This window comes from Pristis pectinata, chromosome 38 (assembly GCF_009764475.1).
Source record: "Pristis pectinata isolate sPriPec2 chromosome 38, sPriPec2.1.pri, whole genome shotgun sequence".
In the NCBI taxonomy this organism is placed as follows: domain Eukaryota; kingdom Metazoa; phylum Chordata; class Chondrichthyes; order Rhinopristiformes; family Pristidae; genus Pristis; species Pristis pectinata.
Window position 1 is genome coordinate 998648 of NC_067441.1, and position 140747 is coordinate 1139394.

The window sequence follows — 140747 nt, forward strand, 5'->3', positions numbered from 1 at the left end:
GATTTACCAGGATGCTGCCTGGATTGGAGAGCATGTCTTATGAGGATAGGTTGAGTGAGCTGGGTCTTTTCTCTTTGGAGAGGAGGATGAGAGGTGACTTAATAGAGGTGTACAAGATGATAAGAGGCATAGATCGAGTGGACAGTCAGAGACCTTTTCTCAGGGCGACAATGGCTAACACGAAGGGGCATAATTTTAAGGTGATTGGAGGAAGGTATAAGGGGGATGTCAGGGGTAAGTTTTTTACACAGAGAGTGGTGGGTGTGTGGAACGCACTGCCGGCAGAGGTTGTGGGGGCAGATACATTAGGGACATTTAGGAGACTCTTAGATAGACACATGAATGACAGAAAAATGGAGGGCTATGTGGGAGGGAAGGGTTAGATAGACCTTAGAGCAGGATAAAATGTCGGCACAACGTTGTGGGTCGAAGGGTATGTACTGTGTGCTGTAGTGTTCTGTGTTCTATGTTCAGTATGGACTGGATGGGCTGAATGATCTCCCACCTGTGTGAAACGGTCTGTACCTCCTCAGTGGTCCTCGCCAGAAATGGGGTACTCGCTCCGCACTGCCTGGTGGTCACTATGGGGGTGTCCTGGACTTCACGTGCTGGATTCTCCCTGAACAATGACATGGTCTCAGAATTCCCGCTGGGGAGCTCAGCCTCGGATTAACACACTCACAGAAAGCACAGAAAGAGGCCACCCTACCCATCGTGTCCATGCCAGCTCTCACTACTTTCCCTCTCAGCCAACTGTCTCCGTAAACCAGCAGAATTCTCCTGAATGTGTACTTATCCAATTCCCACTCTGGCCTTCATCGGTCAGGGCATGGAGTACAGGAGCTGGGACGTTATGTTGCAGTTGTACAAGGCCGCATTTGGAATATTGTGCTCAGTTTTGTTTGCCCTGCTACAGGAAAGATGCCATTAAGCTGGAATGAGTGCAGAGGGAGATTTACGACAGAGGGACTCGAGGGACAGAGTTAGGGAGGGAGGTTGGGCAGGCTGGGACTTTATTCCTTGGAGCGTAGGAGAATAAGGGGTGACCTTATAGAGATGTTGGTGAATGCACTCAGTCTTTTTCCCAGGGTTGGGGAATCAAGAACTAGAGGGCGCAGGTTTAAGGTGAGAGGGGAGAGATTTAATAGGGACCTGAGGGGCAACTTCTTCACCCAGAGGGTGGTTCGTATATGGAACGAACTGCCAGAGGAAGTGGGTGAGGCAGGTACATTAACAACATTTAAAAGACACTTGGACAGGCACACGGATGGGAAAGGTTTAGAGGGATATGGGCCAAACACAGGCACTGGCTTAGGTGGGAATCTTGGTCAGCATGGACCAGTTGGGCCGAAGGGCCTGTCCCCACCACATGTGCAGGCAGCCCATCCCAGGTTCCAACCATGGTGCCACTATCAATCCTACTCCCCTTTCTCCTGGTCACCTCCAGTCCTTGACCCCTCCACCACTGGGAGCTGCCGTCCACTGCCCAGACCCTTCATTGCATTGTACACCGATTAGATCTCCCCTCAGCTCCAAAGGAGACAAGTCAAGCCTCTCTGCCTGCACAGGCTGCACTCGCATGGAAACCTGCATGTCCAAAGGCTCGAGAACCACCAATGCATCCAGTAAACTACCCAGCCTCACACTCGAGGAACCAGCTCTGACCACAGTCCACAGATTTCTGGGTGGGATGGGAGGGAACAACATGTTGTACCTTCCCTGTGCTAATCCCAGTGTCATCAGCCGACTGCCGAGGTAAACATCGACATCATTCTGTTACCTAATCCATAGCCTCCTGCGGAATTTCTGCCTTGTGTCACCAGTGTACTCCTAACCTGATTAGAGAAACCTACAGCAATCCACTTCTGGTGTTGGTACTGATACAACAGAACTCCAGAGGGATGGTGTAGAGGGAGGTTCACCCAGTGTCTGACCCCAGGAGTGTGTGGTGGGACGGTGCGGGGGGAGCTTCACCCTGTGTCTCACCCCGCGAGTGTGTGACGGGACGGTGTGGGGGGAGCTTCACTCTGTGTCTGACCCTGGGAGTGTGTGACGGGATGGTGTGAGGGGAGCTTCACCCTGTGTCTGACCCCAGGAGTGTGTGACGGGACGGTGCGGAGGGAGCCTCACCCTGTGTCTGACCCCGGGAGTGTGTGACGGGACGGTGTAGAGGGAGCCTCACCCTGTGTCTGACCCCGGGAGTGTGTGACGGGACGGTGTGGGGGGATCTTCCCTCTGATTTCTTAGAGAACTGGAAAATATTCTATTCCCCCAACACTGACTCTTCCAGAATTGTGTCAACAAAAAAAATTTGCTGAAAAGAAATGTGATTGTCCATTAGATGATTTGCACGATAAATGATGATATGAATTATTTACGTGATGAATGAGTGACTTAAAGAGCTGAGAAAAAAAATCAAGTCATTGTCAGTGTCCATATCATAAATTATTGCTCACTTCTTCACTGGTCGGGGAGAACTGTCTTTAATTCTGGATTCTGATGGGCTGGAGGGAGGGTAAAGCACTGTGAATTGCTCGTTTATCAGGCCGAGGGAGAAGAGGCATTAAAAGCTGGGGGCAAACTTCTTGAAGGGATTCAAAGGCCGAGGAATGTGGGGTAGAAGCACAGGTTACTGTGCCGGGGCAGGATGAGACAGTGGTTAAAGTATCCCGTGGACTTCACATCTCAAGGGGAGATCTTGTTCAAAGTTGTGAACAGTGTAGGTAAACGAGATGGGAGTCTTAATTTTAATTGGGGAGACTGGGAATTCTGGCAGTGCAAGGGGTTTGGAGAGGATATCTTAAGAATGATCCCAGGTCAAGTGAGTGAATTAAGTGACGTTGTGATTTTAAAGCATCTGATTTTATCACAAAGGCACAGAGCCAGGCAGTCACGATGAACAAAGTCATGATGAACCTCTATAAATGGAGACACAAGAGGCTCAGACCTGGAGCAACGAACAATCTGCTGGGGGAACTCGGCGGCTGAGCAGCATCTGTGGGGGGGGGGGGGGGGAGAAGGAATTGTGGACGTTTCGGGGTGAAGCCCTGCATCAGCATTCTCCCCCCACAGATGCTGCTCGACCTCAGCAGATTGTTGGTTGCTTCTGTGTCTGCACAAACCCTGGCTGGTCCACAGCTGGAGGATCGCGTCCTGCTTCAGTCCGCACCCTGGGGAAGATGTGACCACTCCGGAGGGGGTGGGGAAGGGATTTACCGAGGGGGTTCCAGGGAAGAGGGGATTTAGTTCCACAGACAGATGGGGGGGGCATTCTGCCCGGGACGGAGGAGATCTGACGGAGGGGTCCACACCTCACGAAGGGCACAGACGGAGCTGATGGGGAGGGAGGGGGGGGTGGGGGGTGAGGGGAGAGAGAGAGACAGAGGGGGGGAGGGGGGGAGAGAGAGAGAGAGAGGGTGGGGGGGGGGGGAGAGAGAGAGAGAGAGAGAGAGAGAGAGAGAGAGAGAGAGAGAGAGAGCATTCCCACTGGTGGAGGGGGGGGGTCAGGGAGCAGGGGACAGAGAACGAAGGAGATGGGAGGCAGGACCGAGAGTGGGATGAGGGGGACCCTTTCTCTGCAGCAAGCGGTTGGGATGAGGGATACACAGAGGGAGATTCTACTGTAGCTTTCAACAGGGAGCGGGGTCAGGGTCTGTTGGAGGGAGTGAGAAGGGGAGTGGGAAGAGGGACTGGCTGGATCGCCCTGACACAGAGCCAGAACGGACTCAGCAGGCTGAATGGCCTCCTACTGGGCAGTAAGCGTTCTGTTAACCTCACTGGACTCAGGGTCAATGTTAACAGCAAACATAAGACCAAAGAAGCAACTCACAACATATTCATCACCCTCTGCTGGGTTTCCGGAGACCTATTGGCTGTTCTTCCCAATAGAAACATTTTCCTTGGTTCCTGTGTCCAAGGATCCAGCTGGAATAGTCACAGGGTCACACAGCACGGAAACAGGCCCTTCAGCCCATCTCCTCCATGCCGACTGTGTTGCCCAGCGAGCTGGTCCCATCTGCCCGTGTTTGGCCCATAGCCCTCTAAACCTCTCCTATCCATGGACTTATCTCAATGGCTTTTAAACGTTGCTGATGTGCCCGCCTCAACCACTGTTTCTGGCAGCTCGTTCCAAACACGCACCACCCTTTGTGTGAAGGAGCTGCCCCTGATGTCCCTTTTAAATCTCTCACCTCTGATCTTAAACCTCTGCCCTCTTGTTTTTAGCTCCCCCTCCCTGGGAAAAAGACTGTGTGCTTTCACCCTCAAGATCTTATAAACCTCCATCAGGTCACCCCTCAATCTCCTGCATTCCAGGGAAAAAAGTCCTGGTCTACACAACCTCTCCTTGTAACTCAGGCCCCCAGGTCCGGGTAACATCCTGGTAAATCGTTTCTGCTCTCCTTCTAGTTTTATAACGTCTTTCCGATAACAGGGCGACCGAAACTGTGCACAGTACTCAATGTGTGGACTCACCAACATCTATACAACCGCAACATGACTTCCCAACTCCTGTACTCAGTGCCCTGACTGATGAAGGCCAGCGTGTTAAACGCCTTCTTCACTACCCTGTCTACCTGTGACGCCACTTTCAGCAAACTGTGCACTTGCACTCTGAGGTCGCTCTGTTCCATAACACTCCCCAGGGCCCTACCATTCACTGTATAAGTCCTACCCTGGTTTGATCTCCAATACCTCACATTTATCTGGATTGAAAGCCATTTGCCGATCCTCAGCCCACTGACCCAGCTAATCAAGATCCCTGTAATTTTTCATAACCTTCTACACTGTTTACTACACCACCAATTTTAGTATCATCTGCAAACTTACCAACCCTGCCTTGTACATTTACGTCCAAATTGTTTGTGTAAATTACAAGGTGAGATGAGATAAGATTTCTTTATTAGTCACATGTACATTGAACACACAGTGAAATGCATCTTTTGCGTAGAGTGTTCTGGGGGCAGCCCGCAAGTGTCGCCACGCTTCCGGCGCCAACATAACATGCCCACAACTTCCTAACCTGCACGTCTTTCGAATGTGGGAGGAAACCGGAGCACCTGGAGGAAACCCACGCAGACACGGGGAGAACGTACAAACTCCTTACAGACAGCGGCGGCGTCTCGATTTTCTTAGAAGCTCAAGGAGATTTGGCAGGTCATCATAGACTCTGAGAAACTTCTACAGATGCTCACTGGAAGGCATCCTGACTGGTTGGGAGCTCCAGGAATGCACAAGGCTGCAGAGAGCGGTGGGACTCAGCCGGTTCCATCATGGGTACAGCTCTCCCCACCATCGAGGAACATCTACAAGAGGCGACATCTCGGGAAGGCGACATCCATCATCAGGGACCCCCACCATCCGGGACGCGTCCTCTTCCCGATGCTGCCATCGGGCAGGAGATACAGGAGCCTGAAGACCCCACACCTCACTGTTCAACAACAGCTTCTTCCCCACCGCCGTCAGGGTCTAGAACCTACCTGAAGAACCCCAACACTGCCTCGGACTAGATTCCTTTTTTCTCTGAACTTGCACTGACATTGTTATGTTTAGTTTATCTTGGTCGTGTAAGCTATGTATAGTTTATGTTAACTTATGTCTGTAATATACCAAGCTGCTCTACAACAGGGTAATGTTCATGGCATTTATAGCCTGGGTGTGCGCCCGTAACAATAGACTTGAACTTGTGTGTCAAGGAAAGAAACATGGCTTTGGCACAGTGTGATCCCACAATGCCAATGGGACAGTGAGCCATCATCTGTTTCATTGATATCAGCGGAGGGATGAATATTGACCCCAGGACCTCCCCCCCACCAACCTCCACCCTACCCCAGTGATGTGGCAGGTAAGGACGGCACGGTGGGAAGTGCTGCTGCCTCACAGCCCCAGAGACCCAGGTTCGATCCCGACCTCCAGTGCTATGTGTGTGTGTGTGCGCGCGTGTATGTGTGTGTGTGTGTGTGTATGTAAGTGTATGTGTTTGCACAGCTGTGTGTGTGTGTGCACATGTGTGTGCATATGTGTGTGTGGGGGGACAGGTGTTTGGGACACTGTGAGTGTGTGTGTCTGGGAAGGAGTGGTGTGCACCAGGATTGCACAAGGCAGGTGTGCTGTGTGTAGTGTGGGGGCTGTGATTGTGGGAGGTGGGTGGTGGGTGAGCACTCGTGTGTGTAGTTGTGGGTGTGGGGAGTGTCAGTGCATAGGTGTGGGAGCACTTACACATGGGTCTGTGTGCTTGTGTGTGTGTGAGAGAGAGAGAATGTGTGTGTGAGAGCGTGTGTGAGATTGTGTGTGTGTGTGTGTGAGTGTGTGTGTGTGTGCGTGAGAGCATGTGTGTGAGAGCATGTGTATGTGTGAGTGTGTAAGAATGTGTGTGTGTGAGTGTGTGTGTATGTGTGAGAGCATGGGTGTGTGTGAGTGTGTGTGCATGAGAGCATGTGTGCGTGAGAGTGCGTGTGTGTGTGTGCGTGAGAGCGTGTGTGTAAGAATGTGTGTGTGTGTGTGAGAGAGAGAATGTGTGTGTGAGTGTGTGTGAGAGCGTGTGTAAGAATGTGTGTGTGAGAGAGAACAGGAGAGTGAAAGTGTACGTGCATGTGTGTGCATGCTTAGATACATGTGTATGTAAGTCTGTATATATGTGTGTCTGCATGTGTGTGCACGTGTGTATACACACGTGGAAGTGTGTATGTGTGTGAATCCATGAGAGTGACTGTACGTGTGAACATGCATGTGTGTGTTTGTGCACATGTGCATGTGTGCATACGTGTGTGTGTGTGCACGTGTGCAAGAGTATGTGTGTGTGACTGCCACGCTATGAGCCACACAGGGTTAAATTAAAATAAACTCCCCAGCAGCTGTAACGTGAGAATCTCTCCAACTCTGACATGCATTTATGTTAAAAAACTATTATCTGCAATCGTCCGGATTCATCCATTGAGCAGCCCACAGTGACGGCTCATCTCTTCAGGAGCCACTCCTTCCAACAGCTCCATCATCTGAGCCGCTAATAGACTCCAGTGTGGACATTTGCCCAGGAACATTGAGCTGTAAAAATACCTTCCTCGGGCACAGACACTGAATGAAATATTTAATGAAATGAACCTCCGACTACCTCCTGTGTTGCTGCTACATCTGTTGGAGTGGACTTTGATCAAAATGGGATTACAGGCAAATGATTCTAGTGTCGTTAAAGTGTCATCCTAAGGATTGATAAAGTGTATGGAAGCTCTTGCTTAATAATTCAAAAGTAATATATCCAAGCATCCAATCAGGTCAGCTCTTGGTTCAGAAGTGTTTTATTACTGAAGGACTGTGGTGTGTGCAGGTAAATATCCCATTCAAATGGGGCAGCAATCTCTCTCTTCACGAACAATTTAGGCTTTGATTTGAAGTTCTTTTTAAAGCAGGGCAGAGATTGCAGAGGGGTGGTCCCAGAGATGACATTGCATTTCCTTCCCAGTTACTGCAGGATGAGGCTTCACAGACCGGCGACTGACTGGGGGCAGGTAACTAATCGCAAACCCCCAGTTGGAAAGAGCAGTAATTGGTAAACTGGTTTGTTATTGTCACATGTACCGAGGTACAGTGAAAGACTTTGTTCTGCATGCCGTCCATACAGATCATTTCACCACATCAGTGCATCGAGGTAGTACAAGGGAAAACAATACAGAATGCAGAATAAAGTGTCCCAGTTACAGAGAAAGTGCAGTGCAGGCAGACAATAAGGTGCAAGGCCACAACGAGGTAGATTGTGAGGTCAAGAGTCCATCTTATCATACTAGGGGACCGTTCAATAGTCTTATCACAGCGGGATAGAAGCTGTCCTTGAGCCTGGTGGGACGTGCTTTCAGGCTTTTGTATCTTCTGCCCGATGGGACGGGGGGGAAGGTGCGCAAAGAAGATTTACGAGGATGTTGCCAGGACTCGAGGGCTGAGTTACAGGGAGAGGTTGGGCAGGTTGGGACTTTATTCCTTGGAGTGTAGGAGACTGAGGGGTGACCTTATAGAGGTGTGTAAAATCATGAGGGGTGAACTTTTCCACAGGGTTGGGGAATCAAGAACTAGAGGGCACAGGTTTAAGGTGAGAGGGGGGACATTTAATAGGAACCTGAGGGGCAACTTCTTCACCCAGAGGGTGGTATGGAATGAGCTGCCAGAGGAAGTGGGTGAGGCAGGTACATTAACAACATTTAAAAGATTTTTGGTCAGTTCATGGATAGGAAAGGTTTAGAGGGAAATGGGCCAAACTTGGGCAGATGGGACGAGCTTAGATGGGCATCTTGGTCGGCACAGACCAGTTGGGCCAAAGAGCCTGTTTCTGTGCTGTGTGACTCTGACTGTGCTCTTGGGAGTTCACTTCCTGGGGTGCTGGAAGATGTGACTGATGTGTACTGTCCCTGCCCCGGGAGTGTGTGACGGGACGGTGCAGAGGGAGGGTCACTCTGTGTCTGACCCCAGTAGTGAGTGATGTCCACTCTCGGACAGGGCTGGGTGAGGGAAAGGGATCACCACCCAAGTGGTTTTCCCAGTGAGACTCCATTTCATTACTAATTCAAGACGGGGAGTGATTGACTTGTTCAGAGCACCAGAAGCTGCCGCATCCACTGACAGCGTTGGAGTGCCTCACTGATTGCCAGTTAAATGTTGTGCCACATTTAATTGGTCCTTCAATCGCCTTGCTTTTAGTTCTTTTCCTGGCTCGTTGTTTCTTAACGATATGATGCAGATTGTTTTAAAGGGACAGGTGCATTTCTGCTCTCCTCTCCTCCTCTCCTCCTCCCCCCAGCACCCCCCCTCACCCCACCGGTGCCCAGGACAACATAGGACTGACCTTTCCTGTTATTCAGTTGAAGCCAGTCAGTTACCAGGAATAATATTCCTTGTGTCTGGAGAACATTGAGACCCACGCAGCGAACTCCTGCTGCTGGCTGTGACGCTGAGCTGCTCACGGTTGTTACCAGCCCCCAGACTCTGGAGGTGTGGAGGGGGGGAACTGTCGGGAAATCCTCCCCTGCTCCGGTTCCATTGGAGCCTGCAGGATGCTTTACCAGACAGTAGAAGGACCTGGGGTCTTTGAAAACTGGCCCCCTCCCACAGTGACACTCCCTCAGTACTGCCCCTTTTTTTTTTACAAAACGTCTATTAGTTAAAAGCACTACAAAAGACAACAAATATCAAATGTATACCTCTAATACAGAAAGGTTCATCTAATCAACTACATAGCTTCAGAGATTTCTGTAAACTAACACCCACGAAAACACACAGACGTCACCACGCCCGCTACCGCAACCCTCAATACTTCAGATCAAAATTGCATTGGTGCCGTCCACGACGCACGCTATCTCTTGAGGGGCCCACCGAGTGCGGAACTCAGCCAGGGTGCCCGCGGAGACCGCATGCTCCCTCTCTAAAGAAACCCGCCTGCGCACGTAAGCGCGGAAGACGGGCAGGCAGGCAGACCAGACGGAACCCTTGGCCGCCCGCCGCCACGTCCCGTGGATGGCCAGCTTGGCCAGACCCAGCAGGAGACCCACCAGGAGATCCTCCGCGCACCCCGCCCCGCGCCGGACCCAGTACCGCCCCCCCCCCCCCCCCACAGTGTGACCCTCCCTCAGTACTGCCCCTCCCACCAAGCTTGGGGTCACCTCATCCCCAGACGTTACCAGATGTTATCCATCTCCCACCAACAAGTAGTTTCCTTTCAACCGGTTCGATCCCGACGTCCGCTGCTGTCTGTGCAGAGTTTGCGCGTTGGTGGGTTAATCAGCCACCCCCCGGTGTGTGGGTGAGGGGGAGAATGTGGGGGAGTTGGCGGGGATGCAGGGGGGAGTGGAATGGGTTGGTGTGAATGGGTGGATGAGGGTCTGCACCGTCAGGGTGGGTGTGAGTGCCCGTTTCCCTGCTGTAACATTCGGTGTTTCTGCTTCCAGTTGTCTAAATTCCTCTTCATTTTCTGCTAAAATATGGACTGGTGCTCAGCTGTACAGGCGCAAAGGTGCCGGGGACTGGCGCAGCTCCCGCTGTTTGACGGCTCCACAGCCTGGCTACCTGTACCTCTGCTGCCACCTGCTGCCCTCCTGAGATAGAGCACAGCCCGTCTCCCACTCCCACCACATCATGGAGAGACTCGCCCACAAAACAGGCCCGCCGGACATCAGGAACAGGAGCAGGAGGAGGCCATCCCGCCCCGCCACTCGTGGCTGATCCGGCCACAGACTCAGCTCCACCTTCCTGCTTTTTCCCCATAACTCCCCTGCTCTGCTAAAATCTATCCAACTGTGTCTCAAGTATATTTAATGAAGTAGCCTCTTCCGCTTTTGTGCAGGAAAGATTCACGGGGATGTTGCCTGGACTGGAGGGCTTGAGTTAGGAGAGACCGATAAGATAAGATAAGATAAGGTAAGGTAAGATAAGGTAAGGTAAGGTAAGGTAAGATAAGATAAGATAAGATAAGATAAGATAAGATAAGATAAGATAAGATAAGATAAGATAAGGTAAGATAAGATAAGATAAGATTTCTTTATTAGTCACACGTACATCGAAACACACAGTGAAATGCATCTTTTGTGCAGAGTGTTCTGGGGGCAGCCCGCAAGTGTCGCCACGCTTCCGGCACCAACATAGCATGCCCACAACTTCCTAACCCGTACGTCTTTGGAATGTGGGAGGAATCCGGAGCACCCGGAGGAAACCCACGCAGACACGAGGAGAACGTACAAACTCCTCACAGACAGCGGCTGGAATTGAACCCGGGTTGCTGGCGCTGTAATAGTGTTACGCTAACCGCTGCACTACCGTGCCTGGAGGGTCTGGGACTGTTTTCCCTGAAGGGAAGGAGGCAGAGGGGAGAGAAGCCTGAAGTCCCCACACCACCAGGTTCAGGAACAGCGACTTCCCTTCAACCATTTGGTTCTTGAACCAACCGGCACAACCCTAATCACTGCCTCAGTACAGCAACACTGGGACCACTTTGATCACTTTGCACTAAAATTGACTTTTTTCATTCAAATTGTGTTCTTTCTTGTAAAATTTGTGTATAATTTATGTTTTTCCTGTGAATGCTGCTGATCTGCTGCTCTGTGCCTGTGATGCTGCTGCAAGTTTTTCATTGCCCCTGTGCACACACGGACTTGTGCATCTGACAATAAACTCGACCTTGACTTAACTTGAGCTTACAGAGGTTTGTAAAATCATGAGGGGCATCGATAAGGTGGAGGGTCACAGACTTTTCCCCAGGGTAGGGGAGTCTACAACTGGAGGGCACAGGTTTAAGGTGAGGGGGGAAAGATTTAAGGGGCACGAGGGACAACGTTATCACACAGGGGCTTGTTTCTGTACTGTACAGCCCTTTGACTCTATCGGTGGGAGACGAGGGCATTGGGAAATGTTGAGGAACTAGCAGAGGATGGCTAAGATAGTAATGAGGAGGGAAAAATGAAAGTATGAGGGAACGAGTAAGTAACGTAAAAACAGGCAAAAGAGCTGCAACAGAGATTCATTCTTTATACGTACAGCACTTCAGCCCAAGTTGTCCATGCTGACCAAGATGCCCATCTAAGCCAGCGTTTGGCCCATATCCCTCTAAACCTTTCCTATCTGTGAACCTGTTGAAATGTCTTTTAAAGATTGCAATTGTACCTGCTTCTCCCACCTCCTCTGGCAGCTCGTTCCACACACCCACCACCCTCCGTGTTAAGAAGTTGCCCCTCAGGCCCCCCTTAAGTCTTTCCCCTCCCACCTTAAACCCATGCCCTCTAGCTTTAGACTCCCCGACCCTGGGGACAAGACCGTGACAATTCACCTTATAATTTTATAAACTGTAAGGTCGCACCTCAGCCTCCTTCACCTCAGGTACATGGAAAGTCACAGAGCAGTGAAAAGAAATTCTGGTCTCTCACAGGATGGGACTGGAATGAGTAATGGGGAACAGAGAAATGACAGAGACTCAAAATAATTCTTTGGATTGGTCTTCAGGGTAAAAAGATACAGGTGCAGCTCTCCCCACCAGCGAGGAACATCTACAATGTCTCAGGAAGGCGACATCCAGCATCAGGGACCCCCACCATCCGGGCCGTACCCTCTTCTCCACGCTGCCATCAGGCAGGAGGTACAGGAGCCTGGAGACCCCACACCTCACAGTTCAACAGCAGCTTCTTGCCCCACTCTGTCCGGTTCTAGAACCGACTGAGAAACCCCAACACTGCCTCGGACTGGATCTCCTCTTTACTCTTAACTTGCACCAGTTCCGTTATGGTTTTTTTGTTTTCGTTATGTATGATTAATGTTAATTTAAGTTTATGTTAACTTTTGTTTGCCGTGTCTGTAATGTACTGAGCTGCTGCAAAAAGGTAATGTTCATGGTGTTTACATCCTGAGTGTTGTCCATGACAATAAACTTGAACTTGAAAAACATCCCAATAATTAAAGATGGACGAGGATCTATGGGGAAAGAGCTGCTTTGATCAATCTCTATCACCAGCGGGGCAAAGTCGTGTGGCTAGAGGCTGACGGGGGAAGGGGGAAAATTGGGGGGGGTTTGTGCCTGGAGTCAGAGGAAGTGGGTGAGGAACTTCGCATCGGTGTTCACCAAGGAGAAGGCCACAGAGGACAGTGAGATCAGCAAGGGGCATGTTAATGTGCTGGGCCATTTTCAGATCAAGGAGGTGTTGCTGGGTCTACTCAAGAGCATCAAGGCGGATAGGAACCCAGGGCTGATGGGATCTATCCCAGGTTATTGAGAGGCAGGTGAGGAGATTGCTGGGGCCTTGACAGAGATCTGTGCATCCTCTGTAGCCACAGGCAAGGTCTCAGAGGACTGGAGAGTAGCCAATGTTGTTCCTTTGTTTAAGAAGGATGTTGCCTGGATTAGAGGGTGTGAGCTATAAGGAGAGGTTGGACAGACCTAGATTGTTTTCTCTGGAGCGGTGGAGGCTGAGGGGAGATCTGATGGAGCTTTATAAGATTATGAGAGGCACAGACAGAGTAGACTGCCGGTATCTTTTTCCCAGGGTTGAAATGTCAATTACTAGAGGACATGCATTTAAGATGAGAGGGGGAAATTTCAAAGGAGATGTGTGGGGCAAGTTTTTTTACACAGAGACCGGTGGGTGCCTGGAACGGGCCGCCAGGGGTGGGGGTGGAGGCAGATACGATCGAGGGGTTTAAGAGGCTGTTGTGCAGGGAATGGAGGGATATAGACCATGTGCAGGCAGATGGGATTAACTTAAATTGGCACCAAGGTCAGCACGATGACCTGCAGCCTTGGTCTTGGAGGAAGGGGTTGCAGGAACAGTGAATGCTTTGGCTGTTATCCACCAAAGCTGCCCGGATTCTGGAGAAGTCTCAGAGGACTGGATGTCCACAAATATAACACCGTTATACATGGAAGAGGGGGAGAAAAAAGCAGGAAATTATAAGCCAGCTACCCCAACATCTGTCATTGGGAAAATGCTGGAGTCCATTAGTCAGGAGAAGATAGCAGGAAATTTTAAAACTCCTCAGTCAATCAGGCGTGGTTTTATGAAAAAGAGATCATGTTTGACAGAGCTATTAGAGTTCTGTGAGGATGGGACATTCGAAGCAGGGAAAGGCAGCCATTTAGACGTGATGTATGTACATTTACAGAATGTGATCAAGGACACATTCTGTAAACCTGCTGTTAACCTGCTCTGCACTCTCTGCGCTGGGGAGGGTGCAGAGGAGGTTCACCAGGACGGTGCCTGGATCGGAGGGCTTCAGTTATGGGGAGAGCTCGGACAAGCTGGGACTGTTCTCCCTGGAGCGACGGAGGCTGAGGGTGAGCTGATAGAGGTGTATCAGATTATGAGAGGCACAGGTAGGGGAGAGAGTCGGTCTTTTTCCGATCGTTGCGGTATCAAATCCAAGAGGCTGTGGGTTTAAGGTGAGAGGAAGGGGTTTTTAAGGGGATCTGAGGGGTGAGTAGTTTCACACAGAGAGTGGGTGATACCTGGAACGGGCTGCCGGGGGAGGAGGTGGGATCAGGTACCCTCACTGTGTTTCGGGGGCATTCAGACAGACACTGAGATAGACAGGGTGCAGAGAATACGGCCCTAATGCTGCCAAATGAGATTAGTGTAGATGGGCAAAAAGGGCCAGCATGGACATGATGAGCCGAAGGGCCTGTTTCCGTGCTGTACAGCCCGAAAACATTGGCTTAGTTGCCAGGTCGAAGTTACTGCGCAAGATGGGGGTGGAGGGAGTAGATTGGAAATGGGAAGGGGGATTGGCCAACTTACAGAACACAGAGTCAGGACAAATGGACGGCTTTGGGATGAGCAATCAGTCTTCCCCTCCCCAGGCAGTCCCCGGGGGTCAGGGGGACTTGCTCCCACCCCAGGTCTGTGGGTCCTGAGGTGACTGATGAGGCCGATGTGGGGACCACAGACCGTTCCACAGATGGGGCAGGAGGTGTCTGACGGGGTGTGTGGGCAGTGTGAGGGGGTGCGCTCCTTCCGCCACTTACACAGGGTCTCTGTGAACTCCCGGTGCACGGGCTCCAGGTTCTCAATCCCATCCCCAACGTTCCTTCTCCACGGTGAGCGGTGGTGGGACAGAGATCCCCAGGGGTCGGTGGGGACGGGGAATTTCTTCACGGAGGCTTCGAGCACATCCTTGAACCTTTCCCTCTGCCCGGCCCTGGTGACAGAGCTCGGGACAGAGGCCACTGTTCAATAGCTGCAGTTCTTCTGCGATCAGTGTTGAGGCCTTGCCTCTTTAGAATCAACTGGAACTGGAATTGGTTTATTGTTGTCACTTGTACCGAGGGTCTGTGAAAAACTTGTCTTGCACACCATTCATACAGATCAATTCATTACACAGTGCATTGAGGTGGTACAAGGTAAAACAATACAGAATGCAGAATAAAGTGTTACAGTTACAGAGAAAGTGCAGTGCAGGCAGACAATAAGGTGCAAGGTCATAACAAGGTAGATTGTGAGGTCAAGAGTCTATCTTATCATACTAGGGGACCGTTCAATAGTCTTATAACAGCGGGACAGAAGCTGTCCCTGAGCCTGGTGGTACGTGCTTTCAGGCTTTTGTATCTTCTGCCCGATGGGAGAGGGGAGAAGAGAGAATGTCCGGGGTGGGTGAGATCATTGATTATGTCGGCTGCTTTACTGAGGCAGCGAGAAGTGTAGACAGAGTCCACGGAGGGGAGGCTGGTTTCCATGATGTGCTGAGCTGTGTCCACAACTCTCTGCAGTTTCTTGCAGTCCCGGGCAGAGCAGTTGCCGTACCAAGCCGGGATGCATCCGGATAGGATGCTTTCTCCAGATAGGATCAATATTAATGACTTGGATGAGATAGCAAGTGTCCTGTAACCAGATTTGTTGATCATACAACGATAGCTAGTTGTGAGGAGGAGACAGGTAACCTGCTGAGGAATAATGAGCCAGTGGAGTATAACAGAGAAAAAATGTGAGGTACCCACTTGGTCTGTAAGAATAAAACAGTAAAATGATTATTCAAATGCAGTGAGACCATAAACTGCTACAGTACAAGAGGGATCTGGGGGTCCTAGTGCATGGAGAGTTGACAGCAGGTCATTGGTTTATTACTGTCACCTGTACCGAGATATAGTGAAAAGCTTTTGTCTGCCTGCCATCCAGACAGATCATTCCCTACATCAGCACATCGAGGTGGTACAAAAGGAAAGCAGAACGCAGAATGTAGTGTTACAGAGAAAGTGCAGTGCAGTGCAGGCAAGTAAGAGCAAGGGTCGTGGTGAGGGAGATTGAGAGATCAAGAGGTCTGTTCAATAGTCTTACAACAGCGGGATAGAAGCTGTCCTTGAGCCTGGTGGTACGTGCTTTCAGGCTTTTGTATCTTCTGCCCAGTGGGGGGGGTTGCAAAGGTTAGTGGAACGTTGGTTTTTATTGCAAGGGATACGAAGGTAAAGCTTCATCAGAGAGTCATAGAGACATACAACACGGAAAAAGACCCTTCAGCCCACCAAGTCTGTGCTGACCACCAACCATCCATTCACACCGATCCCACTTTGATCCCCCCCACACTCCCACCAACTCCCCCCAGGTTCTACGCCTCACCCACACACTGGGGCCAATTTACTGTGGATAATTACAAACCCCTACAAAGCTGCACGTCATTGGGATGTGGGAGGGAACTGGAGCACCCAGGGGAAACCCACACGGTCGCAGGGAGAACATGCAAACTCCACACACACACACACACACACACACACACACACACACACTGAGGCTGCAGCTCTATTAGCTGCACTATCGTGTGTTTTTGATGTAACTTCACAGGGGGATGATGATACCCCACTGGGGGTGCTGCACACTGTTTTGGTCTCCATATTCAAGGAAGGTAATGTGCTTGCATTTGGAATTGGAATTGATTTATTATTGTCACATGTACTGAGGTACAGTGAAAAACTTGTCTTGCATACCGTTCGTACAGATCAATTCATTGCATCTGTACATTGAGGTAGTACAAGGGAAAACAATAACAGAATGCAGAATAAAGTGTCACAGTTACAGAGAAATTGCAGTGCAGGCAGACAATAAGGTGCAAGGTCATAATGAGGTAGATTGTGAGGTCAAGAGTCCATCATGCTTTCAGGCTTTTGTATCTTCTGCCTGATGGGGGAGGGGATAAGAGAGAATGTCCAGAATGTGTCGGAATTTAATTATGTCGGCTGCTTTACCGAGGCAGCAGGAAGTGTAGACAGAGTCCATGGAGGGGAGGCTGGTTTCCGTGATGCGCTGGGCTGTGTCCACAACTCCCTGCAGTTTCTTGCAGTCCCGGGCAGAGCAGTCCCAAGCTGTGATGCATCCGGATAGGATGCTTTCTATGGTGCATCGATAAAAATTGGTGAGATGCAATGGGGACATGCCAAATTTCAAGGTTCACGGGGTTGATTTCTGAGTTGAAAGGGTTAATGTATGAAAAGAGGTTGAGCATTGGCCCTATGCTCATTGGAGTTTAGAAATATGTGAGTTAATCTCATATAGGGCAGGCACGGTGGTGTAGCGGTTAGCGTAACACTATTACAGCGCCAGTGACCCGGGTTCAATTCCCGCCACTGTCTGTACATTCTCCCAGTGTCTGCGTGGGTTTCCTCCGAGTGCTCCGGTTTCCTCCCACATTCCAAAGACGTACGGGTTAGGAAGTTGTGGGCATGCTATGTTGGTGCCGGAAGCGTGGCGACACTTGCGGGCTGTCCCCAGGACACTACGCAAAAGATGCATTTCACTGTGCGTTTCGATGTACGTGTGACTAATAAAGAAATTTTATCTTATAACCTACAATATTCTGAGGGGGATTCACAGGGTAGAGGATGTTTCCCTTAGTCAGGATATCTGGTACCAGAACAAACAATTTCAGAGTAGGGAGTTGTTGATTTCAGACAGAGAGGAAGAGGAATTTCTTCTCTTAGAAGATCATGAAGCTTTATAACACTATCCTAGAATACCTGTAATACTAGAAAGTTGTGTAGACAGAGTACCTGAATATATTAAAGAAGGATAGAAGATTATAAGAGGCATAGATAGAGTAGACAGCCAGTATCTTTCTCCCAGGGTAAAAATATCAAATACTGGAGGGCATGGGTTTAAGGTGAGAGGGGAATGTTTAAAGGAGATGTGTGGAGCAGGTTTTTTTTACACAGAGAGCGGTGGGTGCCTGGAACGGGCTGCCAGGGGTGGTGGTGGAGGCAGATACGATAGAGGCTCTTAGATAGGCACATGGATGTGCAGAGAATGGAGGGATGTGGACAGTGTGCAGGCAGAAGGGATTAGTTTAGTTGGGCATTAAATTACTGGTTTAATTAGTTTGGCACAACATGGTGGGCCGAAGGGCCTGTTACTGTGCTGTATTGTTCGATGTTCTAAGGAGACCAATGAACGTTAAAGCCACAAGGGAGTCAGGAGCATGGGGAAATGGTGGGAAGGTAGAGCTGAGGCCAAGGATGAATCAGCATGATCATACAACAGAGGAGATTCGAGGGCCTGACTATCTTCCTCCTGCTCAAGTTCCTTATGTTATGTTGTTCTATTCTCCGGAATGAGCTGGGCAGCCCCTCGGGTGTGCTGTTAGCAGTGCATTCAAGCAGAAAAACTGAAGCTCACCGGCATCCCCTCAAGGACGTTGAAGGAGGGCGACAGATGATGATCCTGTGAGTCTTTCCAGATCCAGGAAATGAATAAAAATAAATCTGTGGTGAGATCTCACAGCGCCCTAAAGCGCTACGGTTATTAAATTGACAACAGCGAGGATACTTTACGTAAATCCACCGCCCGTGAAGTATTTTGAGGAGCTCAGCGGTGGGGAAAAGGTGTCGGGGAACCGCGACCCTTCGCCACTCAGTGAGTGCCCAACAGGGAACCGGAAGGAGGGCACCCAACCCAGCAGGACTTCCGGTTCAAGATGGCGGCCGGGAAAGCGCCCTATTCCTGGTGCCGGCGGCCCCCACGTGACCGCGCGGTCCTCCAGGAAGTGACTTCATGCTATGGCCGGCCCGCGATGTGGTGGCTTCTTCTCCCGCGATCCCGTCAAGGATTTTCCCTTCGAGACGGGGCGGCGCCGCCCGAGGCTTCGGCTCGGCCTTGGCGGCTGCAGTCCGGGCCGCAGGAAGGTGAGCGGCCGGCGGGCCCGGGCACCGCCGCGGCCTCCGCTCCCGCCTCGGGCCGGCTGACGTGGCCCTCGGGTCCGGGGACCTTCCCCCCCCCCCTCACCCCCCCCCCCTCACCCCCCCCCTCCCCCTTCCCCCCTCACCCCCCTCACTCGACCCCCCCTCCCCCTTCCCCCCTCACCCCCCCTCACCCCCTCCCCTTCCCGCCCTCACCCCCTCCCCCCCTCCCCCTTCCCCCTTTCCCCCCTCACCCCTCACCCCCCCCTCACCCCCCTCACCCCCTCCCCCTTCCCCCCTTCCCCCCCACCCACCTTCCCCCCTCCCCCCCTCACCCCCCCCTCCCCTCACCCCCTTCACCCTCCCCCTCACCACCCCCCACACTCACCCCTCACCCTTCACCCACCTCACCCCCTCCCACCTCACCCCTCACCCCCTCCCACCTCACCCCACTCACCCCTCACCCCCCCACACTCACCCCTCACCCTTCACCCCCACTCACCCTTCACCCCCCACCCTCACCCTTCACCCCCCCTCACCCCCACACTCACCCCACCCCTCACCCTTCACCCCCACCCTCACCCTTCACCCCCACCCTCACCCTTCATCCCCACACTCACCCTTCACCCCACACACCCCTCACCCTTCACCCCTCCCCTCACCCTTCACCCCTCCCCTCACCCTTCATCCCCACACTCACCCTTCACCCCACACACCCCTCACCCTTCACCCCCCTCCCCCCTCCTCTCTCCCCCTTCCCCCTCCTTGGAGGATAGTGCCGGAGTGTGGAGACTGGTTGCAAGCTGCTCTCTGCAGATCTACTCATTACTTCTGTCGTTCTGCTCTTCCTTGCACCTTATTGTCTGCCTGCACTGCACTTTCTCTGTGACCGTAATACTTTATTCTGCATTCTGTTATTGCTTCCCCTTGTACGGCCTCAATGCACTGTTGCAACAAAATGGTCTGTATGGAGGGCATGCAGAACAAAGTTTTTCACTGTACCTCGGTACATGGGACAATAATGAACCAACTTACCAATCAGGTACAGTAGCGAGTGGGAATATGGTACTGAGGTAGCCGTGAGTGATCAAGCAGGCTTTTGTAGGGCAGAGTGGCCTGCTCCTGCTCCTCCCATCTTGTACGTTTCTCTAGACAATATTCCACCAAGGCTTTGACGGGAATTGGAATTGGTTTTTTACTGTCACACGTACTGAGATACAGTGAAAAACTCTGTCTGCGTGCCATCCAGACATCATTCCGTACATCAGTGCATCGAGGTGGTACAAAGGAAAGCAGACTGCAGAATGTAGTGTTACAGTGACAGGAAGAGTGTGGTGCCAGCAGGGGGTGGATGTGGGGTGCTGTGTAGGACCAGGAGTAATGGTCTTGAAATATGGGCTCATCTATTCAGGAATTCTTTCATCCGGTGGGCACGAATCTTTGGAATTGTCTGCATGAGGACCGTGGCAGATGTATTTGAGAGAGTGTGATGGATTTTTAGATGTGAATTCAGAAATATGGCGTCAATGCAGGAAAATGGGGCTGAGGTTGGTCGGTCATGATCTTGTTGACCGGGGGGGGGGGGGGGGGGGTGGGGGAAGCAGGGGGTGAGGGGGCTGAACAGTTTTCGTTGCTTGCTTTTTTGTTGTTGTTGACATGTTGTTGTTGAAATGTTCTAGTTTTGAATAACTGACTCTCCACATTCGACACGATCTTTGCTCCCTTCCCAGACACTGTGACCTTGTGAACAGCTCACACCATCCACTTCTGCCTTTTGATATGTTTGCGGTAAATGCTGTGCTTCACCGTAATGGCTAATTGGTGGAATTCTTTAACCTTCAACGAGAAGCGTTCACAAGTGTGTGACGGGTAGATGATGGAAGGCAGACCCATGGGCATGGTGGGAAGGCTCTGGGGGATCTCGGGGTGAGTCATTTGCCACGGGGTTAGATAAGATGTACAATCCAAGCCAGTTGGCCCAGCCAGCTCATACGACTGATTGAACCTCATCAGTGTAACCCTCTGTTCCCTTCCCCTTGCACCTTACCTAACCTCCCCTTTAAGTGTATCTGCACTCATCCCCCAGTCTCTTACCTGCTCTTGCTGCAACAACATTTCAGTAGCTGGTTCTGATCAGATTCAGAATTTCCTGTTTTCGCATGCCTGAGTCATCATTCTTCAGCTCCAAGGACACATAGAGCCCATGTCCAGCACACACGACCACCGGTGCCTTCTCTAACCTCCGCATTGTCACAGGGTTGCAGTCAGTAGTTTAATTGCTATCCGTCGAGTTTTCTCCCCTGCTGCAGTGGCTCAGCTCTTGTGGAACAGAGCAGGCTGTTCAGCCCCTCAACCTTGCTCCACCATGTGACAGGATCGTGGTTGGTCTTACACCTTGTTCCCTGTCTCCTACCTGATCCCAAAATCGCTTGATTCAGTGTCAAAGAAGCAGCTAGTGTCGGCCTTGAATATATCCAGCCACTGAAATAAGACCACAAAATGCAGGAAACACTCAGCAGGTCAGGCAGCGTCTGTCGAAATAGAAACAAGAGTTGATGTTTAGGTTGAAGACCCTTTAGAACACAGAACGGTACAGCATGGGAACAGGCCCTTCGGCCCGCAATGTCTGTGCTGACCATGATGCCAATTTAAACTAATCCTCAATGCCTGCACACGGTCTATATCTCTCCATTCCATGTGTCTGTCTGACAGCCTGAGATGTTGCTGTGACATCTACCTTCACACTTCCTCGGGTAGGCATACACTCCAGTTTTTGACATTCCCACCCTTGGGAGAAAAAGGCTCTGGCTGTCTGCTCTATCAGTGCCTCTTATCATTTTATAAACTTCTCTCAGGTCTCCCCTCACCCTCCACCGCTCCAGATAAAACAACCCAAGTTTGTCCAACCTCTCCTTATAGCTCATGCCCTCTAATCCAGGCAGCATCCTGGTGAACCTCTTCTGCACCCTCTTCAAAGCCCCCACACCCTTCCTGTAACAGGCCGACCAGAATTGCACACAGTGCTCCAAATGCAGCCTGACCAATGTTTTATACAGCTGCAAAGTGACCTCCTGACGTTTATGCTCAGCACCCTGACTGATGAAGGCAGGCACGCTGTACGCCGCCTTTACCACTTTGTTTTCAGCATTTTCTATGTCAAATTTCCAGCATCCATAGCACTGTTTTGTACGTAGCCTCTGGAGGAGAGAGTCCAAAGAGTTACCATATCCAGAGTAAAACAATTCCTCCTCATCCAAGTGTCCAACCCCTTTATCCTGAGACCCTGTTCCCTGAATCAGTTTTCTCCGCCAGCAGTCTGTCAGAATCTTCCAGGTCTCAATGCTTTTATTCTTCTGTATGGGGTTTAGGCTAAGCTTCGTCCAGCATCTTGTGAGGAACTGCATAGGAGCTGTAGTCTCAGGAACTTCACTCCAAGCGAGTTCTCCCTCAGGCCTGAATAACCAGCAAGGCTTCCTTGCTCTTGTATTCTGCATCCTTGTTGTGCTGTGATTCCCAGGTCCAAGCGGCCACTCTTCATTGGTGGAGTAAGCAAGACACATTAACAGTGAAGTTGAGGGGGTGGGCCCTATTTGAAAGGAAAAGGTGGCATAGCTGGCAAGCTGCTGCCTCGTTGATCCCAACCTCGGCTGCTGTCTGTGTGTGTGGAGTTTGCACGTTCTCCCTGCAATCACTTGTGTTTCCTCCGGGTGCTCTGGTCTCCTTCCACGTCCCAAAGACGTGTCAGTAGGAGAATTGACCGCTGTAAATTACCCCTTAGTTTGGATGGGTAAAAGAATCGAGGGGAAGTCGATGGGTGTGAGAAAGGGAGCAAGCTCGAGCTGACAGCAGCCCAGTGGGCCGAATGGCTTCCTCCTGTGTAAGTAAAAATCATCCCGGATTCTTGACGAGGTTCATCACAATTTGGGTGCCATTCTGCACTGCAAGATGTTGCTGAGGCTGCACTTGGAGTGTTGTGCACAGTTTTGGTCACCCTGCTATAGGAAAGATGTAAATCTTTTCTGCACTCTTTCCAGCTTAATGACAAGGATGTTGCCAGGACTTGAGGGCCTGAGTTATGGAGAGAGGTTGGGCAGGCTCAGACTTTATTCCTTGGACCGTAGGAGACTGAGGGGTCTATAAAATCTTGAGGGGCATGGATAGGGTGAATGCACTTTCCCAGGGAAAGTGTATCAAAAACTAGAGGGCAGAGGTTTGAGGTGAGAGGGGAAAGATTTAAAAGGGATCTGGGGGGCAACTTTCCCACACGGGATGGTGGGTATGTGGAGCGAGCTTCCAGAGGAAGTGGGTGAGGCAGGTACAATAACATTTAAAAGACACTTGGACAGGAAAGGTTTAGAGGAATGTGGGTCAATCGCAGGCACGTGGGACTGGCTTAGATCATGGACAAGTTGGGCTGAAGGGCCTGTTTCCATACTCTGACTCTACAGAAGTGTAGCCATCAACTCTGGACAAGTAATGGCCAGGAGCCCTCCTCCTCTGCAGGATCCTCGTCACTAAGTGTGGTGCCTGCTTTAGATAAGACGGTGGGGTGAAGCTTGGCTCCTCCCAGGTGTCCAAGGCTGAGTTTACTTTGGAGTGAGCTACTTCCAAAACCCTGCGGTGGCTTCCAGCCACAGCTGCCTCCCGTGGCCGGTCACTGCCACCCCACCCCCCCCCCCCCCCGCCGCGGTTACCTACCGTGGTTACCTAGAGCCTGTGTCAACTGTTCCCTCCTTCCACTCCCCCCACAGGGTACCAATGACCCCGTGTCCATCTTCATGTACGACGTCAAGCCCAACTCTGATGAGCAGACGCAAGTGGCAAAGGCAGCGTTCAAACGGCTGAAAACCCTGCGGCACCCAAACATCCTGTCCTTCGTCGATGGGCTGGAGGTAAGTGGTGCTCGCTCGGCCCTGGGACATTTTGTATTGGGGAGGGATGAGGGGCTGTCAGTTTTAACCGTGGGACAATTACAGGAGATTGTCCATCATCTCCTCCACCTCGGCTGTCGTAGGCCACACCGCTGCGAGTGCTTGTCTGGGCACACCTGCCGTCCTCTCCAGACGCTGGAGGAACTCGGCGGGTCAGGCAGCATCTATGGAGGAGAATGGACAGCCGACGTTTTGGGTCGAGGCCCTTCACCAGGACTAGCAGTCGACCCAAAACATCGACTGTTCATTTCCCCTCCATAGATGCTGCTCGACCCAGAGTTCAGAATTAGATCGAGAATCAGGTTTATTATTACTGACTTAGGTGATGTGAAGTGTGTTGTTTGCGGCAGCAGTACAGTGTAAAGACATAAAATTACTATAAATTACAAAATTAAATAGTGCAAAAAAAAGGAATAACGAAGTAGTGTTCATGGACCATTCATAAATCTGATGGCGGAGGGGAAGAAGCTGTTCCTGAATCATTGAGTGTGGGTCTTCAGGCTCCTGTACCTCCTCCCCGATGGTAGTAACGAGGCACGTCCCGGGTGGTGAGGGTCCTCAGTGATGGATGCCGCCTTCTTGAGGCGCCGCCTCTTGAAGATGTCCTGGATGGTGGGGAAGGTTGTGTCCGTGATGGAGCTGGCTGAGTCTACAACCCTCTGCGGCCTGTTGCGATCCTGTGCATTGGAGCCTCCGTACCAGGCGGTGATGCAACCAGTCAGAATGCTCTCCACTGATAATCTATGGTTCCTCCAGCATCTTGTGTGCTGCTCTGGATTCCAGCATCTCCAGTCTCTTGTGTCTCCATGCTTGCAACCCTGCAGTTCCCTGATGGTGTAGATGTTGACTTGGTTCCTTTTGTGGGACAATCTCGCGCTCCAGGTCACTGTACAAAAATACGGAGGTTGTCTGTTCATGGAATAAATCAGATGAAATTTCTGTTCTCTGAGGGTGAAGAGTCTTCAGAGGAGGATGGAAGTGGTCTTTGAATATTAAGGCAGAGGCTGATGTGAGGGGGTGAAAGATTACCAGCTGTAGCCAGAGGCAAGGTTACAATCAGATCAGCCAGCAGGGAACAGGCTAGAGGGGCCGAGTGGTCAACTCTTGCTCCTAAGTCTTATCTGCTGAAGGTCTCTGCCTCCACTGCCCTTTCAGATGAGTTACAAACACCTCACACACCCTGGGGACGCGGGGAGGGGGCAGGTGGGGAGTGTCTCCCTGTCACTCCAATCCCGATTCCCATTATCACTGAGTGGTCAGAAGGACACGTTCTGGATCAGTAGGAAGGGCAGCAGCAGGGCCGATCCTTGGAGAAGTGCAGTGAGGGAGGGTTATGGAGAAACTGTCTGCTGGTGTTATGACAAGCTTGTGAAGTATTAAATGTGATGAACTGTCTGGAGATCAGCATGAAGACTGAGACTTGGATGAATAGTCTGTGCCGCTGAGCCACTTGGTGTGCAGCATGGGAGCTGGAGAAGGCCACTCAGCCCCAGTCCACCATTCCATTTCATTGGGCTAGTCACCAGCTGAAACCCACCAATGCTTCTTATCCTGTTTCTTTTAAAATTTAAAAACTTGATCTTGGCCTACAGTTTATGCTCAAGGCCTGAGTTTATTGGTGGGAGAGTCGTCCAAAGTTCCGATGCCTTTCTTTTTTTTTAAACAAAATTTGCTTTCATTCCCGAACTTCCCAAACCTGGCTTTAAATTCCCCTACAAATTCTACACCAAATCCACTTTATCGTTTTAAACATTATGGCTGGATCATCCCATTTGTTCAAAGCAGAGTTTAAAGTAAGCCTCTTAGTCTGGCAATCATGTGAATCTATAATGCCACCGTATACGGACACGCACGCGCACACACACACACTCCAGGCCGTGCCGTCTTCTCACAGCTCCCATCGGGCAGGAGGTACAGAAGCCTGAAGTCCCACACCACCAGGTTCACGAACAGCTACTTCCCTTCAACCATGAGATCTGAACAACCCTGATCACTGCCTCAGCAATGGAACTTTATGGACCACTTCTTGTCTTTGATTTTGTTTTTTTTACACTAACTTGTTTTGCAGTGTTTTTTATTGTGTGGTACAATTTTATGCATAATTCGTGTATAATTTACGTTCTGTGTGTGGTCTGTACCTCTGCGCCTGTGATGCTGCTGCAAGCAAGTTTTTCCTTGTACCTGTACCTCACCGTACTTGCACACATGATGATTAAACTCTTGGCTTGATCTGCCCAGAATGGTGATTCAAATGGAACATGATCAATGCTTTGGAGACACGAGGCTGCAAATGCTGGAGTTAAAAACGATGCTGGAGGAACTCAGCGGGTAAGTCAGCATCTGTGGAAGGAAATGGACAGTTGATGTTGCAGGTCGAGACCCTTCATCTGGACTGGGTGTCCATTTCCCTCACAGATGCTGCCTGACCCGCTGAGTTCCTCCAGCATCTTGTTGGTGATCAAGGCTTTGTACACCTGGACCATCACTAGCAGCCCTTGGTGTTCCAGCACCCTTGAGGCAAAGGACAACACCCCTTTGGTCCTTTTGATCACTTGGATGTCATTTCAGTTTCTTTCCTCAGAAGTCAGGAGGCTCTGGGCTTGTCTTGCTCCAGAGACCTGTGTACGCCACCACTGAGGGGGTGCCACAGTGTCAGAGGTGCTGACCTTCGGATGAGGATTACACCGAGGTCCTGCCTGCTTTCTTGGATGGGTGGAAAGAGACTGCAGTGACACCCAAGTGTTCAAAAAAGACTAATGAAGGGCAGCTTCCTTGGTGTTGGACAGTATTGGTTTATCACTGCCACGTGTACTGAGATACAGCGCAATGCTTTTGTCTGTGTGCCGTCCAGGCAGATCATTCCATAGATAAGCACATCGCTGTAGTAAAAAGAAAACAGAATGTAGTGTTGCAGTTACAGGGAAAGTGCAGTGCAGGCAGACAATAAGGCGCAAGGGCCACAATGAGGTAGATTGGGAGATCAACAGTTCACCATTTAGTGTACGTCCTGGTGCTCATTCCTCACCCCATCTCACTGGAAGGTGAGCTCGTCAGGACTACTTTGCTGTTTGTGGGAGCTTACTGTGCACAGATTGGCAGCTACATTTCCAACATGAGTATGTAGTTGTAAAGCAGTTTCCGGTGCTATAGAAATACAAACCTTCCACATCTGCAGCTGCCCATGAGCTTTCTCCAGTCCCTGTAGCTGGGTATTCTGTCCCTTTAAGCCTCGAGCGAGTGCTTCCATTTTCCTGTGGTACAGTTCAGTTTTCCAACACCAGGGTCAAAGTAAGTCTTGGCAGCAAATAAGGATGGGCTGTTTGACTGTGAAAGGCATCGCAAAGGTTCTGAATCCTGTTCCCATTCAGTGTTGGCTCTCTGAGTTGTCACAATGGATCAGGCAGTAAGCAAGGCCAGGAACGATGGCTGATTTCCCCACCGGCGCCCCTTCCTGAGGTCGGGTGTGGTCTGAGGCTGGGGCTTTCCCAGCCTCCCTGACGTATGGGGGACGTGCCGGGTAAGGAGGACTGACGGTAACTGGCTACGCTTCAGCACCGGTATGGCACTAACCACCTCTGACTTGATTCCACAGACAGAGAAATGCCTGTACGTGGTGACGGAGCCGGTCACACCGCTTGGAACCTACCTGAAAGCAAAAGAGGATGTGGGTGGGCTGAGCCAGCTGGAGATCTCCTGGGGTCTGCATCAGGTTGTGGTAAGGTCGCAGTGCTCTCTGTTCACGTGTTACAACATGGGCCATTCGGCCCCTCTAGACCCATGCTGGCTCCCGGCAGACCAATCCAGTCATTCCTTTCCCGCCTTCCCTGCTGTCCTCCGACGTACTTGCTCACGTGACCATCTGCTCCTCTGTCTCTTTTGCCACTTACCTGCACTAGGGGTAATCTTGCAGTGTCCAGCTAACCTACCCGTTGGGATGTGGGAGGAGTCCAGAGCACCTGGGGGAGACTGGGAGCGTGCAAACCCCACACACAGACAGCACCGGGGGTCAGGATCGAACCTGGCTCTCTGGAGTGTGCTGGCTTGTCTCATGTTGACGGAGATGCAGTGACTGTGTGTGTGGGTGAGCGAGTTGAAGGAGGTTGGGGTTTGAGGTGGGACACGCGAGGCGTGCCTCGGTGCTGGCAGGAGGTGTTGGAGTGGGGGAAAGGCCAAACTCTGTCAGCACCACAATGTCCAGCAGAACTCTGCTTAAAGAGAACAGAAACCCACAGCAAGTTGGGCGGCGTCTGCGGAAGAAGAGCCAGAGCCGACATTTCGGGTCAATTGGACTTGCTGGTCGGCCACTGACGTAAAACATTAACTCTGCTTCTCACTTCACAGAACAACACGCTGGAGGATCTCAGCGAGTCAGGCAGCATCTGAGGAGGGCTTTCCAGCATCGGCAGTCTCTGGTGTTTCTAACTTCACAGATGCTGTCCGGCCCGCTGAGCGTTTCCAGCACCCGCAGATTTTTTTCTTTGCTTCTCCTTTCAGACCAGCAGTAGTCAGAACCAAACCTGAAGTCCCCCACACCAGGTTCAGGGACAGCTACCATTCTGTTCTTGAACCAACCGGCACAACCCTGATCATTCCCTCAGTACAGCAACACTGGCACCACTTTGCACTACGATCGACTTTGTTTTTTATTCTAATTATGTTCCTTCTTGTAGAAATTGTGTATCTGATGCTCTGTGCCTGTGATGCTGCTGCAAGTAAGTTTTTCATTGCACCTGTGCACACATGGACTTGTGAATCTGACAATAAACTCGACCTTGACCAAAACCATAGCAAAGTCTAGCGGTAATAGCAGGATTATTTCTCAGGAAAATGCAGTGAGAGGAGGTCACCTAGTAACAGCCGATCACAGTCACTTAAAGCAGCGTGTTATTGACAGGAGACCCATCCAGTCATTTGTATTCAAGTTAGGGCAACGATCTGCACTCAAGGCTCAACAAGGCAGCAGAACCTCTGGCGGCTACACGATTTATGTCGGTGGGTCACAGGCTGGAATTGGAATTGGTCTTTAATTGTCATGTACTGAGATACAGTGAAGAGCTTTTGTCTGCATGCCATCCAGACAGATCATTCCATACATAAATACATTGAGATAGTAAAAAGCAAAATAGAATGCAGAATATAGTGTTCCAGTTACAGAGAAAGTGCAGTGCAGGCAGACAATAAGATGCAAGGGCCATGATGAGGTAGATTGGGAGATCAAGAGTTCATCTTTATTGTATGTGAGGTCTGTTCAAGAGTCTTATAACAGCGGGGTAGAAGCTGTCCTTGAGCCTGGTGGTACGTGCTTTCAGGCTTTTGTATCTTCTGCCCGATGGGAGGGGGGAGAAGGGAGAATGTCCGGGGTGGGTGGGGTCTTTGATTACGTTGGCTGCTTTACCGAGGCAGCGGGGAGTGTAGACAGAGTCAATGGAGGGGAGGCTGGTGTCCGTGATGTGCTGAGCTGTGTCCACAATTCTCTGCAGTTTCTTGCAGTCCCGGGCAGAGCAGTTGCCGTCCCGAGCCGGGATGCATCTGGATAGGATGCTTTCTATGGTGCATCTTTAAAAAAAAAATTGGTGCTGGTCAACAGGGACATGGCAAATTTCCTTAGCCTCCTGAGGAAGTAGGGGATCTCTTGGCTGCAGCATTCACATGACTGGACCAGGACACATTGTTGGTGATACTTACACCGGGAGCTTAAAGTTGCAGAAAGCAGGTAATCTTCCTGCTGTCGTTAAGTGCCGGTGTAATCGGTGTTGGGTGTAACCGCGCCTCCTGTCTTGCAGAAAGCCTTGTGTTTCCTTGTGAACGACTGCAACCTGATCCACAACAATGTCTGCATGGCGGCCGTGTTCGTGGACCGCGCTGGCGAGTGGAAGCTGGGTGGCCTCGACTACATGTATGCGGCGCAGGGCGACACACCGCAACCACTGAAGGGCTTCCCAGAGCTCGACAAGTACGACCCGCCGGAGAAGACTGACACGGGCGCTGGCAAAGGTGGAGGGGAGAAATGGTAATCACACGCAAGGAGCCCCCTCCCTCTTGTACAGAGTGGGTGCGTTACATGGCGGCTGCTGGTGGCAGGGAGGCGTGATGTTGGCAGCTCAGAGTCCAGTCGATCACAACTAAGAATAATCTGGAATTTAGGGTGTTTAGAGAAAAGGGAGTTGCTGTTCCAGGCTGGGCCAGGATAGGAAGAAGCTGCCATAGCCCTGGGAGTGTGTAGCGGGAGTGTGCAGAGGGAGCTTTACTCTGTGTCTAACCTGTGCCCTGGGAGTGTGTGATGGGACAATGCGGAGGGAGCTTCACCCTGTGTGTGATGGGACAGTGCGGAGGGAGCTTCACCGTGTCTATACCCATGCTCTTCAGTCCCTGGGGATGTTCCGTTCTGTACTTGGTGTTTCATTGTTGGGCAGCCCCTCAGTCGGCCGTGCCTTTGGCAGCCGGCATTGGGACAGCTGCTGGCATTAGCTATCTAGCGTTGTACATCAGCTCTGGGGCGGGGCTGAGCAGGGAGGAGCTGCACCATCCTGATTGGTGTCCGCAGAGACCTGGAGGAATTTAAAGAAGATGTTTCCTCGCTGCTCTTGAGCAGCTGTATATGGCGGCCACAGTTCCTTTGACGTTGAGCAGACCGTTTTTCTGGATTAGGGAGTAGAACTCCTGACCTGACTGATCCTTCTCCTGCTGCAGGTCGGCTGATATGTGGCGCCTGGGCTGCTTAATCTGGGAGATTTTCAACGGGCCACTGCAGAGACTGTCCTCCCTCCGCTCCCTCGGAAAGGTCTGTACTCATCCTCCTCAGTCTGAAATATTAACACTCTGGTGATCCGCTTCCACCCACCCTTGGGGGCACAGAATTCCAGAGAGTCACCCCACCACCAACCCCCCACCCACGCGAGAGAAGAAGTTTCTACACAGTGTTAAATGACCGGCCTGTATCATGTAACTGTGTGCAGTATATACAGTGAAACCCTGATAATGAATCACCCTTAGAACTTTGCTAGACTGACAGGCTTTCCAGAATATTGGATGTACCTCCTGTTAATACCCCATCACATTTATTAATTCGCTTTTCTCAAGTCATCACACAGTAGTATAATAAATTTTCAGCTCTGGTTCTGGAGACCCATTTTGTGACCCTGCGTTATTGCCTCGACCTTTTCTCTTTAACTTTATAAATCTTCCCTTGCCAGAATCCTCCTGTCAACCTCTTAATTTAAAGCCTTGTCTCCAGTTCTGGTAATTCAGCTTGCAAAGTCTTGTCACGTTAGGATTAATACATCGGTAGTGGCTGTAGTTTTGTTAACTGATATAAAAGGATTTAAACCAAAGGCTCATATCTTTCCCTGTCTGTGCTGAGCTGGCCGATTACAGCAAGCCTGCAGTACTTGATCCTGTCTGAAGCAGGGCTCTCCTGTGTTGCCCCTACAGTTGAGCAGCCTGTGAAGATCAGCAGGCAAGGGATCAAAGACCTGCCTGTGTCCACGTGCTGAAACACTTTGAGCGGGAAGATTGTTGCGGGAAGTTTGACCTGAGCTGGAGTTTGTTTCACGTGGGATTAGTAGTCAGTGGCTGCTTCTAACTCATTGTCCTCATCCCCTGTAGATCCCTAAGCTGCTGGTCCCACATTACTGTGAGCTTGTCGGAGCCAATCCCAAAATAAGGCCCAACCCAGCCAAGTTTCTGCAGAACTGCCGCAAACCCAACGGTTTCATGAACAACAGTTTCATAGAAACCAACCTGTTCTTGGAGGAGATTCAGGTCAGTCAGCGCTGCGCTGGTGCGCCAATCACTGGAGGGGTGCTGGTTACTCACGAGGGTGTTGGCAGCCCGTGCAAGGGTATTCCATCTGTGTCTCTCCCCCCTCCTCCCCTCTGTCACTGCCCGAGGTTCAGGGGTATTTCATCCATCTCCCTCACCCACCCGCTCCCCCCGTCACTGCCCAAGGTTCAGGGGTATTCCATCCGTGTCTCCCTGTCACTGCCTGAGGTTCAGGGGTATTCCATCCATGTTTCCCCACCCCCCCCCCCCACCCCCCCCCCCCCCCCCCCCCCCCCCCGTCACTGCCCGAGGTTCAAGGGTATTTCATCCATCTCTCCCGTGTGTCTCCCTCAGGTTGAGGCTGCTTGCCCCAGCAGTAAGGCTGGGAACTCCCTGTTGAACTGGAATTCTCACCTGCAGCTCGGAGCTGGGAGCATTTTTTTTCAACACCAACTGATTGCATTGGCCATCATGAACGATGCCTGAGGGAGTACTGCCCCCTCTCTCTGTCTCCCAGAGCCTAGAACTCGCCTTCCAAACCGCGCAGTTCAAGTGGGTCGCGCGTTCTGTCTGGGTGCCATGCAAAACAAACTTCTCCGCTGTATCTCCGTGCTCCTGGCAGTAATGAACCAATTAGATTTGTGGATATTGAGGGATTCCAGGGGTGCGGGAAGGTGGTGCTGAGGTCGATTGGCCATCTTATTGAACGGGAAAGCAGAGAGGAGGGAATGAATGGTCTCTTTCCCATGTCCTCATGCAGGTTATTATGCCACACTACCGTGTGCAGAGGGGGCTAGCTGCAGGGCTTCCTGTCTCACCAGGGTGACCGTGTGGACTGAGTACTCTGGGACTGTGCGAACTCTCCTGCTTCTGGGACCCGGTTGTGCTCTGTAGCCGAGTACAGCCATTCATCTCTCTCTCTCTGCCTCCAACACCTCCAGATTAAGGAGCCGGCCGAGCGACAGAACTTCTTCTCGGAGCTGAGCTCACAGCTCGACAACTTCCCAGAGGACTTCTGCAAGCACAAGATCCTGCCGCAGCTGCTGACGGCGTTTGAGTTCGGCAGTGCCGGAGCAGTCGTCCTCACCCCTCTCTTCAAAGTATGTCCCCATCTCTCTGCACATGCTCTCCCGGGGCAGGACACCTGTGCAGGAAGTGCAAGCTGGTGTCTTAAATGGGGCGCACGTGTACCGTAGGTGAGGGGGGGAGATTTGATAAGAACCTTCTTCACAGTGGGTATATGGAACGAGCTGCCAGATGAAGTGGGTGAGGCAGGTACATTAACAACATTTAAAAGGCACTTGGACAGGTACACGGATAGGAAAGGTTTAGAGGGATATGGGACTAGCTTAGATGGGAATCTTGGTTAGCATGGACCAGTTGGGCCGAAGGGCCTGTTTCCCTGCTGTATGACTGTGACAGGATTTCCTTTAAAGTGCAAGGAATGTGTCCCGTGACAGGCGTCCATGGGTTCAGCATGAGAGTTGTTGCTGCGATGTAAGGCAGTCGGAGGGATGTGTCCCGCCAGTCAAATCTTCGTCTGCAGTGTGGGCAAGGAGTTGTGTTTTCAGGGCAGCGACGTGCGAGAGGTGGAGAGGAAACGGGCATCACGTGCAGGTCACTGCCGCTGGGCGTGGGCAGGCTGTGACCTGTAGGACGTACTCTCTCCGCAGGTGGGCAAGTTCCTGAGCGCGGAGGAATACCAGCAGAAAATCATTCCCGTCGTGGTCAAAATGTTTTCCTCGACGGACAGAGCCATGAGGATTCGCCTGCTTCAGCAGGTAGGTATCTGCTCTTTCCCCGTGTCGTCCTGCCCCTCCTCATCCCCATGGCCAACTCCGGGATCTCTCCTCTCCCAGCTCTTGCACTCCGCCACTGGCTGCCGTGCCTTCGGCTATCTGGGTCCCAGGCTCTGGCGTTCCCTCCACCCCCTGTCCTCCTCCTCCTGAGGTGCTGCTTAAAACCTCCCCCCGTGACCAAGCTTTGGGTCACCTGAAATCAAAACAGAAAATGCTGGAAGCACTCAGGTCAGGCAGCGTCTGAGGGGAGAGGAACAGAATAACGGTTCAGGTGCGAGATCCTTCAGTGCTCCTACAATGGGTCTCTAAACTGCCCTTCCCACAGACGCTCCCTGACCTGCTCAGTTATTCCATTTATGTTTTCATTTCAGATTTTCAGCAGCTGCAGCGTTATTGATTTTTAATTTTTATCCCCTATTCATGACGTGATTTAACACTTCAGTCGGTGCCTGGGAGTCAGTCACACAGCGGGGGAAACAGGCCCTTCGGCCCAACTGGTCCATGCCGACCAAGATGCCCATCTAAGCCAATCCCATTTGCCTGCGTTTGGCCCATGTCCCTCTAAACCTTTCCCATCCATGGACCTTTCCAAGTGTCTTTTAAATGTTGTTAATGTACCTGCCTCACCCACTTCCTCCGGCAGCTTGTTCCATATATGAACCACCCTCTGGGTGGAAAAAGTTGCCCCTCAGGTCTCTTTTAAATCTCTCCCCTCTCACCTTAAACCTGTGCCCTCAAGTTTTGAGTTTCCTTTCCCTTGGAAAAAGACTGCATTCACCTTTTCTATGCCCTAAATTATTTTATGCAACCTCACTGATGTCTTGTACAACTGCAATATAATGTCCCAACTCCTGTACTCAGCGCCCTGACTGATGAAGGCCAGTGTGCCAAACACGACCTACACCACCCTGTCTACCTGTGACGCCACTTTCAGGGAGCCACGTGCTTGTAGAACAGAGGGAGTTAGGAGTACAACACTCCCCTGGGCCCTGTCGTTCAGTGTACAAGTCCTACCTTGGTTTGACTTCCCAAAATGGAACACTTCACACCTCTTTGAACTGAAAGCCATTTTCCAATCCTTGGCCCCACTTTCCCAACTGATCAAGGTGCCCCCATGACTTTTGATACTCCCTTCACTGTCACCCACAAACTTATTAACCATGCCTTGTGTGTTCACATCCAGACATGTTCACATAAATAACAAACAAAGGTCGCCCCTTAATCTCCTAGATCGAGTCAATACAACCCAACTGCTTTAAACCCCAGTGTCGTCAGCAGCAGTGAGGCACCCCTCCTGCAGCCTTGTGCAGTGGGGCTCAAACATGCCCTCTGGCTCACCCTGGGGCCTGTGTTGTCCCAAGGTTGCCCATGGGCGTGGAAGGTCGGTGGCTGTTTTGTGCGCTGCAGGGTCCCAGAAGCAGTGGCCTGGTGACTGATCGGTGCTTCTCGTTGTAGATGGAGCAGTTTATTCAGTACCTCAACGAAGCGACAGTGAATGCTCAGATCTTCCCCCATGTTGTGCACGGGTTCATGGACACTAACCCGGCGATCAGGGAGCAGACGGTGAAGGTCAGTGACATCACCTGTGGTGGGGTGGTATCAGTTCGTGGCTCCGTGCGACTGGGAACCCACGGAGTTTGCAAGGTCGACGGGTCATCCTCCAACTGTGGGCTGTCAGTCAGCCGTGCCAGTGAGCGAGCTGTCTGTCGGGTGTGGCCCACTGGGAGTCCAGCTCCCCGCCAGCAACCCCTGTAAGGAATCCCGGGGAAGGCTCTGGGATTGGAGGTATCTCAGAGGGGGGAATCACTGGATTGATTCCTGGGACGGAGGAGCTGGTCGGGCAGGTTGGGATTTGGACTCTGGACCACGACGTTCTGAGGTGGCTCTGCAGGGTGGAACAGAGAGGCGGCTCCTGCCGGGAGAAGCTGGAACCAGGTGATGTACCTTCAAAATGAGACGGAGGTGAGAGAGAACTTGTTCTCCGAGGGCGGTGAATCTTTGGAGTTTTCTGCTCCACAGAGCTGTGGAGACTGAGTCACTGGATAAATTTGGGAGGCAGTAGGTTCAAGGATTGTGGGGAGCAGGCAGGAGAGTGAAGTTGAGGCTGACATGGTGTGGCAGGCTGGTGGGGTCAAATGGCCTTTCTCAGCACCTCCCCTCCTGCTCTGGGCCATAGGACCAGAACACTGCTCTTCCTGGGAATGTCTCAGCCCCAGGATGTGTGTGCTTGCTTGGTTCATGGGTTGTGTTTGCAGAGGCACACAGGAGGGTGTCAGGTGTTGGTTTATTACTAAGATGCAACTGTGTTGTATGAATCAAAAATGCACAAGTGAATGTGGTCCAGTCTTCACCATTTTACCTAGACCTTCCTAATCTCTTCCTCTAGCCAAAAGAAAGTCTGTTAGTTTTTCATGCCGTCCTTACAGATCATTTCAAAAACATCAGTGCATGGAGTTAGTTCAAGGGAAAACAGTAAGAGAGTGTCCCAGCTACAGAGAGCGCAGTGCAGGCAGACAATAAGGTGCAAGGGCCACGACGAGGTAGATTGTGAGGTCAAGGGTCCATCTTATCGTACTAGTGCTCTGTTCAAGAGCCTGACAGCAGTGGGATAAAAGCTGTCCTTGAGCCTGGTGGTACCTGCTCTCAAGCTTTCGTAACTTCTGCCCAACGGGAGGGGGGAGAAGAGAGAGTGTCCGGGGTGGGAGGGTGATTATGCCGGCTGCTTTGCCGAGGTAGCAGGAAGTGTAGACAGTCTGTGGAGCGGAGGCTGGTTTCTGTGAGGTACTCAATCTGGCAGGAGTCTCTGAGTGTGACAGAATTTGCAGGAGCTTCTGTATGTGTGGGAGTTGGTCACTCTGGGTGGCCCTCTGCTACCTTGGGGGATCCCAGGAGTGAGCCATTGTTCCAGGATGCCGCTGCTAGCGTCAGTGTGTGCAGTGTTCTGCCAAGAACAATCTGCAGAGGATTCCTGACAGTTTGTTTTTTAAGTGGAGTGCATGCATCGGTGGCTGTGTACAAATCTCTGGGATTTACAGAGCAGAAACGGGCCATTTGGCCCATCCGGATGGTGCTGGGTGTATGGTCCACTCCAGCCTTGGTTGCCTGGTGTTGCTGCCGGCCCTCACTGCCTGTCCTTTCTTCCAGTCGATGCTACTGCTGGCTCCCAAGCTCAGCGACACCAACCTGAACGTGGAGCTGATGAAGCATTTTGCCCGTCTGCAGACGAAGGACGATCAGGGCCCCATTCGCTGCAACACCACCGTCTGCCTGGGCAAGATCTCATCCTATCTCAACGCCAGCGTAAGTGGCGGACTAGGTGCTCCCCTCCGCTGCAGGGGGAGAATCCTCAGCTTCCCTCCTTTGCCCAGAGACGCATGCATCACAGGGGGTCCCGGGGAGCATGTCGGTGTTTACAGAGGGTCCTGGGGAGGGTGTCAGTGTTTACAGGGGGTCCCGGTGAGGGTGTTGGTGTTTTTACAGGGGGTCCCGGTGAGGGTGTTGGTGTTTTTACAGGGGGTCCCGGGGAGGGTGTCAGTGTTTTTACAGGGGGTCCCGGGGAGGGTGTCAGTGTTTTTACAGGGGGTCCCGGGAAGGGTGTCAGTGTTTTTACAGGGGGTCCCGGGGAGGGTGTCAGTGTTTTTACAGGGGGTCACGGGGTGGGTGTCGGTGGTTACAGGGGGTCCCGGGGAGCGTGTCGGTGGTTACATGGGGTCCCGGGGAGCATGTCGGTGTTTACAGGGATTCCCCAGGGAGTGTGTCAGTATTACAATCTACTCTCCTGCCTGCATTCCAACCTCTGTTGGTTTATCTCTGCTCCAGCTGGTCGGGCCTTGCAAAGTGAACACTTCCCTGACCTATTCACTGCCCACTTCTTCCAACTTGGTTCCTTAATCTCCCTCCACTATTGCCCATTTTCCTGTTACCCTGTTCCAGTTTGTGTGCCACCTGTATTGCCCGTACTACAGACTTTCCCAACTTTCTTGTGATTCCCAGAGGTTCCTCCTCCGACCCTTGGTTAAACGTGTTGCCGATTCCTTCCACAGACACGGCAGAGGGTCCTCATCTCGGCCTTCTCCCGAGCAACCAAGGACCCCTTCGCTCCTTCCCGTGCGGCCGGGGTGCTGGGTTTTGCTGCCACACACAATTACTACTCGGTGACCGACTGTGCGTACAAGGTCCTTCTGGTGCTGAGTCCACTGACGGCGGACCCCGACAAGAACGTCCGCGACCAGGTAAGATCGAGGACCCTCTCCTGTGAGTGGGGAGAGTGCCCGGGCTGCGCTGGGGTCGAAAGGAAGGAGGGGGATGTGACTGAGACGTGACGTTCTCAGTGGGTTTGACGCTGGAGAATTTGTGTGGCCTGCTTCCCCACACTGTAGCGTGTAGGGTCAGAGACACGGCTGGGGTAAAGGGGGGGTGCCATCCATAACGAAATAGTTTGAAATACCATAGAACGATACAGCACAATACAGGCCCTTCGGCCCACCATGTTGTGCCGACCTTTAAACCACTCCTAAGACTATCTAACCCCTTCCTCCCACATATCCCTCTATTTTAAGTTCTAACAATCTCTTGAACTTGACCAACGTATCTGCCTCCACCACCGCCCCAGGCAGTGCATTCCATGCATCAACCACTCTCTGGGTGAAAAACCTCCCTCTGATATCTCCCTTGAACTTCCCACCCATTACTTTAAAGCCATGCCCTCTTGTATTGAGCATTGTTGCCCTGGGAAAGAGATGCTGGTTGTCCACTCTATTCCTCTTAATATTTTGTACACCTCTATCATGTCTCCTCTAATCCTCCTCCTCTCCAAAGAGTAAACCCTAGCTCCCTTAGTCTCTCCTCATAATGCATACTCTCCAAACCAAGCAGCATCCTGGTAAATCTCCTCTGCACCCTTTCCAATGCTTCCACATCCTTCCTATAATGAGGTGACCTAAAATACGTTCCTGATTCCTCAGCAAGAGGTTTTCACAAATGAAGGAGGCACTGTACATGTGTTAACGGTTACAGAAACCATTTTATTAGAAATATATAATTCCTCATTAACCACTGCAATAAAATACAGAAAGAAAAAAGATCCTTATCAACCAATGCGATACAATGCCGGAGGTGTCCGGCAGCCTCTGCAGCCGTCTCTCTGCCTTGTGTCAGTCTGTCCCTCAGGCTGGGGTCACAGCCAGTGAGCACTGGTCGCTGCCCCAGCCCAAGGTGAGAGTCCCACTCCGCTCCCCACCTCCCCCGCCCCCGCACAAAGGAGCAGCCTCTTCAAACCTCTACGCTCCCAGTCTGTGCTGCCTTATCTCCTGTGGCCTTCAGCCTAGGCACCTGACAGCATGTTTTGCAGAAAAACGTGTTTTCGCCATTAACTAATCTCAAGGCTGTGTGCTCCTGTATGTTCTCAAAGCATTACCACACTCCAAGCTGAAACCGTTTTGTCTCACCACCATTTTGCGTTACACACTTCTACAAGTACCAAAGAGGAATCAAATATGACTTCTGGAAACTCCTTACACCATCATAGACCAGGATGAGCGTCAACACTCGGTCTCGGGGTCTCCACCCTGGAGAGCCTTGTCACACTCGGGGAATTGAAAGATTCAGGTCGAAGTAGTCTGGTTCAGTTTACCGTGTCCTTCTCACAACAGGATCCTTGGATCTATAACTCAGAAGCAAGTCTAGTCCCCGACCCTTGTCCCTTCCTGACATTCCCATCCCTGAATACCCCACCATCAACATCCTGGAGGTCAGCACTGACCAGAACCCAACCGGACCAGCCACATAAACCCCGTGTCTACAGGAGCAGGTCAGGGAGTGGGGATCCCATGGTGAGACCCCAAGGCCTCTCCCCCATCTACACGGCACAGATCAGGAGTGTGACGGGACACTCCCCACTGGCCTGGGTGAGTGCGGATCCAACAACTCTTGAGGAGCTCGACACCGTCCAGGACAGAGCAGCCCGCTCGATCGGCACCCCATCCACCCCCCTAAACACTCCCTCCCTCCACCACCGGCGCACAGTGGCTGCAGTGTGCACCGTCTACACAACGCCCTGCGGTTACTCGCCCAGGCTACTCCGACAGCACCTCCCAAACCCGCCACCTCTCCCACCCAGGACAAGGGCAGCGGGTGCAGGGGGACACCACCACCTGCAGGTTCCCCTTCAAGACACCTGTACATTCTCAAGCTAGGGAAAAGCTAATGTAGTGGAGGTATCTGGGAGTTAATTGGAGCAGAAATCTTGGAGTGCAGGGGGGCACCATTTGTTGTGTTATGCTGGGGCCTTGTGTAAACATTTCTTCCAGCCAGTAAATAGGCGGCCTGATTGGACATGTGTCCAGATTTAGGCAAACAATCCATTGTATGGCATCTCTCGTCAGTGCGCTCAGGAAACTGTCGTATAATAAAAGTGAAGGAAACCTGCAGCATCCTCTACCGATAATAGCAGGCTAATTTCTGCAACAAGGCAGTAAGTGGAGGGGAGTCACATACATGTTATATTAGGGGCCCCGGAGTTCATATCAATTCCCCTGATGTTCCTCCAGGCCTTCAAAGCTATCCGGAGTTTCCTGGCGAAGCTGGAAATGGTGTCGGAGGATCCGTCCAAGGTTGGGGATGTGGGTGAGTACACGTTGGCAGAGTTGTATTTTGCCCACAAGAACGTGGGCATCATCGTCGTACAGCACGGAGACAGGCCCTTCGGCCCAACCCGTCCATGCCGACTATGGTGCCCACCAAGCCAGTCCCATTTGCTTGTGTTTGGCCCATATCCCTCTAAACTGCTTCCATCCATGGACTTACCCAACTGTCTTCTGAATATTATACCTACATCAACCGCTTCCTCTGGTAGCTCGTTCCATGTACCCACCACCCTCTGTGTGAAGAAGTTGCCCCTTTTAATCTTTCACCTCTCTCCTTAAACAACAAAAGACAGTGTGCATTCACCCTGTCTACATATGCCCCTCATGAGCTTCTACACCTCTATAAGGTCAGCCCCCAGTCTCCTTCGCTCCCAGGAATGGGGTCCTACAGTCATTGGAAGGTCCCACTGTTGTCTGCTGTACCTGAACCCTGTGAATCCGATGGCTCGTGAGGTGGTTTCAGAGGGAGCCGCAGTGTGGCTTCAGGGCTCGGCCCAGGTGAGAGGCCAGGTGCCCTTCGCTGAAGGGACATCGGTGAACCAGCGAGCTTCTCACTGTGACTGAACTTTCCAAAACTCCCCAAGGCTACTCCCAAACTTCCAACCTCTCCCACTGAGAAGGACATGGGGCACACCACCCCCTTCAGATTCCCCAAGTTGTGAAGTGTGTGAGTTCTCTCCAAGGTGTTGGAGCTATTTACCTCTTCAACATCAAAAAGCAGACCATCTGGTTGCTATTTCACTGAGGTTTGTAGCATTGTGTAGGGTGTCTGGGCTTGGGCAGAAATGGTGACCTTGTCGTGACACCTACTTCTCAAACACCGAATAAATGTGTTATAATCCAGAATTGTCTGCTTGACTTAAAATTCCGCAGAGCTGGAATCTGAGCTGGTGTCACCGGGTCATTAGACTGCACCTCCACATAACTGTACAGCATCATGGGGACCCGAGGGCACAGCCTCAGACTGAAGGGACGTCCCTTTGGAACTGGGATGAGGAGGAATTTATTCAGCCGGAGGGCGGTGAATCTGTGGAATTCGTTGGCACAGACGGCTGTGGAGGCCAAGTCACTGGTTGTATTTAAAGCAGAGATTGATAGGTTCTGCGTCGGTGAGGGGGTTAAGGGTTACGGGGAGAATGGGGTTGAAAGAATCAGCCAAGATTGAATGGTGGGGCAGATTCGATGGGCCGAATGGCCTAATTCTGCTCCTATATCTTGTGGTCTTATAACCACTGAGGTTGTCCATGGGAAGGGTGATGCACCCTTCCTTCTTACCACCTCCCACCGCCCAAGTTTGCCACAGTTCCCACAGGACAGGGACTTGGATGGGGCAGTGAAGAGGGAGCACCTAGCGCCGCGAGATTGTGCTGTCTGTCACCTCTAGGTCTGACGCAGATGCTTCTGTGTGTGTGTGTGTGTGTGTGTGTGGGGGGGGGGGGTGGAGAGGGGGGAAACGAGACCACAGATGTGTGGGAGGAAGGGGTTAGATAGTCTCAGGCAAGGTTTAAAGGTCGGCACAACATTGTGGGCCGAAGGGCCTGTATTATGCTGCACTGTTCTCTGTTCTGCATTTTCTCTCTCTCATTCCTCCTCCAGAGAAGGATGTCAACTCGGCCTCATCGAGCCCGGCCGGTGCCCTGGGTGCAGGCTGGGCTGGCTGGGCCGTCACGGGGGTCTCCTCCCTCACGTCGAAGTTCATGCGAGGGAGCCCGGCGGCGGGAGCACAGGCAGCGGAAGGGCAGCCCGCCGGGGTCCAGGCAGCCGGAGCGGCCCCTGATGCTGGAGGAGGTGGGCCGTGTTGTCACTCGCTCTGCTGGTCACGGTCTGGTTACGCTCAGGGTGTACAACTGTGCCAGGGTCAGAACCGTCACACTCAGCCACACCCGCCAGGCCCCCTCCCTCCGGTAAAGGCATTGGGCTTCTGACAGGGAAATGTGTCGGTGTTTCCGCCTGAACCAAGCCAGAACTGGAGGAGCAGGGGCTGCAGACGCTGCGGTCTGGGACCACGGACGGTCTGGGGGAGCAGGGGCTGTGGTCTGGGACCATGGGCGGTCTGGGGGAGCAGGGGCTGTGAACGTGGCGGTCTGGGGGAGCAGGGGCTGCAGACGCTGCAGTCTGGGACCATGGGCGGTCTGGGGGAGCAGGGGCTGCAGACGCTGCAGTCTGGGACCACGGGCGGTCTGGGGGAGCAGGGGCTGCAGACGCTGCAGTCTGGGACCACGGGCGGTCTGGGGGAGCAGGGGCTGCAGACATTGCGGTCTCGGGGAGCAGGGGCTGCCGTCTGGGACCATGCACCTGCTGGAGGAATTCACAGAGTCCCACAGCATGGAAACAGGCCCTTCGGCCCAACTCATCCCTGCCGACCAAGGTTCCCATCTAGGCCAGTCCCATTTCCCTGCGTTTGGCCCATTTCCCTCTAAACCTTTCCCATCCATGGACCTGTCTGAGTGTCTTTTAAATGTTGTTAATGTACCTGCCTCACCCACTTCCTCTGGCAGCTCGTTCCATGTACGGACCACCTTCTCAGTGAAGTAGTTGCCCCTCAGGTTCCTATTAAATCTCTTCCCTCTCACCTTAAACCTCTGCCTTCTAGTTTTGGGTTCCATTACTTTGGGGGGGGGTGGGGGGCAGAAAAACTCTGACCATTCCCCTTATCGATGCCCCTCACGGTTTTATAAACCTCTGTAAGGTCACCCCTCAGCCTCCTTCGCTCCAGGGAAACAGTCCCGGCCTCTCCTTAAAACTCCAGCCCTCCAGGCCTGGTAACATCCCCATGAATCCTTTCTGCATCTTTCTGGTTTAATGACATCCTTCCTGTAGTTGCCTCAAGAGGGCAACATCCAACGAACTTCACCCCCTCCCCTCCCCGCCCCTCCTCGGTGCACCTCTGGCCCCTGTCTCACTCACCCCACCTCCCCCCACCCCCCGGCCGTCTCCACTCACAAAATGACAATTCCTATCGCCGCCACAGATGCTGCTCGACCCGCTGTTCCTCGGGGTGGGGTCACTCCCACAGGGAGGGGCTGTGGAATGGTGGGTGGGGGGGGGAAGGTGTGTTTGGCTTCGGGGGACAGGTGGTGTGAGCCAGGAACACGGCACCAAGCAGATGGGCTGAGCAGCGGGGAGGGAGGGAGGGAGCGAGGGGCTGGTACGGTCCTGACGTGTCTGCCCTCGGATCCACAGGTGATGTATCCAGACCCCCGGCCACCCCGGCGGAACCGGCTCCCGGCGACGAGCCGGCGGAGCAGGAGGAGGCAGACAGGTGGGACGACGAGGACTGGGGCAGCCTGGAGGTGGGTGCCGTGGCATCACTGGGCAGCTGCTGCTGGGAGCTGTGGGGGGTGTGAGAGCCTACCCGTTCCCTTATACACTCCCGCTCTGGTCTAACGCAGGAGCCGGAGAAGGCCAAGGCGCAGAACGAGGAGGAGGACTGGGCAGCCAGTTCGAAGTGGTCGCTGGGAGGGAGGAAGGGCCCCGAGAGGATGGTGGGTGCCTACTGAGGTTGGCGGGGAGGCGCGACGTTCTCGGATCACGGGCAGCAAGCGGTCACGCAGCCCATTGTGGCTCCACTGTCCGGTTAACCCTCCTCCGTGCTTTTCCTTTGGAAGCACCCCCGAGGCATCCTCAGGAGTGTGTTGGGCAGACTTGGGTTGTTTCCTCTGGAGCGGCGGAGGCTGAGGGGAGACCTGAGACAGAGGTTTGTAAAAGTTACAAGAGTAACTTCTGGGGTAGACAGTCAGAATGCTCCTCCCAGGGTCGAAATGTCCAATACTAGAGGACGTGCATTGAAGGAGAGGGGGGGGAAATTTAAAGGAGGTGTGGGGCTGGATTTTTACACGGAGAGCGGTGGGTGCCTGGAACGGGCTGCCAGGGGTGGGGGTGGAGGCAGATACGATAGAGGGGTTTAAGAGGCTGTTAGACAGACACATGAATGTGCAGGGAATGGAGGGAGATGGACCATGTGCAGGCAGAAGGGATTTAGTTTAATTTGGCGTCGTGTTCAGCACAGACATGGTGGGCCGAAGGGCCTGTTCCTGTGCTGTACTGTTTCGTGTTCCATAGGTTCCCTGGAATACTTTACGGCACTCCCCAACACACTCACACCCTCCCTGAAGTGCAGGGCCCAGAGCTGGGGGCACAGGTGAGGTCTGTGGCTTCAGTGCAGATCCAGTGACGCCTTCCTCCTCCAAATCAATCCCAGATGTGGTTATTACCTGAGCTTGCATCCCCGGATCGGTGCTCCGAGGGCCCGGCTGCCGCTCCCCGGATCGGTGCTCCGAGGGCCCGGCTGCCGCTCCCCGGATCGGTGCTCCGAGGGCCCGGCTGCCGCTCCCCGGATCGGTGCTCCGAGGGCCCGGCTCCACGATCCTGCCCATTTGTACATCGGGCACTAAAACCACTGGCAGCCTCTGGGCCAGTTCCGCAGCCCCCTGCGCTGTGGTCACAGTTCCTCCCCGACCCTGCCGATGTCACCGCTGCCCCACCAAGCCCCTACACCCTCCCCGGGGCACGCAGCGACTGGCTCTGGTGAAGGGCTGGACGTCAGCAGGAGACGTTCAGCAGGACCCAGCCGGCGGGCTGCCTTGCTTCTCGTTATCACTTGGTTCTCCAACACTGGGCAGTGTGCGACCTACAAAGTGAGGCCTGTTCTGTGCTCTTCGGCAAGCGTGCCTGCCCCGGGATCCAAAACTCGGTGCTCGGAGTGGGTTTGGGCTGGGTCAGATGCTGCCTGGAAACCCCAGCAACCCTCCATTAGCAAGTCAAAGTTTGCCAGAAATGGTTGCTATCAGTATATACCCTGTCTGTCAGGCACAGCTCGGACAGTTGCTGCCCAAGTTAGAACATAGAACACTACAGCACAGAACAGGCCCTTCGGCCCACAATGTTGTGCCGACATTTTATCCTGCTCTAAGATCTATCTAACCCTTCCCTCCCACATAGCCCCCCATTTCTCTATCATTCATGTGTCTATCTAAGAGTCTCTTAAATGTCCCTAATGTATCTGCCCGCACAACCTCTGCCGGCAGTGCGTCCCACACACCCACCACTCTGTGTAAAAAAAAAACTTACCCCTGACACCCCCCTTATACCTTCCTCCAATCACCTTAAAATTATGCCCCCTCGTGTTAGCCATTGTCGCCCTGGGAAAAGGTCTCTGACTGTCCACTCGATCTATGCTTCTTATCATCTTGTACACCTCTATCAAGTCACCTCTCATCCTCCTCCCCTCCAAAGAGAAAAGCCCGAGCTCACTCAACCTATCCTCATAAGACATGCTCTCCAATCCAGGCAGCATCCTGGTAAATCTCCTCTGCACCATCTCTAAAGCATCCACATCCTTCCTATAAGGCAACCAGAACTGAACACAATACTCCAAGTGTGGTCTGACCAGAGTTCTATAGAGCTGCAACATCACCTCGCGGCTCTTGAACTCAATACCCCGACTAATGAAGGCCAACGCTCCATACGCCTTCTTAACAGTAAGTTATAATGTGAGGGACTAAACTCGCTCTCTGACGCACTGAGGTAGCGCTGCACTTTGGATGTCTAGTGATGTGAATGAAGAATTCTGGTGTTCCATGGTCACATTTGCCTGTCACAGACAGCTGGGCACTGAGGGGTTAGGCTGGGTTTGTTGGGTGTGGGGGTGGGGGGGGGGGGGGTGGTGGTAGTTCCCGGGTGGAGGGTGGGGGCTAGGTTGGGGGGGGGGGTCCCCACTGGGGGGCTGGGGTGGGCAGGTTGACAGGATGTAAATTTTTTATGCAGCAGAGTAGAAAGTTCTCCCCCGTGTCTTGGGCCCAATATTTATCCCCTGGCCTTTGCACGGCTTGCATTAAACCAATGACTCCATTTACCCCTCTACTACTTCTCGCACCCCTTTGTGAAAGGCGTTCTAGAAACAGAAACCTTTCCTCTGTGAACGACCCGACAGTTACGGTGCAATGGAGGCAGCATCTTTACAGTGTGGTTTCCATTTGCAGAACCTCGCTGCCGCTGGGAGCAGAGCAACGAATCCGGCAACAACCGAGTGGGACGCAGCGGGCTGGGATCTGCAGGAGAGCTGGACACCCGCGGCCGCAGCGTCGCAGGGCCAGTGCTCTGCAGAAGATAGCTGGAGCACTGAATGGGGAGAGATGGCAGCAAATCCTTCAGTTGGCCTGAAGGTCAAAGGTTCCTCGAGCCGGAGGGAAGCTCGACTGGCCAGTGAGTACAACTGGGACGGAACGGGCAGTGGGAGAAGGCAGGACGACTTTGCCACCATCAGTCAAGCACCTGCTGCTGACCAGGTGAATGGGAATGTGCATCCTTGGTGTCTCTCCCTCCTCCCCCACCAACTCACTCTCAAAGCTTCTCCTTAAAAACCCAGGCAGCTTTGGGACCTCTTCCTAACCTAAGCATGTTTTATTGGGATTACATTTCTGTTTGGAGCTTGGTTTTCTTGGGGTAAAGAGCCTTCTAAAAGCCAAGCTTTTTCCAATTTCTGCTCTAACAGCATGGACTGTGCTTCGGAGGGTGTGTGGAGAAGCAGATTTATTTTCGGTCTAACAATGAGGACACAGGAGGAGAAAAAGAAACAATTTAGTGCATCCTATTCATAATTTATCCTTCCGATTAAAGTCCCGTGAGCAAGGATAATCGGGTCCTTTGTAGGTTAATTGCTGAACTGGTGAGTGTTGGGGATGTTCACTGTTTAATAATGGCAGGTGACCAAGTATATTATAGCCAAGTTTGCTGCTGAAGCAGAGATCTGAAAAGTCTGCAAATGGATATGGCAAGTGGGCCATAAAGTTAAGCCAGTGAGGGAAAAGAGATATGAAAGTAGAGCAGGGTGGTGTTGTTGATGGTGAAGGTTATCATAGACTACGGGGGAACTTGATCAGTTGGGGAAGTGGGCCGAGGAGTGGCAAATGGACTTCAGTGCAGATAAGTGTGAGGTGATGCATTTTGGAAAGTCAAACCAGTGTAAGACTTGCAGTATGAATGGTAGGGAACTAGGGAGTTTAATGGAACAGAGGGACCCAGGAGTACGGGTGCATAGTTCATTGAAAGTGGCGTCACAGGTCGCGGAGAAGGCATTTAGCTCGCTGGCCTTCAGTCAGGACACTGAGTACAGGGGTTGGGACGTTATGTTGGGTTGTATAAGTTGTTGGTGAGACCGCACTTGGAGTACTGTGTACAGTTTTGGTCACCCTGTTAAAGGAAGGACGTGGTTAAACTGTGCAGAGAAGATTTACGAGGATGTTGCCAGGACTGGAGGGGTTGGGCAGGCTGGGTCTTTATTCAGAACATCAGAGAATGAGGGGTGACCTTATAGAAGTTTATAAAATCATGAGGGGCACAGATAAAGTGAACAGCAACGGTCTTTTCCCCAGGGTGGGGGAGTCCAAAACTAGGAGGCATAGATTTAGGGTGAGAGGGGAAAGATTTAAGAGACCTGCGGGGCAACTTTTACACGCAGAGGGTGGTGGGTGTGTGGAACGAGCTGCCAGAGGAAGTGGGTGAGGCAGGTACAACAGCATAATTTAAGAAGCACTTGGGGGAATCTGGGCAACACAGGAAATCGGGAGCAGCTGAGTAGGTACCGTGGTTAGCATGGACTCGTTGGGCCGAAGTGCCTGTATCAGTGCTGTCTTGCTCTATGACTCTTTATCCACAAACCAGCATCTCAAACACTGGTTGTTCCCTTTTTTCTCTGGGAGCTTGCTGCTGTGGTGCAGTCGTGGTATTCCTAGCTTTAATGGATCTCTAATTGTGACTTCACAGAAAGCTGAGGACACTTGGAATAACGATATTGCTGGCAACTGGGACACAGAGGAAAACTGGGAGTCTGTTGAGTTGGATCAAGGTCAGTTCACTGCCTCACTGGTGCTGGGTTTCAACCCAAAATGTCAAACAGTTCCTTTCCCCCACAAATGCTGCTGAACCTGTTGAGTTCCTCCTGCAGCTTGTTTGTTGCTCCAGGTTCTGGCATCGGCAGTCTTTATCTCCACTGCTTATCTAGAGTGGGATGTACAATAGTTCTGCATAAACTCTTTTCTGAGCCCTAGGAGCTGCATTGACTTTGATAATGGTTTGTGTGATTGAATGTAGAGTGCTTCTTGGCCTTGAGCAGTTGTCATCCAGTTAGGAAGTAACAAGGTCTGAGAATTCAGTAACAGCCACCAAAGATGACTGCTGTGCTTTCACACCATTAAGCTTAATGAAATGGAAGCATCTGAAAAAATGTGATTGAAGGTCTGGATCTGTTGAAATATCTTTAAAGCACCAGGGGTCCTTGGCATGTGGGCAAACTGGATCCAAAATCAGCCCAGTGATAGGAAGTAGGGAGCAGTGGTGGATGGGCATTTTTCTGACCGGATGTCTGTAAGCAGTGGTGTAACGCAGGGATCAGTGCTGGGACCTCTGTAGGTGGTCTGATCAGTAAGTTTGCAGACAGCACAGAAATTGCTGGAGCGAAGAGGATTAAGGATATAGCAGGACATTGACCAGCTGGAAATCAGTAAAATACAAAAAATGGCAGAGACGTCAGTCGCAAAGATTAAGGAAAGTGGGACACGGTCAGCTGCAGGGTTGGGGAGAACAGTGGCAGATGGAATTTAAATGCAGACAAGTGTGAGGTGATGCACTTTGGGAGGTCAGATTCTGAAAGGACCTCAGGGACCTTAAGAACATTGATGTACAGAGACCTTGGGTGCAAGTTCTTAGCCCCCTTAAAGTGGCAACACAGGTGAGGGGTAGTGAAAGGGGCATGTGGTATGCTTGCCTTTAAAGTGTTGGGAAGTGAGACTGCTCCACAGGAAGGATGTGGTAGCAATAGAGGGTGCAGAAGAAATTTGCCAAGATGGTTCCTGGAATGGAGGGCTGTAGTTATGAGGAGAGATTGGATAGGGTGGATTTAGTCTCACTGGAATGTAGGAGGCTGAGGGGTGACACAAAATGAGGGGCTATCAATAGGATGTGGTCAGAGCTGAGGGGACTGAACTGCCAGAAGCAGATACAATTACAGCAGTTAAAATGTGTTTGGACAGGTTAGGAATTGCACATAGGATTGGGGCAGATGGGCATCATCGTCAGTGTGGAAAAGATGACAAACAGGACTCACTTTTGCTGGCTGTTTCTGATAAGCCAAAGATTGCCAGTATGGTAGCACTCCCCGGTCCCTCTGAATGCTTCCTTCTCACAAGGTACGGTCCTAGCTGCACGTTGCACCTCTGCCCTGAAAGCTTGGTCTTCTCATCTGCGCTGCAAGGGATTTGCCAGCTTCGTTCTTGGGATAAGGGTGATCATGGTGTGATAAATGGAGTGGGAGTAAAGGCAAACGCAAAGGTGGAGAGCAGGATGCGTGTGGAAAGGGTTTCTTCTGTGAATCTTTGGAATTCCTCGCCCTCAATAGATTTCTAGACACGAAATGGATTGGTGTGGTAGTGATATTACCACGTTGCAAGGGCACTGCAGCCTGCTTATTTTAACTGCAGATGGATGCACGGTCTATTTTAATAAATCCCAATTCACAGGCAAACACACTGCCTCTCACACATCCGAGGTAGCTGCCATTTTATGTTGTTGTGAAGGGAGGGGGTGGGGTGGGGCAGTTTGTGGCTTCTGGGGTAACTGACCTTCACCTGTGCCCTTTCCAACCCAGGACTGAGTAAATCTGATCTCGCCAGGAAAAAGCGGGAGGAGAGGAAGAAGGAAATTGAAGCAAAACGAGCCGAGAGGAAGGCTGCCAAAGGACCACTGAAACTCGGTGCCCGAAAATGTGACTGACTGGAATGGTGCCGTGCACTGCTATTCAGCCAAGTTTCTCCACTGTTTGAGGATGTAATTTTTAAAGTATCTTCTGTTCTATGCCGTATGTAAGAACAGCAAGGACATTGCATCATTGATGCTTGGGATGACCAAACCAGCCAGCATATTTGGATCCATTATCAAAATTGCTGTCTTCAGAATTGCATGACATGTTTGACTATTGAAGACTATAATCTTTAACAAGATCATGTCTTGCTATGTACTTTTATGATTATGCAGTAAAAGGGTAAGAGCTGCAATAGTTTTTGCATTTTTATATTTCAATGATTAACTTTTCAGCTTCAGTTGTGCACAAGTTTTAGTTAGTAAACAATTTGAGGCCTTCAATGAGCCACACAGCCCAAGTCCAGGGCTGCTCTCTGACATTGCATTTATCAATGTTAATTCCTTAGAGCTGCATTCTCAATAATACTCAAAGCCCCAGAACATTATTCAGCCATTCATTTATTGCCATTTCACAGCAAGCTGTGTCACAATTAGCCAGAAAGGGAATTAAAAATACATACATAAATTGCAATAGTAACACAAATTGGTGTCAGCATTTGTAGTGCCGCCTTCAGGTCTGGGTATGTTCCACTCCACCAACACATTGTTCACAATGGTGCATCTGGTGCTCCAGCTCTTGCAGTGAAAAGCCATATTCTTCTGAACTCCATTTCAGAAAAGTCATTTGCAAGAAAGCAAGCCCTTAATTACTACACATTATAAAAACTTGGGTTGAGAATAGTGCCAGCTGAAGAAATTCAACCTGTGCAGAAAATCCAATCTCTACCATATTTTTCCACAGGTTTAGAATATTTTCAATTCCTAATGCAAATAAAGCAGCAAATCAGTGAATAGAGTAAGGTTCAGTCACAAACAATTGCCTTCCATCAGGATTAGTTTGCAAAATGAAGCAAATGCTGCAGGGATTTGAACCCCATCCTGGAAACCAGGAGTGCCGACCACCAGCATCTTTTGCTTTTTTGGGGTGAATTATGAAGGCAAAAGCAAAACCTGAGAAAACAACATTTGTTCTCCCAGTAAAAGAAAACCTGATTGCTGCCTAAACTTCAAATTCCGATGTCAGATGGTAGAATTCCTGCAGTCAGTGTATTCTCAAAACAATTCTGACGAGAAATGAAGAATCTCAAACCAACTGTTCCATCTCCAAACTCCGAACTTTCAAGCCAATGCCACTCACTACACTGAAAGGTAACAAAAACTACCACACCAACACAGCACAGATGGAGACAACCTCAATTCTGGCAACGTTACAACCAAAAGAAAATCCAAGTACTGCTGATCAACACAGATTACACATTGTCCATAGTTACAGCTTAATGTAGCTTAGTTCATACAGTTACATATGGTGAAAATACACATTTGACAGCTTACGGACACTGCACTGTACAAAGGGCTTGCGTTCATCTGCAGAATTAGGAGGCTACGTGGCTGGACCCATCAGGATTCAGGTATCTGAAAAACTAAACACAAGCCATTTTCCCCACCCTAGAAACCCTATTGAATTTTCTTTAAATAGAAAAAGTTTTCAGCACCTGTTTAAAGACTGTCCACAGTGTTCATCAGCAGCAAGGTCTGGAGACCTGAAAGAACTAAGAACAAGACTGTTCCCACCCTAAACCCCTTGAAAATGATGTAAATAATGAAAAAATGAAAATCAGCACCTGTTGAGCAAATCCAGTGTACGGCTATAATCCATCTAAGTAGCATGAACTGTAGACCTGAAAGAACTAAAAACAAGAGTGTTCCCCACCCAAGCCCCTTTGAAATAGATTTCAATAAAGATGGATTGAACAACAAATGGAGCACCTGTTCAGCGAGTCCAGAGTACGGGTATGTTCCATGTCTAAGCAGCAAGGCCTTAAGACCTGAAAGAACTAAAAATAAAGAATGTTCCCCACCAAAGCCCCTTTGAAATGGATTTCAATAAAATAGTACAAATGAAATTCAGCACCTGTTTAGTCCAGTGTACGACACTATTCTTCTATGCAAGCAGCACGGAATGGAAACCTGAAAGAACTAAGAACAGACTGTTCCCCACCCTAAACCCCTTTAAATTTGTTTTAATTAGAAGAGTCAGCACCTACTGGAAAGGCTGTCCAACGCAGCATATCCACTGGGTAATGGATGGATACCTGAAAGACTAAGACTCTTTCCTTTGTCCTAAACTCATCGATGAGTGCATTAAGTATTTTCAGTTCTACTTTGAGCAGCAAGAATGGATATCTGGGGAGAAAGAACAGTGCCATTTTCAGTCCTAAGACCCCCCCCCCCCCCCCCCAGCAAATTTTAATGAAAAACTCTAGTTACTGTTTAACCCAGCACTGGAATCCCCCCCCCCCCCCCCCCCAAAAAATGAACCGAAGTTCATGTTTATAATTTAGTGGGAATCTAATCTTGTGGGAAAACATGCAGTAATAATCCACATCTCACTCCTCAGTTTGAATGAAATGACCCTTTACAAAAGCCGTAGACAAATACAACTAGTTGAGTTTGCTTACCAGATATACACTTGCAGCTTACTGGAGCCTCCTGAAGCAGGCAGATTATTACTTGGTAACTCATTCAAGCCTTCTAATTTCACAGCTCACTCAAGCTCAAACAGGCAGTACTACTTGCTAGCTCACTCTGCCTTCTGAAATTTACTTTTTCCAAAATTATTACATCTACATCCATGGTTCAGTTGTATCTAGGAGAAACATGCTATTTGAAAGCATCACCTACTGCATTTAGTGAAGGTTGCTGGACCAGATGTGTATGCAATTTCAGGCTTGTTTCTTTGCATCTGCAAAATAAAATCTAAAAAGTATGACCCTCCTCCCCATCCACCCCCTCAATTTGAGGCAATTTCAATTTGTAACTTGCAACTTAAATTTACCAGGTAAATTTTCAGAAATCTCAATATACAACTTATCTGTACAGAAGTGCTTCTGAACCCAACTACCAACATGCTTGGGAAGTGTAGGATCTGGGACTTGAAACAAGGCTACAAGTCTTGCAAACAGATTAAACGATCCAAGATATTCAGTCATACGAACAGCTCCAGCCGCAAATTCATTCATCCTTTTAAAATGTTATGAGATTGTTTCTAGACTCGTGTCATACCTGAAAAAATCTGAAGAAAAAAAAAGTCTGATTCTTCCCACCCCTCCCCATTACTGAGACAAGCAATTCATGGAAACTAATGCTTACTGAAGTTTCTCTTCAATGCAAATCTAGTCATCTTGCATTTTCATCTATAGCAACTTCAAAACAATACATTTTGGACAGGTTCTTATTACCTAGAGAGCATGCAAGTAATTTACAAAGCAAAATCCCCTGAAGTGGATTTTACAAGGTAATTAGTCTCTTATTTATGACACCATGCAGCTATTAAGCAGCTAAGAATTGCCAAATAAGGAAAATACCAACTGACACCTTCAATCCAACTTACAAATAGATTTGTGATCAAACAGCCAATTCTACAAGGTGAATAGATTAGAGTGCAGTTAACCATGCACACAGAAGCCCAATTCCATGCTATTAATTCTACTTTTCTTCTACCAGATCAAATCAGGATGTACAAAATTGCAAGTCAAATTGAAGTGACTTCACAGCAATTAAAAGAAACTGACAGATAAGGCTCAGTCATCTCAGTGGTCTTCATCCAAGAGCACTGACCTGTCCTCAGGACTAACTAACTGAAAAACGCTTACAAGGCATTCTACAACATATTACGCAGTGTTACCTTAAGATCAGACAAGAATCAACTTTATATTCTGAAATCATTATGAGATTCTGCAGGCTTACTTGCTGAGATTGTAGACAGCTTTACAAGATCTTGAACAGTTTCCACACCAGGGGAAAAAAAGCTTTTGTAGGAGCACATCTGGAAAATAAAATCTTGGAACAACTTTTCCCTATCACCCACTGCCCACTCTAGGAAACAAATTCTTCCAAAGCAGATGTTTATTTATAAGATATACAAGCATGATGTAATTTACAATTACAAAATGGGATAGTTTCCTACAGACTCAATAGGGATGGAATTCAAACTTGTAAGTGACATACAAGATGAAAAATCCAATGCCCGAGATTGTTTTTGTTTAGACTGGAAATTTTAGGTTGAAGGTACAAACTCCAGTACAGCAATAATTCAGACAGTAATCAGTTACTGCTCCAGTCTGCCTCATACACCACTATATACACAACTTAAATAAGAAACATTACTTGACTTATCTTGAGCACTGCAACAGGATGCCATCATTCTGAATGAGCTCTTTTCGTACCATTACACTGAAAGGATTAGTTCCTCAGCTGCATCACAACTGCCTGGTTGAAACTTAGAACACCTCATTCTTCAGTATCGTGGAAGTTATGTTATTTCATTGTTTCACTGCAGATGCGTCTCCCTGGATGCCTGCAAAAGTCTCAATAGCACGTGTTCCATCCTAACAATCCGCAAATTTCCTCAAATTAAGCTAGTTGCAGATTCTCAAACTCTGGATCTCTTCCTGCATGTTAAATATTAAATCTCTAGTTTGCACTGTCCCAAGTTTTCACAAAAATAGAGGCAATCCAAAGTTTTGACCTTCCCCAGGTCACATTCTTCCATCCATTTACTGCACATCGAGTTTATGCACTTTTCCCAATCTGGAAGGAGACTTCAATCTTGTTCCCATCTTATTGCTTAAGACACTAATGCCTGAAATATGGTTTATCCATTAAGCCAACTTGTTAATCTGGCAAAAGCAGAAGTTACCTTCAGCTACGTACAACCAAATCTGAAGTGTAAAAATTAAATTCTCAGACTCCAAGGACAATTAACGACAGAAATTTGACTTTCGCTAGCTCCAATATTCACATTCCCAATCCGCTTTATTGGATTCAACATAGTTTCCTTCTCCATGATCCTGAATGGTTTGGCTCCTTGCAGTCAAGATACATTACTGACGTCAGGGTGTCTATAGAATCTGTAAGAAAATTCTAAGAAAACTTGTTGTACCCCACCCAGAACAACAGATTTATTTCTGCCAATAGATGCATTGTTCATACTTGCTTTAAGAGAAACAGATTAAAAAAGTCATAACCGGCAGGTTTTAAAGCTTTATACTAAAATTTTGGAATTGATATTTGGAGAAATATAGCTCACACTTAGCTGCGTCTTTGTATCTTGATGAAAAGGTGGAAGTGTTGTAAGAATAGATGTTGCCTAAGGAAAGCTCCTGTTAAGTAGCCAAATTATGATATACAGAAAGCCGGTGATTCAGTTTGCAATAAATCTTCTGATCAACAATTTCAAGTTTGATGGGGTCCTGGTATTAGAGCTGATTATTGTCTTATATCTGAAAAATAAGAACTAGAAACCGTTTTGCCTCCCTCCCCCAACACAAAGTTCCACATAACTTTGGGCTGCAGGCATAAAGCCCACACATAGCTCTGAATGACAGGCATAAAGCCTATATAGAAGAGCTGAAAATTACATACTCCAGAATATTGCTGCAAATGCAGACATTATCTTAAAGCTGTTTACTCATCTTCAGACAATATTGATTAAATGTATTACATGCACTAGTGCTGTGTGGAACATCCCAGCAAAGGCATAAAGCCATGCATGGCAATTTCAATTGACACAGTAGCCATAAACATTTGAATACAAACAACCAGTTCAGTGAATGTGGGCTTAAAGCCCAATCTGTTTAATTTTGGTCTGCCCATTGATCTCCCCACACTCACAGGCTTAAAGCCTGGACAATATACAGACTACACTTTCTTACAGTAGGCATAAAGCCTCTTCACTTGTCAGCTTCTCCTACTTTGCGCACAGATATATTCCAAATTAACTAAGTAAACTGTGAAGTCCAAAAGTGCACTTAGCTGTGAAGAAGTGAACCTTAAACTGCTCAGTTGGCATCATGTCCTGACCGCAACCTTGACAAGTTACACACTGAACCTCCACCTACTGAGGTAAGAACACAGGACGAGCAAAGCAAGACTTTCCAATCTGAGGGCTCATGCCAGTGACTCCCTAGAAAGTGCAGCACAGCGACGGCACCTTGCTCCAGACAGCAAGACAGCTCACAGAATGAGGTGCCTGGAAGATAAAACTAGACATTGTTGCCCACCCAATGGACCCCACGGTGGGAAGAGGAAGCACGGCACTGGGCTCCGAGCATACAAACCAGGCTGGCTCATCTTCACTCTTGCTATCTGCCTCGCTCCATCCTCTCTGCCTCCACCTCTTCATGTGTTCTAGCTCAGCCGCCTCTCTCCTCCCTTGCTCCTGCCTTGCTGCTGGACAGCTCGGTCATTATCTTCACTGACCCTGCCTGGCGGGCTCAGCATCCATCACAGTCCAGTCCCTTCCTCACACCTACTGAGACCGACAGTAGCACCAGCCAACGGCTCAACTCTCTGCCATCTTCTGGCCCCCAGCAGCAGGGGGAGGGGGCCATCCCTGACCTTGCACTTCTGGCTCCTTGCACCGAGAACGTTTACAGATGACAGCTGAAAACTCACTCACGGCAGCGGCAAATGACGGCACCTTGTCCCACCCAGACACCCCACGTCACCATTACCCCTCACCGTCCCACCACCCACCCGGGTCTGCCAGCACCGCCCCTCGGGCCCGGTTACAGCCCAGAGTGAGCTGCCCCCCCAAAAAACACCATAAACAGGGTCACCCCCTCCCTCAGAACTGCCAGCACCGCCCCTCGGGCCCGGTTACAGCCCAGAGTGAGCTCCCCCTCCCCGCAAACAGGGTGACCCCCTCCCTCAGAACTGCCAGCACCGCCCCTCGGGCCCGGTTACAGCCCAGAGTGAGCTCCCCCTCCCCGCAAACAGGGTGACCCCCTCCCATCAGGCCTGGTTACAGCCCTCTCTCTCCCTCCCCCCCACCAAAACACCATAAACAGGATCAGCCCCACCCCTCGGGCCCGGTTACAGCCCAGAGCGAGCTCCCACTCCCCCCAACAAAAGGTCGCCCCCCCCCGCCCTTCAGGAAGTGCAACACAGCGACCTGCTCAACGACCCCAGCCCGGTGGACAGCCGAGGCCGCGCCCCGATACCACCAACCCCCCCCCCCCTACAAAGCCGGAGTCCCAGCCCCACCCCCGGCCCGGTGAACCGCCGCGGGCGCGCTCCCCACCCCCCGCAAAATGGCCGCCACCGACCACAAAATGGCCGACCCGACCCCCCCCCCGGACAGCGCCACGAAATGGCGGCCAGGCCTCGACTTAAAATGGCGGCCGTCACCGACCCTCCGCCCCTCCCAACCCTCACTAAGGCAGCCCGGGTCCCGCAGTCACCTCCCCCCCCCCCCCCATCTCCCGGCCTCAGGTCTTTCTTACACGGAGGCCCCCAGCTGTCTGTCGTTTCCCCCCCCCCCCTTCTCCTCACAGCCGCCCATCCCCCTCGGTCGCAAAGGCGGCTGAAGGGCGCGCTGATGCGCCGCCGCCGTTCCCGCGCCCCGGCCCGCAGCCCCGCCATCCTGCCTGCTCCCCGCCGGCCCACAGCCCCGCCGTCCTGCCTGCTCCCCAGCTTCAGCCCCGCTCCCCCACCGGCCAGCAGCCCCGCTCCCTCCCTCCGCTCCGCCGCCGTCTGCGCAACAAAGCCCGGGCGCCGCCTTTTATAACGTGTCGGCTGCCACGTCACCGGGTCCCTCCGCGGAAAGTAGTTCCCCCAGCACATCTCCCCACCCGACGGCAGAACCCCGGCACTTCGCACGGCTCGGCCCTCGCCCGCGCCGCGCCGACCCGGGACACTCGAAACCGTCGAAAAATTGCGCCGGTCTGATGGAAAAGTGAGTTTGTTTTCGACGACGCCTCGGCGCATGGACACGGACTTGGGGTGTGAGAAGTCAACCGCCCTGCGCCGGTTGGAACCGGTTCGTCAGCGGCCGTGCGGATTCAAATGTCGCAGTAGGCTAGCGCGCATGCGCCGGGCTGCCTATGACGTAACCGGGTGTTGATGCGGCCGGGATGATTGACAGGGGCGTGGATCATCCTGCAGAGCAATTCATGGCTGCTGGACTTTTCCAGAAAATGCAAGAAGGCAATATCATGCAAACACTGTAGGTCAGGGACAAAGTGAGGACTCGCAGATAGGTTTGCATGTGCATGTAAATGTAGGGAGCTTGATAAAGAAACTTGCAGAGGAAATGAAGGCTGGCTGTGCAGTCGACAGGAGAGTTTTTGTAGTTTTAGTTTTGATCTTCACCAGCTAACTTTAGTTTGGTTGGAAAACAGCTAATGGAATGTAGCCCAGAGGAGGGTGAGGCAATGCATTGGGGAAGGTGCTGCAAGGCAACAGAATGTAGAGTAAATAAGCAGGAATATTGAGACCAGTAATTTTATCAGGTCTGGAATTTGCTGCCAGAAAGAGAGGAAGGGGCAATCTTTCCTCAGGACTACAATTTTCCAAAGTATTGTCATATGCACAAGTCCATACTTGCAGCAGCATCACAGGCACATGGCATCAGACACGTATTCACAAGAAAAACATAAATTATGCACAATTTTTACGAACACAATTAGAACAAAAGAAATGTTCATTTCTTGGCAAAGTGGTCCCAGTGTTGCTGTACTGAGGCAGTGATCAGGGTTGTGCCAGCTGGTTCATGAACCGAATGGTTGAAGGGAAGTCGCTGTTCCTGAACCTGGTGGTGTGGGGACTTCAGGCTTCTGTACCTCCTGCCCAATGGGAGCTGTGAGAAGATGGCATAGCCCCGATGGTGGGGATCTTCGAATGATGGATGTTGCCTTCTTAAGGGAACTTCATGAAGAATGTTTCAAACTAGAAAGGTGCATAAAAGATTTACAAGGATGTTACTGTGACTGGAGGGATTGAGTTATAAGGAGAGATTTGATAGGCTGGGACTTTCTTCCCTGGAGTGAAGGAGGCTGAGTGGTGACCTTATAGAGGTTTATAAAGTCATGAAGGGCATTGATAAAGAGAACAGACAGTCTTTTCCCCAGGGTAGGGGAGTCCAAAACTAGAGGGCACAGGTTTAAGGTGAGAGAGGAAAGAGTTAAAAGGGACCTGAGGGGCAATTTCTTCACCCAGAGGGTGGTGGGTATGTGGAACGAGCTGCCAGAGGAAGTGGTTGAGGCAGGTACAGGGAGAACAAAGATTTAAAGGGATATGGGCCCAATGCGGGCATGTTGGAGAGATTGCTTAGTTAGGCAACTTGAATGGACAAGTTGGGCTGAAAGACCTGCTATGAGTTGCTCCACCCACTGAGTTCTATGATTGGTCATTGTGATGATTGCCAGGAGCCCAATGAGTGGCTGCCATCATGGCCCAATGGCTGTGTGGGCCAATCACAGCCCTCAGAAGGTAATTGGGCAAGTGGTTGCTGTGGAAACCATTCCAAGGTTACCAGGAACAATTCCTTCCCCATAAATATAACCCTGAACATACTTATTTAATTCCCACTTGGAATGAGACATTGTTGAAGAATAAATTGCAATGGACATTCACCAATAAAAGCAGAGTGAATTTAATCAGATCGGAACATGGCAATTTCCAGCATCTTCCCTGCGAGGCTTTGGTTCGAACTCGAGCAGCCTCCCTATGAAAGAGAGTCCTTGAACCTGTTCTTACAAGGTCTTGTGTTTGCGTTGCTGAGCTGACGTATTGGATTTTAAACCAGGCCTGGCTCCTGTGCGTTGATCTCTGCATCAGGAAGTGTCTGCAGGGCCCTGCTGAGTGTGCGCTGCACTGAAATCACGGAAATGGGACAGCTGACATTTTGGGTAGAGACCCTTCATCCTGACTGAGGGATAGAGAGGAGGTGGCCAGTATAAATCTCCCCTCTATCCTTGCCCAGATGAAGGGTCTCAACCCAAAACGTTGACTGCCCATTTCCCCTCACAGATGCTGCCTGACCCACTGAGTCCCTCCAGCACTGTGTGTTGCTCCAGGTTCCAGCAACTGCAGTCTCTTGTGTCTCTATGGGAATTAACAGCCCAGGAGGCCACTCTGCCCATCCTGTGTGTGCCAGCTAGAGAAGAACCACTGTCTCTTGAACTCTAATGCTCCTCTGGATCATTGACCCCCATCTCCTCCCACACTTTGCCTTCACAATCCCTTCTGATCTACCCTCCTCTGATCCCCAGTGATCAGTCAGTACTTGATTCCCCATATCTCCCTCCCAAAGAATTCCATGCTGGGAAGCCCTTCTCCCTCCATGCCCATTTCTAACCCCTCCCTATACACGCACACTGCATGGCCAGATTCTGCTTTTGCTCCATTTACAAGTTTGCAGATGGTACCACCGTAGTGGGCTGTATCTCAAATAACGATGAGTCAGAGTACAGGAAGGAGAGCCTAGTGACATGGTGTCATGACAACAACCTTTCCCTCTACGTCGGTGAAACAAAAGAGCTGGTCATTGACTTCAGGAAAGGGGGCGGTGTACATGCACCTGTCTACATCAATGGTGCTGAGGTCGAGAGGGTCGAGAGTTTCAAGTTCCTGGGAGTGAACATCACCAACAGCCTGTCCTGGTCAAATCACATAGTCACCACGGCCAAGAAAGCTCACCAGCGCCTCTACTTCCTCAGGAGGCTAAAGAAATTTGGTATGTTCCCTTCGACCCCAACTTTTACCGATGCACCAGAGAAAGCATCCTATCTGGATGTATCACGGCTTGGCACGGCAACTGCTCCGCCCAGGACCGCAAGAAACTGCAGAGAGTTGTGGACACAGTTCAGCACATCACGGAAACCTGCCTCCCCTCCACAGACTATGTCTACACTTCTCGCTGCCTTGTTAAAGCAGCCAACATAATCAAAGACCCCACCCACCCCGGACATTCTTTCTTCTCCCCCCTCCCATCGGGCAGAAGATACAAAAGCCTGAAAGCACGTCCCACCAGGCTCAAGGACAGCTTCTACCCCGCTGTGATAAGACTATTGAATGGTTCCCCAGTATGATAAGATGGACTCTTGACCTCATTATTACCTTGCACCTTATTGTCTGCCTGCACTGCACTTTCTCTGTAGCTGTGACACTTTATTCTGCATTCTGTTATTGTTTCCCCTGTACTACCTCAATGCACAGTGTAATGAACCGATCTGTATGAACAGTGTGCAAGACAGGTTTTTCACTGGACCTCGGTACAAGTGACAATAAACCAATTCCCTCCCATCGCCAGACTTCCTGATCCACCCAGAAGCTTCCTTCCCCAACCATTGCTACTCTGCTGTCTCATTTTTCTACATCTGTTGCCCCACTGGAACCCCTCCTCCCCCGGAGAGCCTGCATCCCAACATCACTGTCAGCCCCACCAAGTGGGACGGCGAGGTGCCCCAACCTCTCACCTCTCCAGGGCCGAACGTCAGCTCTCAGACACTTCCCACCACAGAACAATGAACCACTGTCTCTGTAGAAAAACCATAGAACCATACAACACAAAACAGGCCCTTCAGCCCACCATGTTGTGCCGTCCATCAGACCACCCTCACACTACCTAACCCCTTCCTCCTGCATATCCCCCCATCCCACACTCCTCCATATGCCCATCCAACAAGCTCTTGAACCTGTCCAATGTATCTGCCTCCTCCACCACCCCAGGCAGTGCATTCCATGCACCAACCACTCTCTGGGTGAAAAACCTCCCCGACATCTCCCCTGAACCTCCCACCCATAACCTTAAAGCCATGACCTCTCGTCTTGAGCATTGGTGCCCTGGGAAGGAGGCGCTGACTGTCTATCTATTCCTCTCAGTATTTTATATACCTCTATCATGTCTCCTCTCATCCTCCTCCTTTCCAGTGAATAAAGCCCTTGCACCTTAAGCCTCCCCTCATATTCAATACTCTCTAATCCAGGCAGCATCCTGGTAAATCTCCTCTGCACCCTCTAACCACCCCCAACCCTCTCCCCAACCACCACTGACATCTCTTCCTCAGAGACCTTCACCTACAGACCAGGGAGCGGCTGCCATCGTGGACCAACGGCCGGAAAGAGTTTGTGCCAGCCAATCACAGCGCTCAGAAGGAAATTGGGCAAGTGGTTGCTGTGGAAACCAGTCCAAGGTCAATAGGGATCATTTCTCCCCACATAAATACAACAGCCACTTACTGTGTAACATCTTAAAAACAGGCAATTACATTTTTATTGGAACGTCAGCAAGAATAACATTAAATAGTCTGGAAAAGGAGATTTACTGACCTTCACCAACCACATTATTCACCCTATCAGACATTCCCTCTGTTCTATTCATTGCCCTCCCCCTCCCCCTCCCCATCTACCTAGACCAACGCACTCCCCCATCTTCCTCCCATCTCCACACCACCACCGCCCCCCCCACCCCAGCTCCCTGGACCAACTTGTTTTTCACATTCCCAGTCCCCGAGGAAGGCTCACAGACCTGAAACATTCACTGTTTCTCTCTCCACAGACGCTGCCTGACCCTGAGTGTTTCCTGCATTTCACATCTTTATTCCAGATTTCCAGAGCCTGCGTTTCTTTTAAGCATTTTTTTCCCAGTCTGGAAAATCTGCCAGACCGGCCCCATCCGAGTCCCGTGTGTGGCGCGTTAATGGAGAAGTGGGAGTGCTCCCAGATGTCTAATGGTCAACGTCTAACCCTCAGTCATGACTGACTGAAAATGATCTGCTGTTATCACATTCATGGGCTCTTGCTGTGCACAGAACGGTTGCCACGTTTCTTGCATGACAATGAGTGCCCTTCACCGTCAGGTGCGTTGTGACGCTCCCAATCTCACGATGGTGTTGGAGAGAGACTGGTTTGAAAGTGGGTGGGATTAGATTTATAGAGTCACACAGCCGGAAATAGGCCCTTCGGCCCAACTGGTCCATGCTGACCAAGATGCCCATCTAAGCCAGTCCCATTTGCCCACATTTGGCCCATATCCCTCTGAACCTTTCCCGTCCGTGGACCTGTCCGAGTATCTTTTAAATGTTGTTAATGTACCCGCCTCACCGACTTCCTCTGGCAGCTCGTTCCACATACGGACCACCCTCTGGATGAAGTTGCCCCTCAGGTCCCTTTTAAATCTCTCCCCCTCACCTTAAACCTGTGCCCTCTAGTTCTTGATTCCCCAACCCTGGGAGAAAGACTGTGCGCATTCACCTTCTCTACGCCCCTGGTGATTTTATACACCTCTATAAGGTCTCCTACGCTCCAAGGAATAAAGTCCTAGCCTGCCCAACCTCTCCCAATAACTCAGGCCCTTGAGTCCTGACCTCACACAATCGTGGAAATGTTTTGGCTGAGGGAGACCATTCAGCCCAGCGAGACCATGCCGGCTCCTAGCGTAGTCCTGCTGCTGGGAGCCCTGGTTTCCCCCTCCCCCTACCGCTTCCCACAACCCTACAAATTATCCCCTTTCCACTGCCTATCCAATTCCCTTTCAGAAGCCCTCAGTTGACTCTGCCCTCTCCCCAGTGCGGGCACTGAGTTCCAAGATCACCACCATTCTAGGCGTAGAAATATCTTGCCTCCCATCTTCCCCTCGTGCTGTCTTCAATCGCAATGTCTCAGCCACTCACCGTCCACCCCCAACTAATTCTTGCGTGGTCTGTATACTTTGGAAAACATCACACGGGGCAATATAGTCAGGTTGGCTGGGAGTGACCCACAGCTTCGCTATTAGATACGCAGTAACACAGAAACTTAATGGAGACACGAGAGACTACAGATGCTCGAATCTGGAGCAACACACAAGGTGCTGGAGGAACTCAGCAGGTCAGGCAGCGTCTGTGGAGGGAAATGGACAGTTGACAATTCAGGTCTCCCTCCATAGATGCTGCCTGACCCACCGAGTTCCCCCAAAGAAACTTACTGTGCCGGTAACTGCCCCCATTAACCTATCTGACCTCGCTCTATCAGAGATATTACCTACACCCCCCACATTCTCCGCTACTGAAACATGACTAGTTTTCTCTTCTGGTTCTGACGCAGGGTCTCGACCTGAAACGTCGACCATCCCTCTGCCTCTTCAGATGCTGCTCGACCCATTGAGTTCCTCCAGCGGTCTGTTTTTTTTCCTCCAGATTCCAGCATCTGCAGTCTTTTGATTGCTCTTTCCCAGTTCCGATGAACATTAACCGTTTTTCTCTCTCCGCAGACGCTGCCTGACCTGCTGACTGTTTCCTGCAATTTTGTTTTTAAATTCCAAGGCGCAGCCTCCCGTTGCGAACGTAAATGCAAGTCCTGTTTTCTGACTCGTTACCAACAGTGCAAGGCGCCCTCGAGCACTGACCACTCACAACCACCCTGGGAAGCTCTTGGACAGCACACTCACACAGCATCAGGCTGACAGTGAATCAAGTTGCATTTATTTACAAGAAAGGTGATTTGACAGAAGTAGAGCAAACACGGCACAGCACCCACCGACAATAATGGGCCGATAACAGTGGCAGCACTTGGCTGGGATCTAAGGGGAAGCTTCAGTGAGGCTGTGCTTAAACCCTTGAACCGTAGTGTGGAATGGGCTGGTGGGGGTGGAGATACCAATCCCTCACACACAGCCAACTGCTGGAAAGGTTTCATTAAGTAACTGCATCCTTGCAGCAATTCCCTCCCAGGGAGACGCTTCGGGAACGACTCCCCGCTGAATCCAGTCACCTGCAAGTCTCTGGGAATATCCTGGACCAGAAGGTGATTCAGCTTGCTCTGCCAGGATCCATTGAATCACCCATTCCCCCACTCGCTCCCCATGGTCTTACCAATGGTTGTCCCCCCACCCCCCCACCCCGGTTCCAGCCCAAGTCTTCTCTGGAATCCTGTTGACTCTGAATCCCGAGGCCTGAACCTCATCGCTGCTCACTGCACACATTCATTTTCCTTCCACCACTCATGTCATCGGCCGATTATTTTCAACTCTGTGCCCCCGCCCACCCCGATCCTCACGCAATCCCTTAACAGAAACAGCCTCCGCGTGGTGCAGCGGGCAGTGCCACTGCCTCACAGCCCCAGAGACCCAGGTTCGATCCCGACCTCCGCCGCTGTCTGTCTGTGTGGAGTTTGCACCTTCTCCCTGTGACCGCGTGGGTTTCCCCCGGGGGCTCCGGTTCCCTCCCACAACCCAACCACGTGCGGGGTCGGTGGGTTACGAGGGAATACAGCAAAACTCTGGTAATCCGGCATCCACTTGTTCAAAGATCCTAATGGTCCGGCATCGGGCTCACTCGACTGTGGGCTGCGAGGGTGGGGAGGGGGGGGGATGGGGGTGAGGGACTGGGGACTGGGGGGATGGGACTCGGGGGGTGAGGACTGTGGACTGTGGGGTGGATGTGTGTCCAGAGTTGAAGGGTCCAGAACACCAGGAGCAGGAATGAAGGGGCGGTGGGGGGTGTCTGTTGTTGGATCTGGGGTCCGGAGTGCTTGGATATTCCCTGCTCGCTTCAGAACACGGAACACGAAGCAGTACCGCACAGGAACAGGCCCTTCAGCCCACCATGTCTGTGCCGAACACGATGCCAAATTAAACTAAATCCCTTCTGCCTGCACACAGTCCGTCTCCCTCCATTCCCTGCACATTCACCTGTCTGTCTAACAGCCTCTTGAACCCCTCTATCGTATCTGCCTCCACCCCCACCACTGGCAGCCCGTTCCAGGCACCCACCGCTCTCTGTGTAAAAACCTGCCCCACACATCTCCTTTAAACTTTCCCCCCTCACCTTAAACCTGTGCCCTCTGGTATTTGACATTTCTACCCTGGGAAAAAGATCCTGTCTACTCTATCTGTGCCTCTCATACACTCACTTACACAAACTCTCCCACACACCCGACACACAGATCGACACACACCCAACACACAATTAGTCTCCCAGTGACACGGAGGAAGATCACCTGGTTCCCTTTGAACTGTCAGAGAGGTACAGCAGGGAAACAGGCCCTTCGGCCCACCCAGTCCGTGCTGATCACCAACCACCCATCTACATTAATCCCACTTTACTCCCCCCACATACCGCCCCCCCCACCCCAGATTCTACCCCTCACCCACACACCCGGGGCCAATTAACTCACCGATCCCGCGCGTTGTTGGGATGTTGGAGAGAACTGGAGCCCCCGGGAGTGGGGGGGGGGGGGGGCGGTGGGGAGCCCACACGGTCACAGGGAAAACGTGCAAAATCCACACAGACAGACAGCGCCGGAGGTCGGGATCAAACCTGGGTCTCTGCAGCTGGAAGGCAGCGGCACTACCCAGTGCCCTCACATTAGCAGCTCACAGTCGCTTTCCTCCCCGGGTTAGAGGCCCTCTTACTGGGCTGGGGGGGATGGTGAAGGTCCCGCCGGCGGGGCCTAGCATCGAGTGCGCTCCTCCCTCCACAGCCGCTACCCGACCTGTCAGTGACCGAGTAGGACGGGGACCGGCCCTAGTCCCGGCCTCCCCTGAACTTGGGCCAGGAGGCCTGCGGCTCCCTTACATCTGGCTCCCGGCACCGAGCCCACACCATGCCCTGGCACTCAGCCTGGCTGTAGGCCGCTGGCCCGCTCCTGGTCCCTCCGGTCTGCCTGCGGGCCTCCCGTTGCGGCCTCCACTCGCCCTCCTCCTCCTCCTCCCCCCCCAGGAGCCGGTACTCCAGCTCACTCACCCACTGCCTGGCCCGTTGCTCACTGTCTCCTGGGCCGGCCTGGGCCGAGAGGCCACGCTCGGCGCCCGGTGGCTGCGGGAAGGCCGGCTCGTTCTGCGGGGCCTGCCCTGCTAGGCCTCGGCGCTGGGAGGCCCGGGCATGGCCGCACGGCAGCGACGGGTGGCCCGGTCCTCGTCCGCTCGCCCCCTCCGCCCGGGCATTGCCCTGGCAACTGGCTTCGGGCCTATCCCACAGGTCGCAGGTCGAGCCGCCCGGCCTCGGGCTCCCCTGCCGCCCGTCAGAAGCGGCCTCCCTCCAGCCAGCAGCCGGCCAGTCTGCCTCGGGGAGCAGGGGCCCGAACGGGTCGTCCGGAGGCAGGTGGAGGCCACCGGGCGAACTTGGCCCCTTCCCTCTGGCTGCTTGCAGGCCGTCCAGCCAGTCCAGGCCCTCGGCACAGGGGCTCCACAGATCGGGCGCCGCCGCTGCCACCCTGCAGCTGGGCGGAGGGGCCTTGGCCGTCACAGGCCGGGCGGCCTCCCGGTGGTTGGCCCAGCGCTCCGGGCCGGGTCGGTGGAGGTCCTCAGGGCCCGTGGCCTCGCTGCAACCGCCGGCAGCCTCTGACCCGCTCGCCGACACGCAGTCCAGCCCCTCGTCCACGAAGGGAGCTGGTGGGCTGAAGATGCCGAGGTCTGGGAAGGCTGGGGGCTGCAGACTCGCCTCGGGGTGGTTGTAACCAGGCTCCACGCCCTGCTCCTGCGGCACAGAGGGGTTCAGATGGGGAGGGTCAGAGAGTCACAGAGTCATACTGCACGGAAACAGGCCCTTTGGCCCAAATGCTCCATGGATGCCCATCCAAGTTGGTCCCATTTGCCCAATTTCAGCTGATATCCCTCTTAAGGCGTCGGTCAGACCGCATTTGGAATAAAGTCAGCAATTTTGGGGCTTGTATCTAAGAAAGGATGTGCTGGCCCTGGACAGGGTCCAGAGGAGGTTTGAAAGAATGATTCTGGGGATGAAAGGGTTAACATATGAGGAGTGTTTGTCGTCTCTGGGCCTGTACTCGGTGGAGTTCAGAAGGACGAGGGGGGATCTCACTGAAACCTCCCGGATACTGAAAGGCCTGGATAGAGCGGACGTGGAGAGGATGTTTCCATCAGTGGGAGAGTCCAGGATCCGAGGGCACAGCCTCAGAATGAAGGGATGTCCCTTTAGAACTGGGATGAGGAGGAATTTCTTCCGCCAGAGGGTGGTGAATCTGTGGAATTCGTTGCCACAGACAGCTGTGGAGGCCAAGTCACTGGGTGTTTAAGGCAGAGATTGACAGGTTCTTGATTGGTGAGGGGGTCAAGGGTTACGGGGAGAAGGCGGGAGACTGGGGTTGGGAAAAAAAAATCAGCCGTGATTGAATGGCGGAGCAGACTTGATGGGCTGAATGTCCTAATTCTGCTCCTATATCTTACCGTCTGAACCTTTCCTATCCATGTACCTGTCCAAATGTATTTTCAGTGTTGTTATTGTACCTGCCTCAACCACTTCCTCTGGCAACTCGTTCCATACATGCACCACCCCGTGTGAAGAAGCTGCCCCTCAGGTCCCTTTTAAATCTTTCCCCTCTCACCCTAAACCTGTGCCCTCTAGTTTTTGGAGACACAGGAGACCGCAGGTGCTGGAATCTGGAGCAACACACAGTGCTGGAGGAACTCAGCGGGTCAGGCAGCATCCGTGGAGGGAAACGGACAGTCGAGTTCATTTTGGGTTTAATTTGAAGGGTCTCGACCCAAAAAGTCGACAGTCCATCTCCCTCCACAGATGCTGCCTGACCCACTGAGTTCCTCCAGCACTTTGTGTGCCCCGCTAGTTTCTGGTTCCTCTCCCCTGGGAAAAAGATTAACTGCATTCACCCTATCGATGCCCCTCATGATTTTATACACCTCTATAAGATCACCCATCATTCTCCTACATTCCAAGGAATCAAGTCCTAGCCTGCCCAACCTCTCCCTATATCTCAGGCCCTCGAGTCCTGGCAACGTCCTCGTAAATCTTCTTCACGTAAATGCACCAGGAATAAAATGAGGAACAGAGCGAGAAGGTGCACTGGTAAATTGTCAGCGGCACTGAGCGTAGTCAGCAGAAAACTCTTCGCCCTAGTCCAAGTACCTAGGGCACAGGATTAAGGACAGTTTTTAATGAGGGTGAGAGGAGATCTGAGGAGGAATTTCTTCACCCAGAGGGAGGTTGGAATCTGGAATGGACTGTCTGAGGGGGTGGTGGAGGCAGAGACTCTCACAAGTAACAGGTAAGATGCTGGAGGAACTCAGGCAGCGTCTGTGGAGGGAAATGGACAGTTGTATCGGGTCGAGACCCTCCATCGGGCCTGGATCTGGATCTAATATTGACTGACCATCTCCCTCCGCAGATGCTGCCTGAGCCGCTGAGTTTCTGCACCATCCTGTGCGCTGCTCCAGATTCCAGCATCCGCAGCCTCTGGCGTCTCCGCTCTCACAGGCACCTGGACCAGTGAAGGCCACAGATCAAGTTCTGGTAAATGGGATCAGCATAAACAGTCGGCGTGGACGTGATGGGCCGAAGGGCCTGTTTCTGTGGTGCGAGTCTCGGCCCGTCATCCATCCAGTATTGAAGAGAAGCTCTTCCCTCCCCAGAAAGCAGGGGGAATGTGGGAAGGAAACCCGTGGGGTGGGGAGATGGATAAACCCAGGAAGCAGAGAGGAAGGAGGGGGTGTTGAGGAGAGCCGGTGTACAACAGGAACACTGGTAGCGGATCAGCGATGCCCACGAAGAACATTATTCAAGGAGTCCGATGGGATGCCAGTCCTGAGTGGCGCAGTGGGTACAGCTGCTGCCTCACAGCCTCAGAGACCCGGGTTCGATTCCCACCTCCGGCACTGTCTGTGTGGAGTTTGCACATTCTCCCTGTGACTAGGTGGGTTTCCCCCGGGGGCTCCGGTTCCCTCCCACATCCCAACGACGTGCGGGGTCGGCAGGTTAATCGGCCGCTGTGAATTGTCCCCCTGGTGTGAGAACTGGGATGTGGAGAGTTGACGGGAGTGTGCGTTAGAGGGAAAACTAACTGGGGAACAGGATTGTTCTGAGAGAAGGCATAGACTCGATGGGTGAATGGCCTCCTCCTCTGTGGTGCGAAAATATGAAAAAATATAAGCTCTTCACTGATGTACCTGACGGAGGAGGACTCTCGGAGTGAGCTTTGGGCTGGGGTGAGAGGAGGTGAACAGCACAGCTTGCTCTACAACGTCAAGTAACAAACAATCTGCTGGAGGAACTCGGCGGGTCAAGCAGCGTCTGCGGGGGGTGGGGAAAGGAATTGTCAATGCTTTGGGGTCAACAATTCCTTTCCTTGCACAGGTGCTGCTCGAGCCGCTGGGTTCCTCCAGCAGAGCATTGCTCCAGATTCCAGCCTCTGCAGTCTCCCGTCTCCAAAACTCTACGATGTCTCTGCGCAGAGTTTGTTCCAATACCGAGGTGTGAAATGGATAACATGTTGCAGGCAAGGGTGAGCAAGGTTTTGTGGGAGCACAGTGCAATGGATTATACTGGAACTGAATCAGAAATGGGGAGAGAGCGGGGCAGTGGGATTAGTTTGGGGATGGACTCAGGGCTGTGGGGAGAGTGCGGGGCAGTGGGATTAGTTTGGGGATGGATACAGGGCTGTGGGGAGAGAACGGAGCAGTGGGATTGGTTTGGGAACTTCTCTGCCTCTGGACTGGTATACCAGGTTACGTGTCCCTTTCTCCAAAGCTCTGGGTCAAAAGGCAACTATCTTGCCCGATTATTCCACGCCCACCCCCTTGGCAATCCAGGGGACTCACCGTCATCTTCTCCAGTGCACAGATGGTCTTCTGAGCCCTGGCCAGCCTGCTGGTGAGATCGCTGATCCTCTGGTTGAGACCGTTCCTCTCTGCCTCCATGTTTGCAACCTGGAAGGGTGACAGATCGACGGTGAGCAGCCTCGGGCCAACAGCGCTGCAAGAGTCCAGCAAGAGTCCAGCCCCAACGGAGCAACAGGGGGAGGCTGCTGAGACCCCAAGCGTGCCTGCCCCTTCCAGTAACACAAGCCGTTGTGAACCCTTCTACCAGTACCTGTTCAATAACAATCCCCTCACTGTGGTCACCAAAGCTTCAGCTGTTTGAGCGGGGGGGAAGAGGGGGGAAGAGGGAGACTCCAACACAGAAACCCTCACTGAAGCCCCCATGGGGAGATTCCTGAGGTTGGTTTGCGGCTGAGATGATAAAACCAGGAGCCACTTGCTCTTGAAGCTGGGACATGAAGGAACCACGACTATCGTTGAAACCTACCGGATACTGAAAGGCTTGGATAGAGCGGACATGGAGAGGTCTCCATCAGTGGGAGAGTCTAGGATCTGAGGACAAGAGTCTCAGAATAAAGGGACTGAGATGAGGAGGAATTTCTTCAGCCAGAGGGCGGTGAATCTGTGGGATTCGTTGCCACAGAGGGCAGTGGAGGCCAAGTCATTGGGTGTGTTTAAGGCAGAGATTGATGGGGGGGGGGGGGGGGTGCCAATATTGGCTGCCACATTTCCCCACCCCTGGCTGATCCCCAGCAGCACCCCCCAAAACACTCACAATCCTGTCGAGTTTCTGTTCCATGAATCTGTTGGCCTGACGTGTGCGCAGGTAGTTCTGCTGTAACCTGTGGGAGGGAGCACAAGGTTCGGGTCAGATCTCATCTGTCCCTCTGTAACGTGGTGAGGTCTCCCTGACCCAACGCCAGTCTGAGCCCAACACCTCACAAGGCAGTGGTAACATTGTGGCTAAGTTCTCAGCCTGTTAACCAGAGCTCTGGACGACTGTCCCAAGACCCGAGCTTGAGTCCCACTCCAACAGAGGGAGAGTTCAAATTCAAGTGGTGAAATCACCAACCATCACCTTCTAGAACCGAGAGACACAGGAGATGGCAGACACTGGGATCTAGAGCAACACACAATCTGCTGGAGGAACTCAGCAGGTCGAGCAGCATCTGAGGGGGAAAGGACATTTCAGGTCGAACCCCTGCCTCAGGACTGGGGGTAGGGAGGGCCGGCATCGAGAGGAGAAGGCGAGCGGCAAGAAAGGATTCTGAAGGATTCCAGTTCTTGAACCGACCGGCACAACCGTAACCCCACCTCAGCAACGGAACACTGCGGACCACCTCTCGCACCACCGAGGACCTGCGGGCCACCTCTCGCACCACCTCTCCCACCACCGAGGACCTGCGGACCACCTCTCGCACCACCGCGGACCTGCGGGCCACCTCTCGCACCACCGCGGACCTGCGGGCCACCTCTCGCACCACCGCGGACCTGCGGGCCACCTCTCGCACCACCGCGGACTCGTGGGGTTTGTTTTGCACTGATGTCTGTGTGTTTGCACAGTCTTCTTTCCTCTCATATAATTTATGCATAATTTACGTTCTGTGTGTGGTCTGTACCTACGTGCCTGTGATGCTGCTGCAAGCTAGTTTTTCATCGTACTTGTACTTGTGCACGTGACAATAAACTCAAGTTGATTTTTTCCCCAGGGTTGGGGAATCAAGAACTAGAGGCACAGGTTTAAGGTGAAATGGGGGAGATTTAAAGGGGACCTGAGGGGCAACTTCTTCACCCAGAGGGCAGTCGGTATATGGAACGAGCTGCCAGAGGAAGTGGTTGAGGCAGGTACAATAACAACACTGAAAATACATTTGGACAGGTACATGGATAGGAAAGGACCAAACGGGGCAGATGAGCCTCCTGGTCGGCATGGACCAGTTGGGCCGAAGGACCTGTTTCCAAGCTGTGTGAACCTGGTATCAGAGGATCTGAGATATGGCAGGGGTCAAGGTGAACACCACATCTAAGAGGAGGCTGGAAGCACACTCTAAGGGATGGGGGAGCAGGAGAGGTGCAGGAGCTAGAAGATGTGGGATTTTCCAGGGAATTGGTCTGCTAGAGGTCCCCCTGCACGTTTACCTGGAGAACATCCCCCTGAGGTCATTCAGTTCCACCCGGGCTCGGTACAGCTCAGCCTCCAGGTATCCGTGGCTGGACTTAAATTCCGAGTCCATCTCTTCCATCTGGCAGGTGACACAGGCCAGGGGGTGCTGCAGATCCTTGCCCTCTTCCCGCAGGAACCTGGGAGTAACAGCAGGCAGAAGCAGGAGTTAGTCAAAGGGCCTCCAACCAACGGGGAAAGAGGGGAGGAAAATCGTCCGGGAAGAGGGAGCATCGATGTACAGAGGGATCTCGGGGTGCACGTCCATCGCTCCCTGAAGGTGATAACACAAGTAGATAGGGTGATAACGAAGGCATACGGCATGCTTGCCTTCATTGGTCAGGGTATTGAGTATAAAAGTTGTCAGGTCACGTTGCAGCTGCATAAAACATTGTTTAGATTTCTTTATTAGTCACATGTACATCGAAACACACAGTGAAATGCATCTTTTGCGTAGAGTGTTCTGGGGGCAGCTCACAAGTGTCGCCACGCTTCCGGCGCCAACATAACACGCCCACAACTTCCTAACCCGTACATCTTTGGAATGTGGGAGGAAACTGAAGCACCCGGAGGAAACCCACGCAGACACGGGGAGAACGTACAAACTCCATACAGGCAGCGGGCGGAATTGAACCCGGGTCATGGGCGCTGTAATAGTGTTACGCTAACCGCTACACTACCGTGCCTGCCCATATTTGGAGTATTGTGTGCAGTTCTGGTCACCCCATTGCAGAAGGCACGTGGAGGCTTTGGAAAGGGTGCAGAAGAGGTTCACCAGAACGTTGTCTGGATTAGAGGGTATTACCTACAAGGAGAGGTTGGACAAACTTGGGTTGTTTTCTCTGGAGTGTTGGAGGCTGAGGGGAGACCTGTTAGGAGTTTATAAAATTAGGCATGGATAGAGTAGACAGTCAGAGTCCCTTTCCCAGGGTGGAAATGTTAAAAACTGGAGGGCATATGTTTAAAGTGAGAGGGGAAAGTTTAAAGATGTGCGGGGCAGGTTTTACACAGAGAGCGGCGGGTGCCTGGAACAGGCTGCGAGGGGTGGGGGTGGGGGCAAATACAATAGCAACATTTAGACAGGCATATGGACAGGCAGGGAATGGAGGGATATGGTTCATGTGCAGGCTGATGAGATTTAGTTTAATTTAGCATCGTGGTCGGCACAGATACAGTGGGCCGAAGGGCCTGTTCCTGGAACTTTGTGCCTGTTCCTGGAACTTTGTGCCGATCTCCCTGACCCTACAATCAGCAGAAACCAGGGACGTTTGAGCACACACTCACTGTGTGGCAGTGGCACCCCTTTCCCTCTCCCTCTCTACCCCTGGAGACTGCAAAACTATTTCAGATCTCACAAAAAGACACAGAAAACACAATTGTGTTTTTAATCAATTGAAAACCTCAATAAAACACCCAAGAAAGTCTCGTCTATACACCGATTTGACGATGCAGTTTCAGGAAATCAGTGGGAACAGTTCGCCGGGGTGCAACTGTTGCAAGGAGACGGGGGGCTTTGGGAGGTCAAGTCCACAGAGGAGGGTAAACGAGCCTCAAGGCTGGTAAGCCCACAGACATGCAAAGAGGAGACTGGCTTACAGTGCAGACACCCAAAACAAGAAAACAGGATAAACTGGAGGCTTTATTCTGGAATGAAGTGACAAGTTATAGAGGCCTGTAACGTAAAGAGGAGTTCAATAGGGGCAGACAGTGGGAACAATTGGCCCGAGTCTCTCCTCAGTGCATTCTGAAGTTCATCGCCCCAAAACATTTCCTTCCAAGAATTTCCTGCATTCCCTCGTTTATTTCAGGTTCCCTGTATGTGCGGCCTTTGCTTTCTCCACTGGCAGGGAGAGACTGAGGCAGTCGTCACTGATGAATCCCATTGGAAATTCTGGAGACACAAGAGACCGCAGATGCTGGAATCTGGAGCGACACACAAGGTGCTGGAGGAACTCAGCGGGTCAGGCAGTGTCTGTGGGGGGGGGGGGAATGGACAGTCAATGTTCAGGTCGAGACCCTTCATCAGGACCTGAAATGTCAACTGGCCATTTCCCTCCACAGATGCTGCCTGAACCGCTGAGTTCCTCCAGCATCTCATGTGTTGCTGGGAATTCTGGAGAAACTTTCCCCGGAGAATGGAGGGAATCCGGGCGGGTTGAGAGAACAGCAGACAGGGGTTTAAACGGGAGCTGGATAAACACACGAGGGAAGTGGGAGAGAAGGAGAGGGGTAGCAGGAGACTTGGGGTGGGGCAGGAGGACCAGCACAGAGCAGAGGGACCGAACAGTACCCTGATTTTTAGAGGAAGGGGACTGGAATCATTCGGACGTGACTTTCTGTCTATCTACAAGCCAATTGAGACTGGGAGGATGTTTAAGGACTTACTTTGGTTGATGGGCATCTGTCAACAGTTCCTGAAGAAAGACAAAGAAACTGGTTATTGGCCTGTAACCCTGTTGCTGATCTTTTAACATTACCCACATCCAGTTAACCCTCTTTCTGTGATCCTGGGTGTAGTCACCTCCTAAACCCACTCTCTGAAACCCTTTTGTTCTAGCTGAGTACATCCTCTGCCATTAGCAAACTCGTAAAATGGAGCAAGGAACATAATCCCCCCCTAAACATCCACAAGAACCCATCTGACCCCACAGCAATCCTGGTCTCGCCCTATCACAGATATTCCCTTTGCCCTCTCCGTCCCTTCCCCACAACTTCGAACTACTCTTTTCCCAGTTCCAACCTGAGACGTCTCTCTCCACAGACGCTGCCCAACCCGCTGAGTGTTTTATTACAATTATCCTTCTCGATCTCTTCTTCACTCTGCCCTTCCGATTTGTGTCCTCTGCCATCGGTGGACGTGCCTGCCTCCGAGCTCAGGAGGTCCCTCCCTGAACCTGTCTGCAAAGCGCTCCTTGAACGCTTCCACTTTGACCCACCCTTTAAGTCTTGACACCTCCCTCTGCGAGCTGGTGTATGGAATACAGTCAGATTTTTTCGTTACACAACTTTAAAGGTGTTATATTATCATAGAAAAGCCAGCAGGGCCCTGCAGAGTGTTGTAGAACAGAGGGACCTGGGAGTATAAGTCCATCATTCCCTGAAAGTGGTGTCACAGGTAGACAGGGTGGTGAAGAAGGCATTGGGCACACTGGCCTTCATCGGTCAGGGCAATGAGTACAGGAGTTGGGACGTTATATTGCAGTTGTACAAGACATTGGTGAGGCCGCATTTGGAATATTGATCACTCGATGTCATTAAGATGGAACGAGTGCAGAAGAGATTTACGAGGATATTGCCGGGACTCGAGGGACTGAGTTATAGGGAGAGGTTGGGCAGGCTGGGTCTTTATTCATTGGAGCCCAGGAGACTTGAGGGGTGACCTCAGAGGTGTGACCTCAGAGGTGTATGAAGTCATGAAGGGCATCGATAGGGTGAATGCACACAGTCTTTCTCCCAGGGTTGGGGAATCAAGAACTCAAGGGCACAGATCTGAGGTGAGAGGGGAGAGATTTAATCAGAACCTGAGGAGCAACTTCTTCCACACAGAGGGTGGTCCGTATGTGGAACAAGCTGCCAGATGAAGTGGGTGAGGCAGGTACAGTAACAATATTTAAAAAACACTCGGACAGGTCCATGGATAGGAAAGGTTTAGAGGGATATGGGCCATATGGGACTGGCTTAGATGGGAACCTTGAGTGGCATGGATGAGTTAGGCCAAAGGGCCTATTCCCTGCTGTGTTACTCCATGACTCTAAGTCACTTTGGATGAAATGCAAGCTATAGTTTTACTGCTACAAGAAGAACAATTAGTGCTCCCACCAGTAGGAACGTGCTAATTACCCAGATCATGGATGAGGGATAATTGTCGAGGGAGATGGGTGAGACCTCTCCAGCATCCTATACATCCGACTGAGGGAGAGGGGGACGGGGTGGTTTGATGTCTAAAGCACTGAGGTGCTGCAGTTAGTGCAGCCCCAGAGTCTCGGGTTCGATCCCAACCTCTGGCACTGTGTATGTGTGTGTATGTGTGTGGAGCTTGTATGTTCTCTGTGACCACGTGTGTTCCCCCCGGGTGCTCCGGTTCCCTCCCACATCCCGACGACGTGCGGGGGTCGGTGAGTTAATGGGCCGCTGTGAATCAGTGTAGCCGGGTGACAGGAGAATCAGGGGAGAGTGGATGGGTCTACGAGAGAGAGAGTAGGTCACAGGGAAGTAATCTGGCGAGTTACCGGCACGGGAGGGCTCGAGTTATCTGGCGAGGCTGGGACTGCTTCCCTTGGAGCGAAGGCGGCTGATGAGTGACCTTACAGAGGGACGTAAGACCACGAGGAGCGTAGATACGGTGGACGGTCAGAGTCTTTCACCCAGGGTAGGGGAGCAGGTTTAAGGTGAGAGGGGAGAGACCCAAAGGGGACCCGAGGGGCAACTGTTCCCCACACCGAGGGCGGTGGGGATATGGAACCAGCCGCCGGAGGCAGTGGTTGAGGAGCGGGTACGACCACCATCTAGGACCATAGAACGCGGCAGCACGGGAAACAGGCCATTCGGCCCTTCTAGCCTGTGCCGAAATCTAGTCGTGCGAAGGGTTCGTGGCTAAGGGAAGGCCCTGGTCCAAATGGCACCGGCCCAGGTGGGCCAGCATGGACCAGGTGGGCCGAAGAGCCTGTCCCCCGGCCGTGTGGCCCCGAGGGGATGGGGCGGCCCGGACTGGACGGGCCGAGGGGTCTCCTGTCAAGGGATTATAGGCCAGGCCGGGGCTCTGGGCCCGGGGAAGGCCCCAGCCGGCCCCCCCCCCCTCCCTCCTCCTCACCTTGCCGGGCTCGGGGGCCGCCTCCGCCGCCAGCGAGCCGCCGTCGGGCCCCGGCCCCGGCTCCTCGTCGTCGTCCCGCCGAGCGGCCCGAGGCCTCCCGCCCGCCTGGGGCTCCGGGCCCGGCCTGCGGCCGAGGGAGCTGAGCGCGGCCGGGCTCAGCACCTGCCCGCTGATCTCGTCCAGGAAGCGGGAGAACTTCACCTTCTGCCGCACCAGCCGCTCCTCGGCCTCGGCCAAGCGGGCCGCCTGCCCGCCGGGGCCTCCGCCGGCCTCTGCGGCCGGACCCCGGGCCAGCTTCACCGCCATCCCCTCCATGGAGCGGGCCTTCCTCAGCCGCTCGGCCCCGGGCCCGGGCCTGGGCCTCTCCGCCCCGCCGGACCCGGGTCTGGGCCTGGCCTCGGCCTCCCCGCCGCCCAGGCTCCGCACGTCGGCCCAGGAGCGGGAGTGTCTCCTGCCGCCGCCGCCCAGCCGCCGGCCGCCGCCCTCCGACGACGAGGAGGCGGCGGAGGAGGAGGAGGAGGAGAGAGAGGAGTCGCCCGGCTCCTCGTCCCCGCCGCCCCGGGGCTGGCTGTTCGCCCTCCCGCCGGCCGAGCCCGGCCCGGACCCGGGCCTAGGCCGAAGCTCCATCCCCGCCCTCCCTCCCGGCCCGGCGGCGTCCCCGAGGAATGGGCCCCTTCCTGCCCCCCGACCCTTTTATAAAGCCTCTCGCCCAGACCGTGCCCCCTCCCCTCCTCCTCCCTCCTCCCCCCTCCTCCCTCCTCCCTCCTCCCTCCTCCTCTCCCCTCCCCTCCCCATCTCCCCCCTCCCCTCCTCCTCCTCCTCCCCCTCCCCTCCTCCTCCTCCTCCTCCTCCCTCCCCTCCTCCTCCTCTCCCCTCCCCATCTCCCCCCTCCCCTCCTCCTCCCTCCTCCTCTCCCCCCTCCCCTCCTCCTCCCTCCTCCTCTCCCCTCCCCATCTCCCCCCTCCCCTCCTCCTCCCTCCTCCTCTCCCCCCTCCCCTCCTCCTCCCTCCTCCTCTCCCCTCCCCATCTCCCCCCTCCCCTCCTCCTCCCTCCTCCTCTCCCCTCCCCATCTCCCCCCTCCCCTCCTCCTCCCTCCTCCTCTCCCCTCCCCATCTCCCCCCTCCCCTCCTCCTCCCTCCTCCTCTCCCCTCCCCATCTCCCCCCTCCCCTCCTCCTCCCTCCTCCCTCCTCCTCTCCCCTCCCCTCCCCATCTCCCCTCTCCCCTCCTCCTCCTCCCCCCTCCTCTCCCCTCTCCATCTCCCTCCCCTCTCCATCTCACCCCTCCTCTCCCCTCCCCCTCCCCTCCTCCCCATCTCCTCCCCCTCCCCTCCTCCCCATCTCCTCCCCATCTCCTCCTCCCCTCCTCTCCCCCATCTCCTCCCTATCTCCATCTCCCACCCCTCCTCCCCTCTCCTCTCCCCTCCCCTCTCCATCTCCCCCTCCTCTCCCCTCCCCTCTCCATCTCCCTCCCCTCTCCTCCCCTCCCCATCTCCCTCCCCTCTCCTCCCCTCCCCATCTCCCTCCCCTCCCCATCTCCTCATCTCCCCTCCCCTCCCCATCTCTCTCCCATCTCCCTCCCCTCTCCCTCACCGCGGGCTAGCAGATAATTAATGGGGAGAGCAGTGAGCCGTGCAATCCACTGCCAATACCCATCACTCTGCAATGTCCCTTCACCCGAGCGTGAAGTCAACAGCTGCACTCCAAACCAGACCCCAGTCCCTGAGCAACAGAACACAGAACAATACAGCACGGGACAGGCCATTCGGCCCACAATATGGTGCCCATTCATACCAAGGGGAGGGTGAGGGTCCTTAGCAATGGGTGCTGCCTCTTGAAGATGTCCTCGATGGTGAGGAGGGTTATGTCTGTGATGGAGCTGGCTGAGTCTACGACCCTTTGTTGCCTCTTGCGATCCTGTGCATTGGAGGCACCATACCAGGCTAAATGTCCCCCTCCTGTGTATCATCCAGGGTGAGGTAGGTCTGCTGGTTGAGTGGTATTGCGACAACAACCTTGCACTCAGCGTCAGCAGGACCAAGGAACTGATTGTGGACTTCAGGGACAGGAAGTCGGGAGAACACACACCAGTCCTCATTGAGGGGTCAGCGGTGGAAAGGGTGAGCAGCTTCAAGTTCCTGGGCGTCAACATCTCACATGGATGCAATCAGGAAGAAGGCACACCAGCAGCTCTACTTCATTAGGAGTTTGAGGAGATTCGGTATGTCACCAAAGACACTTACAAATTTCTCTAGATGTACAGTGGAGAGCATCCTGGTTGGTTGCATCACCACCTAGTATGGTGGCTTCAGTGCACAGGATTGCAAGAGGGTGCAGAGCGTTGTAGACTTAGCTAGCTCCGTCACAGGCACAGCCCTGCCCACCATCGAGGACGTCTTCAACAGTGGTGACTCAAGAAGGCAGCATCCATCACTAAGGACCCTCATCATCTAGGACATGCTCTCTTCTCATTACTACCATCAGGGAGGAGGTACAGGAGCCTGAAGACCCACACTCAACAATTCAGAAACAGCTTCTTCCCCTCCGCCATCAGATTTCTGAATGGTCCATGAACCCATGAACACTACCTCGTTATTCCTTTTTGTTTTGTACTTTTTTTTGTAATTTCTGGATTTTTATGTCTTGCACTGTACTGCTGCAAAACAAGTTTCACACCGTATGTTAGTGATAATAAACCTGATTCTGTCCCTCCATTCCCTTCATAGTGACCTGTCTATCCAAAAAGCCCCTTAAACTCCACCAAACTGCCTGCTTCAACTACGATCCCTGGTGACCCACTCCAGGCAGCTACCGCACTCTGCGTAAAACATCTCGCCCCTCACGTCACCTTTAAGCTCAGTCCTGATGAAGGGGCTCAACCCGAAACGTTGACTGTCCATTTCCCTCCACAGGTGCTTTCTGACGCGCTGATTTTCTCTGGCATTTTGTGTGTTGCTCCAGATTTCCAGCCTCTGTGGTCTCTCTCGTGTCGCCTTTAAACTTCCCCCCTCTAACCTTAGGAGCATGCCTTCTGATGTTTTCATATCTCCCTGAGGAAAAGATTCTACCCTATTTGTGCCTCTCATCATTTTATAAACTTCTACCAGGTCTCCTCTCAGCAGCTGACGCTCCAGGGAGAACAACCCAAGTTTGACCAACCTCTCCTTAGCATCTACCGACATTTACTACAAACCCACCGAGTCCCACAGCTACCTAGCCTACACCACTCGCGTGGCCCCCAGCTACACCTGCCATGTTCCACACCTCCTGCCGCATCACTTGCCAACTCTTTCCCTGCTACGTCAACGACTGCATCGGTGCCTCTTCCCTGCACTCCTGTGGAGCTCGTCAACTTCACCAACCTTGCTACCAACTTCCACCCTGCCCATTCACTTGGTCCATCTCCAACACCCCTCTTTCTTGATCTCTCTGCCTCCATCTCAGGAGACAGACTATCCACCGACGCTTACTGCAAACACACTGAGGCTACGCCCAGCATTTGCAGTCTCTTGTACTTGATTTCTTCATTTTTTTCCGGGGAGACAAAGGCAGCATTTATTGTCCACTGACTAATACAGCACAAATACAGACCCTTAAACCCAACTCGTCCATGCTGGCCAAGATGCCCATCTAAGCTAAACATTTGCCTGTGTTTGGCTCATATCTGAGTGGTTTGTTGGACAGTTCAGAGGGTATTTTATAGCCGACCTGACCTCTATGTGCCTCCATGTGCCAGATGAGTGGTCTACCATTAACACCCAAGACCGTGACTTCAAACTCTCCAGCTCGTTAACTGACTTTTAGCTCCTACTTCACCCGTTTATGGGAATCGCTGGCAAGGCCCAACCTAGGTAGACCATTCCTTGTTACCTTTGAATAGTGTGCTGGGCCATTTAAAGCTCAACTATATTGGTGGGTCTGGAGTCACACATAGACCCAGACCGAGTACGGACGGTCCGGAGTCACATATAGACCTCGACCGGGTACGGACGGTCTGGAGTCACATATAGACCCGGACCGGGTACGGATGGTCCGGAGTCACATAGACCCGGACCGGGTACGTACAGTCCAGAGTCACATATAGACCCAGACCGGTAACGGATGGTCTGGAGTCACACATAGACCCAAACAGGGTACAGACGGTGTGGAGTCACATATAGACCCAGACCGGGTACGGACAGCAGATTCCCTCCCCTGAAGTTCATTAATGAGGCAGGTGGGACATTAACGATGATCTTGCAGTATAATGACTGGCTTTACCAATCATTAAAAAATTCCAGGTGAATTTAAATTCCACAGTTGCTGTGGTGGGATTGGAACTCAGCTCCCTGGATTACCAGTTTGGTAACTTAATCTCTTTGCCAGTGCCATACCATAAGATTTTGAGGCATTGCACACCAACTCCCACATGGATTTGGTAGTGAGGTTTCACAACTGTTGCAACATGAGTTCAATCCCACCTTCTGGTACTGTCTGTGCAGGGTTTCCCCTGGGTGCCTAGACCCAGACCGTCCTACCCGGTCTGGGTCTATATGTGACTCCAGACCGTCCATACCTGGTCTGGGTCAATATGTGACTCAGACCCACTGACATAGTTGAGCCTTAAATGGCCCAGCACACTTCCAGGTTAGGATCGAACTCTCTCATTTTGAGGCAGCAGCTCTACCAGCTGCACTGTCATATAGGAGGCCATGCGTCCCATCCTGTCTCTGCCAGCTGCCTGACTCCCAGATCCACACAGTTTATGCAGAACTTGCACTGTGCGGTACAGTGGATGAAGTGCCAACTGCCCATACCAGATATTCCTATTTTGTTAAAGATATATGAAAAAATATTCCGAAATGACTGTCGTTGCGTGATGGTTAAATCAAAGGAAACCTTAATAACTGATCGCCCATTGGTGACTGGATGCTGGCTTGCTCGAGGCTCTCCACTGATCATGATACTCTTGCATCAGGCAGCCAGTGTGAAATGCAGCTTGAGGGCGGGTTCCATTGATTACCATGCCCCCATTAAGTCGAAAGTCCGCTGTGTCTAGTTGCTTAGCCAAACTGGATCTGGAGTCATTAGGTGTCGTCAACCCAGTAGATATTGCACACAGCAGAACTAACGATGTAAAATGATGCACCTCTCGGGGAAATGTCACACAGCTGTCTGTCTCAACACTTCTGGGAGCTTTCAAAACCTGATAGTCCAAACCCTGCACCATCAAACGTAGAAACATTACCCAAGAATATATTTCAGGTCTGGCTTTATTAATTTCCAGGATGAAGCAAGGCCCAGCATTTACCCCTGTCCCTGACTGCCCCGTGAAAAGGAGGGGGTGAGTCACCTCCTTGAACCGCTGCAGTCCGTGTGGGGAAGGGGCTCCCACGGTGCTGCTGGGGAGCGAGTTCCCGGGTTTAGACCCAGTGACGGTGAAGGAACGGCGAGCTATTTCCCAGTCAGGGTGGGGTGTGACTGGGAGGGGAACCTGCAGGTGGTGGTGTTCCCCTGCACCCGCTGCCCTTGTCCTGGGTGGGAGAGGTGGAGGGTTTGGGAGGTGCTGTCGGAGTAGCCTGGGCGAGTAACCGCGGGGCGTTGTGTAGACGGTGCACCCTGCAGCCACTGGTGAAGGGAGTGTTTAGGTGGGTGGATGGGGTGCCGATTGAGCAGGCTGCTTTGTCCTGGACTCATTCGGGCAAAGGGAGCGTCTTCCAGCACACCCCTGAACATATTATCCAACAGTACTGTACAGGTACCATTCCTGCAAAAGTGGTGCTATCCTTTTGGTTTCTGCTGCCCTAAAATGCTGTAATTGCACATCCAGATTAAAGCTCACAGTCCATACCTTATACTTACAAATGACACAGGAGGCCATTTGGCCCTCCGGGTCCATGCCAGCTCCCAGGAGAGCAATCCCACCCGCCCCCCAGTCCCATATTCCCATCGATTGCCTTGATTCTTTCTGACATTCATCTGCAGTTGAGTTAATTTAATGGCCAGTTGACCTCCCAACTTGTTTTCGGGATGTGGGAGGAAACCGGAGAACCAAGGGGAAACCCACACGGTCACAGGGAGAACGTGCAAACTCCACACAGACAGCGGCAGAGGCCAGGATTGAATCTAGTTCTGTGGCGCTTTGAGACAATGGCTCTACCTGCAGCACCACCATGCCATCCATAACTCAAGGGCCTATCACAAATAACCATGAAGATGACTACATTGGTTTAACACCATCAGGCTCAGACAGTAAAAGGCACCGTTTATCACCCATCCCTGGGGTGGGGGGGCAGTCATTGTCTTGAAGCACTGAAGCCTATTGGGGAAGGGAGCTCCACAGTTTAGACCCAGTGACGGTGAAGGAACGGCGATAGTTCCAAGGCAGGATGGTGTGTGACTGGTTGGCGGTGGTGTCCCCCTGCACCATCCTGGGTGGGAGAGGTGGAGGGTTTGGGAGGTGCTGTCAGAGTAGCCTGGGCGAGTAACCATGGGGCATCATGTAGACGGTGCACACTGCAGCCACTGTGCGCCGGTGGTGGAGGAAGGGAGTATTCAGGGGGGTGGGTGGGGTGCCGATCGAGTGGGCTGCTTTGTCCTGGACTCATTCAGGGAAGTGAAGAGGATTCCAGTGCACTCTGAGTGTTCTATCCAACAGAGCTGTGCAAGTAGCTTTCCCAGAGACACCAGAATTTCCAAGAGGTGGTGACCACCATTGAACGGTGGGGATTAAACGCAGAGCCCACATCCTATCCACAAGGTCCAAGCACCAAATACAGAATGACCCTGCCAAAACTCCAGGTGTTTTCCCAGAAACAATGCAGAACAAATCTTAAGAGACCACACACCCACCTCCAAAGTGACTCTAGGAGGAAATAAACAGGGATACCATAAGATATAGGAGCAGAATTAGGCCATTCGGCCCATCGAGTCTGCTCCACCATTCAATCGTGGCTCTTTTTTTTCCAACTCCATTCATTCTCCCACCTTCTCCCCGTAACCAACCACAAACCTCTCAATCTCTGCCTTAAATACACCCAATGACTTGGCCTCCACAGCCGTCTGTGGCAATGAATTCCACAGATTCACTACCCTCTGGCTAAAGAAATTTCTCATCTCAGTTCTAAAGGGACGTCCCTTTATTCTGAGGCTGTGCCCCCGAATCCTAGACTCTCCCACTGATGAAAACATCCTCTCCACATCCACTCTATCCAGGCCTTTCAGTATCTGGTAGGTTTCAATGAGATCCCCGCTCGTCCTTCTGAACTTCATCAAGTACAGGCCCAGAGACATCAAACAGTCTACAGAGTAATTGGTACCCTGGCAACCCAACGCGAGTTCAAGTGCGGCATTTCTTTGGCCTAGGTTTGCAAAGCACCAACTGCAAAGTTATTTTGAATCATTTATTAGTTGCTTAATCAATGAACACACAAATATAACCGCCATGGTATTAGCTGACATCCAAAATGTAAATGGATCTCCTGTGGTAATGCTCAGAGATGGCACTTCCCCATAAGACCAGTGACCTAAACAGATATATAACAGGAGTCTAGCTATTTATACAATTACTGAGTGCAGAGGACTTTTCCCAACCAGTAGGGTTGTGTCAAAAAACGAGGCATCTGTTACAGAGTGATATCTGCTGTGTGCTGCTATATATACACCTCCACTTCAATACAGGGCAGAATAGGAACGCACATGTTGAGCCAGGACACAGAGCAGGCTGATAAAATGTTCGCCTAGACTGCCAAGTTAAGTCTGCAGTTGTGCTTTGAAATAACTGAGGTTATTTATCAACAGGGGTATTTCAGTTCAATCACAAAAGACATAAAAGCAATAGATGGACTGTTTTGTAGAACATCTTGATTACCGGAGGAAGGGGCTCCCTCACACAGCCCACTGCTGAATTGAAACACATGAAAGCACACACATTTAATGTTCACCCACAGGGACCACTGCTGTGTCCAGTGACAAGAACTTCTCTATCAAAGGAACAAGAATAATGTTTGTGCTGCCAGAGGTAGGTTTTTTCCACAGTTCACTTACTGTGAGCTTCTGACTCGTCACCAAGCTTTGGTGAAATCCGAGCTGACAACACACACAATGCTGGCGGTGTTGCTGTGGACTTGATGGCACACGCACTTAACCTGGCGGCCGGATGTTTGTGTTATTCAATCAATAGTGAGTTTCGTGACACTGATAATTTCCCCTGATTATGTTCAGCAGTGGCAATTCACCCGAGGCATGCTTTACCATCAGTGTGTGATCATGCTGCAGGGATTGCAGATAGCTTACAGAGTGGGTGGAGAGTCAACTGCATTATTCAGCAAATGAACCTGAATCAGACTGCGTGCACACATATTGCTGAGTGCGTGTGCATTGCATCAATTGCAAAGTGTGACTACAGTGTCAGCATGCGTCAGGTGCAGGAGTAACAACTTTATGTACAACAGGTCACCCAGCAGTGAAAGGATAACCTACTCTGGGATTGAGAGAGACATCTTTGTCTCATTTTACTACAGATTAATCTCCTTACTTTGATTTTAAAAATGCACAACACTGCCCATTGATTATTTTCTAGACCGAGCCCACAATTACAATTAATTTTCTCACCAATGATTTATAAAAGAAAAGACACTTCAAGAATAAAACACGAGTGAGCTGGCAGAGGTGAGAGCCAGAAAGAGGGGCAGATCACCTGCTATCAAATCACCAACTGGCTTCTCACGAACTTTGGTGGCTGCTGGTGTGCTGCCAGTGTTTGTGTTCGGGGGACTGAGGGGGGCTGGCGAAAGCTGCAGAAGACAATGATGATACGGGGACAGAGTGACAGGCCCAGCCACAGTTCCCGTCTACCCTTCCTGCCAGGGTGGGATGCAAAAAGGGAAAAGACCCCACCAAAATCAGAGTGCTAACAGCTGGACTGGCAGGCTGGAGCAGTGGATAATCAGACACATTGGTCGTAGTATTTGGGCACAGCTTGAAAATGGCATTAGTGTAGCCAGTCACCCCACAGAATGGAAGTTGTAGTGGGACCACCGCCCCTGGCAAAAATCACAACAATCTCCATAGTCCTCTACATTCCTACAACTACTGGGTGAAGGGTTCTTTGCTTCTCCGATAATCTTTGATCCAGGCTCAGGATCGTCGTTACTACGAAACCTAGTTTTTATATCCACAAGAACGTCTGCTCATGGCAGATTCTATGCAGTTTTAAAAAGAGAACTGGAATCCACGTCACTCCACCACCAAATCGAAGCGTTCTGCCTCTTCAAAGCTGGCATTCATCTGAGCAGCCCACTCATCCAGTGCAGACTTCTGTAAGACAGGGACATGAATTGCATCAGGATCAAGCAGTGGGCCCATTAGATCTCAGGCTCCTCCTGGGGCACAGCAGCACATTCACCATTACAGGAAGGGTGTGGGGGCTTTGGAGAGGGTGCAGAAGAGGTTCACCAGGATGCTGCCTGGATTAGAGGGTGTGAGCTATGAGGAGAGGTCAGACAAACTTGGGTTGTTTTCTCTGGAGCAGCAGAGGCTGAGGGGAGACCTGATAGAGGTTTATAAGATTATGAGAGGCACAGATACAGTAGACAGCCAGAGTCTGCTTCCCAGGGTAGAAATGTCAAACACTAGAGGGCACAGCTTTAAGGTGAGAGGGGGGAGTTTGAAGGAGATGTGTGGGGCAAGTTTTTTTTAAGCAGCACAGAGAGCGGTGGGTGCCTGGACCAGGCTGCCAGGGGTGTGGTGGAGGCAGACATCATAATGGCAGTTAAGAGGCTTTCAGACAGGAAGAGAATGGAGGGAGATGGACCATGTACAGGCAGCAGGGATTAGTTTAATTTGGCATCGTGCTCAGCACAGACATGGTGGGCCGAGGGGCCTGTTCCTGTGCCGTACTGTTCTGTGTTCTACACACTGACCCTCAGAACTTGTGGCCGCTGCTCACGAACACTGCTCACCACATGTGGGAACACAGCGACAGAGCCGCCCCTGTCCCATCCCCTTGTGGCAGGAACACTTTAATTTAACAGACCCTTTGACTCACTATGTGGGAGCTGGGGTAACCCCACCCTTAAGATCCTCATCACCCAGAGGAGTGGGAATGTAAACCCTGGTCGGGTCTAACACCCGAACATGTGGTCAACGGGGAGGGTCACAGGTGCAAGAGGGCAGATCAGGGTCACAGATGAAAGGTCAGACTGGGACTGACCCTGATTGTGCAGTGAACGTAAGAATAGGCCGCTCGGCCCCTCAAGTCTACCCCACTATTCAATATGATCATAGCTGATTTCTCCCAGTCCTCATCTCTTCTGTATCAGTTCCCCATAACCCTCCATTCCCTGATCTTTCAGAAAAGTATCTACCTCCTCTTTGAATGATCCAGCCTCCACAATCCCCCGGGGCAGAGAATTCCAGAGATTCCCCACCCTCTGCGAGCATTCCCAAAACATTGAACAGGTCATAGAGGGTTTAAACGACTTGAGCAGGGCAGCACAGTGACACAGCGGGTAGAGCTGCTGCCTCTCAGCGGCAGAGACCCAGTTTCAATCCTGACCTCGGATACAGTCTGTGTGGAGTGTGCACGTTCTCCCTGTGACCGCGTGGGTTACCCCCTGGGTGCTCCGGTTCCCTCCCACATCCCAGAGACATGCGATTTGGTAGGTTAATGACCATTACAAATTGCCCTTAGTGGGTGAGGGGGAGAAACTGGGAAATTTTTTTTTAAAAAAGTATTAGTGCAAGTGGGTGGTTGGTCGGTGCAGACTCAGTGGCTGAAGGGCCCGTTTCTGTGCTGTACCCCTCTGACTGTGTCACTGTTACAGTAACTCCAGGGGTAACACAACGTGAGTGGGGCAGTGGTGTCGTCATAAGAAGTGAATTAACAGCAGGACACCAGATTTAACCAAGAGGGAGGTTGGTTTTGGTGGTTTCACAGCAGATGGGAACAGTGATCAGCATAATTATAGATAGAAGTGTGCGCATCTGTCTGTCTGTGTGTAATCCCAACAGCACCCATCCCTTTGCCCTGGACAAGTTCTGACAGCTGAAGGTGAACTAACCCAAGCCAGATCGGAAAGTCTGCGGCAAGACATTGCAATGGGAATTGAGAAAATGTTAACCGCCGTTTTGATTTTAAGACCTGTCAGTTCTGTGTCCACTCAGGAGCAGCGATTTCTGCAATTAAACCCCTGACGCTGTTGGGATTGCAGCAATGCTGCCAAGAGGCGCTGCAGGAGCTCCCTCTGTCCCACTGCACTCTGGAGCCCTGCTCTGCTGCATCACAGGATCAAAGATTGCCTGCTTCTGTGGCTGCTAAAGCAGAGCAAGGAAGGGAGACGTAAGGAGCCGATGTCGCCCTTTGCTGGAGCTGAGGTCCAGCACCACAGACTTTTACACCCACAAGCCAACTATCAGAAAATGGCAGCGTTATCCAGTCACTGTCGCATGGCTGACTGCAGGGATTTGCTGCGTGCAAATTAGCTGCTGCATTCCTGACAGCGACAGCACTTCACCAGAACCTCATGGCCTGCACATCCGAGAGACGACACCTCTAGTCCAACATCCCCACAGTTCTGGTAACCAAGTGTTGGCCGGCAGTGGGAAAACTTGGGGGTAGAGGAGTGGGATAGTTCACAACACACAGGCTCGGCCAGACTTGGAGCACTGTGTGCACTTCTGGTCACCACACTATAGGAAGGATGTGGGTGCGCTGGAGAGGGTGCAGAGTGGATTCAACACGGTGCTGCCTGGATTGGAGGACTTCAGTGAGAGGGGAATCTGAATAGGTTGAATGTTTTCCCTGGAGTAGCTGAGGCTGAGGGGGTGACCTGATAAAGATCATGAGAGGTGTAGATAGGGTAGATAGTCAGTCTGTTTTCCATGCTGGTGATGTCTAACACAAGAGGGCATAGGTTTAAGGTGGGGGGGTGGGGGTTGCAGGGTTTAAATGAGATTTACGAGGCAAGTTTTTTTTAAATACGCAGTGGGAGGTTGACATATCTGAAACGAGATTAGCTCAGAGGAACATTGGGAAGAAAAGCCAAAGCTGGGTGCATAAAGTAGAGAGAGAGTGTGGAACCCAGCAAGGTGGAGGGGTGCAGGGGAGGTGGAGAAAGAGCCCGGTGAGAGAGAGGGGGCAGAAACCCAGGGGGAGGGGGAGGAGAGAGAGGGAAAAGAGAGAAAAAGGGAGGGAGAGCCGAGCAAGGAGGGTGGGGGGGCCCCAGCGAGGGGGTGGGGTGGGAGGGGAGAGAGAGCAAGAAAGGAGAGTAAGAACCAGGTGTAGGGGGTAAGAGCCCAATGGATGGGGGGGGGGGGGGGCAGCAGGGAGCCCAGCGAGAGAGAGGAAGAACCAGGTGAGGGGGGCGGGGGGAAGACCCCAGGAGCTACAGCTGAGAGCAACCCTGCCATCAGGAGTTGGGCCGAGGCAGCGAGAAGGGAGCCGCTGACGTACCTCGATCTGAGCCACCTTCCGCTTCTTCCTCTTCTCCTTGGCGGCAGCAACACCAGGGATGGCGCCCGGCGGCACGCAGGCGGCGCTGCCAGGAGCCGGCAGCCCCGCAGGTTTATCCCTGGGGCTGGCGGACTTCACCGGTGAGATGGCCGGCAGGGCCTCGGTGGCCAGGAGTCTCTCAAAGCCGAAGAAGGAGCGGCGCGCCGGGTGCCACTGGTTGGGCGTGGACGTGTCGGAGCCGTCGCTGGCGTTGCCGGCCTGCGTGCCGAAGGGGCTCAGCCGGCTGTAGGAACGCCGCACCTTGTGGGACATCACCGAGTCCCGGTCACTCGGCAGCCGTGTGTCCAGCAGCAGGTCAGAGTCCTCGGCGGAAGGGGTTGCGGTGACAGGCAGTGAGGGCGAGACCTGTCCCTCAGGGGCCCCTGACCCAGCAGAGACACGGCAGACATTTTCTTTCACCGCCTCGGCCGAAACCTGTGGAACGGAGGAGACTTCACGTCAACTGGGTCCCCTGCCCCAGTGGTGCACCCACCACTGGGTCTGCCACTGACCCCCACGTGTTGGTGTGGACAGCACTCGATGTTCAAGGCACAGGAAGAGACCAGTTCTCCCCCCAACCCCTATCCTGCACAATTCCCCCACCCAGCGATATAATCATCTCCTTCTTGCCCCCATTCCCTTCCACACGTACACCTGTGGACAGACACATCCCCCCACCACATACACACATCTCCCCCTCTCCCCACACACCCACAGACACATCCCCCCCTCCCCACACACCCAGACACATCCCCCCCCTCTCCCCACACACCCACAGACACATCCCCCACCACATACAGACAACAGCTCCCCCCTCACCCCACACACCCACCAAAAGGAATCCTAAAGCAAAACTCTTATCAATGCTGAGACCATCAATCACAGTAGGTCTTAGACAGACACGTGAATGTGCAGGGAATGGAGGTATATGGACCATGTGCAGGCAGAAGGGATTAGTTTAGTTGGTGGTTAATTACCTGTTTAATTAGTTCGGCACATCATGGGCTGAAGGGCCTGTTCCTGTGCTGGACTGTTCTACGCTCACAGTCTCAGAAGTTCCGATCACTTCCCCCACCCCAATAGTTTTACAAAGTGTTTCCCAATTTCAGCCTTGAAGATAAATATTTAAGGTTGTGCTTCTTGTTCTGGGCTCGTCCCCTGCCTCCCCTCTCCACCAGACAAGGAAATGGCATCCCCACAGCTGCCATCGTGTCGTTTTAACACTTATTTGAACAATATCACTTGGATCACCCTTAAAGTGATCAGGTGCTATACAAATGAAAGAATTCATTTTTGCATTAATAAATCTTATCGAGGTCAGATATATATTACAATTAGTCCAGTGAACTGCTTGACATTTTACAGCTTACAATAAATGTAAATTTGTTTAATTTTAATCCCCCTCCTTGCACACCAATTTGCCCAGTGGTGTGCTCGAACTCAAACACCGGGTGGCTGTGGATTGCAAATACTCGGGTACAGATGATCAACACACTCTACACACGATAAAGCATCAGCCTCGGTCAGTTTGGCCACATAATCTAATCACACTGTGGCAAAGTGCAAGAGCTCATTTTCTCTAACATTATAAAAGACCTCAGGTACAGATAACACTGATAAACCACAGAGTCCTCACTGCCTTTCAGACATCCTCATCCCAAACCAAAGCAAAAGCCTCGGATCTGAACCAGAGTTGGAAACCTGTGTCAATAACATGCCCTGCCTGCTAATCATGCCCATTTCACAGCCATTCGGGTCAATCTTGGACCAGGTTTGGGGAAGGGGTGGGGGGAGGGGTAGTGGTGGTGGGTTGAGGAGGGGGGATGTGTACTCACCCGAGGGCTTCGCCTTGGGGTTGCAGTGGTGCCCACAGTGAGCTGGATGAGAAAGTTCAGTTAGTTTCATGTCTCAACTTTAGTATAATGAGCTGATTAATAAAACAACAGCAGGCCAATAAACCCACTCTCCCCAAAATAGTCACCTCTTATTTTAAGTTCATTTTTCAGCTGTTCAGCACGAGTGGCAAGGCCCAACATTTGGTGCCCATCCCTGACTGTCCCGAGCCAGCTCCTCAAACTACTGCAGTCAGTGTGGGAAAGGGCGCTCCCACAGCGCGGGGAGAGGGAGCTCCTTTAGACCCAGTAATGGTGAAGGAACATTGACAGGATGGTGTACAACTGGGAGGGGAACCTGCAGGCGGTGGTATACCCCTGCACCTACTGCCCTTGTCCTTGGTGGGAGAACATAAGAAATAGGAGCAGAAGGCCATCCGGCCTGTCGAGCCTGCTCCGCCATTCAATAAGATCATGGCTGATCTGGCCGTGGACTCAGATCCACCGACCTGTCTTTCCCCCATAACCCTTAATTCCCCTACTATGCAAAGATCTATCTGACTGTGTCTTAAATATATTTAATGAGGTAGCCTCTACTGCTTCCCTGGGCAGAGAATTCTACAGGCTAGCTCAATAGACATGTTGGTCAGCATGGACAATATGGGCCGAAGGGACTGTTTCCCTGCTGTCTGACACTAGAACTGTGTACACCTCCCCAGCTGCAACACCCATCACCCCTCCCTCCACCACGACAGCCTAAACAGATGAGGTTAGAATAAGATTAACCACGTCATCGGTTTTGACACAGCTGCTGCCCTGTTTCCCCACGCACACACTCCTCACCCCTCCAAAACAAACAAAAAGATCAAAACCCGGAGTATTCACCGCATACCTTTCTCTGGGGCTTGATCTTCTTCAAAACAATGGAATGTTTGACAGCCGGAACCTGTGCAAGAGTCAGCAAGTTGAGTCAGTCACAAAAACCTTCAGCACGGCTCGGGCTGCTTGCCCCTTTACACAAGCAAACCCACACCATACCCCTCCCTGCAAGAACTAACACACTTACACATGTCCCTGGTAACATAGTTCACAAGCTTTTGTTGTTCTGAACTATTATTTTTTGGAAATAAAACATACAAGCCCCACGTGACATTCAATCTGCAGCAGGATCGATCTTGTACTGCGTCAGTGATGGGATTTGAATTTGTGTCTGCAGATTATTTAACAGCAACGTTAGTAAACCAGGTGGGTTTTTACAAGAATTCAGTAAGTCAGTGGTCACCATTAACGACTTATTGATGTGACCCACGTCATGAGATCAGTAGAGAACTCCTGTGAATACTCATCCAGTTCTGTAATTACAGTGCTTGTTGCAGCTTCATTATAAACACCTTCTGGAGAGATGCTGCCTCATAGCTTTAGGCCTCCGGCACTGTCTGTCTGGAGTTTGCACATTCTCCCTGTGACCACGTGGTTAAGTGGCCACTGTAAACTGCCTGATCGTTGTGTTTAAGACCTGCAGGGCGAGAGATGGCGATCATTCAGAACCCGAGGGCTGATTCTTTTATTTAGAGATAAAAATGTAGGGTATGTGGGGAAAGTAGGCTTAGTGGAAGAATGGGGATTGTTCTGAGAATCAGCATAGACTCCATGGGCCAAATGGCCTTCTCCCGTCGTGTAGAAAGATGGAAATTTATTGTAAATAAATTTACACATAACAAATGATTTAAATTACCCAAAAACCTATAAACAAAATAATCAAATACAGCCTCAGATTTCAAATCATCTCTCACCCTGCAGGTAATCAGGCGATTGATTAGGCCTGGGCATTTAGGATCATTCGACCAACCTCTGCACTCACCAAGCTTTCTTCATTCTCTGTCGCTGACAGCCGGTCGGATCTTCTTCTCGCCAGTGGGGGAACATCTGAAAAAAATCAGCAGAGTTAAACCATCACCCTGGGCTCCTGTAGCTCGAGGAAAGAACTGTTCAGTGCTGTCACACAGAACATTCCCAATTTATTTCCATGGGCAAGCACAAGATTTTGCACAGCTAATATGTTCTCCATGTCCCATTTTCTGGAATAATTTGCACTGCAACTCAGGAACTAGACCCCTTCACTCGATCATCAGTATACCACAGCAGAATCAGAATTATCGCTGACATACGACATGAAATGTGTTGTTTTGCAGCAGCAGTACAGTGCAAGACACAAAATTACCATAAATTACAAAAATAGTGTAAATAATGAGGTAGTGTTCATGGACCATTCATAAATCTGGTAGCAAAGAAGCTATTTCTGAATCATTGAGTGTGGGTCTTCAGGCTCCTGTACCTCCTCCCCAATGGTAGTAATGTGAAGAGGGCATGTCCTGGGTGGTGAGGGTCCTTAGTGATGGATGCCACCTTCTTGAGGCACCGCCTCTTGAAGATGTCCTCGATGGTGGGGAACATCAATGTACAACAAAGGGTTTTATTATTTTGTTTTTCAAGATCTGGGCATCAATCTCAATGCCCAGCAGTTATTGCCCATCTCCAATCACCCCTAGAGAAGGTGGGGGGGGGGGGGGGGGGGGGGGGGGACAACACTCCCTTGAACCGCTGCAGTCCATGTGGAGAAGGGGCTCCCACAGTACTGTTGGGAGGGAGTTGAAGATGCTGGAATCTGGAGCAACACACAATCTGCTGGAGGACCTCAGCGGGTCAGGCAACCTGCGTGGATGGAAATGGACAGGTGACGTTTCAGGTCGAGGCCCTTCAGCTGGACTGAAAGGTAGAGGGGAGACAGATAGGACAAAGAGGTGGGTGGAGCAAGAGCTGGCAGGTGATAGGTGGGTCCAGGTGAGGAGGCAGATGAAGGGGAGAGTGGGAAGAGGGCCAATGTTCCACGTGAAGCAGGACTGGATGAATCCGAGTGGCCTGCTCAGGTGGGACATTCGGCCCTACCTGATACTGACCCCTGGGAGAGGCGGGCCCGGGTTGCCTCAGCACCAGTACGTGGGGAGAAGGTTCTCGTGATCAGTCTGCATCATGATTTAAAGTCAAAACGTAGACAATTCCTCTCCGCCCCCATCCCACAGATGCTGCAGTAGATTCTTTGCTGCCTTCTAGCTTTAGGGTCCCCTACACTGGGGGGAAAAAACTGTGACCATCCACCTTATCATAAGGTCACCCCTCCTAGAGAAAACCCAGCCTCAGGATCTCACTGAAACTTTGGTGGGGGGGGGTGGGGGGGGGGGTCATGGCCTCATAGTGAGGGACCAGCTGGTCAGGGCCGAGATGGGAAAACCTTTGGAATTCTCTCCCTTCAGCCATGATCTAGTGCAGGGGATGCAGCAGGCTCGTGGGGCCGAGTGGCCTCCACAGGTGGGGCACTCAGCCCTGAAAGCTGGTGGGGGAGGGATAGCCAGTGAGGAAGGGTGGAGCAGGAGCTGGCAGGGGATAGGTGGATCCAGGTGAGGAGGGGTGATCAGCAGATAGAAGAGTGGGAACAGCGCCAGAACTGGGAACTACTCCCCCCCACCACCCCCCACATACCGACCTGTCTGTCCTCAACCTCCTCCACTGCCAGGGTGAGGCTAAACCCAAACTAGAGGAACCCCACCTCACATCCTGCCCCCAGGGAGAGTCTACACCCTGACGGCACGGACACTGAATTCTCCAACTTCAGGGGACCTGCTCCCCCTCTGACCCTTCCCCCCCCCTCCTGATCCACCCAGTTCCTCCTCCACCCACCCACTGGAATCCTCCCCCCTCCACTGTTCCCACCTGCCCTCCCCACCTCCCTTATTTGGTTCCAGGCTCCACCTTCCTCTCCCATCAGATCCCACCACCTGCAGCCCTCTGTCACCTCCCAGCCTCCGGCACCATCCCCACCCCACCTGCCTATCAACCCGCCCCCACCCGGATCCACCCATCACCTGTTAGCTGCACCGTCCCCCCCAACCCCCTCCCCTCCGCACAATTGCCCCCCACCCCTCCCCCTCACTACCCCCACTCCCACCACAGCCCCTGCCCCTCCCTCCCTCAATACCCCTACCCCCTCCCACCACTGTCCCCCCACCCCTGCCCCCTCCCACCACTGTCCCCCACCCCTCCCACCACAGCCCCCACCCCACCACTGTCCCCCACCCCCCAACCCCTCCCACCACAGCCCCCACCCCACCACTGTCCCCCAACCCCTCCCACCACAGCCCCCACCCCACCACTGTCCCCCACCCCCCAACCCCTCCCACCACAGCCCCCACCCCACCACTGTCCCCCAACCCCTCCCACCACAGCCCCCACCCCACCACTGTCCCCCACCCCCCACCCCCTCCCACCACAGCCCCCACCCCACCACTGTCCCCCACCCCCAACCCCTCCCACCACAGCCCCCACCCCACCACTGTCCCCCACCCCCCAACCCCTCCCACCACAGCCCCCACCCCACCACTGTCCCCCACCCCCCAACCCCTCCCACCACAGCCCCCACCCCACCACTGTCCCCCACCCCCAACCCCTCCCACCACAGCCCCCACCCCACCACTGTCCCCCACCCCCCAACCCCTCCCACCACAGCCCCCACCCCACCTTTACACGGACCATCTCCTCTCTCTCAGGCCAGGGGAAGGGTGTCGACCCCAGACTCCCCCCTCCCCCCAGACGCTGCCCGACCCGCTGAGTCCCTCCAGCAGCCGGTGAGTGGCTCGGGATTCCAGCCCCCGTTCGGCCGCCCCGGAGGGGAGGGGAGGGGAGGGCCGGGTCCCGGGATCTGGCGGCGGCGCCTCACTCACCTCGGGCCTGGCCCCGCTCCGCCGCCGCCGCCATCTTCCCGCCGCCTTCCCCCCAACGGCCGCGCGCGGGAACCGGCCGCCGCATTCAAAACGCCCGCCGCCGCTTCTGATTGGCTCCACGCAGCCCCGCCTTCGCTCTGCATTGGCCATTTAGTCCGTCAAACAGAGATATTCTGGGTCCCTATTGGTTGAGACAAGACACCCCCTCTTCATTGGTTTATTTCTGCACCGCCTGCGCTCCTGATTGGCCTGTCTGTGCGCGGACGACGTCGCATCCCGTCGGCGATGGCGACTTCTGATTGGCTGGCGTCTGCCACCCACCCCACCCATCGGGTGATTGGTCCGTGTGTGGAAGGTCTGAACTGTTCCCCCCCTCGACGCTCATTGGACTGACAGACTTTCAGTCATTCGGGTTGCCGGGGCACCAAGGCAAACCTTCCCCACCATTGGATAGATATGCAGGGCGGAACCCGCCCATCCCTATATAAACTCTCCCGCAGGGCGTGGGCTCTCAGTGCTCCGACCAGGGAGCTGTGGTGAGGCAGGGCCTTGTGATTGGTGACCGGCAATTGTCTTTGATGTTAATTATGAGGAGCCCGTGAAGTGACAAGCTCTTGAAATTCTTTTTCAATCTTTTTATTAGTTTTCAAATTAATACAGATTAATATATAGCATCAATATTTATACAAAGAGATCAGGATAACAATCATAGCATATATAATCATAAAGAACAATAAAATATAAAACAAAATCTGTAGATCCAACGATCTCTTAGTAAATGAATATAATATAAAAGAAAGGAAAGGAAAAGATTTATTATATAATTTTTTTTTAAAACCCAAATCAATTAAAAAAATTATAAACAATATAAACTAAACAAAAAAACTTTTTTAGAAAAAAAACAAAGAAAAACTGGGCTAAAATTTCTCGGTAGAAACAGCAATATTATGTCGTCAAGTCCATTCCTCCAAGTTGGAGAGTTATTGAAAGGGGATCTACATCATGTGAAAATATTGAATAAATGGGCTCCAAACATCTTCAAATTTAAGCAAAGGATCAACAGTGCCGCTCCTATTTTTTCCAAGTTTAAACATGATATAGTTTGAGAAAACCATTGGAAAGTAGTAGGGGGTATTGGATCCTTCCGGTTAAGCAAAATGGATCGTTTGGCCATTAACGTAACAAAGGCAATCATATGGTTAGCGGAAGGAGGTAAATGGCCAGACTCTATCCTTGGTAATCCAAAAATTGCAGTGATAGGGTGAGGTTGTAAATCAATCTTCAATACGTTTGAAATAATGTTAAAAAGGTCTTTCCAATATTTTTCCAGAAGAGGACAGGACCAAAACATATGTGTCAAAGAAGCCACATTCGATTTACATCTGTCACATATAGGATTTATATGGTTATAAAAACGAGCTAACTTATCTTTGGGCGTATGGGTCCTGTGGACTACCTTAAACTGTAACAACGAGTGTCTGGCACACATTGAAGATGTATTGACTAAATGAAGAATTTTCTTCCAAGTCTCTAGAAAAGCTCTTATTCCAAACCCTTTTAAGCTCCTGTGCTCTTACTCCTGCCCAACAACTTCCGAACAAGCCAGCCTGAGCTTGGTTTACTGCCACTCTGCTGGGAGGTTGGCTTTGCTTTGGTCCTTCTCACCATCCAATGCAACTTGTAGCTCCTGCAAAGCAGAAAGGTTTACCACAGAATAGGGTATCTTTATTAGTCACATGTACATCAAAACACACAGTGAGGTGCATCTTTTGGGGGCAGCCCACAAGTGTTACCACGCTTCCAGCGCCAACATAGTATGCCCACAACTTCCTAACCCGTACGTCTTTGGAATGTGGGAGGAAACCGGAGCACCCGGAGGAAACCCACGCAGACACGGGGAGAACGTACAAACTCCTTACAGGCAGCGGCCAGAAAGAGTTGTTAGAACATGATCCCCTTTGTTAACTGGATATATTGGAATTGGTTTATTATTGTCAATTGTACAGAGGTACAGCGAAAAACTTGTCTTGCATACTGTTTGTACAGATCAATTCTTTACACAGTGCATTGAGGTAGTACAGGGTAAAAACAATAAGAAACAGTAAAGTGTCACAGCCACAGAAGAAGTGCAGGTAGCAAGGTCATAACGAGGTAGATCGTGAGGTCAGAGTCCATCTCATTGTATGAGGGAACCGTTCAATAGTCTTATCACCGTGGGATAGAAGCTGTCCTTGAGCCTGGTGGGACGTGCCCTCAGGCTCCTGTATCTTCTACCCGATGGAAGAGGAGAGAAGAGAGAATGACCCGGGTGGGTGGGGTCTTTGATTATGTCGGCTGCTTCGCCAAGGCAGCGAGAGGTTAAAGACAGAGTCCAAGGAGGGGAGGCTGTTGTCCATGATGCGCTGGGCTGTGTCAACAACTCTCTGCAGTTTCTTGCCATCCCGGGCAGAGGACCACAGAGGACAAATGAATATAATTTGTAGCTTCACAGAAGGTCTGGTTCACTGCAATGAAGGGTGAGAGAGTGTTTCACATCTGGCAAGATCTTGGCGTTCCACACGCACAGGTTTCCAAAGCGAAGCAGTGTTCTGATCAGCTCTTGCGATGAGTACGACATCCAGGCCCTCGGAATCGAGTCCACCATCTCCTGCAGCAAAGGAAAGGGGAGTCGTGGTAGTGGGTGTGAAGCTGGACACTGTGGAAAGGAAGGAAAGCAGAGAGAAGACCTCTGCCATTGCCACTTGGCATGGCGGAGTCGACAATCGCCACCGTCGTGGGGAAAGATAGAAATAGCGACAAGCTTAGGAGAGGCTACCATGGCTGTTGGTCCTTGCCATAACATCATGAGAGGAAGAGATATTATGGATCAAGGATCAAAATGGCTGCCATCGCCCTCCCTCCCTGGCATCATCCAGGAGAAGGTACGCGTCATCTGGTAGGACCTTAAGCAACAGCCTGTTGGGTGATCGGGTGAAGCGACAGGTCTTCTGCTGGAAGCAGCCAGCTGAAGTGTTTCTTGTTAACAACGAGTGGTTTAACCATGTTTGCAAACGTTATAACTTGCAGCTGGGCTAGATGGCCACAGAGGTCGTCAGTGCAGAGATCGCTACTTCCCAGCAACATCCTGAAGGGTGGCAGAGGATTGTGAAGGATGAGGGCTCTGCACTGGAGCAAGTGTGTAATTTTGATGAGTTAGAACTTGGTTGGAAGAGTTTACCAGAACACACCTTCTTATCCTGGACCAAAAATTCTGGATCAGCTTTTGAAGCAGTCATTAATTGTATGACCTTGTTCTTGGGGGCAATTCAAGTGGTGATTTCAAGTTTAAACCATGTCCTATCTAACACTTGGAAAACCCCAGGACTTTGAACGGCTGATCAAAAGTAGCCCTGCCAGTTTACTCAGGTGGAGTTTACTGTCATGTGCACAAGTATGGTGAGGAGCAGGTACACTTGCTTGCAGCAGCGTCACAGGCACATAGGTTCAGACAACACACAAAACAAAAACTGCACAAGGCGTTAGTGCAAAAGAAACGCAATCAGAGACAAGTCCATAATGGTACAAGAGGTGCTACAGGTCACGCAGCAAGGCCTGGATGTCAGCGAGCAGATGAAAGGATACGTTGGACATTCCTACCTTAAGGAGCAGAGCTTGGATAATAAGGCTTTATTGATGGCCACCAATGCTCCTGGTCACCCAGAGTCCGCCGGCCATACATGAAGCAACATCAGGGCGGTCTTTTTGCCATCAAACACTGAAGACGTTGCAGCCTATGAACCAAGGTGGCATTTTGACATTCAAGGACCATTAACTGTGCCACATGATGCGTCATGTGAGTGGGGAGATCGGGAATGATGACGTGCTCTCACTTGGCGTATGGAAAAAATGCAGCATAAAGGACGCAATCACTTCATCGTGGTCACCTGGGACAAGGTGAAACAATCAACAGTGCGTGAGGACACACGAGACTGCAGAGGCTGAAACCTGAGCAACACGCCAGGTCCTGGAGGGACTCAGCGGGTCGGGCAGCGTCTGTGGAGGGGGAGGGACAGTCGACGTTTCGGGTCGAGACCCTTCCCCTGGACTGAAAGGGCAGAGGGGAGGCGGTCGGTGTAAAGAGGTGGGGGGAAGGGGCGGGCAAGGGCTGGCAGGTGATGGGTGGATCCAGGTGAGGGGGGGTGATCGGCAGATGGAGGGGGGAGTGGGGATGGTGCCGGAGGCTGGGAGGTGATGGGTGCAGGTGGTGGGATCTGATGGGAGGGGAAGGTGGAGCCTGGAACCACATAAGGGAGGTGGGGAGGGCAGGTGGGAACAGTGGGGAGGGGACCCAGTGGGAGGGGTGTGTGGGCGGTGGGCGGATGGAGTGGGTGGGGGAGGGCAGAGAGGGTGATGGGGGTGGGGTGGGAGGAGGAACTGGGTGGATCAGGGGTGGGGGAAGGGACAGAGGGGGAGCAGGTTACCTGAGGTTGGAGAATTCAGTGTCCGTGCTGTCGGGGTGTAGCCCCCCAGGGGGTGGGGGGGGGGTGGAATATGAGGGGCTGTTCCAGTGAATGATGTTTGCTGGAAGTTATAGCCTGAAGCAGTGAATGACTTTAGTGAAAGTGCAGTGCAGGCAGACAATAAGGTACAAGGTGATAACGAGGTGGATTGTGAGGTCCATTTTATCAATCTTGCACTGGTTGTTATGTTTTATTGTTCATGTTGCACACATGTAAGTTATGAATAATTTATGTTACTTTAAGTTAACTTCTGTTTGTCCTCATAATGTACTGTGCTGCTGTAAAAAGACTCATTTTCATGGCATTTATACCCTTCGTATGCATGTCTGTGACAACAATAAACTCAAACTTGAAACCAGAGCACCCCGGGGGAAAACCACACAGTCACGGGGAGAACGTGCAAACTCCACACGCAGAGAGACAGCGCCGGAGGTCGGGATCGAACCCGGGTCTCTGGAGCAGTGAGGCAGCGGCTCGACCCACTGCATCCCAGTAGTTTCCCTGTAGCTACCCTGTCGAAACCAGTTGTTCCTCTATCAAGTCCTTCAACCTTCTTTGTGCCACTTTAGGCTCATACGTCGAAAACATGGACAGGAGGTGGAGGCCACTTGGCTCAATCCTTCTGTACAGGATGAACGGAGCTGCCTGTCCACCTTCCAACCTGCTACTCTTCTGTATGACTGTCAAAATAGCAAAAGCATCAAAGGGGAGTGCTCGCAGTTGTGTCCATTGGTTCAAGAACAGAATGGTTGAAGGGAAGTCGCTGTTCCTGAAACTGGTGGTGTGGGGACTTCACGCTTCTGTACCTCCTGCCCGACGGGAGCTGTGAGAAGACGGCACGGCCCGGATGGTGGGGATCTTTGATGATGGACGTTGCCTCCTTGAGGCAGCGCCTCCTGTAGATACTCCCGATGGTGGGGAGGGATGTGCCCGTGATGCATTGGGCAGAGTCCACTGCTCTCCGCAGCTTCATTCGTTCCTGTGCATTCGAATTGCCGGGCAGTAAGTTCAAGAACAGCTGCTACCCTTCAACCATTCTCTTCTTGAACCTTAATAACTGCCTCAATATAGCAACACTATGCCCACTTTGCAATACAATAGACTTTGTTCTTTCTTGTTCTACCCGTGGTTATTTCTTGTAAAAGTTGTGTACAGTTTATGTTTTTCTTGTGAATGCTGCTTATCTGATGCTTTGGGCCTGTGAAGCTGCTGCAGGAAAGTTCTCACTGCACCCGTGCACACACGGACTTGTGCATCTGGCAGTAAACTCGACTTTGACCTTGAGCAGACCGTGATGCGACCGGTCAGGCTGCAGCTGATCTGTAACTGGGGATAGAGGTGTGATTTCTGGAACGATGGCAGTTGTTCAGCTTGGAAGGCAACACACTCTCCCTGCTCCCCTCCCTGGTGCCCTGAGGTCAACATTTACCCCACCTGCTCAAGTCAGCCAATCACTGCTGTTGGTGGGAGCTTGCTGTGCACAGGTTGCCTCTGCCCACAGACCCCCCCCCGCCACCCTGCAGCCTCCAGCCAATCACTGCTGTTGGTGGGAGCTTGCTGTGCACAGGTTTCCTTTGCCCCCAGACCCCCCCCACCCTGCAGCCTCCAGCCAATCACTGCTGTTGGTGGGAGCTTGCTGTGCACAGGTCGCCTCTGCCCCCCCCGCCTGAGGGACCCCAGGAACCAATCTCCCCGGCCGCTTGGTGCCGCGCTCGCAGTCCGCCGGCTCTGGGCGGGGGGAAGGCGCCGGGGGACGGACCGCGGCGTCATCAGTGCGCGCCGGCACCCGGAAGAGACGTGGCAGCGGGCGGTCGGGCGGTCGGGAGGGAGAGGCGGCGGCGGACGGGCCGAGTGGCGGCCATGGGGCTCTGCAAGTGTCCGAAGCGCCGCGTCACCAACCTCTTCTGCTTCGAGCACCGCGTCAACGTGTGCGAGCACTGCCTGATCTCCAAGCACAGCAAGGTGGGGCCGCCACTGGATCCAGTGACCGGGCCAGTGGGACGGGGGGGGGGGGTCCAGTGGGTCAGTGATTGGGTCAGCGGGTCAGCGACCGGGCCAATGGGGCAGGGGGGTCCAGTGAGTCAGTGACCGGACCAGTGAGCCAGTGGAGGGGGGTCCAGTGGGTCAGCGATTGGGTCAGTGGGTCGGTGGAATGGGATCCAGTGGGACAGGGGGGGGGATCCAGTGGGTCAGTGACTGAGCCAGTGGGTCAGCGATTGGGTCAGTGGAATGGCAATCCAGTGGGACAGTGACCGGGCCAGTGAGCCAGTGGAATGGGATCCCGTGGGTCAGTGCGCCAGTGCATTAGGGGTCAGGCCAGTGGTTCAGTTCGTGAGGAGCCCAGTGATGCAGTGTGTTAGTGATTGGGCCAGTGATTCAATTCATTAGGAGCCCAGCCAGTGATCAAGCCAGTGACCCAGAGTGTTAGGGGTCCAGCCAGTGACTCAGTTCATTATTGTGTTGAAACAGTACTGAGTACAGTTTTGTTCGCCCTATTACAGGAAAGGCATCATTCAGCTGGAAAGAGGGCAGAGGAGATTTATGAGAATGTTGCCAGGACTCAGGGGACTGAGTTATGGAGAGAGGTTGGGCAGGCTGGGACTCCATTCATTGGAGTGTAGGAGACTGAGGGGTGACCTCATCAAGGTGTATAAACCCACGAGGGGCATCGATAGGGTGAATGCACTCAGTCTTTTCCCCATTGTTGGGGAACCAAGAACTTGAGGGCACAGGTTTAAGGGGGGAGATTTAATAGGAACCTGAGGGGTAACTTTTTCACCCAGAGGGTGGTCAGTATGTGGAACGAGCTGCCAGAGGAAGTGGGTGAGGCAGGGACATTAACAACATTTAAAAGACACTTGGACAGGTCCACGGATGGGAAAGGTTTAGAGGGATATGGGCCAAATGCGGGTAAATGGGACTGGCTTAGATGGGAATCGTGGTCGGCATGGACGTTGAGCCGAAGGGCCTGTTTCCGTGCTGTTGTGACTATTACAGGTCCAGCTATGTCCAGCACAGTGACAGCTCAGCACCACTGTGTAACTGCCACATTTAACCTGTCTCCCCACCACAGTGCATCGTCCAGTCGTATCTCCAGTGGCTCCAGGACAGCGATTACAGTCCCAGCTGTCGGCTCTGCAATGCTCCACTCGCCGATGATGACACGGTCCGGCTCGTTTGTTATGGTGAGTGCTGCCTCCTCCTCCCCAGTTTAGCTTGTCCGCCGCTGCACCCCATGCTCCCTCGCACCCCCCCTCCCCACACCCCCTCACAGACATCGAGCCAGGCATTGAATTATTGAAGGTACAAAGGCAATGGGATATCAGTATAGGCAAGTCTTACTGTGACTACACAGGGCATCAGTGAGGCCTCACCCAGAGCACTGCAGACAGGTTTGGGTTCGATCCCGACCTCTGGTGTTGTCTGTCTGTGTGTGGGGGGTTTGCACGTTCTCCCTGTGACCGCGTGGATTTCCCCCGGGGGCTCCGGTTCCCTCCCACGTCTCAACCACGTGCGGGGTCGGTGGGTTAATCGACCGCTGTCGGTTGCCCCCCTCGGTCCAGGGTAGAATCTGGAGAGAATTGATGGGAAATAGAATCGGATCAGTGTGGGTAGGTGCTCAATGGTTGGCATCGACCGAAGGGCCTGATTCCTGGCTCTATGACACTGTGAATTTTGGTCTTGTATTCAAAGAAGGCTGCACTTGCGTTGGAGGTAGTTGGGAGAAGGTTCAGTGGTTGATCCCCATGACGAGGGGAATCGATGCTTGAGGAAAGGTTAATCCAGATGGATAGATGAGGGAGAGGTGATCTGATTGAAACCTGGAGGATTCTGAAAGGAATTGACCCAGATTGCTGTCCAGGTGTGCTTCCAGGTGTGCTCTAGGGTGCTGTCCAGGTGTGCTCGGAGGTCAGCACAGCCCAGAACTCTTCAGAAAGGTTCACTAAAGCCGGGCAAATACCGCAGATAAAGAAATGTAAATACAAACACTGCAAAAACATGACATTAAATGTTATTTGAAATTACCAAAGCTTACCAAAGGACCCGAGGGCCTGAGTTCTGGGGCAAGGCTATACAGCCCGGGCCTTTACTCCTTGGAGCGCAGGAGACTGAGGGGTGATCTCATAGAGGTACGTAAAATCATGAGGGGCATAGATAGGATGAGTGGTCTTTTTTCCAGGGTTGGGGAATTGAAACCTAGAGGACCTTGTTGTAAGGTTTGAGGTGAAAGGTTTACTAAGAACCTGAGGGGCAGCTATTGTACCCAGCGGGTGGTAGATACTGTGTACGGAACCAGCTGCCAGAGGAAGTGGGTGAGGCAGGTACATCAGATACATTGAGGAAGTATGTGGGCAGGTATATGGATGACAGGGGTTTAGACGGACAAGGGCCAAGTGCTGGGAAATGGGATTAGCTTGAATGTACACCTTGGCCGGCATGGACACAATGGGCCTTATCCCATGCTGTACAACTCCATGACTCCATGTAATTGTAAAACAGCCCAAACTGTTGTGTACTTTCCAGTAGTTTTTATGTCTCTGCACTGTACTTAAGCTGCAAGACGACAGATTTCATGTCATCTAAGTCAGTAATAATAAACCTGATTCTGACTGATGTGACCTCCGTGTCGTCCAGACTTAACCCTCAACTGAGGCCGAGGACATCTGTCTGGCTGACCCTGTATAAACGACTGACTCAGTCTGCTGTTCCTTTGCAACCAGCTCTTGAACACATGATCGACTCTCTCTGACTCTGCTCTCTCTGCAGTTCCCCTTCAAGTTTGCCCTGGTTCCTCATTTCACAGTCTAAACATCACCCCACTGATGATTTCATTGACATGTGCATCCCTTTTGACTGCGCCATCTTCATCATGCTCCACAGCCCTGACCCGTCAGTTAGAGACACATTTAATGTTTAATTGCTTCGATGGGGAAAGGTTTTGAGCTTATCTGAATTCTGAAAGGTTGGCGCATGGATCTGGTGATAATTCCAGTGTAAAAACCTGCCGGAGGAACACAGCAGGTCGAGCAGCATCTTTTGGGGGGGGTGGAAGGAATTGTTGGTGTTTCCGGTCGAGACCCTGTATCAGAACCCAAAGCGTAAACAATGCCTCCCCCACCACCCCTCCGCCCTCCACACATGCCCCTCAACTCACTGATTTCCTCCAGCAGTTTAATTTTTGCTCCAGATCCCAGTATCTGCAGTCTATTGTGTCTCCTTCCACACCGTCCCATCACACACCCCCGGGGTCAGACACAGAGTGAAGCTCCCTCCACACCATCCCGTCACACACCCCCGGGGTCAGACACAGAGTGAAGCTCCCTCCACACTGTCCTGTCACACACCCCCGGGGTCAGACACAGAGTGAAGCTCCCTCCACACCGTCCCATCACACACTCCCGGAGTCAGACACAGAGTGAAGCTCCCTCCGCACCGTCCCGTCACACACCCCCGGGGTCAGACACAGAGTGAAGCTCCCTCCACACTGTCCCGTCACACACCCCCGGGGTCAGACACAGAGTGAAGCTCCCTCCACACCGTCCCATCACACACTCCGGAGTCAGACACAGAGTGAAGCTCCCTTCGCACCGTCCCGTCACACACTCCCGGGGTCAGACACAGAGTGAAGCTCCCTCTACACCTTTGCAAGGTCTTGACCCAAAACGTCGACAGTTCCTTTCCTCCCACAGGTGCTGCTCGACCTGCTGAGCTCCTCCAGCAGTTTGATTTTTGCTCCAGATCCCAGCATCTGCAGTCTCTTGTGTCTCCATAATTCTGGTGTTTACCGCTTCTGAGGATTGCAGGCACCAGGAGTGGATATCTTGTTATCTATTAGTTGGCTTGTCAGCCTCTGGTGAATGTCACCCAGCTGGACCGTAGAGCATAAAACTTTAGTTATGCTGCATCAGGAGTATTGCATTAAGTTCTGGTTGCCCCATTACAGGAAGGATGTGGAGGCTTTGGAGAGGGTGCAGAAGAGGTTCACCAGGATGCTGCCTGGATTAGAGGGCATGAGCTATAAGGAGAGGTTGGTTTCTCTGGAGCGACGGAGGCTGAGGGGAGACCTGATTGAGGCATTGAAGGTGAGAGGGGGTGAGTTTAAAGGAGATGTGTGGGGCAAGTTTTTTTAGAGAGTGGTGGGTGCCTGGAACGGGCTGCCAGGGGTGGGGGTGGAGGTAGATACGATCGAGGGGTTTAAGAAGCTCTTAGGCACATGAATGTGAGGGAAACGGAGGGATACGGACGTGACGCAGGCAGCAGGGATTAGTTTAGTTGGGCATTTGATTATTAATGTAATTGGTCCGGCACAACATTGTGGGCTGAAGGGCCTGTTCCTGTGCTGTACTGTTCCATGTCCTATGGTGTAAAATCTTGCCTTTGTATAAAAACATTCTTCAGGATCCCATTCAGCTTACAACTGGAAAGAGTGCAGAATAGAATTCCCAGGATGTTGCCTGGACTCAGGGGCCTGAGTTACAAGGAGAGGTTGTGTAGACCAGGACTTTATTCCCTAGAACGTAGGAGATTGAGGGGTGACCTGATGGAGGTGTATAAGATCATGAGGGGCATAGACAGGGTGAAAGCACACAGTCCTTCCCCCAGGGAGGGGGAGTTCAAAACAAGAGGGCATCAGTTAAAGATCAGAGGCGAGAGATTTAAAAGGGACATCAGGGGCAGCTTCTTCACACAAAGGGTGGTGCGTATTTGGAACGAGCTGCCAGAAACAGTGGTTGAGGTGGGCACATCAGCAACATTTAAAAGCCATCTAGATAAGTCCATGGATAGGAGAGGTTTAGAGGGCTACAGGCCAAATGTGGGCAGATGGGACCAGCTGGCTGTGCAACACAGTCAGCACGGACGAGTTGGGCCGAAGGGCCTGTTTCCCTGCTGTGAGACTCTATGGTCAGCAGAGAATCTCCCTCCCTGCCAGCATTCCTCAGCACATTGGGATGGAATTTTCTGTTTTGGTTCACGGGGAGTTGAACCTCTCTTGCTGAAAGTTCCTGACTGCAGAGGGTGAATACTGAGGGGAAAACATTCAAGTCTTCCCCCCATAAGGGGTATTTTGAACAGATTAAGGGGAGAAAATTCTATTTCAGATACAGGTGGGGATGAATTCCTTCTCTCTGACGGTGGTGAATCTTTGGAATTCAAATTCGTCTCTCCCCCAGAAAGCTGGGGAAGCAGAGTCTCCGAATATGTTCCTCGACCAAGATCTTCGTGACCTCTCTAGCCACAGGCCAGGTCCTGGGGGACTGGCGAGTAGCTAATGTTCCATTATTCAAGAAGGGAAACAGGGATAATCCTGGTAACTATAGACCGCTGAGTCTCACGTCAGTGGTGGGGAAACTAATGGAGAGGATTCTTAGGGATAGGATTTGTGAGCATTTGGAAAACCACAGCCTAATTAGGGACAGTCAGCATGGCTTTGTGCAGGGCAAGTTGTACCTTACTAAGTGGATTGAGTTTTTTGCCGAGGTGACGAGGGTGATTGATGAAGGTCGAGCTGTGGATGTTGTCTACATGGATTGTAGTAAGGCCTTTGACAAGGTCCCTCATGGGAGGCCCATCCAGAAGTTCAAGATGCATGGGGTCCGCTGTGAGTTGGCCATTTGGATTCAGAACTGGCTTGCCCGTAGAAGACAGAGGGTAGTGGTTGATGGGACTTATTCTAGCTGGAGGTCTGTGACTCGTGGTGTTCTGCAGGGATCCGTACCGAGACCTCTGCTTTTTTTGATACGTACAGGTGACCTGGATGAAAACGTGGATGGGTGGGTTAGTAAGTTTGCAGATAATATGAAGATTGGTGGTGCTGTGGATAGTGCAGAAGGCTGCCAGATGATACGGCGGGATATGGATCAGTTACAGATGTGGGCGCAGAAATGTTTAACCCGGCCAAATGTGAGGCGTTACACCTTGGGAGATCCAAATGTAGAGCGACGGTGCACTGTTAATGGCAGGACCCTTAACAGTGTTGATGTGCAGAGGGATTTTGGGGTCCAAGTCCATCACTCCCTGATGGTGGCTGCACAAGTTGAGAAGACATATGCCTCTATTAGTCAAGGCACTGAGTTCAAGAGTCGGGAAGTTATGTTGCAGCTTTATAAAACTTTAGCTAGGCCGCATCTGGAGTATTGCGTTCAGTTCTGGTTGCCCCGTTACAGGAAGGGTGTGGGGGCTTTGGAGAGGGTGCAGAAGAGGTTCACCAGGATGCTGCCTGGATTAGAGGGCATGAGCTATAAGGAGAGGTTGGACAAACTTGGGTTGTTTTCTCTGTAGCGGTGGAGGCTGAGGGGAGACCTGATCGAGGTTTATAAGATTATGAGAGGCACAGATAGAGTGGACAGCCGGTATCTTTTTCCCAGGGTAGAAATGTCTAATACTAGAGGACATGCATTTAAGGAGAGAGGGGGGAAGTTTAAAGGAGATGTGTGGGGCAGGTTTTCTACACAGAGAGCGGTGGGTGCCTGGAACGGGCTGCCAGGGGTGGGGGTGGAGGCAGATATGATAGAGGGGTTTAAGAGGTTGTTAGACAGGCCCATGGATGTGCAGAGTATGGAGGGATGTGGACCACGTGCAGGCAGAAGGGATTAGTTTAGTTAGGTGTTTAATTACTAGTTTAATTAGTTCAGCACAACACCATGGGCCGAAGGGCCTGTTCCTGAGCTGTACTGTTCTATGTTCTGTGTTCAGTACCGAGATGGATTTTTGGTGATGGGAGCCTCGAGGGTTACAGGGGACAGGCAGGGAAGTGGAGCTGAGGGCAAGGTCAGACCACAGCCTTGTTGCACAGAGAGCAGACAGTCTGCACTCCTAGTTTTCTTTGTTTTCGTGATGTTTATCAATCTCAGCTTCATTACCTTGGACCTTGAGCAGTTGGAAGGTGAACAGAAAACATCTCTGAAGGCAGAGTCCGACGGCAGTGATTACACAGTCGGATTTGCTGTTTGTTTGCACAGGCTCACAGTCACTGTTGGTCAGAGTGCACTTCCCCCAAGTCACAGAGTCACACAGCACAGGAACAGGCCCTTCTGCCCAACCCAGCCGTGCTGTCTATCCGAGCCAGTCCCATTTACCCGCGTTTGGCCCATATCCCTCCAAACCTTTCCCATCCGTGGACCTGTCCAAGTGTCTTTTAAATGTTGTTATTGTACCTGCCTCACCCACTTCCTCTGGCAGCTCGTTCCACACACCCACCACCCTCTGGGTGAAGAAGTTGCCCCTCGGGTCCCCTTTAAATCCTTCCCCTCTCACCTTAAATCTGTGCCTCTGGTTTTAGACTCCCCGACCCTGGGGAGAAGTCTGTGACCATCCACCTTATCGATGCCCCTCATGGTTTTATAAACCTCTATAAGGTCACCCCTCAGCCTCCTTCGCTCCAGGGAAAACAGTCCCAGCCTGTCCAGCCTCTCCTTATAACTCAAGCCCTCCAGTCCTGGTAACGTCCCTGTGAATCCCTTCTGCACCTTTTCCAGCTTAATGACACCCTTCCTGTAGCTGGGCGACCAGAACCACACACAACACCCCAGGTGTGGTCCCACCAACGTCTTGTATAGCTGGAATGTGACCTCCCAACTCCTATACTCTGCCCTGACCGATGAAGGCCAGTGTGCCAAACGCCTTCTTCACCACCCTGTCTACCTGTGACGCCACTTTCGGGGAACCATGTCCCTGTACCCCTGGGTGTCTCTGTTCTACAACCCCCCACAGGGCCCTGCCATTCACCATGTAAGTCCTGTCCTGGTTTAACTGACCATAATGCAACCCCTCGCACTTGTCCAAGTTAAATTCCATCAGCCGTTCCTTGCAACGTCTTGTCCGTCCTGGCTGATCCGATTGTATGTCACAACCATGCAACATGTCCGAGGGTTTTGTGACTGGGGCCTCGAAAACTGCTCTCCCTCAAAAGCACGAGCTTGCCCACCGGGTACGTTGGCGGTCCAGCCTCTGAGAGTCACAGACATGGAGGGGTCAGGATCCAGGAGGCACTGTGGCCACTCACCGAGACTCCTCAGACAGGAGCTTCCAAACCCACCACCTCTGCCAGCTGGAGGGACAAGGGGCAGCTGGTGCAGGGGACACCACCCCCGCGAAGTTGTCCTCCGAGCCCCACCCCACCCTGACTGGGAAACGTATCGCCGTTCCTTCACCGTCACTGGGTCTAAACCCTGGAGCACCGTGGGAGCACCCACACCTCAAGGGCTGCAGCGGTTCGAGAAGTAACGAGGGACGGGCAGTTAAACACTGGCTCTGCCCATGACGACCACATCCCCTAAGTGAATAAAACAATGAAACAGGCCGTTCGGCCCACCCAGTCCATGCTGACCACCAACCACCCAGTTACACTGATCCCATTTTATTCCCCCCACCTTCCCATCAACTCCCCCCCCCACCAGATTCTACCCCTCACCCACACACCAGGGGGGCAATTAACCCACCAACCTCGCACATCATCGGGATGTGGGAGGGAACCGGAGCACCCAGGGGAAACCCACGCAGTCATGGAGAACGTTCAAACTCCACACACACGGAGACACACACACACACACACACACACACACACACACATAGACGCACACACACACAGATAGAGATGCACACACACATAGACGCACACAGGCACGCACAGATACAGATTCACACACTCACACAGACGCACTCACACACACACGCATAGATACACAGACACACACAGACGGAGACACGCACAGATACAGACCCACTCAGATGGATACACACACACCCCCAGTGGTGAGGAGTGAAGCAGTGAGTTGGTGGCTTTCCTTGCTCTGGGTTGAACCCCTGACTTGATGCCGTTGTGTTTCCTCTCTCGTCGCCAGACCTCTTCCACTGGTCCTGCCTGAACGAGATGGCGGCCCGGCTGCCGAAGAACACGGCCCCCGCGGGCTACCAGTGCCCCAGCTGCAGTGGTCCCGTTTTCCCCCCCGCCAACATGGTCAGCCCCGTGGCCAGCGTGCTGAAGGAGAGGCTCAGCACCGTCAACTGGGCGAGAGCCGGGCTCGGCCTCCCACTGGTAACGGGGGGGAGGGTCGCGCGGGCCAGAAGGAGCCAGACTAGGGGCGTGGGGGCAGGGGGATGGCGGGGTGGGGGGAGTGGGGAGGTTGGGGTGGGGGAGTGGGGGTCACGGGGGAGGTTGGGGTGGGGGAGAGGGGGTCACGGGGAGGTCGGGGTGGGGGAGAGGGGGTCACGGGGAGGTTGGGGTGGGGCAGAGGGGGTCACGGGGAGGTCGGGGTGGGAGGGCGGGGAGGGTTGGGGTGGGTTAGTGGGGAGGGTGGGGCAGCTCGGTGGCAGCTGTGGCCAGGGGCGTCGAGAACGAGCAGGGAGAGTCAGTGAGGGGGCTCTGAGGTGCCAGAGTAAAGTGTGTGTGTGTGTGTGTGTGTGTGTGTGTGTGTGTGTGTGTACCTGTGCGTGCCTGTAAGTGTGTGGTATATGTATTAATAATTAATATACATAATACATAGATAAACACCCACAGACACACACACACTGACCACAGACACGCACACACTGACTACAGACACACACAGCGCACAGACGCGCACACTGACTACAGGCACACACACACTGACTACAGACACACACAGCACACAGACACGCGCACACTGACGACACACACACTGAGAGACACAAACACTCACTGACGCACACACTGACACGCAGACATACAAACACGATGCTCACGCATATGCATGTGTGCACACATACATGCGCTCACACATTAACATGCACACATGTGCACACTTAGAAGCATATGTTCAAATATATGCACACACATTCACACACAAACATGCAGGCACATACACACGTGCACACAAGCACGCACATGTGCACACACGTGCATATACACACATTCGCGTACATGCACATGTGCACAAGCATGCATGCACACCCACACTGGTACAAACACAAGTGCATCCACACACAATCACTCACACGCATTCATACATGCATACAAATGTGCACTCACATGCACATACACAGGAATGCACACATGTGCACACACAGGCACTTGTGTGCACACAAATTCATACACACAAAAACACACGCAGGCACAAACACGGGCACATGCACACAATTACTCACACGGACACTCAGGCATACACGCACTCACACACGACCACACGTGCACATACACATGTGCACGCACACATGAACATGAGTGCACATGCACACACACACCTGTGGGAACATTTGTGGGCAGACATATACAGATATGCGCGTGCACACATGCCCATTCAGATGCGCACGCTTACCTGCACGTACATGCGAATGCACAAACATACCCACACACGTGCGAACACGAGTGTGCATGCACACACACACATATGCAAAGTCACACGCGTTCACGCAGAGGCACATACATACACACACATACACCCCGTGTGTGGGCACACAAAAATGCACGCAAAATGCCGCACCCACACATGCACACACCCACACATGCGCAGAAATGCACGCTTGCACATACAAATGCCACATATGCACACAAACATAGATGCACAGTTACACCAACACCCTCATGCACACAACAAGCAACACGCACACGTACACAAACACGCACATACACCCACTCATGCACACACACATCCAAGCATGCACTCACACACACGTGCCTGCCCACACATGCGTACAAACATGCAGACACACAGACAGACATGCGTGTGATTATACACACACACACACACACACACACACACACACACACACACACACACGGTCCTGGCGCAGGAGAGCAGTCAGGGTATCGGGCAGGGCTGAGTGGAGGTGGAACTTAGTGGTCAGTATGGACTTGATGGAGCGAAGGGCCTGTCTGTGTGCAGTGTGACTCCATCAGACTGGCGACACAGGCGGGAGGGGGTCACGTGTGTGCCGATAATTCACGCCTACACCCTGTGTGTGTGTGCACCCACCACTGGGTACAGGCACCCCCCTGAACCGCTGCCCTGGGGGACAGACCCTGTGAGCACCAGAGCCCCACCCTCATTGCCCCCGGACGTCCCTCCCCTTGGACAGGGGGCCCCCCCTTGCCTCGGGCTCAGTGTCCCCTGTTGTCTCCCCCCACCCCGGACCCCTCCCTGCAGATTGAGGAAGAAGAGTTGTCGCAGGAGCAGGAGTCGCTGGACACGACCGACGCCACCGACTGGTCCAGTTTCTCAGGCAAGTCCCAGGTCTCTCGCCCCCCCCTCCCCCCCCCCCCCCCCCCGTTTGGGGGGGGGTGGGGAGTAGGGGGTAGGTGGGTGGAGGGGAGGGGTTGTGGGTGGGGGGTAGGGGGTAGGTGAGGGGAGGGGTTGGGGGTGAGGGGTAGGGGGTAGGTGGGTGGAGGGGAGGGGTTGGGGGTGGGGGGTAGGGGGTAGGTGAGGGGAGGGGTAGGGGGTAGGTGGGTGGAGGGGAGGGGTTGGGGGTGGGGAGTAGGGGGTAGGTGGGTGGAGGGGAGGGGTAGGGGGTAGGTGAGGGGAGGGGTTGGGGGTGAGGGGTAGGGGGTAGGTGGGGGTAGGGGGTAGGTGAGGGGAGGGGTTGGGAGTGAGGGGTAGGGGGTAGGTGGGTGGAGGGGAGGGGTTGGGGTGGGGGTTAGGGGGTAGGTGAGGGGAGGGGTTGGGGGGGAGGGGTAGGGGGTGGGTGGAGGGGAGGGGAGGGGTTGGGGGGGAGAGAGAGGGGCCAGGGTGGATGTGGGGGGGGGGAGGGGCCACAGAGGGGCGGCTGTGTTGCCCTGTGTTGTCGGGGCAGCCGAGCAGCTCACAAGGCCCATTGGTAGGGAGGGGGAAGGGTGGGGGCCATTGTTACTGAGGGTCCTCCCCGCGCCACCCCCCCCCCAGTGCCCCCTCTCCCCCCACGTCCCCTCCCCGCCCTCTCCCCTCGCACCCCCTCCCCCCGCTCCCTTTCCCATCCGCGCGCCCTCCCCGCGCCCTCCCCACCTCTCACTCTGCCCCATATCACCCCCCCTTCCCTCCACCTTTGACCCTTACCCTCTGCTCTCCCTGCAGTTCATGGCGTGGGTGACCACACAGCGAGGAGCCCGGCGCTTCCGTCGAGCAGTTTCACCTCCCTGCAGGAGTACAGGGAGGATCCAGGTGGTAACACCAAGGCAGAGCGTGCCCAGGATGTGGGGCCCGGGAGCGAGGCTATCTCCATGAGTACAGGTGAGCCCGGACCCTGCCACAGACCCTCTGTCCCTTCCCGATCTCCCTCCCTCCAGCGTCTGTGCGAGGGCACAGCCCCTGTACCTCCTGATTCCACTCCCCCCCAATCCCCCCAGTGCTCACCCAGCAAGGGGCTTCAGCCAATGACACCCAACACCCACTCCCACCCCTGCCTCCTCAATGGGATCCTGTCTATGGAAGATTTACGAGGATGCTTCCAGGACTCGAGGGACTGAGTTACAGGGAGAGATTGGGCTGGCTCGGAGTTTATTCAGAGGGACCTTGGGGTACATACACGGTTCCCTGGAAGTGGCGTCACAGGTAGACAGGGCAGTGAAGAAGGCGTTCGGCACGCTGGCCTTCATCAGTCAGGGTGCTGAGTACAGGAGTTGGGAGGTGATGTTGCAGTTGTACAGGACATCGGTCAGGCCGCACTTGGAGGGTTGTGTACAGATCTGGTCACCCTGCTGTAGAAAAGACGTCATTAAACTGGAGAGAATGCAGAGGAGATTCACGAGGATGTTGCCAGGACTCGAGGGCCTGAGTTATGGAGAGAGGTTGGGCAGGTTGGGACTTTATTCATTGGAGTGTAGGAGACTGAGGGGTGACCTTAGAGGTGGATAAATCATGAAGGGTATCGATAGGGTTGGGGAATCGAGAACTAGAGGACACAGGTTTAAGGTGAGAGGGGAGAGATTTAATAGGAACCTGAGGGGCAACTTCTTCACCCAGAGGGTGGTCAGTATGTGGAACGAGCTGCCAGAGGAAGTGGGTGAGGCAGGTACATTAACAACATTTAAAAGACACTTGGACAGGTCCACGGACGGGAAAGGTTCAGATGGGCCAAACACAGGCAAATGGGACCGGCTTAGATGGGAATCTTGGTCAGCATGGACCAGTTGGGCCGAAGGGCCCGTTTCCGTGCTGTGTGATTCAATGATGAACCAGTCTGTCATTTGGATCAAGAAGTTTAATTCGGAGACACAAGTTGCTGAAGGCTGGAGCACTAACCCACCCTCCACTTCCTCATCCAAATCATTCTCAAAACCACAGAGTGCAGGGCTCCCAGAACAGATCCCTGAGGAACACCACTGGTCACCGACCTCCAGGCAGAATACACTCCATCTAACACCACCCTCTGCCTTCTGTGGGCAAGCCAATTCCGAATCCATGCAGCCAAGTTTCCCTGGATCCCATGCCTCATGACTTTCTGGATGAGCCTACCATGGGGAACCTTGTCAAACGCCTTACTAAAGTCGAGGATCCAGTTGCAGAGGGAGGTACAGAGGCCCAGGTTTGAAGCTGGGTGATCAGTACTGAGGGGACGATGGTGTTGAACACCGAGCTGTAATCAATAAACACCAGCCTGACGTATGTTTTGCTGTTGTCCAGGTGCTCCAAAGCTGAGTGGAGAGCCAGTGAGATTGCGTCTGCTGTAGACCTGTTGTGGCGGTTGGCAAATTGCAGCGGGTCCAGGTCCTTGCGTAGTCAGGGGTTAGTTCTAGTCATGACCAACCTCTCAAAGCACTTCATTGCAGTAGATGTGAGTGCTACCGGGCGACAGTCGTTGAGGCAGCTCACTCTGCTCTTCATGGGCACCGGTGTGATTGATGCCCTTTTGAAGCAGGTGGGAACCTCCGACTGCAGCAGGGAGAGGTTGAAGATATCCTTCAACACTCCTTAAATAGGGGAAAGATTTAAAGGGCAAGGTTTTCACCCACAGGGTGGTGGGTGTGTGGAACGAGCTGCCAGAGGAAGTGGGTGAGGCAGGTACAATAACAACATTGGACAGGTACGTGGATTGGAAAGGGTTAGAGGGATATGGGCCAAACATGGGCAAATGGGACTGGCTTAGGTCAGCATGGGCCGAAGGGCCTGTTTCCATTCTGTATGACTCCGACTCGGAAAATGCTGGAAACACTCAGCAGGTCAGGCAGCATCTGCGGGGGTGGGTGGGGAGAAACCGTTGAAGTTTCAGGTCAGAGAACCTTGGTCAGAACAGACGCGGCCTGACCTGCTGCGGGTTTCCAGGAGTTTCTCTTCTTGTGAATGAAAGAGGCAGTGACCTGAAGTTGGAGGGTTCGATATTGGGCCCGTAAACGTGCCCAGGCAGAAGGTGAGCCGCTGTCGGGCCTCGGTGTGATGGCTCAGGGGGTCACCGACAGACGGGGGGGGGAGTGGGACGGAGGATGGGGGTGGCAGGGCCAGGAAGCTCAGGGCCCTCTGCACTGTCCCGAGGAACGGCTGGGCCAATCTCAGTGGAGTTCAGACAGACGAGAGGGGATTAGATGGGAGTGATGGGCTCTGGGAGAGGGGGTGACAGGGCAGATGTTTTCCCGGGGGGGGGGGGGGGGGGGGGGAGTGGTGCATATCTGGAACCAGGGATCAGAGATACAGAATCCCACCTCAGACAGAGATGGGGAGGAATTTCTTCTCTCTGAGGGTGATAAACCTTTAGAGTTCTCTCTCCCCCAGGGAGCTGTGGAGGGGGAGTCACTGGATGAATTCGAGGCTGGGAGAGTAGAGGAGTCATGGAGTCACTCAGCAGGGACACAGGCCCATCAGCCCAGCTCGTCCATGCCAACTGTGTTGCCCAGCGGGCTGGTCCCATCTGCCCGTGTTTGGCCCATAGCCCTCTAAACCTCTCCTATCCATGGACTTATCTAGATGGCTTTTAAACGTTGCTGATGTGCCCGCCTCAACCACTGTTTCTGGCAGCTCGTTCCAAATACGCACCACCCTCTGTGTGAAGAAGCTGCCCCTGATGTCCCTTTTAAATCTCGCGCCTCTGATCTTAAACCTACACCCTCTTGTTTTGAACTCCCTCTCCCTGGAGAAAAGGACTGTATGCTTTCACTCTGTCTACTCCCTTCATGATCTTATACACCTCTATCAGGTCACCCTTCACTCTCCTACTTTCCAGGGAATAAAGTCCTGGTCTCTGCAACCTCTCCTTGTAACTCAGGCCCCCAAGTCCAGGCAACATCCTGGTGAATCAATGCGAGGGTTCAATGGGCAGGAAAGAGCCGAGACGGGACCGGCCGCAGTCCCGCTGGATAGGAGAGTGAGGGGCCGAATGGCTGCCACCCACTGCTTCCCCTCTCAGCTGGCCCGAGACTTCCCGACTTCTCCAGCTGCCCGGACACGGAGCCATGAGCCGGGCTGGGCGGGACAGACTTGCCTCAGGACCACCTCCGCCAGACCCCACTCCCCAGTACCCCAGACAGGTGGGCGAGGGGACCCAGTGAGCCCCCAGCCCCCGGAGTCACTGGGAGCGGCTGGGGTGGAGGAGGTCCGACTGGGACGTTGGAAAAATCCGGCTCCGATTTCCCCCCACACCCCCCTCGCTCCCCGAGCCCCTTGCACTCCTCTGTTGCTGGTCATCCTGTGGCTGTTCAGTGACCACGCTTTCCCCCCACACCCCTTCCTCCGACACAGGGACAGCCCATGTGTCCTCGCCCAGGAAGGTCTACGACACCATCGCTCGGGACACAGCGAGGTCGACCGCCGTGCAGCTCGACTTCGACGACGACAAGTACCGCAGACGGCCAGCTCTCACCTGGTTCGCCCGCTGGTTCAGGTAGGGGCAGGGCAGGACGGGGCTCCCTCCACACCGCCCCGTCACACACTCCCGGGGTCAGACACAGAGTGAACCTCCCTCCACACCGTCCCGTCACACACTCCTAGGGTCAGACACAGAGTGAGGCTCCCTCCGCACCGTCTCGTCACACACTCCCGGGGTCAGACACAGAGTGAACCTCCCTCCACACTGTCCCATCACACACTCCCGGGGTCAGACACAGAGTGAAGCTCCCTCCACACCGTCCCATCACACACTCCCGGGGTCAGACACAGAGTGAACCTCCCTCCACACCGTCCCGTCACACACTCCTGGGGTCAGACACAGAGTGAACCTCCCTCCACACCACCTCATCACACACTCCTGGGGTCAGACACAGGGTGAAGCTCCCTCTACACCGTCCCGTTACGCACTCCCGGGGTCAGACACGGTGAAGCTCCCTCCACACCATCCCGTTACGCACTCCCGGGTTCAGACACGGTGAAGCTCCCTCTACACCGTCCCGTTACGCACTCCCGGGGTCAGACACGGTGAAGCTCCCTCTACACCGTCCCATTACGCACTCCTGGGGTCAGACACAGGGTGAAGCTCCCTCTACACCGTCCTGTCACATACTTTCTCTCATTCTACTCCCATGAGGTGCTACATAAATGCAGACGGTATCACGGTAACACAGAGGGGCGGACCCCAGCCCTCTCCCCACGCGCCCCACACCCCAGGGCTTTCTCCTGTGCCTCTCACCCTTCTCCTCCCGACAGGAACACCACGGCGTCGAAGAGGCGGCCCCTGTCCCGGCTGCAGCGCCTGCTGGCGGTGCTGGTGGTCGGCGTGCTGGCCTTCCTCACCCTGGTGGTCGTCATGTCCCGGCTCGGCCGTGCCTCCGTGGAGAACGACCCCAACTGGGACCTTATGCAGAACCCCCACATCCAGGTGGGGGCCGAGTAGTCAGTGTCAGGGGGGTGGGGGGAAGGGGTGCTGGTCGACGGGGGATCCCTCGGCGCCGGATGGGACCGAACTGGATGCCCTTTGGAGAGACCGCATTCCCCGCGAGGAGTGGGGGGGAGGGGGCGAGGGCTGACCCCCCCGCCCCCGCGTTGTGGGGGTCACGTAGCGGACGGTGGCGGGGCAGCCCTCGGCTGGTGGTGTGGGGAGTGGAACTGTCGACGTCTCGGTCTGAAAGCCTGTCCCAGGACTGGGCAGGAAGCGGGGAAACCACGGACTGCAGAATCTGGATGTGACGCAGGACTGAGGATACAGGAGGGAAGAGCAGGGTGCCCACCCCACCCCACCCCACCCCACCTCCCCGCTTTTGTCCACCTATCACTGCTCTGCTTTCCCCTCCTGTATATCGGGCTTCCCCTCTTCCTATCATCACCGCTGAAGGAGGGTCCTGACCCCAAACGTTGACCGCCTGCATTTCTCCGCGGATGCTGCCTGGCCTGCTGAGTTCCTCCAGCGTCGTCGTGTTTTTCATCGGGGAGGGGGGGTGGCCTGTGTAACGGGGAGGGGGGAGCGGTGAGAAGGGGGCCAGGAGGTGATTGGTGGATCGTGGGAGGGGGTGTGACTCCACCTTAAGATTGTAAGACCTGTTGTCTTGCACCACTGGCCCATGTTGCACCCCCCCCCCCCCCCCCACACCGCCCATCCGCCCTCCCCACTCTCAGTCCTAGTGCAGGGCTCGACAGTTCTTCTCCCCCCACGGATGCTGCTCGACCCGCAGGTTGTTTGCTGCTCTGGATTGTAGGGGGTGCCGTCCCCTGCGTCTCTGTTGAACCCAGGTTCACTGGCTGTAGATATTGCCCACGTACACAGCTGCTGTCGCACTACCTTTCTTGGTTAACTGGTTAAATGGGCCCATAATTCTCCTCCCCACCCCCCCCCCCCCACCAATCTTCCTCTCGGCTTGCTGTTAAAAGGTGCCCCTCCCCACAAGACCGAGCTGGCGATCTGTGGTTCAAGAGGCTCCAAGGTGGGGCAGGGTTCCGAGCCCCGAGCTTCTCCCCCACCCTCTGTGCGGGTCCTTTGCCATACCTCCCCTTGCGGAATAGCCCGCCCGCCCTCCCGGGGAGTCTAGAGGCCGTGGAGGTTGGCCCGGGGCCTTTCCCGGACTCCTCCCACGTCCCAACGCAGGGGAAAACGATCTGAGCCAGGAGGTTGTAAGGAAGGACGCACTTTATTGGTACCCCCACCCGTTGAGTGATCCTTGGCAAAGTTGCTCCTGGCTCCGCGGTCGAAGGCACCGCCCTCTGGGATCCGAGGGGCAGTCTCCCGGGTGCGCTCTAGCTTTGAGGAGGGGGTGTCGTTCAGGAAGGTCTCGGCGGGGTCCGGGAGGGCCGGGGGGGTCAGTAGATCTCCTCCCTGAACTTAATGACGAACAACTCGAACCACGTCCGTCCAACGAAGACGCAGAAGTTCAGTACTGGAGGGAGAGAGAGGCGGGGGGGGTGAGGAGAGACAGGGGGGTGAGGAGAGGGGGGGTGAGGGGAGAGGGGGAGGTGAGGAGAGGGGGGGTGGAGATGGGTGAGGGGGTGAGAGGGCCGAGGTGGTGGAAGATGAGGGGGAGAGAGATCGGAGTGAAGGGATGGGGAGAGGTGGGGGAGAGGGGGTAGTGACGGGTGTGAGAGGGGAGGGGGAGAGGGGGGTGAGTGGACTGGACCACGACAGTCAGTGGTGCAGGGAGTGGGGGCACCATTAAGTTGCCCCAGCCCCGCGAGTGACTCCTCCCGCGACACCGCCCTTCACTCCCCACCCCAGGGTCCCCCCGCCCCCGGGATTCCCCCCCACACCCCCGGGATTCCCCCCCACACCTCCGGTATTGCCCCACTGACTCCCGAGGCCCTGCTGCTGCGGACCAGCAGTTCAGCCGGAGCCCTGGGAGGTTGCACGAGGCAGGGAGAGGCAGTCTCTCCTCTCCTCCTCCCCCCCCCCCACCCCTCCTCTCCTCCTCCCCCCCCCCCACCCCTCCTCTCCTCCTCCCCCCCCACCCCTCCTCTCCTCCTCCCCCCCACCCCTCCTCTCCTCCTCCCCCCACCCCTCCCCTCCCCTCTTTCCCCTCCCCTCCCCTCCCCTCCCTCCCCTCTTCCCCTCCCCTCCCCTCTTTCCCCTCCCCTCCCCTCTTTCCCCTCCCCTCCCCTCCCCTCTTTCCCCTCCCCTCCCCTCCCCTCTTTCCCCTCCCCTCCCCTCCCCTCCCCTCTTTCCCCTCCCCTCCCCTCCCCTCCCTTCCCCTCCCCTCCCTCCCTCCCTCTTTCCCCTCCCCTCCCCTCTTCCCCTCCCCTCCCCTCTTTCCCCTCCCCTCCCTCCCCTCTTTCCCCTCCCCTCCCCTCCCCTCTTTCCCCTCCCCTCTTCCCCTCCCCTCTTTCCCCTCCCCTCCCCTCTTTCCCCTCCCCTCCCCTCCTTCCCCTCCCCTCCCCTCTTTCCCCTCCCTCCATGTCCACCTCCCCACAAACATGTTGCCCACAGGCTCTGGGAACTGGAGAAACCTCCCACTCCCCCCCCCCCCCCCCACACAAGGGACCCCCTCACTCACCGAGGGAGAGGAGTGCGAGCACCCAGAGGCGGCCGATCCCACTCTGCACGGAGTACACGGTGCCCAGCAGAGCCCAGTGGAAACTCCCCACGTGTGACATCTGTGTGGACGGAGAAGGCCAGGTGGTTACAGCCACTGCCCACACCCCGGACCCGAGCAGTGGGGGCAGGAGTGCAGGGGTGGGGGTGAGGCCCTGCGTGGAGTCCCCGTGGGTGGCAGGCGCGCGGGGGTGGGGGTGATGCCCTGCGTAGAGTCCCCGTGGGTGGCAGGAGCGCGGGGGTGGGGGGTGATGCCCTGCGTAGAGTCCCCGACCACCATCTCACCTGAAGTCAGGACCCTCGAGCCTGCAGTCCCCACACAGCCCAGTCTCCCACGGCTGAGCCCAGCGAGGGGCTGCCCAGTGCCGGTGTGGCGGGGGGAGAGGCACCGTCAGGACATTAACAGCAACGTCACATAACACTTACTACAAGAATTTATATATAAAGTGCAATTCTTTCAAGTGTGTTATTTACAATTTCTCAACCTTTATATTTATGAATCTCTAATAAAACACTTTCTTTTCTATTTGTGGGTTAACAAAATAAACTGTGTTGATGACTGAGGCTGTGACCTGTGGCTTGGATTCAGACTGGACTCAGAGTCTCAAAGTGGAGTTACTGTCAGATGCACAGTGCACGGGGACAGTGAGAAACCTACCGGCAGCAGCATCACAGCACAGGGCAGCAGATAAGCAGCATTCACAAGAAAACACAAATTAAACATAAATCATACACAACTTTTGCAAGAAAGAACACAAAAAGAACATAAAAAGTGCATAGTAGTGAAAAGTGGTCCCAGTGTTGCTGTACTGAGGCAGTGATCAGGGATGTGCCGGTCGGTTCAAGAGCCGAATGGTTGAAGGGAAGTCGCTGTTCCTGAACCTGGTGGTGTGGGGACTTCAGGCTTCTGTACCTCCTGCCCGACGGGAGCTGTGAGAAGATGGCACGGCCCGGATGGTGGGGATCTTTGACGATGGACGTTGCCTTCTTGAGGCAGCGCCTCCTGTAGATACTCCCGATGGTGGGGAGGGATGTGCCCGTGATGTGTTGGGCTGAGTCCACTACTCCCTGCAGCTTCTCACGTTCCTGTGTATTCGAATTGCCGTCCCAGACCGTGATGCAACCAGTCAGGACACTTCCAACAGTTTGTCGGAGTGTTCGGTGACGAGCCGAACCTCCTTAACCTCCTGAGAAAGTACAGACACTGGCGTGCCTTCCTTGTGATTGCATCTACGTGCTGGGCCCAGGACAGGTCGTCAGATATGTTAATGCCCAGGAATTTAAAGCTGCTGACCCTCCCCACTGCCGATCCCCCAATGTAGACCGGTGCACGTTCTCCCTCCCCTCCCTGAAGTCAACGATCAGCTCTATAGTTTTGCTGATGTTGAGCCAGAGGTGGTGGTTGTGGCATCACTCAACCAGGTGTCCCATCTCGCTCCGGTCAGCTAACTCATCGCCTGTGATTCATCCAACAACAGTGGTGTCGTCGGTGAATTTGTAGATGGCGTTGGAGCTGTGCTTAGCCACATAGTCGTGTGTGTATAGAGAGTAGAGCAGGGGGCTAAGCACGCAGCCTTGAGGTGCACCTGTGCTGATGGTCAGCGAGGAGGGGATGTTGTTGCCAATCCTCACCGATCGAGGTCTGTCAATGGGGAAGTCGAGGATGCAGCTGCAGAGAAAGGTACAGGGGACCTTGCTCCCAACCCTCTGCTTGTCTTCGTGGAGCCATTCACAGGATTGCTCCAAGGGCTGGCATACACCCGATGGGCTGAATGGTCGGTAAACGTGAAGCACTCCACGAGGCGGTGATGGGGCTCCAGGGAAATTACCGCAGGAACGGGGGATCTGGAACCAAGTGGGATTGGTTCAGATGGTCGGCTACGAGGGAGATAGCACGGCCCAATGGGAAGAGCGGCCTCCTGCGTTGGGGGGGTGGCGAGGGGAGCCACTGTGACTCACCAGCAGTGCCACGGTGAACGGGTAGCTGGAGTGTCTGTTGGATTCTAGCAGAACGTGGGAGAGGGTGTCGAGGGAGAGGACAGCAGTGTGCAGGGCGCAGAGGGTGACGGACAGCGCGACGAAGCCCTTCGGCTTCCCCACCCGTAGGAACCAGACCCGCTGCTTCCAGCTGGCCGAGCCCAGCACGGACCTGTCCGACCGGACGCTGATGGAGTAGGTGTGCTGGCTCGTCCCTCCGCCTCTCTCCACCTTGTTCATCCCCTCTGCCTCCCCCCCGAGCTCTGCCCACCCCCCCCCCCCCCCCCGGCCCCAAAACACAAACCCCCAGGGTCTCCACAGCAACCGGAATCCCCCCACAGCCGCGGAACTGCTGCCTTTGTGAGGTGGCCCCCTCCCCTCAAAAGGGCTCTTAGAGGCAATGTGCGAGAGGCAAAGCCTGGGGGCTGAAACGGTGCCAGCGGCCGGGTGAACCGGAAAACTGCCCCCACCCCCCCCTGATCCTACCCCTCACCCACACACTGAGCGGCCGATTAACCCACCGACCCTGCAGGTCGTTGGGATGTGGGAGGGAACCGGAGCCCCCGGGGAAACCCACGCGGTCACAGGGAGAACGTGCAAACTCCACACATACAGACGCACACAAATATGTACACACACACACACAGACATGTACACAGATACACAGAGGCACGTGCACACACACACACACACACACCACACACACACCACACACACACACACCACACACACACACCACACACACACACACACACACGCACACACCACACACGCACACACCACACACGCACACACCACACACACGCACACACACGCACACACCACACACGCACACACCACACACGCACACACCACACGCACACACACACACGCACACACCACACACACGCACACACCACACACACGCACACACACACACCACACACGCACACACCACACACACACACACACACACACACACACACAGCACCAGAGGTCAGATTTAGATCCAGAGCAGTTTACGTCACATACACCAGGGTGCAATGAAGATCCTTGCTTGTGTGAAGCTCACAGAGTAAACAGTGTCCGTGGTAATGATAAATACAGCAGTAAGTCCAGCGATGAGTGCGAGCAGCAGGACGGTGCAGAGACTGTCGCGCAGTCTGAGGTGGTGCAGAGAAACGCTGGGGTGACAATAACAGAAGGGGTAGAATGAAGGGTCCGAGACCGTGGCAGCCCCACCGGGAAGGGGGTGTGAGGGAGGTGATGGTTCAGGAGTCTGACAGCAGTGGGGAAGGAGCTGTTCCTGAGTCTGGACGTTCGGGCTTTCAGGCTCCTGTATCTTCTCCCAGAAGGTAGAGGAGAGAGAAGGGAACGACCAGGGTGGCAGGTATCCCTGACGACACCGTCAGCCTTCCTGAAGCAACGCACGGTGAGGATGGACTGGACGGAAGGAGGCAATGAGCCGGTTGAACCCGGTTGCTGGGGCAGATGAAGCAGTGTTTCACCATACACTGCTTCCACCAGGCTCAAGGACAGCTTCTACCCCACTGTGATAAGACTATTGAACGGTTCCCTTATATGAGGAGATGGACTATGGCCTCACGATCTACCTTGCTGTGACCTTGCACCTCATTGCACTGCACTTTCTCTGTAGCTGTGACACTTTACTCTGTACTGTTATTGTTTTTACCTGTACTACATCAATGCACTCTGTACTGACTCAATGTAACTGCACTGTGTAATGAATTGACCTGTACGATCAGTATGCAAGACAGGTTTTTCACTGGACCTCGGTACAAGTGACAATAATAAACCAATCCCAATACCAATCCGGTGAACTGCATTCAGTGCCCACAACGTGGTCTCCTCCACACTGGAGAAGCCAGACCAAGATTGGGTGACCGCATGTTGTATGTCCTAACTCCTCCGTCAGTCTCCCGGGGCGACCCTGGGCTTCCAGTCTCCTGCCACTTTAATTCTCCCTCCCCGGCCCACCGGGACCTCTCTGCCTTTGGCATCATCGCACCAAAGCCCGTTGTAAACCCAAGGAACAGCACCTCATCTTGTGACTCAGCGCATCGCAGTCCCTGAGACCCAACGCTGAATGCAATCATTTCAAAATTGTCCAGGATCTAGTTCAAGTGCATTGTTGCCGGGGGGCAGACACACCCGGGGCGTGAAAGCCGTGAGGATTGGCTTTCTACAGCAACGGCACGTTACAAGGTGAGGACAAACACCAGACGACGTGAACTCTGCAACAACCCGTCCGCTGCAGGGACTCGGCGGGTCGAGCAGCATCTGTGGAGGCAGAGGAACTGTCGACATTTCGGGTCGGGACCCTGCGTCAGGGCTGAGAGTGGGGAGGGGGGACGGGCGGCGTGGACGGGGAGGGGGGAGGGAGGGGCGGCGTGGATGGGGAGGGGGGAGGGAGGGGCGGCGTGGACGGGGAGGGGGGAGGGAGGGGCGGCGTGGACGGGGAGGGGGGAGGGGGGAGACGGGGCAGAGGTGGACTGAGGAGGAGATGACAGATTTTATGAAGAAGTTTCACCCCTCAGACCACTGCTCACCTCTGACCCCTCCCCCCTCCCCACTGTCAGTCCCAGTGCAGGGTCTCAACCCCAAACGTCGACAGTTCCTCTCCCCCCACAGACGCTGCTCGACCCGCCGAGTCCCTGCAGCGGACGGGTTGTTGCTCCAGGCTCCAGCGTCTCAGCCTCCTGCCACCGACCCATGCGGCAGGGACACCGCTCCCTGACCCCAGGGTCCCTGACCCCAGGGTCCTGACCCCAGGGTCCCCGAGCCCAGGGTCTGTGACCCCAGGGTCCTGAGCCCAGGGTCCTGACCCCAGGGTCCCCGAGCCCAGGGTCCTGACCCCAGGCTCCCTGACCCCAGGCTCCCCGAGCCCAGGGTCCCTGACCCCAGGGTCCTGAGCCCAGGGTCCTGACCCCAGGCTCCCCGAGCCCAGGGTCCTGACCCCAGGCTCCCTGACCCCAGGCTCCCCGAGCCCAGGGTCCCTGACCCCAGGGTCCTGACCCCAGGGTCCCCGAGCCCAGGGTCCCTGACCCCAGGGTCCTGAGCCCAGGGTCCCCGAGCCCAGGGTCTGTGACCCCAGGCTCCCCGAGCCCAGGGTCTGTGACCCCAGGGTGCCAACTGACCAGTCCCATTGGCCACGTTTGCCCAGATCCCGCCCCCCGCGTCATCATCAGTTAACATCACGTGACCCTGGTGTCTCCCCGGCCCCGCCTTTACCTCCCGACTGCAGCATCTGCGGGACAGCACACTGAGCGGCCTGTCAATATAACTTTATTGTCCCCGACCTTCTCTCCCGATATAACTTTATTGTCCCCGCGGTGACGGGGCTGTGCGGCGGGCGGCGGATGGCGGGGGCGGTGGGCTCCGGGGCCGGGGCCGGGGGGAGGCCGCGCCGGGCCCACGGGATGCTGAAGCTTTACTACGGGCTGGGGGAGGGCGGCGGGCGGCCGCCGGGGGCCCGGGACCCGCTCGATCCCGCCGACATCGACGGCGCGCACTTCGACCCCGAGTTCTACCTCAACAAGGTGCCGGGGGGGGGGGGGAGGGGGAGGGGGAGGGGAGGGGGGTTTGGGGGAGGGGGGTGGGGAGGGGAGGGGGGTTTGGGGGAGGGGGTGGGGAGCGGGGGGGAGGGGGGGTTTAGGGGAGGGGGTGGGGAGCGGGGGGGAGGGGGGTTTGGGGGAGGGGGTGGGGAGGGGAGGGGGGTTTGGGGGAGGGGGTGGGGAGCGGGGGGGAGGGGGGTTTAGGGGAGGGGGGTGGGGAGCGGGGGGGCGGGGGGTTTGGGGGAGGGGGTTTGGGGGAGGGGGTGGGGAGGGAGGGGGGTTTGGGGGAGGGGGTGGGGAGCGGGGGGGAGGGGGGTTTAGGGGAGGGGGTGGGGAGCGGTGGGGGGTTTGGGGGAGCGATGGGTGGAGGGGGAGGGGAGGGGGGTTTAGGGGAGGGGGTGGGGAGCGGTGAGGGGGACGGGAGAGGGGTTTAGGGGAGGGGGAGGGGGGTTTGGGGGAGGGGGTGGGGGTGGAGAGTGGTGGGTCGTCGGGGGAGACTGGTGTGTGAGTGAGAAGCCCCGGGGAACCGTGACCCCGATCAGCTGCCTGTGGTCAGCGACCCTGCCTGACACGGGTGCAGTGGGGGAGACCAGGAGCCATCAGCCTGGCAGCTTTGCCCATTGGTTTGGTGCTGGCAGAGTCGACCAGTTACCTGGTTACACAGAGGCAGGGATCTGGAGCAAAGACGCGAGGTGCTGGCAGAACCCAGCGGGTCAGGCAGCATCCGTGGGGGGGAGAGGACAGTTGACGGTTCGGGTCGAGACCCTTCATCTGTCAATTCCTCCACAGACGCTGCCTGACCCGCTGGGTTCTGCCAGCACCTCGTGTCTTTGCTCTGTTGAATGGTTCCCTGGCTAAGCTGTTGAGTTGCTTGTGCAGGAGGAAGTGCCAGAAATACTGGGAGCACATGAGGGTGGATAAATCTCCAGGGCCAGACGGGATCTATCCCAGGACGCTGAGGGAAGCAAGGAAGGAGATTGCTGGGGCTCTGATGGAGAATTTTGCACTTTTGTTAGCCATGGGTGAGCTACCAGAAGACTGGAGGACAGCCCATGTTGTCCCCTTGTTCATAAAGGGCAGTAGGGACAAACCTGGAAACTACAGGCCAGTGAGCCTTGTGTCAGTAGTAGGGAAGTTGTTGGAGAAGATTCTGAGGGACAGGATTTGTGTTCACTTGGAAAAGCAGGGACTGATTAGGAGGGGTCAGCACGGTTCTGTACAGGTGAGATCATGTCTCACAAATCTGACAGAGTTTTTTGAGGAGTTAACTAAGAAAATTGATGAAGGCAGAGTGGTAGACGTGGTGGGTTCCATGGACTTCAGTAAGACTTTTAACAAGGTCTCGCATGGTGGGCTGGTCCAGAAGGTTAAAGCACAAAGGATACGAGGCATGGGGGCAAACTGGACCCAACATTGGCTGGGGGAGTGGTGGAGGGGTGTTTATCTGACGGGAAGTCTGTGACGAGTGGTGTACTGCAGGGATCGGTGTTGGGACCTTTGCTGTCATACATATAAATGACTTAAGTGAGAACGTAGGTGGTCTGATTAGTAACTTTACAGACAGCACAAAAGCTGGTGGAGTCGTGAAGAAGGTTGTCTAAAGATACAGTGGGACGTAAATAGGCTGCAAAGTTGGGTGGAGGAGTGGCAGGTGGAATTTAATCCAAGCAAGTGTGAGGTAATGCACTTTGGGAAGTCAAATTTGTATTGGTTTATTATTGTCACTTGTACCGAGGTACAATGAAAAACTTGTCTTGCACACCGATCATGCAGATCAATTCATTACACAGTGCATTGGGGTAGTACAGGGTAAAAACAATAACAGAATACAGAGTAAAGTGTCCCAGCTACAGGGAAGTGCATTGCAGGTAGACAATAAGGTGCAAGGTCATAAGGTAGATTGTGAAGTCAAGAGTCTGTCTCATCATATAAGGGAACCATTCAATAGTCTTATCACAATGGGATAGAAGCTGTCCTTGAGTCTGGTGGTATGTGCCCTCAGGCTCCTGTATCTTCTGCCTGATGGGAGAGGGGAGAAGAGAGAATGTTCTGGGTGGGTGGGGTCTTTGATTATGCTGGCTGCTTCACCAAGGCAGCGAGAGTTGTACATCTAGAGGAAATGGCGGAGACCTTAGGAAATGAACCTTGGGGTGCAAGTCCAAAGCTCAATGACAGTGGTGCCACAAGTAGATAGGGTAGTGAAGAAAACGTTTGATGTATTTGCCTTCATAGGCCAAGGCATGGAATGTAAGGATTGGGACAGAATGTTTCAGCTGCACAACACATCGGTTAGGCTGCACTACAGGACGGGTGTGGCAGCAATGGAGAGGGTGCAGAGGAGGTTCACCAGGGTGTTGCCTGCAGTGGAGGGCTGTGGTTATCGGGAGAGGTTGCACAGGCTGGGATTGTTCCCACTAGAGCAAAGGAGGCTGAGGGGTTACCTTACAGAGGTTTATAAAACCATGAGGGGCACAGATAAAGTGGAGGGTCACAGTCTTTTCCCCAGGGCAGGGAGTCTAGAACCAGAGGGCACAGGTTTAAGGTGAGAGGGGAGATCTGAGGGTTGAGTTTTTCCACACGGAGGGGATCTGGAGTGAGCTGCCAGCGGAGGTAGTGGAGGCGTTCGGACAGGAGAGGTAGAGAGGGATCCCGGCCTAGTGTGGACCACGGGGGTTAGCTGAGGTAGGTGTCGCAGCCGGCAGAGACGGGGTGTGCTGAAGAGCCTGCGTCTGTTTTGTACAGGTAGACAAACACTGAGGGGGTGGTGGGAGACATTAATACTCTTGCCTGAAGCTAGTTTTGTTGAAGGGTGATTGGTCTGAAGCATTGCCGCTGCCCCTCCCTCCACAGGTGCTGCCTGACCCGCTGGGTATTTCTGGCACTCACTGTTTTTGTTGCTCTGCGGTTTGACAGCTGAGGAAGGAATGCTCGCTGACGGAGCTGATGGACAGCGAGACCGAGATGGTGAAGCACATTCGGGCCCTTGACAGTGACATGCAGACCTTGGTCTACGAGAACTACAACAAGTTCATATCAGCCACAGGTAGGGGAAGGTTCGAGGGGCAGGCAGAGACAGTCTTTCCCCTCGCGCTGTAGGATCCGAGTGCTTTTGGGACCTCGGCTGTGGACCAAACCCTCACCACTCTGTGGGTTAGTCGACAGCACAGGCCGGATTCCTGTGGTAACCGAAGGGTCAGTGTCTGTGTGGTCGGCACTCTCGGAGAACATGGAACAGTCCAGCACGGGAACAGGCCCTCCCACCTCCCGACACCTCGCACTTGTCCGGATTAAGTTCCAACTGCCGTTTCTCCGCCCAGCTGATCTACATCCTGCTGAATCCCTCTGACAGCCTCCCTCACCGTCCACAGCTCCTCCGACCTTTGTGTCGTCTGCAGACTTACCAATCAGCCCGTCTACGTTTCTGTCCAAATCATGGATATACGTCCCAAGCAGAACCGGTAGTGAAGCTACCTGCACGGCTGCTGAGTTGGAAACTGGTAGCTTCAGGAATGCCTGCAGGGATTGGGGAAACAGCTGGCAGTTTTTAATAGGGAAAATGGAGAGCTACTTTGGAAGGAGAAATGTGGAGGTGTTTGGTGGAGCGGGACGAGGGGACGGACTTCTAACGACATACACAGCTGTGACGTTCAGGAGAGGGGAGGGGAGGGGAGGGTCATCATCACAAGCAAGAGCTGGGAACTGAGCTAATTTGGATCAGATGGGCCGGGTGGCCTGTGCTGATAGCAAGGCAGAGATGGGCCGAGAGGTGGTCTCTTCCCCCTGGGTGTTGTGGGCGAGGAGGGGTGTGTTTCCCCACCCACTCAGCTGGCCAACTCCCTGTCTTTGTTGCCCTCAGACACCATCAGGAAGATGAAGAACGACTTCAGGAAGATGGAGGACGAAATGGATTGCCTGACCACCAACATGTCGGCCATCACCGAGTTCAGTGCCCGGATCAGCCACACCCTGCAGGACCAGCACCAGCAGATCACCAAACTCTCAGGTGCTCGGGCGTGGAGGGGGTGCGGAGGGAGGGGAAGGGGTAGGACCCAGAACCCAACAGCCCCGAGTCCCTGCCCACCATCTGATGCCCATCTGCACTGAAGCCACGAACAGCCTGCCGCAGGAACTCAGCAGGTCGGGCAGCGTCCATGGTGGGGAGAGAGAGGGGAACTGTCGAGGTTTGGGGCCGGGACCCTGGGGGTGTAGACAACCCAGGGGGGACGTAAGGTTTTGCCCCTCTAGTTTGGGTTGGGCCTCGCCCCGGCAGTGGAGGAGGTCGAGGGTGGACGGGTCGGTGTGGGAATGGGAAGGGGAGTCGGAACGCCGTGCAGCCGGGAGCTGGGGATGGCCGTCGTGGACACGGTGTGGGTGCTCTGCGGAGCAGTCACCCGGTGTGCGCTGGGTGTGGAGGAGGCCACGTCGGGACCACCGGATGCTGTAGCCGAGGTTGGAGAGGGTGCAGGTGAACCTCTGCCTCAGTGGGGAGGGAGGTTGAGGTCCCTGGATGGTGGTGAGGGAGGGGGTGTAGGGACCCCTGTTACACCTGATGCGGGGTCTTGTCCTGAACCGTCGACAGTTCCTTTCCCCCCAACAGACGCTGTTCGACCTGCTGAGTCCCCCCAGCAGGTAGTTGGGAGTTTCATCTACAGGGAAGACCAGGCTCCCTGCTGTCCATGACTCCCTGAAGTTTCTTGCGGTTTCAGGTAGAGCAGTTGCCGTCCCAAGCTGTGATGCATCCAGATAGGACACTCCCTAAAGGTGGTGACCCAGGTGGATAGGGTAGCAGCAAAGCCATGCCTGCCCTCGTAGGGATCGCATACTGGAGTCGGGACGTCACGTTGCAGCTGTAAAACATTAGGCCGCGCACGGAGCACTGAGTGCAGTTCTGGTCACCACACTACAGGAGGATCTGGCAGCAATGGAGACGGTGCAGGAGAGGTTCACCAGGGCTGTGGTTATAAGGAGGGGTTGGACAGACAGGATTTGTTCTCACTGGAGCGCAGGAGGCTGAGGGACGACCTTATAGAGGTTTATAAAATTGAGGGGTGTAGTTTTTTTCCCCCAGGACAGAGAAGTCTAGAACTAGAGGGCACAGGTTCAAGGTGAGAGGGGAAAGATTTAAAGGGATAAGTTTTCACACGGGGTGGTGGGTGTGTGGAACGAGCTGCCAGAGGAGATGGGAGAGGTGGGTAGAATTAGTGTTTAAAAGACATTTACACAGGTGTGTGGATAGGAAGGGTTTAGAGGGATGGGGCCAAACATGGGCACATGGGATAGTGTAGGGGGACATCACAGTCGGCACGGCCGAGCTGGGCTGAAGGGCCTGTTACTGTGTGGTGCAGTTCTGTAACTGTTGGCCCTGCTGCTGTGTTCCAGGCGTGCACACTCTGCTACGGAAACTGCAGTTCCTGTTCGAGCTCCCGGCCCGGCTGAACAAGTGCATCGAGCTGGAGGCGTACGGACAGGCCGTGCGGTACCACAGCAAGGCTCGCTCCGTGTTGCTGCAGTACCAGCACATGCCCTCCTTCCAGGGCATCCACAACGACTGCCGCAAGATCATGTCCGACCTCGCCCAGAAGCTCAGGGTACAGTTCAGGTACGGCTGCTCTCCCCTCCCGCGTTCCGTCTTCTCCTGCTCAACAGCCCTCTCGCCCCCGGGGGTACTCAATGTGTCCGCCTCCGTCAAATTTAGACCACACTCTGCGTTTAAGAGTTAGACCACACTTGGAGTATTGTGTTCAGTTCTGGTCACCTCATTATAGGAAGGATGTGGAAGCTTTAGAGAGGGTGCAGAGAAGATTTACCAGGATGCTGCCTGGATTGGAGAGCATGTCTTATGAGGATAGGTTGAGTGAGCTGGGGCTTTTCTCTTTGGAGAGGAGGAGGATGAGAGGTGACTTGATAGAGGTGTACAAGAGGCATAGATCGGGTGGACAGTCAGAGACCTTTTCTCAGGGCGACAATGGCTAACACGAGGGGTCATAATTTTAAGGTGATTGGAGGAAGGTATAAGGGGGATGTCAGGGGTAAGTTTTTTACACAGAGAGTGGTGGGTGCGTGGAACGCACTGCCAGCAGAGGTTGTGGGGGCAGAGACATTAGGGACATTTAAGAGACTCTTAGATAGACATATGAATGATAGAGAAATGGAGGGCTATGTGGGAGGGAAGAGTTAGATAGATCTTAGGATAAAATGTCGGCACAACATTGTGGGCCGAAGGGCCTGTACTGTGCTGTAATGTTCTGTGATCTAAATCTCCCTTTCCTCACGGCCCCAGAGAACCGGGTTCGATCCCAATCTCCGGTGCTGTCTGTCTGTGTGGTGTTTGCACATTCTCCCCGTGACTGCGGAGTAGAAGAGGAGACGTTGTGGGGTTACGGGGACTGATGGGATCGCTCCTCTGGGGCCCTGCTGGGTCCCGACACGCTGAATGTCTTCCTCCTGGGTTATAAGGTGAAGCCCCGTCCCCGTGACCACTGCGCTGGGGAGGCTGCAGAGGAGAGCCACCGGGAGGCTGCAGAGGAGAATCACCAGGAGGCTGAGGGGAGAGCTGACACAGGTGTACAAGGTTATGAGAGGCACAAGTAGGGCAGAGAGTCAGTCTTTTACCCACAGTAGGGGTATCAAAATCAAGGTTTACAGTGAGAGGAAGGAGTAAAGGGGATCTGAGGGGTGAGTTGTTTTACACAGAGAGTGGGTGGTACTTGGAACGGGCTGCCGGGGGAGGTGGTGGGATTGGGGACACTCACTGCGTTTAAGGTGCATTTAAACAGACAGTTAATAGACGAGGCGGAGACTGATACCGTCCTAATCTGGGCAAATGAGATCAGTGCAGGTGGGCAAAAAAGGTCGCACGGGTGTGATGGGCCGAAGGGCCTCTGTGCTGTCTCACTCTATGACTCCATGGTTGTCATTGGTTGGGGGGGGGGGAGGTGGGGGGGTGTTGAGATTTGGTGCTGCCCTCCTCTGGGAGCCAGCACTGCTCCAAGGGGCTGCATGGCCTCTTCATTACACGGCACATTCCCCAGGGGGATGGGTGTAGACCTACTGGGGGCTGCCTGCTGCCTCCTCTCTCCCCTCCCCTTCCCCCTTCCCCCCACTTCCCCTCCTCCTGCTGACTCCCCGACTGCTCTCCCCTCTCCTCCCCCCCACCCCCCAACTTCCCCTCCTGCTGACTCTCCCCTCCCCTCCCTCCCCCCCAGGGACGGCAGCTCGAGCGCCCAGCAGCTGGCAGAGTGTGTCCAGCTGCTGCTGCAGCTGGAGGAGCCGGCAGAGGAGCTGTGCGACGAGTTCCTGTCCCACGCCCGGTGCCGGCTCGAGGGGGACCTGTCGGAGCTGGAGGCCGAGCTGGGGGGGCCCGGGGCTGTGCCCCCAGGGTCGCCGGGGTCCGGGACACCCCCGCCGGGCTCCGGCCCCCTCTCTGACATCCTGGAGTTCGTGGACAAGGGTTGCAACGGCTTCGTCAGCAACACCTGCCTGGTCATCGCCTCCTACCAGGAGCTGTTCGCCCATGGGCCGGCGGCCAGCGGGCAGGACGTGGGGCCCATGGCCAGGGCCAAGCTGCTGGCCTTCGTCGGGCAGCTGATGGGCCGCTACTTCTCGCTGGTGGAGCGTCGGATCGCGGCAGAGCGGGGCGTGGGGGACAACTCGCTGCTGGTGCGGGGCCTGGACCGCTTCCACCGCAGGCTGCAGGCCGCCGCCAAGCTGCTGCCCGGCTCGGGGCTGGGGGCGGAGGGCGCGGAGATTGTGGTGCGGGCGGCCCGCGCCCGCCTCAGCCAATACCTCGCCGCCCTGAGCAGCTTCTTCGCCGACTGCCTGACCGACGTGCGCCAGTCGCTGGCCGCCCCCCGCCTGCTGGGCAAGGACGGCGCCAACCTGGCCGAGCTGCTGGGCACTGTCTCCGCCGCCGTCCTCAACCAGATCAAGTCGGTGCTGGCTGCCGTCCACCTCTTCGTGGCCAAGGATATCACCTTCTCCAACAGGCCCTACTTCAAGGTGAGAGCGCCCGGGGAGGGGCCCTGCTCCCGGGAAGGGCTGCCGAACCCTCACCCTCCTCTCCTAGGGAGGGCTGCTGAATCTTCCCCCTCGCCCCCCTCCCCATTGCCCTTCCTTCCCGCACCCCCTCCTCCCGGGGAGGGCTGCCAAACACCCTCTCCTTCCCCCCCGCCCACCCACCCTTGCCCCCTCCTCCCGCAGAGGGCTTCCAAACGCCTTCCCCCTCACACCTCCTCACACCAGCCCTCCCGCGGAGGGTTTCCAAACCCTCCACTTCCCTCGCCAGAGCCGTCCCCAACCCCAATCGCCCTGACCCGACCGTCCCAACTCCCACCAGTCCCCAAAACCTTCCCTATGCTGCACTCCTCAACCCCACTCCCAATTCCCCCCATGTCCCCTGCCAACCTTCCCGAAACTGGCCCCTGGCCCCAATCCCTCTGACCCTCCCCCCCAACGACCCCTATCCCAATAGAGTACTCTTGCCTCCCCTCGCCCACCCCACACCCTCTCTTTCACAGTCTCTCTCTCTCTCTCTCTCTCTCTCCCTCCCCCCTCTCTCTCTCTCTCCCTCTCCCTCCCCCCCTCTCTCTCCCCCCTCTCCCTCCCCCCCTCTCTCTCTCTCCCTCTCCCTCCCCCCCTCTCTCTCTCTCCCTCTCCCTCCCCCCTCTCTCTCTCTCCCTCTCCCTCCCCCCTCTCTCTCTCTCCCTCTCCCTCCCCCCTCTCTCTCTCTCCCTCTCCCTCCCCCCCTCTCTCTCTCTCCCTCTCCCTCCCCCCCTCTCTCTCTCTCCCTCTCCCTCCCCCCCTCTCTCTCTCTCCCTCTCCCTCCCCCCCTCTCTCTCTCTCCCTCTCCCTCCCCCCCTCTCTCTCTCTCTCCCTCTCCCTCCCCCTCTCTCTCTCTCCCTCTCCCCCCCCTCTCTCTCTCTCCCTCTCCCTCCCCCCCCCCCTCTCTCTCTCCCCCCCCCCCCCCCCCCCCCCCACACCCTGTCTGTCTCTGCAGGGCGAGTTCTGCAGCCAAGGGGTCCGCGAGGGTCTCATCGTGGCCTTCATCAGACACATGTGCCAGACGGTGCGGCAGTTCTGCGAGACGGTGGGCGAGAAGAGCTCCACCCCTCCCGGGCTGCTGCTGCTTCTCAGCCGCCTCTGCCTGGACTACGAGACATCCACCATCAGCTACATCCTCACGCTGACCGACGAGCAGTTCCTGGGGCAGGTGAGTGAAACCCCCCCCCCCCCCCCCACCCCACCCGGCTCCCCACCTTCCAACCGTCAGGAATAGGGGCGTTCAGGTGTGGTGGGTGCCTGGAATGTGCTGCTTGGGGTGGGGTGGGGGCAGATACGTTAGAGGGGTTGAAGAGGCTGTGGATGTGCAGGGGATGGAGGGAGATGGACCATGTGCAGGCCAAAGGCAGAAGGGAGCAATGCACAATCTGGAGGTGAAACAAGGGACTGCAGACACTGGAATCCAGATGAAAAACACAACGATGCTGGAGGAACTCAGCAGGCCAGGCAGCATCCGTGGAGAAAAGCAGGCGGTCAACGTTTCGGGTCAGGACCCTTCTTCAGGACTGAAGATAGGAAAAGGGGAAGCCTGATATATAGGAGGGAAAAGCAGAGCAGTGACAGGGGGACTAAAGAGGGGAGGCGGGGTGGGCACAAGGTAGGTGATGGGTAGATGCAGGTAAGAGATGGTGATGGGCAGGTGCGGGGGAGGAGGGGAGAGCAGATCCACCGGGGGAGGGGTCACAGGGAAGGAGGGAAAGGAAACGATGCTGGGAAAGGGAAGAAGAGGAGAAGCACGGTGGGGGGGGGATGGGGGGGGGTGGGTGGGGGGCGTGGGGATTACCTAAAGTGGGAGGATTCAATGTTCATGCCATCAGGCTGCAAGGTTCCAGGACAGAAAATGAGGTGTTGTTCCTCCAGTCTGCGCTTGGACTTCTCCCGGCAGTGGAGGAGGCCGAGGACTGACATATCAGTGATGGTGGGAGGGGGAGTTGAAGTGACTGACAACGGGGAGACGCAGATCGCGGTTACGGACGGAGTGCAGGTGTCCTGCAAAACGGTAAGCTCGTCTGCGTCTGGAGGAACTCGGCGGGTCAGACAGCGTCTGTGGAGGGAGATGGGCAGCTGCCTGACCCACTGAGTTCCTTCAGCACCGTTTCTGTTGCTCCAGACTCCAGCACCTGCCGTCTCCAGTTTAATTGCGGAACTCACTCGGGGTGCCTGTGGATACCGCCTGCTCCCTCTCCAAGGACAGCGAGGCACAGACATAAGCCCAGAAGACGGGCAGGCAGGAGACCCGGCCGGAACCCTCAGTTGCCTCTTGACCTGCTGAGTTCCTGCAGCAGATTGTTTGCTGCTGTGTTGTTCGATGTTCTATGAATGTCGATGTACAGAGAGGGACCTCGGGGGTTCAAGTTTCAGTTCCCTGAAAGTGGCAGCATAGGTGTGTAGGGCGGTGAAGAAGGCGTACGGCATGTTTACCTTCGTAGGTCAGGGCAGAGAATATATACGTTGGCACGTCATTTTACAGCTTTACAAAACACCGGTTAGGCTGCACTTGGAGTTCTGGTCACCATACTGTAGGAAGGACGTGGTTGTGCTGGGGAGGGTGCAGAGGAGATTTACCAGGACATTGCCTGGATTGGAGGACTTCAGTTATGGGGAGATGGTGTAGGTTTAAGGTGAGGGGGAGGAGGTTTAAAGGGGATCTGAGGGGTAAGTTGTGGGACAGTGTAGAGGGAGCTTCGCTCTGTGTTTGACCCCGGGAGTGTGTGATGGGACAGTGTAGAGGGAGCTTCACCCTGTGTCTGACCCCGGGAGTGTGTGATGGGACGGTGTAGAGGGAGCCTCACCCTGTGTCTGACCCCGGGACTGTGTGACGGGACGGTGCGGAGGGAGCTTCACCCTGTGTCTGACCCCAGGAGTGTGTGACGGGACGGTGCAGAGGGAGCCTCACCCTGTGTCTGACCCCGCGAGTGTGTGACGGGACAGTGTGGAGGGAGCTTCATTCAGTGTCTGACCCTGGGAGTGTGTGATGGGACGGTGTGGAGGGAGCTGCACTCTGTGTCTGACCCTGGGAGTGTGTGATGGGACGGTATGGAGGGAGCCTCACCCTGTGACTGACCCCAGGAGTGTGTGATGGGACGGTGCAGAGGGAGCCTCACCCTGTGTCTGACCCTGACATCTGCTGACGGGAGCCGTTCTGTTGTGTTTCTCCGCCCCACTGCAGGACCATTCCCCGGTCACGCCGGTGACGGTGTTGTGTGCCGACGCCCGTGAGTCAGCCCAGAGGCTGCTGAACCAGTACGTGAAGGTGCAGGGCCTGAACGTGTCTCAGATGCTGCGCAAGAGCGTGGAGACTCGTGACTGGATCAACACCATCGAACCGCGCAACGTGCGGGCTGTGATGAAGAGAGTGGTGGAGGACATCACCTCCATCGACGTGCAGGTGAGTGAGTGGTCTCCACAGGAGCTGTGCAGTGGCTGGTACAGGGAGGGAGAGGGTGACGGGGCTCCCCAGCAGAAGTGCGGAGGCTCACCGGTCATACGGTCAGCATGTGCAGCGTACTTGCACCCTCTCTTGGAGAAACAGCAGGATAGACAGTCGGTGGATGTTGTTTACTTGGATTTTCAGAAGGCCTTTGATAAGGTGCTGCACATGAGGCTGCTGAACAAGATCGGAGCCCATGGTATTGCAGGAAAGGTACCAGCATGGATAGAGGATTGGCTGACTGGCAGAAGGCAAAGACTGGGAATAAAGGGGGTCTTTTCTGGTTGGCTGCCGGGGTCGGCGTTGGGTCCGCTACTTTTAACGTTATACATTAATGATCTGGATGACGGAATTGACAGCTTTGCGGCCAAGTTTGCAGATGATACAAAGATAGGTGGGGGGCAGGTAGTGTTGTGGAAGCAGGGAGTCTGCAGAAGGACTTGGACAGGTTGGGAGAATGGACACAGAAGTGGCAGATGGATACAGCGTAGGGAAGTGTACGGTCATGTACTTCGGTAGAAGGAAAAAAGGCACAGACTATTTTCTAAATGGAGAGCAAATCCTGAAATCAGAGGTGCAAAGGGACTTGCGAGTCCTAGTGCAGGATTCTCTAAAGGTTAACTTGCAGGTTGAGTCGGCAGTAAGGAAGGCAAATGCAATGTCAGCATTCATTTCGAGAGGACTGGAATATAAAAGCAAGGATGTAATGCTGAGGCTTTATAAGGCGTTGGTCAGACCACATTTGGAGTATTGTGAGCAGTTTTGCACCCCATATCTAAGGAAGGATGTGCTGGCATTGGAGAGGGTCCAGAGGAGGTTTATGAGAATGATCCCGGAGATGAAAGGGTTAATGCATGAGGAGCGTTTGGTGGCTCTGTAGCTGCACTCACTGGAGTTTAGAAGGATGGGGGGGATCTCATTGAAACCTACTGAATAAAGGCCTGGACAGAGTGGACGTGGAGAGGATGTTTCCATCAGTGGGAGAGTCCGGGATCCGAGGGCACAGCCTCAGAATGAAGGGACGTCCCTTTAGAACTGAGATGAGGAATTTCTTCAGCCACAGACGGCTGTGGAGGCCAAGTTATTGGGTGTACTTAAAGCGGAGGATTCATTAGGATGTTACCGGGACTGCAGGGCTTGAGTTATAGGGAAAGGCCGGACAGGCTGGGACTGTTCTCCCTGGAGCAAAGGAGGGGTGATATGAAGGAGGTTTATAAAATCATGAGGAGCTTCGATAAGGTGGACGGTCACAGACTTTTCCCCAGGGTAGGGGAGTCTAAAACTAGAGGGCACAGGTTTAAGGTGAGAGGGGAGAGATTTAAAGGGGACCTGAGGGGCAACTTTTTCACCCAGAGGATGGTCCGTATATGGAATGAGCTGCCAGAGGAAGTGGGTGAGGCAGGGACATTAACAACATTTAAAAGGCACTTGGACAGGTCCACGGATGGGAAAGGTTTAGAGGGAAATGGGCCAAATGCGGGCAAATGGGACTGGCTTAGACGGGAATCTTGGTCGGCATGGACCAGTTGGGCAGAAGGGCCTGTTTCCGTGCTGTGTGACTCTGTGACTGCTCAGTTTGAATTGTGTCACGTGTAATCCTGTGCAGGTTGGACTGCTGTACGAGGAAGGGGTGAGGAAGGCTCTTAGCAGCGATTCCAGCAAGAGAACATTCTCCGTCTACAGCAGCTCCCGTCAACAGGCGCGCTACACCCCAAGCTACACCCCCAGGTAGGCAGGGTGTGGGGAGGGTCAAGGGGAAATCCCTGCTGGCTGCTTCTCTCCGGAACGGGAACAGGGCAAACACTTGTCCGAGGCTCCACCACCCCTTGGTTTCGGTCCTCGCCTGTACTTCGCCTGTGTTGTCTGAGCAAACCACACGGTGTGCGGTACAGACCACCCAGCCTGCGTTAAGCAGCCTACGGGGTGTCCGCCTGTTCCTCTTAACCT

At 53.6% G+C, this 140747-nt stretch overlaps 5 protein-coding genes across 6 annotated transcripts in view; 3 read left to right on the top strand and 2 right to left on the bottom strand.

Moving 5' to 3' along the window:
• The first annotated feature begins 18472 nt into the window (after positions 1–18472).
• On the top strand, positions 18473–56287 carry scyl1 (SCY1-like, kinase-like 1). The gene is made up of 17 exons (XM_052045243.1): positions 18473–18616; positions 23362–23502; positions 27134–27256; positions 29325–29551; positions 30232–30322; positions 31147–31302; positions 32244–32402; positions 32976–33083; positions 34557–34670; positions 36246–36401; positions 37145–37333; positions 39650–39725; positions 41342–41533; positions 42929–43038; positions 45727–46032; positions 47510–47591; positions 49389–56287. Exons 1-17 carry the CDS (start codon positions 18491–18493, stop codon positions 49511–49513), a joined length of 2481 nt encoding a protein of 826 aa, XP_051901203.1. The 5' UTR covers positions 18473–18490; the 3' UTR covers positions 49514–56287.
• Positions 56288–63824: 7537 nt separating this feature from the next.
• Positions 63825–77577, bottom strand: LOC127587069 (uncharacterized). Of its 2 annotated transcripts, none has more exons than XM_052045245.1 (6): positions 77105–77577; positions 74479–74507; positions 72072–72233; positions 70708–70774; positions 69933–70040; positions 63825–66840 (listed from the first exon to the last, which is right to left on the bottom strand). In XM_052045245.1, exons 1-6 carry the CDS (start codon positions 77528–77530, stop codon positions 65890–65892), a joined length of 1743 nt encoding a protein of 580 aa, XP_051901205.1. In that variant the 5' UTR covers positions 77531–77577; the 3' UTR covers positions 63825–65889. The 2 variants fall into 2 exon arrangements, with proteins under 2 accessions (XP_051901205.1, XP_051901204.1); XM_052045244.1 differs by having other exon boundaries at positions 76904–77573.
• A 6691-nt stretch (positions 77578–84268) lies between these two features.
• On the bottom strand, positions 84269–96064 carry cdca5 (cell division cycle associated 5). Its single transcript, XM_052045087.1, has 6 exons — positions 95980–96064; positions 93066–93130; positions 92097–92150; positions 91208–91249; positions 89334–89807; positions 84269–86197 (listed from the first exon to the last, which is right to left on the bottom strand). Exons 1-6 carry the CDS (start codon positions 96062–96064, stop codon positions 86117–86119), a joined length of 801 nt encoding a protein of 266 aa, XP_051901047.1. The 3' UTR covers positions 84269–86116.
• Positions 96065–102271: 6207 nt separating this feature from the next.
• Positions 102272–119709, top strand: zfpl1 (zinc finger protein-like 1). Its single transcript, XM_052045251.1, has 7 exons — positions 102272–102440; positions 103552–103663; positions 111320–111513; positions 113582–113657; positions 114482–114637; positions 118076–118217; positions 118976–119709. The coding sequence occupies exons 1-7, from the start codon at positions 102339–102341 to the stop codon at positions 119160–119162; spliced, it is 969 nt and encodes a 322-aa protein (XP_051901211.1). The 5' UTR covers positions 102272–102338; the 3' UTR covers positions 119163–119709.
• Positions 119710–127114: 7405 nt separating this feature from the next.
• Positions 127115–140747, top strand: part of vps51 (VPS51 subunit of GARP complex) — a 17657-nt gene continuing 4024 nt past the window's right edge. The window contains exons 1-8 of the mRNA XM_052044899.1: positions 127115–127297; positions 130226–130355; positions 131169–131315; positions 132692–132911; positions 134518–135310; positions 136308–136520; positions 138540–138758; positions 140407–140528. Coding sequence (XP_051900859.1) covers positions 127118–127297; positions 130226–130355; positions 131169–131315; positions 132692–132911; positions 134518–135310; positions 136308–136520; positions 138540–138758; positions 140407–140528 — 2024 coding nt within the window. The 5' untranslated portion in view covers positions 127115–127117. The remainder of the gene's footprint in view (positions 127298–130225; positions 130356–131168; positions 131316–132691; positions 132912–134517; positions 135311–136307; positions 136521–138539; positions 138759–140406; positions 140529–140747) is intronic.

Bases quoted from the DNA above. Each gene is read 5' to 3' on its own strand.
- scyl1 (XM_052045243.1), top strand. From the start codon at position 18,491: ATGGCCGGCCCGCGATGTGGTGGCTTCTTCTCCCGCGATCCCGTCAAG. The intron at 27,257-29,324 runs GTAAGGTCGCAG...CCTGTCTTGCAG, and splicing joins GGGGTCTGCATCAGGTTGTG to AAAGCCTTGTGTTTCCTTGT. The intron at 41,534-42,928 runs GTGGGCCGTGTT...TCGGATCCACAG, and splicing joins GGCCCCTGATGCTGGAGGAG to GTGATGTATCCAGACCCCCG.
- LOC127587069 (XM_052045244.1), bottom strand. From the start codon at position 77,530: ATGGAGCTTCGGCCTAGGCCCGGGTCCGGGCCGGGCTCGGCCGGCGGG. The intron at 72,234-74,478 runs GTAAGTCCTTAA...TGTTACTCCCAG, and splicing joins ACAGATGCCCATCAACCAAA to GTTCCTGCGGGAAGAGGGCA. The intron at 70,041-70,707 runs GTGAGTGTTTTG...TCACCCTTCCAG, and splicing joins AACAGAAACTCGACAGGATT to GTTGCAAACATGGAGGCAGA.
- cdca5 (XM_052045087.1), bottom strand. From the start codon at position 96,064: ATGCGGCGGCCGGTTCCCGCGCGCGGCCGTTGGGGGGAAGGCGGCGGG. The intron at 92,151-93,065 runs GTGAGTGCAGAG...ACTCTTGCACAG, and splicing joins CAGAGAATGAAGAAAGCTTG to GTTCCGGCTGTCAAACATTC. The intron at 86,198-89,333 runs GTACGTCAGCGG...CCTGTCTTACAG, and splicing joins GGAAGGTGGCTCAGATCGAG to AAGTCTGCACTGGATGAGTG.
- zfpl1 (XM_052045251.1), top strand. From the start codon at position 102,339: ATGGGGCTCTGCAAGTGTCCGAAGCGCCGCGTCACCAACCTCTTCTGC. The intron at 103,664-111,319 runs GTGAGTGCTGCC...TCTCGTCGCCAG, and splicing joins GGTCCGGCTCGTTTGTTATG to ACCTCTTCCACTGGTCCTGC. The intron at 118,218-118,975 runs GTAGGGGCAGGG...TCCTCCCGACAG, and splicing joins TGGTTCGCCCGCTGGTTCAG to GAACACCACGGCGTCGAAGA.